This window comes from Coenobita brevimanus, chromosome 94, assembly GCF_032717465.1.
Source record: "Coenobita brevimanus isolate Jiangsu-jjx chromosome 94, ASM3271746v2, whole genome shotgun sequence".
Classification (NCBI taxonomy): domain Eukaryota; kingdom Metazoa; phylum Arthropoda; class Malacostraca; order Decapoda; family Coenobitidae; genus Coenobita; species Coenobita brevimanus.
The window spans coordinates 28,474,104-28,618,282 of record NC_137047.1 but is presented as its reverse complement, the minus strand read 5'-3'; the positions used below and the strand labels follow the sequence as shown (position 1 = coordinate 28,618,282).

Here is a 144,179-nt window from a genome sequence, read left to right as displayed (position 1 = left end):
ACACTCTCGGTAACAATGACGGCGAAATTTAGTATTATCAAGTGGCCGGTAGGACTTGGGCGGCCGGCATTAGGGATGGGTGTGTTGGTTTGTGAGAGCGGGATGTGTTGGGACGAATGGGGTGGGAGGCGTAGCAGTGTTGATGGTAGTGGTGGTGGTTGCTTAAGGAAGGAGGGCGTTTTAATGTGTTTTGCCTTCATTTATGATTATGTGTTTAAGTGCATAGTACCTGCATGTTGTTATACGTGAAATTTTGCGAGTGCTTTGGTAATTTTGTGTGAAGTTTGCAATGAATTATACGTTTTTGTGGGATTGTGCGTTGCGAGAGCGAATTGATCATAGAGCGCCAGTTTTTACGTGGAAGACGTGTGCCTGTGGTGTGGAGCTTTGAGTGATGAGTGATTGGATATGGCCTGTTTCGCTGGGCACTTTATACCGTTATGCTTTCCTTATTGTATTTCCCAAATGTGATCACCCTGTTGTTACGAAACTGACATAGGATGATGGTAAATTGATAACAACCTTGATTTTGATTACTTAATGAGTTTTCTTTATTTCGCTATATACTGATCTGTGGCGGACTGTGCGACTGCATCCCTACTGATGGATGTGTGTGTGTGTGTGTGTGTGTGTGTGTGTGTGTGTGTGTGTGTGTGTGTGTGTGTGTGTGTGTGTGCGCGTACTTAACTATGTATGAAATGCGTGTTCTGAGGTGTTCTTTTGTGTAGTCATTAGAATATGAATATACATTTACGTACACGTGTATGAAGTAATGCTTAGGCATGTGTGTGTGTGTGTGTGTGTGTGTGTGTGTATTTATTTACTCTTGTACGCGTTTTTGTATGTTTACGCTTCTCAGGTATCTGTGAGCGTGGCATTGCATACCGGCCAATGTGTGTGTGTGTGTGTGTGTGTGTGTGTGTGTGTGTGTGTGTGTGTGTGTGTGTGTGTGTGTGTGTGTGCGTGTTTGCCTACAACAGTGTCTATGATCATTTCGGTATCCCTCAAATGGTGCGAATAAAAAAAGAAAGAAAAAACACGCCTCCACTCTGGGGTCCTTCACTGCTGTTGCACCATTCACACAAAAACACTCCTCCCTCTACACACATGAATGAAAAAGTTGAATTGTGGCGGTAGGAAGGTGTGGGGAGGGGGAGGTAGGGAGAAGGGATGTGGCGAGGGGAGGGTAGGCAGATAGGTAGGTGGGTAGGTAGGTAGGCTTGTGGGCTGGCTAGGTATCGGGCGAGTGAAGGGGCATTTTCGGCTCGGTTGCATCTTGCCCACTTAACCTGCCATATATTTATCACTTGTCCTTAGTTATTTACATTTACAATTTTCACTTTTTGCCTCAGACTGGGGATATGTAAGTGGTGATGGTGAGGGTTACAGGTTATAAGAAATTAGAAAGTTTTAATATTCTTTAGATCCAGTGTCCAGCGGCGTCCTTCAACTTCGGACCAGGTGAAGGGCGCGGGATTGGAGAGGCCGACTGTGGCACTCTCGGCGTGGCTCTCTCAGTCCGGCCTTATTCAGTGCCACGGGATGCTGTTTACGCCGGTTACTTGTACAGTGTTTATAAGAGAATAGTTTACGAAATCGTTCTTTATGGGGCCTTACTTGACGGCGTTATTTGATGCGGTTTATGCAGTGTTGCGTCACATGGTGCTCCTATACAGTTCGTTGCGCTTTACTTAGCTTATAAATTTCTCTCATCATATGTAAACAGGGCCGTGGGATGCTGTCCTTAAAGCAGTGTTCATGTATATATTTCTGTCTAGTATAGTTTATTTGGTACTACTTGAGATTTATTTAATATTGCTGGCAGCTTTACACTTGAACTTTCAGTCGCACTTTCAACGTAGTCAAGGACGTCTCTGGCACTGGTATCTAGTCTGATAGTGACTAGTTTCTAAATGATATATATAGAAAATTATATCAGTTGCCAAGGTGCCGATAGTACGCTGAAATATAAACAAACGGAATCGCAATCGGTACGAGAGAAAAGCGAAATAATGAAAGATTTAACAAACAGGAGAGAAGTATATAATATTACGAAGATTAGATTTTTATTCGAGTATAGAGGTTGTACGCGTGTGGTGAAATAACAGTTTCCACGATTAGGGAAAAGATTGAGAAATATTCGCCTGCAGTTGGAAATTGAAAAAAAGAAAGCATTGCGTTAGTGAGGACAAAAAAACTTGTTGGTTGAGTCACAGCATTCACCTCTCTTACTCTTTGGGATTGTAACTGGTGGGGCTAGAAAATGAGCAGTGTCTGAATGTGAGGGGTGAAAGTGAGGAAAGTAGTAGACAGTGAGTTAGAAGTGGTTGTGAATGAGAAAAATGAGGATTTGCAGCGTGTGTGAGGAGTGAAAATAAAATAATTGAGGAGTGGTAATGATATTGGGAAGTGACAGTAAGATAAATGAGGATTGGCAGCCTGTGAGCAGTGGAAGTGAAAGAAATGATGGGCAGCGAGTGAGAAGAGGCATGAGATAGGACGGCAAAGTGAGGATACGCAACATATACGAGTTGTTGTTGCTTAATCCCGGTCTGTCTGCCTGAGCAAACCCGTCGACCACAAGTAAGCAACTGTTTCTGTGGGGCCGTCCTGCTGGTACAGTACATACACCGTGTAGGGATCCGGCGCCCCCTTGTAGTGGTAGACAATTCCTCACCAGGGTCCTTCCTACGGCGAGATGCGGGAGAATAAGCGAAGGTTTGGCCCCTGGGTGGACGCCGGAGCTGCATCAACCGGGCTGCACAGTGCCACCACGTGTAGGCCCCTCGTCAGCGCCAGTGAAAAGAATAAAGCGACAGAATGAATGAGGGATGAGTATGGAATGAAAATGAAAAGGAAGGACTGACATAGACTGAGGAAAATGAAGAGCGGCAGTAAGGAAAGGGATGGTATTTTGTTTGAGGAGTTAAAAAAAATGGAAACGACAGACAGTGAGGAAAATGAGAAAATTGTGCGTGTGAGGAGCGAAAATGAATAAAAGTGACGTAGCCTACGGTAAAGAAAGTGAGGAGTGAAAATGAGGAAGGCGAATGAGTGAAGATTGGAACCAACCTGATAAATGAGTATTGGTAGTAAGGAAAGTGAGGACATACAACGTGTGAATAGTGAAAATGAGGAAACTGAGAGGCAGTGAGGATTATGAGGATTCTGTCTATAAGGAGAGAATATGAGGGAGAAAACGGGGAATGAGTGTTTTGTGAGTGTAGGAAGTGAGGAGTGAAAAAAACTGTGAACGGAAGTGAGTGAGGATGAGGAGTGGTGTAAACGAGGCATACGAAGAATATGAAAAGGAAAAATGAGAAAAATGAGGGAAAGTGAGGATATTTTAAAGCCTAAAGAAAGAAATAGTTGTAAGTGAAGAAAAAGTGAGAAAACTTAACGTCGGGGAAAAAAAGTGGTGATGAGGGAAGGTAATGAGTGACAGTGCGTGAAGAAAATGAGTAAGAGTGAAAAAATAAGTCAATACGCGAAGAAAATGAGCGAGTGAGTGAAAGAAATGAGTACGTGAAGAAAAATGTGTGAGTGAAAGAAGTGAGAGAATTACGTGAGGAAAATGAGCGAGTGAGTTAAAGAAATGAGAGAGTACGTGAAGAAAATGAGCGAGTGAATGAAAGGAATGAGAGAGTACGTGAAGAAAATGAGTTGAGTGAAAGAAATGAGAGAGTACGTGAAGAAAATGAGTAAGTAAACAAGTGGTATGGATTAAGAAAAAATGAGTGTAAAAAATGAGTATTGTGAGTGGACATTATGAACGACAGTGAGTGAAAAAATGAGGGTCTGTGAGTTAGGAAGATGAAGTGCAGTGAAAAATAATGAGTGGTGGTAAGAAAATGAGTGGCAGTCAATGAAGGAAATGAGTGGCAGAGTGAAGAAAATGGGTGGCAGTGAGTGAAAAAATGAGTGGCGGTGAGTGAAGTGAGTGGCAGTGAGTGAAGGATATGAGTGGCGGTGAGTGAAGACATTGAGTGGCATTGAGTGAAGACATTGAGTGGCAGTGAGTGGCTGAGTGAAGAAAATGAGTGAGTAAAAGATTCTGAAACAGAGTAATGAAAATGAGTGGCAGTGAGTGAAGAAAATGAGTGACTAAGGGAAATTGATTAAGCGGAGGAGGTAAACTTGAAGTGAATGGGAAAGAGAGAGAGAGAGAGAGAGAGAGAGAGAGAGAGAGAGAGAGAGAGAGAGAGAGAGAGAGAGAGAGAGAGAGAGAGAGAATTATTCCTCCAGACGAATTGTTCAGCAGAAAGATAAAATAATAAAGTTCAAAAATACTTAATGCAGAAGCCTCAGAGTCCTTAGATTAATTGCCTTGGTGTGGTGTCATGTGGGAGGGGTGACTTGGTGCGGTGTGGTGTGGTGCGAGAGGATGGTATGGTGTGGTTGAGTGGGAGAATGACTTTTTGTGGTTTGGTGTGGTGCGAGAGAGTGTATGGTGTGTTGTATAGTGTGGTTTGAGAGGGTTGTATGATGTGTGGTGTGGTATGAGAGGGTTTATGATGTGGTGTGACTGCGCTAAAGTCGCTAAAGTTTACGGGAGAACAGCAACCCATGTCCGAAAATAGTTAGTGAGAGACAGACGGACAAGATCGGTCCTAGTGATGCTCCTGTATCTGAAAATAAGTGAAGAGTGAGTGGGAATGGAGGAAGCGTGAGAGAAAACGAAGGAAGAGTGTGAGAGGGAAGGAGGGAAGTGTGAGGAGGAATGGAGGAGTGAATGGGAGGGAGTAGGAATAAAAGAAGAACATGGAGGAATGAAGGAAGAATGAGTAGAAATGAGTGAGTAGGAGGAAGATAAACAGGAATGAAAGACGACAGAATACGAATGAGGGAAGAGCGAATAGGAATGAATGAAGGTAGAGCTGTAATGAAAAAGGAGTGAAAGAAGAGTGTTTAGTGATGAAGGAGGTTGTAAGATCGAAGTAAAGTGAACAAGAGTGAGGGAAGAGAACGAGTAGCAGTGAGGACAGACGAAGGAATAGTAACGAGAAGAATGAATAGGAATCAAACGAATAATCTGGAAGTAGTTTAAAATATGTAGAAATGAGGTAGGAATGTGTAGGGAGGAGGTGGTGGGTGTAAGTCGGAATGGGGGAAGAATTATACAAGTCTAGGAAGACCCATTGAGCATTGGGGAAAAGGAGTGATTAGGAACAAGAAGAAACGAATTGCAAAGACGAAGAAGAATAAATAAGAGGGAGGGAACAGAACAAACAAGAATGTAAGAAAAGAGAATTAGTAAAGAAAGGTGCATTAGCGCCAGTGGGGAGTTGTGTGAGGATGAATGAACAACCGACCATGACCTCGCATGACCCCTTGCACGACTTGACCTCAAAAACTGCAGGAAGCCTCGTAGCTGCAGGGTTGGGGTGGGGGAGGGTAGAGGGGAGGAGGAGGGGGGAGAAAGCGGAGGGCAGGAGAGGAGACGGGAGAGGATTGAGAGGCTTCAGCAGTTTCGCCATCAAACACTCGTATTATCGCTGGTATGGGAGATTCCGTTGCACTTATTCCTAAGCGATTTATTTTGCTTATTACGCCTTCAGGTTCTCCCCAGTTTCATGGTTAACTTTTTAAATTTCCCACATGATTTCCATTAGTATCTGCAAGAGAATATCCAAAATAAAACATTGCGGTAGAGTTGCTACGAAACCTTCCAACAAAATTGCGGTCCAAACTCGTCACAGAGCAACTCGCCAGAAAATCACTGCCTCCCTGTTTTGGTACGGTATCCTGTATCTTTTAGCTAGAAATTATAGATATTTTAGCCTCGTATTGGTTATGGCCTGTGCAACCGGTGATTATAATCGTTGTTTAAATATTGAATCGTTTTTGGAACATTAGCGGTGCGTTTATGGAGCTTGGTATATTTTTCTCAAGTTTTCGTCATTCTTGGTAAATTATCGACCATGCCCTGCTTTTCTAACGCTCCCGTCAAAAATTTTACCACAATTTATGTAGAAGGGTGGGAGTATAATGTAAACTGAGAATATGTGAAGTAAAGAACGGTAGACTGGAGTTTGTATTGATTAGGATCGCTTTGGCACTTTTTTCAGTAAGTTAACGTTGACCATTTGCCGCTGTAACGTATCCTGTCGGAATATGGTTTGCAAATAAATTAGGAAATACTGTATAAACAGAGAGAAATTATCGTGAAAAGATGGAGATAAAAGTCGTGACGAAGAGGATAGCACGTAGGTGGAGATGAGAGGCTGGGTGTGGCAGAGTAGGTGAAGGACGCGGTGGCTAGTGTTGCGGTGTGGGAGGTCGCGTTGTGGCTAGGTGAAAGGAATAGGAGATAGGGGCAGGTGGTGTGGCTAGGGGATGTAGTGTGAGGAGATTTGTAAGGAGGAATGATGGATAGGAGGCCTGGATGGAGGTAGGAAGTAGTGAAGTTTGTGAGCTAGGCAGTTGAGAGAGAGAAAGAGAATGGTAGGTGGGTTGCGGCGCACATGTTAGAGAAAGGAGGCAGGTTAGGCAGCGAGACAGTAGCAGCTATAGGCAGGCAGGTAGTGGGAGAGGCAGTCAGGTGGTGTGAGAGGTAGGAAGGTGCTGGGAGAGGGAGAGAGGCAGGCAGGTGGTGGTGGTGGCGGTAGGAGAAAGGAGCCAGACAGTAACTCGTGGGAAGAAAATAACAAGCAGGAAGAAATGCATGGTGTGGGTTGGAGGAAGTGGGAAGCAGGGGGTATGGCGAAAGTTCCTCGAATATTGATAGATGGATACAGATAGGTAGTAAATTAATAGTTTCCACTAGAACACTTGCTGCGTATTCTTGAAAAATAGTAGTAGTAGTAGTAGTAGTAGTAGTAATAATAATAATAATAATAGTAAATATCAGATGCTTTGTGAAGATACCTGTCGTGATATACAGCTTAACAATACCCTTCATATACTACATCACTAGACTAAGTGTACACCAAACTTCAGATCGGAGTGGGTGTAGACTTTCACTTAATTACTGATATATCCTGAGGCATATAGTGTATTATGGTGTGTATATATATATATATATACATATATATATATATATATATATATATATATATATATATATATATATATATATATATATATAAAGTTTGCATTGAAGCACCAATAAATCAGAACTGAAGGAGATACTGTAATGACTGTAATCATGTACCGTTGTGTAAAGAATGTATACGAGTATATAACATAAAAACTTCGATTATATTATGAACTAAATGTAATTATAATAACAGGAGAGTAAAGATAAGGAAAATCAGTATCACTAGTACTGCAGCAGTGTAAATGAGAACAAGATCCACATGGGGGAAAAAAAAAAAGTGTATAACGAGAGACGGCGTCATTCCTCGTGTGCACGAAACTGATGACGTGAGAGAGTGAATGCACACCACCTCACAAACTGGCTCACCCTGCCACCTGCTGTTCGTCTAGTGCATCGCCTTGTTGGCGCGTTGATCCACCATGAAGCTACTGAAGAGGGTGTGTCGGCCCAGGTGCAGCAGGGGAATGGCCTCTCACCTGGCCGTCCTGCTACACTTCCGGAGGTACTTGAGTTTTCGGCTCCTTGTTCGGAGATACTCACGAGAAATGAATCAGATGACTCCTTTCCTGGTTTATTCTTGCCATTTTCAGACGGTTTTATTCAGCTTGGGATAGACTTTTCGAACTGAAGGGGTTAGATATGTATTCATTAACCATTTCACTACAAGAGATGCTTCCTAATTTGATTAAAAATCGTTTGGTGGTAACAGGAGTCGCTAAAAAAATACTTCATTAGACTAAAAGGGTTAATAAAATTCGACCTGAATGCGCAAAAAATCTTAAATCGTGTCATTCCCAACTCATAACCGCCTCTCCATGACTTTTTAGTTTTTTTTTTTTTTTTTTTTTCTTAGCATTGGCTTTTGAACCTTATGAATTCATCAGGCAACATTTTGTTCGTCTGGCCTTCCTTCCCTGAAGAATAATAATTTATTCATCTCATTACTGACAGCTTCTCCCATCTTGCTCCTGTCGGCTTTGGCTGGAGGGTTGGGGACCCTTCTTTACTATCCTTCACTTAAACTCATAGAAGTATATATCAGTCTCAAGGGATTCATAAGGTCTGTTGCTGCATGCTTTCCTGTGCATTCGTATGTACTGTTCACACAGCTGTTGTCAGACATCGCAAATTAAGTTTTGTACAGTATGTTTTGCACTTGGCTCTGTGTCCTTTGTTGTGTACAAAGGTTAAGTATAATTCCGGCCTTCCTCCACTCAGTGCCACAGCTCACTCATCCAGGCTATATGGATAGTTCCCATAAATAGTTCATTGCTCTCTCTCTCTCTCTCTCTCTCTCTCTCTCTCTCTCTCTCTCTCTCTCTCTCTCTCACACACACACACATTTTGTCATTTTTGCATGTGCCTCATCAATTCGTGCCATACTATTCTTCAACTTGGTCCTCTTCACTTCTGACACTGACACATTCTTTAGGTACCACGTACTCCATCTGGTGGCAGGTGATGGCGACCATCATCCACTCACATGATGTAGAGCTGCCTACTTCTTCCTTCACCTTTGTCATTTTTTTTTTTTTTCTATCATCTTTTCTGTCATTTTTATTACCCTTCTTTCCACGTCACGTGACTCTGCACTGATTGACAAGCCGTGTCTCATGTAGCCCAAGAAACCATTTATTGCACTGGATGGTAACCATATAAGATGTAGAGCTTATTATGGTGCCCCTGTTATCTGGATGGAGAGACGCAAATGCTACGCCTATATAGGAACCATTCCTCCACATTCTTCCCCATGCCCCGCTGTAGTGAGACGGTGTCTGCAGCAAGGGAAAACGGTTCATTGCATGGGGCAGCTTGGCAAGGGCGATTGCCAGGCATTTCGAGGTTACTCTACAGTAACATACTCCTTACACCATCAAAACATATCATAGTCATGTTGATAACCGCATTGCTCTTGTTATTCCATTCTGTCAGTTTATCAAATAGTTTCCCTGTTCTGTTTCTTTTTCATTTGTTAGCATTTTTCTATTTTCATCCTGTTCATTTCTGCATTTATAGATGGCCATAAAATAATGGGATGATTAGCAACATAGTGCTCTCTGTTGCTGTAATGGTTAACATGTTGCTGTGAATTAATATAGAATGTAGATTTAATGATGTAGAGCAGCGGTTCTCAAACTTTTTAGTGGGTGACCCTATTTGGAATATTTCAAGATTTCGCGACCCACAGGGTAAAAAAAAAAAAAAAAAATCAGAGAGAGAGAGTAACCGGTATATAGCCTATCGTAGTTATTATGAATATGCTAACAGTGTGATGCGGATAATCACAATTTCAATTACGTAAATAAAATAGGACTACATGGAAAGCAAATTCCTTTCGCGACCCACCTTTGGGTCGCAACCCATACTTTGAGAATCACTGGTTTAGAGTTTATCCCCGTTAAGATTTCAGTTAGAATGTAATAATTTTTTATGTAAGTCAGTGAATAAATAAGGATAAATGAATATCCCCGAGCTAGGCCATGAAGACCATAATATCCCCGCTACCTCTCCCAGCAGGGCAGCTACCTGGGCGGGGCACGAACTCTTGACCCTTCAGTCTTGAGTCAAGCGCTCTGCCACTGGGCTTCCCTGCCCTCAGTGAATAAATAAACAGAATACAGAGAGATAGTATTGACGTATTCAAAGAATGCACATAGACATTGTGTCCAAGAAAGTTTTTGAAAGCTGAGAAGGCAAACCTTGTGTTGTATGAAAGAAGAGAATGGAGCCGTATATTGAAGAGAGTAAAAGAATGTTTGAAAAAATACAAAGTACTGTATATGAGGATGAAATGGCTCAGTCATAGCTATCCTTTGCTGGGGGGGTTCCAAGGAAGGAGTGAGGCACTGAAGATGGTGATGATTATAACTTGTATATTGCCGTGTTTCATCATGTACAACTCTATACGTCCCTATAGAAGCTTGTTTGCTATAGAATGATGTGTAACCTTAATGTAAGTAACTTAGATGTGCAGTATGGCTTAACTAATCCCAAGCTGTGTTGCAGTGAGACGATGGAGCGACTGATGCGGCTGGTGGTGGCGCAGGGCGAGACCATCCAGGCACAGTTGCGGCGACTACAGGAACGGGAGAGTCAGATTGAACAGTATGAGCAGCAGATGCATCTGCTGCGTGTTCAGAACCTGGGTACTGACTACCTCCTCCATTCCTACCTCAAGGATGATTCCACTGAGGCCAAGGATGACCTTGGAAGTGAGGAGAAAAGCAATGACTCTGGTGTAGTGACAGAGGAAGCAGGTGAGGCAGGCCTGTGTTCCCGCGTGGAGAACAGTGCTCCGAGGGAGGAGGCGTCAGAGGGGGTGGATGTGGCGGAGACAGAGGAGGTGGTGGCTGTACTGACCAAAATTGAGGAGGTAAACAATCGTCTTCTGCACGAGGAGGAGGCATTGGCAGGCATGAGATCTGCCATCACTGCAGCCCATGAGCAGCAACAGGATGAAGCTCAGTTGCTTCAGCAGGAACTGGCCTGTGTGGCACACATTCATGCTCAGTTGGTGGCAGATGCACGTTATAACGAGCAGACCTTGCGTGAAACAGAAGTGGTACTGTGGCAGCAGCGCAAACAGCTTGAAATGTTATTACAAGAAGACAGTGAGTCTGACCAGGAGACCCGAGCACTAAAAGAACACCTCGACTACATAATCCACCTACCCCCTAGTGCTTTCATGTCCCTTGAACTGCAAAATACTCCTCCTGCACAGCCCACTGCGACACCAGGTCCTCCCACGAGCAGGGTCCCACCTCTTACCTCTTGCCCAGAAGAGCGCATTGAAGCCCCACACACCAGGCTTCCTGGGAGCACAGTGGCAGTTAAGGAAGAAGACGATCTTCCACCACCTCTACCCTCGTGCCCACCACCTCTGCCCACCTGCCCTCCACCAATAGCGGAGGAGGAGGAGGATGACGGAGACTCTGGGAGGACGGGCAGCCTATGTGTCAGTTCACGATCCAGTACATCTTCCGAGGCCTCCACTGGTAGCAGTGGCATCGGCACCAATGCACCCTCAACTTCACTTACCAAATCCTCACCTTCCTCCTCCAATACATCACCCTCCACTTCATCCCCTAAACCTAGTGAAGTGGGCGGGAAGGACACAGACTCTACAGATTCCAACTCTGACACTGGTCTGAGCTCACTCCACAGTAGCAGTGATGAGGGAGTGTATGTTCTGGACACATTAGTTTGAACTGAAAGACACCAGACATTCTGAGAACGTGAGATTAAAAGTGTAACTAGTACTTGAGTATCATTTATACATTAGTGTAACTGATACTTAAGTGATAGGGCGACAGTACAGTTCTGCAATACTCCATAGTGACGATGTGATGCACATTTGTATAGTTCTGTGTGACACTCAGTTTTAGTGATCTCATGGTGAAGTGTTGAGTGTTACCAGCAAAACTGTCTGATCAGTGATGTGAAGCCTGAAGGGATGTTAGGTGTTTACTGGTTGAAGCCACATATTCTGTATTAGATAATAGAAAAAAATATGAGTTTATAATTTAAAGAAAATACGAGTGAACATCTCTCATGTACATCTAATGCAGGCTTTTCATTGACAGTGAAGGTGTGAATAACTATAAACTCTTAAGCAGAAGGAAATTTCAAGTGAACCATTGCACTTTTATCAGTGTCTGTTGTACAGTATGCAAGTGTGCCTGTGTATATAGATTGAATTTATGCTGACTGAATATGCGTTTTGCATCTAACCTATACATATATTTGTCCAGAGTTTTTATGTATTTAATATCTATGCACTTCTTTTGGTGCCTTTTCATTGTGTGGCCACCAATAGCTCAGTGTTGAAGCTTTATCAAGAACTTTTATAGCAGTAACCATGTGGAGGTGAAGTTGAACCGGTGTTATGAATTACTATGAGAACTCAGCCTTGCTTTCATGTGGAAGTGGTGATATTTTACTTACCCGCATTTAAAATCACTTGTTCAGTGAATTCTGTGTAGACCGAAAATTGCAAATAAAATACACCGTAAGGATTGCAGTACATATATATACCGTACAGTATTGTACATGGGAAAGCTGTAGGCTACACTTGTTTTCCTTGTGGCTGTTTTCCTCATGTAATTTTAGCTGGAGCAGAGTTCTCTGTTTATTCTGTAGAAGTGTACGTAGTTTGAGTTTCAACTGCAGCTTTATTCAAATGAAGTTCAGAGCAGTTTAGCAGGAGGCTCTTATTTGTCTAGTTCCCGGTGTTATATTTAATTACAGGTATGCTATGCACTTTTATAACATGAGGCTGCCTTCACTTGGCCATGTCGTCAAGTATAGTGTCAGCCGAGTGTTCAGCCAGACTAGAAGTGGCCTTAATCTTGTGGCTTACTACTTCAGTAATATTATTTTGATATATAAATTGGACTGTATGTAATATGCTGTTTACTAAAAAAATTTTTTGCATTAATCATGGACTTTCATATGTAGTTTGTTATGGAACTATAATATGTGTTGTACATTAACGAAACTATTTGACAAAATCGCAATGTACCCTCAGCAGGAATAATCTGAACTGAACTCTCTGCCCATTCCACCTGTACTATCACGAGCAAAAGATTGGCTGATAATTCTCTGCCAGCATTGTGGCTTGTCTTCCATGTTTCCCGGCCCTCCCCAGTAATTAAAGATATCCTTCCTTCTCTTTCGTTTTGTGTTTTATATTGCTATCACATGAAGATAGGTGGTGGCGACCATCATCCACTTACTTTATGTAGTGCTACCTACTTCTTCCTTCACCTTTATCACTTTTTTTTTTTTTTTTTTTTTAGTCCCCTCTCTTCCTATTTCTCACCATCATCCACTCACTTGATGTTGTGCTGCTTACTTCTACCTTCACTACCTTCACCATTATCACTCTTTTTCTGTGTCTGCCCTCTTCCTATTTCTCCCACATTCTTGTCGCATTGTATTAGTCCTCTTTCCATTTCAGGTGGCTTTACATTGGGTGACAAGCCTAATGGTTTCTTGTAAGCCAGGAAATCATTTACAACGTTGGGTGGTAACCATATAACCAACCCATACGTGTTCCCTACGTGTCAGCAAGTGGGTTGGCAGAGGGTTAGTGCCCCTCCCCGTAAAACAACTAAATGACTAACGGCCACCCCTTACGGGATTATGGCGTCTGGCAATTGATAGATAGATAGATAGACATGAAGATATTTAATAATCAGCAACACCTTCCATTGCCACAATCAGTAGGAAAATGTTGGCAGACTTTTGATCATGGTAGTACATTTATATTTCCCCAACAGTTCTTTTTGATGAATGTTATTCTAATTCTAGAATATTTTGAACCTGAGAGTATCTTTAGATTTCCCCAACAGTTCTTTTTGGTTAGTGTCATTCTAGTGTCAACAAGCTTTTGAACATGAGAGTAGATTCCCCAAAAGTTCACTTTAAGTGTCAGTCGTGTTAGCAAACTTTTGATCATGACAGTACCTTTAGATTCCCCCACAGTTGTTTTGGGTGAGCAACAATCAAACAGAGGTAGTTCTTCCCATGACTACTGGGTCATGGTGGCTGGTCTCCCCTCTCACCATCCACTTCACACTGCCAGCGGACTTATGGCTGGCTTCACAAGTGCTGATGCCACAAATCAAAATAAAGCGGCTGGCAGTGAAGATTGTAATAACATAGCCTACTAAGCTTATTTTTTTCACCCAGTATTACCAGCAGTATTATTAATGTCTAGCAACCTCTCCTCAGTCTTACTTTCTTCCTCTTTATTGTTCTCATCATTGCATGTCAGATGTATTTTTCATTTTTGATGCTGTGTATTTTCTTACTTCTGCTGTCTGTTAGAACATAGTTATATAACGTCTGTTAGAACATACAGTTATGTAACTAAGTATTGAAAAGGAAATTTATCTGAGTGGCAAAGTATAACGGAAACAGTAGCTAAATTTGCAACAGCTTATCAAGTTACAGTTTTAGCTAACATACAGAACTGGTAGTGTATCAGTACATTAATTAGTTACTTCACTTTGTACTGTGAAAAGAAATCATCATTATGGCATACAGTTAACACAGTAATCTAGTGAAAAAAAATGATCTTGATTATGGCATACAATCTACACAGCAATCTAAAAACAGTGCATATGAGGCAGTTCATCTTGCCAGAAATAATGAAAATATTGCTATATGGACTCTCATGCGAATTACAGTACTGTCAATAATCTGTACTGTCTTCACCTCAGTGCCTTCCCTTACTTTGTATTCACAACTTCACCTGCATAATCCTGGTACAAATGTGTATACCTTCAGAAGCCAATGATGTTGATAATACTATTTTTATGAATATTTTTATCAGATGTATATAATATGTAGAGAATTTATTACCTATGTATATAAATACAATCTTATTATTAATAACATTTCTCAGTTAAGTAGCATTTCTCTCACCTGTATGAGTATTGTTTAAAGTAGATGGGGACGCCCTCCATCACTCAGTGGAGTGCTACAGGCAGGGGACAACATTAAGTGACAACCCTAATGGTTTCCTGTAACCCAGGAAGCCATTTACTATGCTGTTTGGTAACCATACAACTAAATGTAATAGGTTAAGGCACGCCAACCTAATGTGGCCCATAAAGGTTTACATCCGAGGGTTGTTTAGGGTTTATTGCTCAATTAATGACAGGGATGGGCGACTTCTCATCCACGTCTTAAGTAACGGGATGATGGCGCGGAAAAGTACTGTGTGACAGAAAAATGACCATGTGCTATATCACTGGTACACAAATCTTATATCTGCTTCACTTGTGATATGTGGTTTTCAACTTCTCTACACTCTCTGGACTTCATGAACAATGCAGTACCGGTAAGCCAGTAAGCTTAATATTAGTCTTGGGTGCATAAACACTACATTTACAGTTTATTATTTGTCTGTTATTGTGGTAGGTGGGAGCGCTCACCATCCATTCACTCAATGTAGTGCTGCTTTGGGTGTCTGTCCTTTCCTATCTTCCATTCTTCCTCTTCTTTCTTTCCTTCATTCTTTCTTTTTTCAGTCTGTGGGTGACTTTACATTCTCTCTTGTCTTTCCTTCATTCTTTCTGCTTCCTTCTGCCTATGGGTAACTGTACACTGAGTGACAAGCTAAGTGGTTTCCTGTACACCAGGAAACCATTTACTACGCTGGGTGGCAACCATATAACCAAATTATGGTTCCTGGTGGTTAATGGGTAATTAAGGTGCTTCAGTCGGATTGAGCTTGTGTAGGTTTATATCCAAGGGATGGTTGGGGTTTATTGCTCAAGTAATGCCACTCAGGGATGAGTGAGGATGCTCACTCGTCTTAAATGTCATGACCAACTTGCCTAGCCCCGGGTTCCTACGCTCCTCATGGGGCGACAAGATTGGATGATGGATGAACGGATGGATATGCCAGCTATCTTTCCGTCGTAGCTATGCGAATTTAATTATCACAGAAATATCAATGTGGTAGCGATTCTGTTCATACTGATTAAAAAGATGTATCTATATAAACCTAGGCTGCTTCCCCCAAGGAAGGGGAGGTAGCCGAGACAGGACGACACACTCCCAATTTATTCATCCATTCAAACACATTCATTCGCATCTTAGCCCCAAAGGGGAGAAGGGACAAATCCTCACCGCACCACACCGCACGAGGGTCAACTGCGCAGTGCAATCAGTGACATCCGCAGCAGGGCCCGACAGCAGAGCTGGTTTATCCCTGCCACATCATAATAGACCTATTCCCTTACCCGCACCTGACCTGATTAGCTGATCAGACCAAATGCGGGAGAATATCCCCTCAGGGCTGCGTAATCATTTATTCATCCACAATTTCTCTCCATTTGTTTCTGTCACGCACAGCCACTCTTCCTTGTTCAACAGACATCCCTATCGCATCCAACGCTCTCTTCACACTGTCCATCCATCCTATTGATTGTCTCCCTCTCAGCCTTACACCTCTCACATCAGCTCTAGTTATCTTTTTCACCAATCGCTCATTATCTATTCTCTCCATATGCCCAAACCATCGCAACACCCTCCGCTCAACTCGATCAGCCATCTCCCGAACAACTCCAGTTCTCCTTCGCACTTCATCATTTCTCACTCGATCCATACGCGTCACTCCACACATATTCCTCAGACACCTCATCTCCATTACATTCAAACTTTTCCTCTCTGCTACATCCATATTCCATGTTTCAGTCCCATATAATGCAGTCGGTAAAAGTATTAAAACAAAGCAAGTTATGACAAACTGCTTCGGTCATACTGCATTATAGGGGAAAGACGGATTTATAAATAAGCCTGGTTAAATTATGTAAAACTACTATTTCTCATGTTTGAAACAAAATTTGTTTAAAGCATATGAACTTTGGGTTGTGGAAAAATGTATTATCTGATGAAAAACATTTATATTACAAAACTATGGTAATATGTCTACTGTTGCACAGCTTCCCATTTTGGGTGATTTTAACATACACAATGTTGAGTGGTTATTCTGCCAGGACTGACGATGTTGGTCTAGAGTGCGAGCTGTTTGCAGAGTCGTTTAATCTCACGCAGCTGGTAGAGCAACCAACCAGAATACCAGATAACCCTGACCATAATGCCCATCTCTTGGATCTGATCCTGACAAATAATCCAGATCAATATAGGATAGAGATATTATCTCCACTTGGATCCTCTGACCACAATCTCATCAAAGCCTCATTAGTTAGCCCCCCAAACCTCCCCGTTCTGAACCTGTCAGGGTGACTTGATGGCACTTTGGGCAAACTGGGATGGATTCAGAAATTATCTTGCTAACATTCCATGGCAGTCTTTCTTCTCTAGTGATGCCAGTTCTACCCAGTCCCACATTTGCGACTTTATACTAGCTGGTATGAATGTATTCATACGAAGTCAGCAGTTCACTAAAAGATCGAACTCTCCAAAATGGTTTGATAGCAACTGTGCCAAACCAACCGCCCAAAAGTCATTAGCATATAACTCTTACTTAAGATAAAAAAACATTTGAATCACTCTCTCAATTTACGATTGCTAGAAACCATGAAAAGGCTGTAATAAATCTCGCTAAATCAAACTTCTTCAAAATCAAGCATTAAAACTACTTAACAACCCTAATGACAATAGAATATTCTGGTCAACTCTCAGATATTTCAATAATAACTTCAACAAGTCATCATCCATTCCCCCACTTAAATCTTCAGATGGCAACATTACAAATGACCCGCGTGGGAAAGCAGATATCTTTGCCAGTTCATTTGCCAGAAATTCTACCATAGAGGAAGCCAGCCAGAACGTCCCAGTACTAGAACTTGACTCTCCTGAAATTGTTCCACTTAAAATACAGACAAGATATGTAAAATCCATCCTAGACAATTTACCTACCGACAAATCTCCAGGCCCTGATGGAATTCCGCCAATTGTTTTCCCCAGAACTTGCCTCTGTTCTTGCTAAATTATTCAGACTATGCATATGTACTTCTTCGTTCCCTAATTCTTGGAAAGAAGCCAATATCCACCCAGTTCCAAAGAAAGGAAGTTCCTCTGACCCCTCTGATTACTGACCAATAGTGGACTTTTAAACATATTGCCCATAGTCGATTTTCTAACGGATTTTCTAGAGAAATTTATAAATACCGTGTCATTCATCAAGAGCACAAATGAGTTACCCATTGAACAAATAAATACCGTGTCATTCATCAAGAGCACAAATGAATTACCCATTGAACAAAATTATTATTTAGTCTCAGGCCAACATATTTACATATTTCATTTACAGTTAAAGATGATGCAATATCTTGCGAAGTTGCGAGTTGCCGGGCTACAAGTGGCTCTGCTAAGTGTGCTGCATCATCTTCAGGGTGGCCAACCTTGTAGGGGTTTTGAGATGGCTGATAGTATAGATTTCTATGTTCTTGAGGACACTTTGGATAGAGGCGCTGCTATGATACTTTTGTTCACAGTTTATTATAATGAAACTTAACATTCCTTACAAGCCACCATAATTTAAGATATCCCCTAAACACACGTAAATCCTGTTGGCATCCCTGAAACGGAACACTTCCAGCAACCTTTCTTCCTGGTGCAATCTCGTTTGCCACTCCAGTTCCTGGTTGTTCCTTGTTCAATGTATACTGTACTCAGCACAAGTACTAGCTTAATTTGAAAAGATGGACCCTCAGTACGCACAAAGGTACAGAAGGGTTGGGAAACATTGCCAGAACTGAGAAACAGGCCAAGAGCAGTAAAGACTAATTCAAAGAACACATATAGCGGAGTTAAGGTGTATCCAGCAGATTTTGAATAGTCTCCTAACGGATATTCGCTAGCGACATTTGACAACACTACCAGAAATCCTGGAGGATCCCCGGTATATTTTAAAGTTGTATTATTGTACATAACTTCTTAAATATTATTTTGCGACGGTTTTGCATTTAATAGAAGTTGTTTGCATTGGTGGGATTTATTTCCAGATGTTATCAGAACTGGCGGGCTTGATGTGGGGCATCTGCTAGACAAACATTAGAGACCCTATAGAAAGAGAGACTGTACAGCCAATATTTTCTGCTGCTCGCTGATTGGTTTGATTTCATGGGTGCCATGAGGGGTCCTACGTCAAGAAGCTTCTCTGCAGATTTGTCATAGAGTATATCTCGCCACCTACTGAGGAATGTGACTAATTGCCTAAAAGAGATATCATTTTAATTATAAGGTATAGTCTTTATTTGAACAAATGAAGATTTATGCTAAATATAAATCTCTACACATCTGTTGTATTTGATTGCTTCCGTAAAAACCGTCATAAGTGCCGAATGGTAATATTGACAAATCAGACTGTTGGTTGGTGCTAAATAAGACGAGATGTGCTGTGTTGCTGGTAGCGGATTCTGAAAGGTGTCTGGGTTACGAGAAAATCTGCGAGAACTTTTGCGATGTGCATACGAGGTTTTGACAAGTGGTATTCTGGAGAGTGTTGTGCGACAATCTTAAGACCAACACCAGGTTGCGCCAGCGCAAGTGTTGGCCAATCAAGGAGCGGAAGGTTTCTCCATTTAAACCTGAGTAACCAATCACAGTACACTGGAGTATGACGTCATAGTGGTAGCAGACGATGTTTCCACACCGCCAGTTATAATTTCCAAGACAGTATTGAAGCTGTGGAAGACCACCAAAATATTATGTACAGAAGGACAGTGAACTTCTCAGAGGAAGAAATAAGTGCACTGATTCATAATTTTTTCGACATTGTGTCATGTAGGCTATCACCATATTTTAGATGAGTTTCTTCTTAACACTGGCTTGTTTAATCGAATTTTTGTGAACATTATATCAATAGGCTATAATTTGTTTGTAGTAAAGGCAATATTGGCCGACAATGCTAGTTTTACCACATATGTCGAAGTAGTACTTGCTCCGTTATAGTATTCTGGCATCATCTTTGACGGTCTTCTGCCACTTGTACCTATTAATTTTTGAAAAATCGCAACAGTTGTATGCACTTAAGGATTAATTGATGCATGATTTAATTCTGAGGATTTGGGGGATGTTTGAGCTACATTTGTAAAAACAGAAGAGATGTACTTAGGGCTGCCCCTCTCATGGCGCAACTCTACGAGGAGAATTGACAACGCCGCATAGGGTTTGCGCTCGTTTTCTAGGGCTCCAGAATATGCACTTAAGTGAAAAGTTGCTCTTACGCCCAAAGATGGTGGATTTGCGAGGATTTTTGAGCTTTCAGAATCCGCCCCCTGGTACCTAAGTCTACTAATACCAAGTCGGATCACTTCCATCTAAAACGGGTCCAAGTTTGCGCAGGGGGTGGAGCATCGGAGTGACGTCAGCTGGCATGAAACCAAAGTTCAGTTGACGCCTGACCGTGGTGGTGAGTGGATGTATGCTGCACTCTCCAGATCATGACACATTTTTCAGTTCGAAGTGAGGGAAGGGACTGAAATGTGTGAGGGAAGGTATGGGGAGTGTGACAGAAGGCGTAGGGGTGTGAGGGAACCTACTGCTATGTTACATGGTTAAACGATTCAGCACTTCTTCCCCTTCTTCATTTTCCCTTATTATAAATGTTTAATTTGAGTCTGCCCTTTTATACATTTTCTGTTACTTAAGCCGACTGACGTCACACACAAGCCACGCCTCCCTGCGCCCTGAGGGAAAGTGAACCGACTTGGTATTAGTAGACTTAGGCTGGTACTTTTTTGCCTGTAAATATGGTTGGTTGTGCTGCACATTGATGTACAAACAGAACTGGACCTCGTATGCATCTTTTCCGATTCCCTAGAGATCCGGGAAGGAAAATATGCGAAAATAAGGGCGGAAGAGCGAACTGGTTTGCCAGCGACAATCATCGACTTTGCCAGGTAAGGTATATTCATTTTACGTGTAGTTTTCCCATTAATAAAAAGATTTGCCATACTGTAATATACACTGAAGGAGACAGTGTTAAGGAAACTGGATATTTTCATAAAGTGGAAGTAAAGTACATTAGATGAGAAGCTGGACCTCGTGTTTTGCCGCGAGGTAAGACACTAAAGCCGCATTTTCGTGGGCCACTTTGGACTGGTTTAGACCGGTTTGGACTCATAAGTGATCACGTGAACGGGCTAATGTCGGTCCGATCCTGTCCGAGCCTGCTTTTGGCTGCAAGAGTGACTGGGCATGGCCTAGAAGAATGTAAACAAATGTCGGGGAATCGCATTGATTATACGAATTTCATGCTTCCCCTCGATTTTTATCTCGGTCATTAATGCTTTAATAGTCTTAGTTCGTGGGATCTGTAGTAATACAAAGCCTCTATGTCATGGTGAGATTTATTTGGTTCCCTTCTTGGATGATCACGGGCTTCTGTTAGCATTAAAAATGTAATTTAAAACAAACCTTATTCCCAAGTCCGCCATTGTTGACCATCGATGTTTACACCTTGCCACGGACGCTCCTCGCCTCCTTCTTGGTTGTTGCTGACGCGCATATGTTTGTGCGCAGACCGGTCTCTCCTTAATCAGGATATGCAGCTTGTGGGGCAGGTCTGCTTTGGACCAGTCTGTACCGGTCTAACTGTCTCGCCAGAACAGCAATATTACCGTCTAAACCAGTCGATACCGGTCTAAAAGCCTCACGAAAACGCGGCTAAAGATTGATGGCCTCATATTCCAGTTAGAAGTCTAAGTTAAGGATTTTCAGCAAACAGTAACCTATATAGAGTAATTATCTACTATCGGTTTTCTTGCTATCGCTTCAGGGCCAGGTACTGGAGCACTGTTAGTGTTAAGCTGTTAGCTGGGGAAAATATGTAAACTCAGGGTATTCATGTATCTAACGTCGTCTGCAAACTCACTCATCTTTAGGAGCTTGGATATTATCCTAAGTAATGTATAGAGGAATATATCATATTGCTGCATCTTCATATATTAAAAAGACAACACTTAGTGCAAACATAGAATTAAAAATATTCAAAAACCGTCAATAATACGTGAACGATGGGGGAGGCGGTGACTTAATCGGTAGAGAGGTGGCCTGCAGTCCTAACGGACCCAGGTTCAAATCCCGGCTAGGCATGGAACACTTTAAGTATTTGTATTTCATTAAATCAGGCTTTACTAATCTACCAGAAGACCCGCCGACATGTCGTAAAAATACCCCCGCTAATACCAATACACCAGTCCTGTATGAGACAGCCCTAGCATGTATTCAGTATGGACGGTAGGTGTTAGCGCCGAAGTGGTGACATGCAGAGGTGTATGGTATTTAGGAGGACTGCTGGGCCTTGATAGCAGACTGTGAAGCCTATGCCCGGAGTCGGACACATTAAAAAAAAAAAAAAAAAAACTGACTGGTGGTATCTAGCAACGCGCCACTGGTCTCGATATGAACGTGAGAGAGCGACCCAAGCGTATACACGTTGACATAATATTATAATGGCGGCAGTCCAGTCTCTCTATAGGGTCTCTAGCAAGCATTACTAAACTGTTCACCGTATATAGCATTTAGTATCGCAAACTAAATGCTGACAAAGGTCTTCTCTCACCAGCAAAACTCCATTTTATTGTTAGTAAAGAGGTAAGCGTGGAAGTTTGAGTGGCTAAACACGCGGTCCAGCATATAACCTACCTTATTTCAATTTCATTTACGAAAGTGTTCTGCACCCTCACACTGCCTCTTTCACTTTATATTATGGTATATCAGCTCCTTTCAGAAATGGGACCAATACATGTCAAATAAACTTACCTGGCTAAGCCAATGATGTCCACTTTCAGACCAGCATACTGTCTTACCTAAGTTCCCCATAATTTCCTTCTTGCTGGATCACAAGTAATTGGAAAAGACGCACAGAAGGTCCATAAATTTTACTGTACAATCAACCATTAGTAAGGGCAAAAAAGGCACCAGTAAAAGAAACACACCACCCCCGTTCATTGGCTACCAACATTCTGGTTTGTCAGCATTACAGTTCGGCTATCGTGCGATGATAGATATTGTTGGTTGGCCAGAAAAAAACGTTATGAGTTAAATGTTTATCTAAGCAACAGGGCAAGGAGCAACACAAGAAAAGCAGTAGCATCAGCAGCGGCCGTGGCAACAACAGCAGCAACAATAACAACAAAGTAAGCATTTCTCTCAAACACCTGGGGTCTCAACTCACGTAAAATAACAGAGCAGTGAAAGTTTGCCAACATTTCAAGGGGAATGCAAGATGGATTTCATATATATCTGTGAGAACTGACATAATAATTAATTAATATACAGGAACACAGAATCTCACAATTTGCGTGCTTATACCGTACCGTTTGGCATTTGATCCTGTAATATAACCCCTTAAAAAGGTCGAGAAAAGGAAGGAAATGGTGGGTTGGGGTACTGGCCCAAGGAACAGCTGTCCCAGGTTTGAGGCGAACTATGACAATACACGTATAATAATACAAAGTGTTTGGAAGAAGGAAAAAATGGAATGAAGAAGAAAGTGAAGGATTACAATAGACCTCCATGCAGTGCTGTGGAGATCCAGTTGCAACAAAATGCCAAAGAAGTTACAAAAACGCTGAAGAGATGAAAGTGAGATGATCATTACAACACACCAACATGAAATTATATACTGTGAGATAATCTGATAGTGGAGTACGTTCCATGAAAAGATCGGTCCTGCAATAAATAAATATATCAGTGTTCACCATCACCATAATGTTAGATTTATTATCGTAAAACGGATAAACAATATTCGTTCAGAGAGATTACCTCATGAACTGAACTTAAATAGCGTTGTCATAGGCTAGGAAAGACACACACACACACACACACACACACACACACACACACACACACACAGGGAAGGGGGGGAAAAGGGGGAATTTTTCGGTTCTCTGTGGTATGGTCACGTGCGTTTTAATGTTTTTAATTTCCATGTAATTGTTTACGATTTGCATTTTGATTGTCTTGATGTATGTTTGCTTTGCCTGTGTGTGTGTGTGTGTGTGTGTGTGTGTGTGTGTGTGTGTGCGCGCGCGCGCGAATGAACTGCGTATAAGTTGTATGCGTTCCAGTTTCCCACGTTATTTGTGAGTGAAATTTGTAAATTAACGTTAAATTTCATAAGTGGCACGCAGTGTGTGTGTGTGTGTGTGTGTGTGTGTGTGTGTGTGTGTGTGTGTGTGTTTCGCAATTTTGTATTCACTTCAGAGTTATTTGAGACACTTTCGCCAATGCGTTAACGTCCTTGGACAGACAGGTAGAACGTGTAAAACAATGGAGGAGAAAACTGAGTGCACCTTGGCGTATGGTGACGTGGCAGCTGGAGATGGTCAGAGAGGAGGGGGATAGGAAGGGATTTCGGGAGAAGGTTGGGAGGGAAGTGTGGGATTTTCGGTGGCGGCTAATTCCGTTTTATAACTTTTTAAAGAACAACACAGAACGATTTTGCATGCCCTCTTATTCCTCTTTGCTGCAAGAAGGACAACACAACTGTGCAACCCCATTCAACGGCAGGGGACTTTATTAAACTTAATGGTTCACAACAGACTAACATAATACCGTACTTTGCATCAAAATTCTATTCGCAGTATTACCATGGTTAGCCCTAAAACCGTTTTTTGTAGTGGTCCCGGACGTTGGAGGTTGTTAGGCAACGGCTTTCGTTAGAAGTATACTGCTCCGTCCCCCTGAGAAAATGGTGCTTCCTGCCCTCTCCCGGTAAGCTGTGAAATAGAAAAACAATCTTAGTTATACGATCATTTTAATCTCGAAACCAAATTCATATTTAATCCCACAAATATACATACAAAGACTCTCCACTCCCCCTTCTTTGTTCTTCCAGCGAAACAACTCAGTAAGACAGGGAGCTTAGCATCAGTTGGTGTAGCTGCTGCCAGAAATGAGAGAGAGAGAGAGAGAGAGAGAGAGGGTAATTTTCAGTGGAGTAAAACAGAAACGTGCGAAACGCAGGAGAAACTACAGTAATCCCTCCCAGCCTTAACTACTATCCGCTTGTCACATTCGCACCCACTACTCCACCACCTCAAGGGCCTCGTGGGAAGTCGCCAGATGGGGAGTACTGTCTGGAGCATATGGCCTTAACCTTTTTAGTCTAATAACGTATTTTCACTACTTTACTCTTGGTATATAGACGAGTTTACTAGCTCGGGAGAGTTTTTGAAGTGGAAGGGTTTGTATAGTCTTCAATTACCGCTTCACTACCTGATGTCTCCCCTAAGCTGAATAAAATCGTCTGAAGGAAGCATGAATATACGAATAAGAGGTCAGCAGATAGAAAAGGTTAAGATCATCGGGTGGAATAGTATGCAAATAGTTTACCATGGTCTGTCTGAAGTAACCGTGCAGTACAAACGACTGAACGTGGCCAGAAATTAGGCGAGTCCAAGAAAAAACTGATAATGAGTACTTGACAGACAAATACTACACTAATTTAACAGAATGAGTAGAATCAACGCAACAGTAATGAATAGAGATCAAGAAAAATTTAAATAGCAGTGAAAGAACTAAAGAACACCATAATTTTTTGTTAAAGGCATGAAACAAAATTCGTAATCGAAAAGACGCAATCAAGCTCCGTACTGACACACGAGGAAGAAAACGAGGACATCTCCATGATAAAAAAGAAAAAAAAAAGGTTAAAGCAATAGGTTTTCTGAGATATAACAAAGGGTTAAGCTGCTTCTGCGACACGTTAGGTTTTAGTAGATGTTCAGAAATCAATCTTATCTCATGCAGTATCGTCCCTGAGATGGAAAGCACCCACTGAGCTCTACTGTATAGTCTCAGTGAAAGACTCCAAGTGAAAGCAGAGAATCAACAACTCGAGTAACAGTAGCATTAAAAAAAAAAAAAAAAAAAAAAATCTACGCTCAGCGAAGTATACGTTTCTATCACGACTCAATATATACTCGTCGACTTTTTTTTTTTTTTTTTTTTTAAGTGGACGAGGGTCATACTTGTTACTTTCAGACGATTTAGTAGAAGGAAAGGCTAATCTCATTGAAGGGACTAATAAAGGCTATATCTAACACTTCCGGCTCAAAAAGTCTCTCGCAAAGATGAGTAAAATAATATGTGGGCTGCAAAAATTTAATGAGAAAACATGTCACTCTACTGAAGAGTTTATGGGTGTAATATTCCACGCCTCCCTCGACATGCTCTTCATTCCTGATAGATTAAGAAGCCTCAGTCAGTGTCATTCCAAAACCAGGCAAGACAAGACTGGATTTTTTTTTAACTGTAGGCTAACAGGCCCCTTGAAACACCTGATTGCTTACAGAATGAGTAACACGCAACCGCCTTCAGCTTTTGCGCGAGAAAAGAAGCCTCGATAACCCTAAGCAACTGCGACTTTCGACTTTAAATGTTCTCCATGCTGGGTATAATTCTGATACGTGATGACTAACCAGGACACACACACCATAAAGCCAGCCAGGAGACAGGGCGTGTGTGCTGGGCAAACCCCAGGCCCTGTCTTCCCCCTTACAATTTTTTAAGCCAGCCCACACCCCACTGACCGGGCTAATGTATGGCCCAGCCTGCACTATAGGTGCAGGAAATCTTTCAACAAACGAACGAACTAACCAGGACTTGACCAGTACACAACAAGGCAGTGTGGTTGTCAGAGATATGAGGTGTTCGGTACAATCTGGCACATGGTCTAAATACGTAAATAAATAATAATGTGCTCATCTTGACTTAAAGCATAAAAAACACTGTATAAAATGTATGAAAAGGTTAGGCTGCTACAGTGCCAAAACATAAGCTAGGTGGAGCCAATATGCTGGCCAGGAACAGTTGACGCAATATAAGCACACGTAACTCCATCCCTACATCATATTTACATACGGTATTTATTTATGTACATTTATGTACTAAATGGTGGAGTAAAGTTGAAAGAAAACGAAATAGAGGAGAGGATAGGGGTATATGTTCTTATATTGCATCATCCCTGCCCAGCACGTAGTTCATATGACTTTTTGCATTGTGCTATCCATTTAAACAAATTCTATAATACACTACTACCTGGAGAGGTTATATATTTACCCGTATTTGTTTGTTTCTTCGTGTACAAGATCTCAAAAAAAATTTCATCAGATTTCATTGAAATTTGGTGGATAGGTGGGCAGTGGTTTAAAGAAAAGGTTATTTAATTTTGAGGTGGACCCGGATCCGGACGAAAAAAAAATCACAAGGGATCTTTATGCGGCATGGGTTGAGGTGTAATGCTGTATGGTACTGAGACCTGGGCGGAAAAGGAAGAGGATGTTCGTAGGATCAAACGTACTATGATTAGGTGGACGTGTAGTGCGTTCTTGAAATCGAGGGCTGGGAGGGCTAGGATTGCGACTGAAGAACTGATAGGAAGGACGGGGACTTGAATGTGTTGGTGTTGTAATGAGTAAACTGGGATGGTTTGAGTATGTTGAGAGGATGGAGACCGACAGCTGGGTACAGAAGGCGAAAAGTGTGAACTTAAGGGTTGCGAGAGGAAGACCAAAACAGACCTGGGACGAGGTCACAGAGTGTGACCTCAGGGATAAGAGTCTGAATGGGGAGGTTGACAGAGAGCAACCAGCGTTAGGTGACCAAAGCCTATGCATGCGAGCATGCTGGAGCCTTTATAAACGAAGCGATACCATACGGTACGACACTGGCGAAGGCATGCGTTCTCTGAGATTGTGTAACAAGGCAGATTAAAATCGTAGAACTATGTGAGACTTCAAAAGTATTTTTCTGGTAAGGAAGAGGAATCACAGCAGTAAAGCATACTTTCTATTGATGTTGGCGGAGGTATGCGCTCTCTTAATGCTTTCTAGTTATACAAGTTTCATGTGGCAGGTGGGGAGCCTATCATCCACTCATTTAATGGCATAATGCAGTGCTGCTTTCGGGTGAGTCTACACTGAGTAACAAGCCAAATGGTTTCCTGTAAAGCAGGAAACCATATACTACGTAGGGTAGTTAACCGTATAACTTAGTGACGCCTAGTGGTTCAGTGGGTTAAGGCGCTGCAGCCGGACTGAACATGTAATGGTTTTTATCCGATGAAAGAAGAGTTTAATACTTATGTAATGCCACTGGAGACTGGTCACCCTCGTCATAAATGTTGTGACTCAGTAGCCTTGTCACGGGCTCCTGCGCTTCTAATGGGACAAAAAAGGATTGGATGACGAATGGATGGATGGATATACTTGTTTAAAACACTTGTTAAAATGCATATTAACAACATGATAAATTTATTGTGTCCACATAAACCCATCCACTCCAGAAAGGTGACATTAAAATACAAAACATGTAGCCCACAACTGCTGGCAGTATTTTATCTTTGTGAATTAGCGATGGGATTACAAGAAATTATAGTCGACCTGAACAGGGAAAATCTGATGTTTAACCTGAAAAAGCACGATGAAAAAGGAAATTACTGAACGCATTTCCAGTAAATCTATGAAGTGAAGAACGAGAATTTGTTGAGGACTATTTATAGGCTACCTTGAGGCAGTGCAGGGAGAACCAGTCCATAGCAGTGAAACAAAGGAAGAATAGAAATGGGATAGAAAACTTCTGAAGACTAAGGAACATGAAGGATAAGCCAATTGCCGTTGCCAAAAGAGATTTTATATAATCTGTATCTCCGTCCTGTTTTAACTTTTGGATCGGAAACGTGGTTTCTATAACAAAAATCCTTAGGATGTACAGTAAATTTACTAGTTCAGAGAGAGGAATGGAAAGGATTATGTTCTGTGAGAGAAAGAAAGCTTCCTGGATATGACAACGGATGAAAGTTGAGTAAATACTCACTATAAAAAAAAAAAAAACAATAAAAAGCCTTCAGAGGGCGCATACCTCCACCAATGCCATCACAGGATTCGGATCCGCTCCAAATTTTAATCAATTCTTACTTCGTCCATGGCCCACCGTTTCACAAAATTTCACTGAAACTCATTAAGAGCTTTTGGAGATATGGTGTGGACAGAGACAGACACACAAACATATGTGAATACATAATCTCCTCCAACTTCGTTGGCGGAGGTAAAAATGGACTTCAGCAGATCAGTAGAACGGATAACAGATGGACAACTATGATAACGGAGTGGCAACTCGGAGGTGAAGAGGAGAAGGCAGACTGAGTAGCCTACTGTACAAGATGGCGAGACGAGATTCGGAGATTCGTTGGGATTGTAGGGAGCAAGCCAACAGTCAATAGGTCAGAGCGGGAAAACAAAAGGGATAGCTTTGTCCTGCAGTACTCTAAAGTTAACTGACGACGACGATGATGGGAGAGCGTTTTACGTCGGCCTACTTCGTATAACATTAAAACCCCATACTCTGAGATGTCAAGCTCGAAGAAAACGCATTGTGATTGTTGGTCAGGTATTATAGAACGGTAACAAAGTGATGTTTTTCATCCCTTTTCACTTAACAAAAAGAAAAATATAAGATAATGAAAGTCACAAGGCTAATGATTATGAACGCCTGTTGGTATATCATCACCATCATCAGCCGTTTTAGTGTCCACTGCAGGACCGGCCTATCCCGACCGAAGTGGGGACCATACAGCCTATGTATCTCTATCTAGTGGCTTAGACTGTCTGGCAGAGACTGTATATAGGGTGAGAAGTGCTTGTAAGTGTAATTGTAATGTTGGAGTGGCTTTGGATGTGTGTAGTCTGTGAACCAAGCGTAACTGGTCCGCGCAAGCCGACTGGGTGCAATCATACTTTATAGTATGCGACACTGGTTCAACCACAGCACCCCTTATGTCCGCCAAAGCAGTACGTGGCCGGATGAACTCTCCCAAAGTTTCTTATCTTGGCGGGGCGCGAACCCTCATTCTTCCATGTACGAGAACGCACACTTTACCACTTTACCACAGAGGCTCCTGTTGGTGTATATATATATATATATATATATATATATATATATATATATATATATATATATATATATATATGTGTGTGTGTGTGTGTGTGTGTGTGTGTGTGTGTGTGTGTGTGTGTGTGTGTGTGTGTTGTTTACAGAAAAATATGCAGAATAAACGTCACAGAAGAAAGTTGACTTCGTTATTGTTTCACAGGAATCCAACATCATCCTGACTCGTTATTGCTTCACAGGAATCCGGTGTTACGGTATTGTTAACATCATCCGGATCGCTTTCTCTTCTTACACTTGGGCATGCTCTGTCACTGCCCATTTTTCTCTTTCATTTTTCATTTTCACAAGCACAGGTCTAGTCTTGTTGCCAGAATTCTTTCCCAATCTTTACACTTTCTCCACGCGAATTCCCTCCAGTACTAAGCTCTTTTGAATTATATCACTACATTTCCCAATCCCTTCCCTTTCTCATCCTGTAGCGGTGTCTTCTCCAGTTTCACTGACATTAAACATCATCTCTTCTCTATTCTCTTGTGCTGCACCATTCCATTCCGTAGTTCTTGCCTCAGCTTTCATAAGTCTCTCAACACAGTAGAGAGTCGAAGTGGTATCGATGACTATGTACTTTTTTTTTTTTTTAATGGCAATCGACCATCTGGGCTGAGGCCATGGTCATTTAGCCATACTAATTATACACACATGTAAACATACATATACATAAATATGCACATATAATCATACACATATGTAAATACATATGTTTTTATTTTATTTGAACAAACAATACCCTAACATCGCTAAACCTATAAAAAAAATAGTTAACCTATACTAATGCCTAACGGCAAATAGCTAAACCTAACTAAATATTCAATTTTCGTATACTTAGGGATAAAATACCTCAACCAACAGAGCAACATCGACTGCAAATGTATAATGCCTCTCTACAATATACACCTGCGCTGATCACCTGCTGACTATCGATCGAGGCATATGTATTAATGTAGGGTACATCAGTATATGAAAGAGAACCAGAGGGGTCAGGAACTACTTCATACAGTGGCGGTTCTAGCCGGTATGGCGCTCTGGGCGAGACCCTCTTCAGCGCCCTTCCCCCTCCCCCCCCAACAAAAAATAAAAAAGAAGCGGTGCCAAGGCACAGCAAACCCGTCCCCGGCAGTTAGTTTGGTGCTGACGTATAAACACAACAGGATATCTAGTCAAAGATGTCACCTATCAAATTTTGAGTAAATCGTGTGATAATTGACGATTATATGTCCATTTGAATTCTAGGCCCAACCCACCTGACATTGACCCCCCTACCGTTAACTGGAGGGGTGACCCCCCTGATGTAATAAGGCATCTTATAGGATGCAGATTTTAAAAATACACATTTAGGTTTTGGTTTCATGTCGGTATAACGAATTTGAAAGGAGTTATGGCGAAAAAACGATTTTTTCTATTACCCTTTTTTTTTTTTTTTTTTTTTTTTTAAGACGTACAGCCTGAGCCTATTCCCAGTTTGGCCCAAATTTTAATCAGGTGATCAGAAGGCAATAGCCCATCATCCCTGTAATTTTAGCCAAATCGCACCAGCAGTTTTCGCGTAAAGTTGTTAACAGACAGATAGACAGACAGCAAACAGATAAATCGAGTGAAAACAATACCCGTCCCCGAGCCCCTCCAGGGCGGGGACAGGTAAAAAACAATTTGCACTAACTGTAATTTTTATTGAGACATTTGGAACACCACAAATAAATGTTCATAACATTTACAACTATAGAAAATTGCACAAGTCCTATATCACACAAATATACAGACAGAATAACACTTATAAAGAAGAGAACCTAATTATTACACCATTGCACATCAAACAAGAAACACACAAACTAAATTGCAAAACTGCCGTCCAAACTCTGAGCTTTCTTGCCTTCCTTGATGCAGTCATCAGCTACATCATCATATGAATTCTGCCCAGCAATCTCATGGCTAATACAGATGACAGCAAGGCCACTAAGGCGTTCTTGTGACATGGTGGACCTCAGGTAGGATTTGCTTAGCTTCACCTTGGAAAAGCTCGTCTCTTATTCAGCTATGGCCACTGGAAGAGTAAGACAAATTCTGAGAGCAGTCCACAAATCTGGTTAAATTTCTGAGAGCTCCCTTTCATGTATAAATATCAGCAGCTCAAGCAAGGTCGTAGTCTTCGATGGGAAGTCAGGCAAGTTCTTCAGTTCCTGTGCAAGCTCTCTGTCATCCAAGTCTGTGTGTTCTTTATAGTACAGTGTCATACTAAAGGCCTCAGTGATCTGCCAGCTTCTCATTTGAGAGACTTTGGAAGGTTGACATCACTCCACACTTCTCTCCCACATTTGCCAATGTGGAAAATCTTTCCTGAAGGGCAGACGTTGCAGCATCAACAACGACATTGAAAAATGCCACCTCCAGCTTCTTCAGGGCATCACTCAAAGGCTCATCAAGTGATTCATATGAAAAGTGCCGGTTTGTGGACCTCGGCCCTTTTTGTAGTAGAACGGTCTCTTCATTCATACCCTCGCAGATATTCTTGACTGACATTTGTGCAGTCATAAAGCCTGTTACCCTGTAGCTACTGAAACCTTTTTCTGTCACCACCACTACTACTGTAACCACCACTGCTACTGTATCTCCACCACTACTCGCCATCACCACCACCACTACTACTGTATCTTGTCTTTTGAAAACTGATGAAACTTTACTGTTGTTCCCCTGTTTGGTGTGCAACCATACACAGCGCACACCTTAGATGGTGCCATACTTTGACCCAGAAAACCTATGTAATCAAAAGAACAACTTTTAAGATGCAACGCATTACAATCTACATATATTGATAAACGTCTGATGACAGCAAATACCACACATGGACACGATCATCACTGTTTTTCCACTCCTCTTCTGTAAGTAATTCTGTAGACCCACCATAACACTATGCCGATCGAGTGCTGTTTACATCCTACTCGTCGAGTGACGTCGCTGTTCCAATAGGAAAGAAGTAAAGAGTTTCGTGCTCCTAATTTGTAATAGTCTATATACACTGGTCATTGACAACATATTGTTGCATATTTCTGAAAGGTATGTTACCCCCTAGTTTATTTTAAAATTAATAATTACTGCTTGGAATGCATTTTCACTTCAATAGGTTTGAGACCCTCCCAGCGGGCAGTAGCCTGCCTAGCTCACAAACTGGAATTAGGGCACCCACTCCAACGAGGTTAACTGACCCACACGGTGACGCGATATCACCAACGTGACGTGCAAATGAGCGATAGAAAACCGATCGAGCAAATGTCACCAATCCGAATTTTGTGTGGGACCGCCCCGTGCCATCCTCGGCAAAATTGTCGCCCTGGGTGGCTGCCCATGTCGCCCATACACACATCCGCCCCTAATTTCATATATGCCAACTGTCGGCCCTGATTAAGAAAACTTGTACTATAGGCATTAACTATGTCATATGTAATAGTTAGCCTATTGATATGTAATAATTATATGCACTGGCATATATCTTATATCACAATGTGTTGTACGTGGTGTCTGCTGGAGACATACTGTACACAGCTTCTCACTAGGAATGTCAGTCCTCATGATGCATATCAACAATTCTGTTGTCCCAGACCATCAAGAATGTCTTAACACCATTCCCAGCCCTCTATCGCCCAGTTGCTTTAACATCCTGTATTTCAAAAGTTTTTGAGTCCATTCTTAAAAAAAAAAAAAAAAAAAAAAATTAAAGCATCTTTCCTATTACAACTTTCTGATCGTCAGTATTGGTTCCACCAGGGACGCTCCACTGGTGATCTTCTCACCTACCATTCAGACACATCCTCCTTTCGGGACATTGGCAAAAGCTTTGCCATTGCACTTGACATCTCAAAGGTTTTCGACCGAGTCTCGCAAAAATCTGTAATTTCCAAACAACCCTCTGACGGTTTCTATGCTTCTCTCTGTGCCTTCATCTCTAGCTTCCTTTCTGTTCGTTCTATAGCTGTTGTTGTAGAGGGCCACCGTTCTTCTCCTAGTGCTATCAATAGTGGTGTTCCTCAGGGCTCTGTCCTATCACTAATTCTCTTCCTTTTATTCACCAATTACCTTCAAAGCTGTACATTTAACCCTATCCACTCATACACTGATGATTCCAACCTTTACCTTTCTATTCGCATCTCGCATCGTCTATCTCAGCAGTTCCTTCAACAAACAACGGATGAGGCTATGGCACACCTAATATTTGACATGGCTCATATCTCTGACTGGGGTGAAATTAATCTTGTTTTTATTGCATCAAAAACTCAGTTCTTTCATCTATCAACCTAGCAAAATCTTCCACAGGAGTACTCTCTGATTTTTAACAATATCGAGCTCAATCCTGTATCATCTTTAAACATACTTAGGGTTTCATTCTCTCGGGATTTATCTTGGAATGAACAGTTATTATCTCTCTTGTAAAATCTACTTCCAAGAGCTTGGGTGTGTTAAGCCGACTTCGTACCCTGCACAGTTATTGATTTTATACACGGGCTGTATTCACCCCGTCTGTGTAGAGTGCAACTCTCATGCGTGGCGAGGCTTCCCACATACAGCTCTTCTCAACAAGGTAAAGTCAAAGGCTTTTCGTCTCATTAACACTCCTCCTCTTACTGACGCCCTTCAACTTCTGTCTCTTCGGCGCACTGTTGCATCTTTTTCTCTTTTCTGTCGCAGCTTCAACGATCACTGCTCCTCTGAACCGTCTGCTTGCATCCCTCCACCTTTACGAAGGGCGCATAGCACCCATCTAGCAACAAACTCTCATACGTTTTCTGTCCAACTCTCTAATGCAAGAGTTAACCGTTAATCCCAGTCCTTCATGTATGCAATAGGTCAACTCTGGAACTGTCTCCCTGTCTGTTTTCCCTGCTGCCTACAATCTCCAGTCTTTCGAACGCATTGTGTCCAGGCATCTCGAAATGAACGGATCTTGAATTTGGCTCCCTGTTTTCTTGCTTTTGTTTTTTTCCTTGGAGGGAGCAATTTGTAGGCCCCTGGCCTTCGGTTCGTTCTTCCATGCATTAAAAAAAATTTCAAAGGTAGAGAGGATGGAGACAAAGCAGAAAGGCTTGAACCGTACTGAAGGCGACACAGACCTGTTGGTCACTGGACCCCAGACTGAAAGACAGTAGAAAAATTAGTATCTACAGTATCCAAAAGTCGGGGGAAGGTCGTACCAGCACAGAGGACAACACATAGAACAACCAAGTAAACGAGTAGTAAACATGGGAAGTATTTTTGGAAATGAAAGCATTTTGGTCTCTGCTGTATGTGAAGATGAAAAGGTTTCATTATTTTTGGATTCAGGCTCACCAGTGAATTCAATAACGTAAGATGAGTTAGAAAGAATTTTTAGGGATTGAAGAAAAGTGACGTTTTTGGAAGAGTCTTACTTAGATTTATACACTGCGGATGGTAAAGAAATACCAGTTATTTGTATGATGATATTAGACACCAAATTCACAGAGACTACGAAAACGGTCACTACTATTTTCTATATAGTGGAAAATTTAGTAATTACAGCTAACATGCTTCTAGGCCTAAATACGATGAGAGAAGAAAATATCATTCTAATGCCATACTTCAATGGGATAAATTTCGACAGAGATTTCATACAGGAAATTCCTCCACCAGAAGTGTCGAAGGAAGCTGGAACAATCCAACACCATAGCAGAATGCTTCCGTCTGACTTCAAAGAACACAGGAAGACAGATGAACTCACCAAGCATATATATATATATATATATATATATATATATATATATATATATATATATATATATATATATATATATAGGCCAAACGTAAATACAAGCGAAATATGCACAGTATTGGTTAACGTTATGAATGTTGCAATTGCCGATAAATGTAAGATATGTTGAAGGACAGCAGCTGTTGGCATGTACAGTATATTGATGGCACAAAGTCTGGGTGTGGGATATTCATTGGGATTATGAATCTCACACACAGTACGTGGAGACTGTAATTTCAGGGCTATATTCGATAGGAAGGATTTGGTTGTGCAGTATCTGTATCTAAGGAAGTTCTTTTCTTTGTTGACAGTGAGAGAGCTTTATATGAATAACTGTCTGCTGGTTCCACTGATTATGATATAGTCAAAAGATGTGCATTAGCTATCCGGTGTACTGAAAGCACAGCTCGTAATATCCATTTCACATGGACTCCTTCCCATGTTGGGATACCCTTCAATGAATAGGCTGACGATTTAGCTCATAAAGCTCTACTTTTGGATACTCCTGATATTAATGCTGAATATAGCTATACTTTTGTCAAAAGTACGATCAACTCTCTTGTTAGTCATGATATTCCTAGACATCATGCTAGCATAACAAATGGCAGCAGAAGCTCTCTTCACTATGTACAGTATATACGACTCAGAATACTCAGGTAATATATGGCCAACGAGGTGGACGTCATGACGCTGTTGTCATAAGACTGAGACTTGGTCATAAACATCATTGGGAATTCATCAGAGGTCACCCTGTGCAGTTTGTGGGGCGCCTGCAGCACACACACTGCATCACTGTAAAATGGAATGTCCACTTACTGCGAGGTATAGAAAACCACAGCTTCTGATGTTGACTGAGCAAATCTCATGGTTAATCAAAGAAAATTTGTTACTATTCTTTCCATTCTCCGTGAATAGGCCATCCTGAATTTATAGCAAAGTTCTAGAAGGCACTACATTCATTACATGTATAGTAACATAGATGTAGATTGACTTACTGATTGACTGACTACAATATTTATTGTTGTAAAGGTATAGAGTACAACAAAAGGTGGTGGGTCTTGCCACACACCGTCTTCAGCAAATACAGTTATATAGAATCATTGGTTATATATTCGTGGGTGTAGCCACACGCCCTTTAGCAAATATTAGCTAAATTATTTGGTATGAAATGCAAAGGAATTTACAAGATTTATTACATACAGGAATGAGAAGTGGTATCGATCAGAGCAGTACAGAAGCACAGCATGGCAGCACTTGGCACAGCCTAAGAGGATGGCATCGCACAGCTTCATCAGTGGACCGCATGGAGTCGGTGAGTGACGGCCAAATTACTCACCGAGACGTCACCACTCCCCCCTCTCTCTCAACTTCACTAAATCTAGTTATCTGCGTATATTATACAAGTCCTTCATTGGCACACACTGGTGTTTTCTTTTACACTGGCTTGAGTGGTATATCTGCTAGCGACTACGGCTGGGTAGTGGACGAAGTAGGTTATGAAGCTATGACGTAAATTACAAGCAAAATGTGTTGTATTGGGTAATATAATCAATGTTGCCGATAAATGTAAGCTAGATTGAAGAATAGTAACTATTTGTCCGTGTTACTGTACATTTGATAAATGTAGTGCTTTCTAGAACTTAGGTACATATCCAGGGTTGCCACGGAGAATGGAAGGTCACAAATTTTCACTAATCAATCATGAGATTTGGTCAGCCAGCGTAAGAAGTTGTAAAACACTGTAACCTCTCAGGTGAGGCACATGACGTCCTACCTCCTGTAAAGCGACCAGGTCAGGTTTATGTACTATAACGTAAGAGTGTAGGTCAGTAAAGCGTGTCCGTAAGCCATTTGCCAGGTATATGTGGAGCTAATCACTGGGCTTCAGTTTCATCCTATAAATGCTCCATATTCGCCTCACATTGCCTCAGTTCCTTTGTCATTCCTGCCGGGTCTTGGCGCACTTCACTGAACTTCCCTTGAACAGGTTTTTCAACCAGGGCACGGAGAGCTGCCCTATAGTTTCTCACCTTGCACGATTCCCCCCCCCCCTGCGCTCGCACGTCCACCATCAGGCTCCTCTCCGCCACCATGACCTGGAGAACCGGAAACCTCAGGCACGTCGCACGCAGCTGCAGAATCCTCTCTTTCTATATCATTCTTGACAGAGTAGTCCTCCTGATGCTGCAATTGCGTCTCGACTCGCTGGAGTCTCCGGGAAAAGTCCTGCACTGACAAGTGGAGATCATAATGACGCCGTAGACTGGTTCCGTTCCAGCAGGAATCGCCATCTGTAGGCTGACTTGCTGTGGATTCAGCAGGACGTACTGATGGCTGATTTTGCACAGGTGCAGCAGTGGTTGCTTTCCCAAGCTGTGGGAAATTCGAGGCCTGTAGACGGGCCTCCCAAACACTGGTCGGTGGTGGCGGTGGTGACTGTGCTACGTGGGCTTGAACTACAGTGTGCCGTGGTCGTCCTTGGTTTTGGGGGTCACGAGGACGGGTGGGCATTGTGTTCCCCTCCACAGTTTCAGCACTTGGGTTTGAAGTGTTCGCCTCTCTCGATTTTTTCAAGACAGGTGCTGCCTTCCTGCCTCCCAGCACAAAAACGACACTTGTATGTTGCACTACATTTCTATGCCGGATGCCCCCACCTGCTGCAGCGGCGGCAGAAGTCAGGGTCCGAAACAGCGTGCAAACGTCCTGTATCCCAGTGGCCTGATGACTACTGTCTCTGGAATCTGCGCCTCTAACAAAGCAATGAGCTGTGATCTCAGATCTTTGTCAGTCGTTCTTCTCTTCATGCACAGGACATTTTCTGAGGCTTCAAAATCCTCCATCGCCCAACACACAGGAACATTATCAATAATAATCCTGGTCTCGGGGCGGTTGATAGCCTGTTTCCAAACTAATGCCATTAAATCCTTTTCGAGTCGAATAATCCACAGCATGGACACTTCCTACTATGACATATGGATGTCTTACCTTCTTTGAACGGTACCTCAATTTCAGGTAACTGTTCTGCAACAGAAACAGCCCACCTGGATTATTGTGAAAAGGAGAGCTCAGAGTCCGAGACGAAATTCAGCTTCACTCTGGCATCACGATTTTGTTCCAGTTCGCCACATTCAATTTCCTGCTCTGCAACTGATGCTTCGCTGTCCTCCCACGTGCGCTGGCGCTTGCTGGGTCCTGTATCATTCGTGACACACAGTGCCGCTTGCACCACTGCACCACAGGTACCGCCAGCCCTGTTCGTTTATCGTGTTTGAGGTTGTTCCTGCCCTTCCCCGTCACTCTCCGAGATCGAGAATATCACAGGCGCCAGTCTGTCCCACACTGCTGTTGGTTGTGATGCCCTCTTCGCCTACGGTGAAAGCAAATATGATTAAAAAATAATTCGGCATGCGCGAGCTCAAATAATTTGAAATATTAGTGTAGGTTTCAACTTTATGCTACTGTAATTAAACTATTAAGAGCTATTATTTCTTTCATCTTTATGAATAATATATGGTTACGTATGTAAAGCGAAATTAACAAAAACATTTTATTACAGCGGTCTCTCAGCCTCGCCACTCACCAGTCGTCTCTTCAGCTGACCAAGATGGCGGACTACGATTTGACATCGAAATTAGGACCATTTTTGGACCGTCACTTGGTCTTTCCGTTGATGGAATTCTTGTCTGTCAAAGGGGTAAGCAAATTAGATCATATGGAATATGTCTGTGTGGAAATAACTGACCAGATAACGTTTAATGGTATTAGCTTGCCTCCAATGTGGGATGCATGCCTGTGTTTACTTCACCGCTAAACCGGGCGAATCGGAAAAAGAATGATTTTTATTGCGTCTTTGTGGATTAGGAAGTACCACTAAGATAATTAATGAGTTAGGGCAGTGTTTTTTTTTTTTTTTATTTACCAAGGAAGGCTACCGTTGCCGATGGGTATTGTAGGTACTAGTGGCAGGCGCATTTGCTACCTGCCAGACGGCTGTTTTGCACCATGCCAGCTTGTTTTGCTACGGGACTGGGCCAGATTTACCAACACCCTGTAGATACTGACAATCTCTCGTATTAATTCTCACCAAACGGCACAGCCTTACCATATTTTCCATTGAAATGAGGCTTTCACAACTTATTTATTTTCCCTGGATTACCACAGCTGCTGGGCATTTTCATAAGCTTATCTCTGAAAGCTATAAATGAGGGTTTAGAATGCATAATTATTCCGCCAGTGTCTGACTTTAGATGGCCATATCAAGCATTGTAATGCATGTGTTTAAATTTGAAAGCTGGCTGTCAAATCAGGTTAGGTTTGGTTTATTCATCAAGTTTCCCATAACTTTGTCTATCTGTCTCGGTAAATTTTTAGAAGTAACCAACGTTTTCTTTTGTTATTATTTATATGTTTTCCAATGCAAAATACTGTGTTTTAATTAGTTTTGACTTTCATTTTTTGGGGAAAATCCCTCTTTTGGAACTTTGAGTAAGATTTCCAAAAGTGGGTTTATCCCCCAAAATCAAGATCAAAATTAATTAAAAACGCACTATTTTGCATTAAACGAACCCACAATAACAACCTAACCTAGCCTAACCTAACCTAGGCCTAACCTAGGGCCTGACATAAGACCGAGTGCACACGCTTGCACCAGCCAATATGGCGCGACATTCATCAGCTACTGAGCGATAGCCTAACCTAAGGTACTGTATGACTATCCCTACAAAATTTGTTCCCCCAACTCAAACTAGGCTTAAAAGGTAAGTCTTAGTTAGAATAGTTCAGGGACGTAATATAATGAAAATTGGTAACGGTTACTTCTAAAGTTATACCTTATCTATCTATTGCCAGACACCTTAATCCCTTACAGGGTGGCCATAAACAAATTGCCTCCAAGTCGTCCTGTCCCCCACCATTCCACTGCCCTGCTTCCAGTTCACACCCCTTTCTCTCATATACCTCTCCACTCCATCCCTCCATCCCATCCTTGGCCTTCCCCTCCCTCTCTCACCCTCCACCTCACTCACATATGCTCTCCTCATCAGTCTCTCACTCTCCATCCTCTCCAAATGGCCAAACCACCTCAGTGTGTTTCTCCTAACACTTCCTATCACATCCACACCACAATACTCCTTCACTTCCTCATTTGTCTGTCTCTCTCTCCATGTGACTCCACATGCTCCTCTCCGATAACTCATTTCCACTGCTTTCTCTCTTGACTTGTGCCTCCAATAACATCCAAGCTTCACTTCGATACATTAGAGTTGGTATCACAATACTGTCATGTAATAACTTTTACACTTCCATGCCCACTTCCCTGTTTCTTATCACTGCTTTCAAGGAACCAGCAACTTTGACATGGTTATTATGGTAATGTTTAAGTATGATAGGTTAGGTTTCATTAATTCATCAGGTTTCCCATAGCTTTGACATGGTTATTAGTGTTTTGAATATGATAGGTTTGGTTAATTCATCAAGTTTGCCATAGTTTGATGCAGTTATTAGTGTTTTGAGTATGATAGGTTAACTTTGGTTAATTCATCAAGTTTCCTGTAGCTTTTACACAATTATTAGCGTTTTGAGTATGATACATTGACACATTCAGTCAGAGCAGTGATTGGTAAACAGTGTGTTGCTGGTTGGAGAGATTGTTGGTAAACATTGTTGCAGGCAACCCTGCTTAAATACCCTAAAAGTAGTAGCTATAATTTTATTTCCAGTTGCTTCTTGCAGTCAGAATTCAGCAGAAGGCCCGCCGACATGTCGTAAAAATACCCCCGCTAATACCAATACACCAGTCCTGTATGAGACAGCCCTAGCATGTATTCAATATGGACGGTGGGTGTTAGCGCCGAAGTGGTGACATGTAGAGGTGTGCGGTACGTAGGAGGACTACTGGGCCTTGAAAGCAGGCTGTGAAGCCTATGCCCAGAGTCGGTCACATAAAAAAAAAAAAAAAAAAAAAGTTAACTATCAGTGTTGCATATATGCCAAAATTTTCTGCCTTGAGATCATAAGTTTGTTATAATATAGGTGGGGTTGGTTTGCCCCTTTTGTTAAAGAATTGCCTTTTTTTTTTTTTTTTTTTTTTTTTTTTTTAATGCATCCCTTATGATGCACTTTTTTTTTTTTTTCCCTAAGTGGTTAGGATTATGGCAGCTGCAGTTGTACACATACTCTGACGGACTACGATTACAGCACTTGCAGAGCTTTTATACACACAATGAATGCTAGAGTTGTTAGGTTAGATTAGGTTATGGATACCATAATTGTAGTCCGTCAGTATATACTTATGGTTGCTGTATTCCTAACCACGGCCTTTTTTTTTTATTATATTTTTATTTTTTAATTGGGATGCATGCCATATGACGCATAATGACAGCATTTTTTACACAGCATTGGAAGAAGATTAAATGGAGGGGAGGGGAATGAGTTTTTGGCAAGTACTATACTAGTATTTTAGTATACATAGGCAATACGTGTTCATCTGGTGGTAGGTAGTCTTTTTTGTGGATAAAAATCTGTTACAATACAAATAAGATTTTTCTGCATCAGCAGTATCCCTGCTTGTCGTAAAAGGCGACTAAAAGGGTTGGCGGAGGGTTAGTGCCCCTCCCCGGAAAACAACTAACTAAAAAAACAAACAAGAAGCCTCGGACAAGGACTGACCAAACGTTGACGACCCAGGACCGGACAAAGGACTTGGTAATGTGTACATGGAATGTAAGAGGAGCGAATGATGAGGTGAAAGAGAGAGAGATTGTCCAGGTGCTTGAGGATGCGAAAGTGGATGTATGTGGAATAACTGAAACAAAATGGAGAGGAGAAAGTGTGAGAGAATGGGAGTATGGATGGGGTATATGTGCAGGAGTAGATGAGAATGAGAGGGCAAAGGAAGGAGTGTGTATAGTTGTGAGTAAAAGATGGAAGAAGAGCATAAGACAGTATGGATCAGTTGGGTCAAGGATTGTGTGGGTAAAGTTGAAAGTTGGAATACAAATGTGGGCGATTGTGTGTGTGTATGCGCCAACGCAAGATCGTGCTAGAAGAGTGAGAGAAGAGTTCTGGACAAATGTGAAAGTGTGCATGGAAAAGTTTGGAAGGAATGAGAGAGTGTTTTTGATCGGTGATATGAATGGTAAAGTTGGTAATGTGAAGGTGGATGGAATAGTTGGTGAGTGGGGTGTGCCTGCTGAGATAGATGAGAATGGGAGTGCGTTAGTGGACATCTGTGCTGGGAGGGGTTGGTAATAGCCAATACCCTCTTCAGGCATAAAATGATCCACAGGTATACATGGCGAGTGATGAGAAGGGTGGGTGGTGAACTGAATGAAAGGAAGGCAATGATTGATTATGTGTGTGTGGATGAAAGGATGCGAAGATGTATATTGGATGCAAGAGTTTATAGAGGTTGGTGGAGTGGCCTTTCTGACCACTACTTGGTGGTGGCCAGAATTAGGATGCAAGTAAGATGGAGGAATAGAAGAAGGGAAAGACGAGAGGAAGGAGTAGTTGCAAGGAGAGTGGAAAGGTTACAAGAGGATGAGAAAAAGGCAGAGTATAAGAGAGAAGTGGAGGAACGATTGGGCAAATATGAATTGGAGCAGATGGGAGACGTGGAAGGTGTGTGTAAGATATTTACAGAAGAAATATGTGCAGCATGTGATGTGGTGTGTGGAAGGAAGAGAAGACGGAGGGGGGTGCAAGGAACAGCGTGGTGGACTGAAGAGGTGAAACAGGCTGTGGCACAAAAGAAGAAAGCATACAATGAATGGATGAGAAATAGGGGCGTGGAAGAAGTTGAGAGGCAGAAGAGAGAGTTATATGTGGAAAGGAAGAGAGAGGTGAAAAGATTAGTAAGAGAGAGTGGATCAGGAATTTGGAAGGAATTTGAGTGTAAAGTGGAGGGACTGTAAGAAAATGTTCTGGAGAGAAGTGAAAAGAGTAAGACAGGGTGGAAGTGAAGTTAGCAGGGGAGTGAAAGATAAACATGGTAGATTACTAGTGGAGAAGGGAGAAAAAGTGAGCAGATGGAGAGAACACTTTAAGGAATTGTTGAACGTAGAGGATGGAAGTAATGCGAGTATAAGTGGCTGGGGAATGGCTGGGAGAAGGAGGGAGGTGAGAAGACAGGTAGAAATCAGTAGGATAGAGGTTGTGGAAGCAATGAAGAAAGTTAAATCGGGGAAAGCCCCAGGAATTGATGGAGTGTGTGGTGAGATGCTGAAGCATGGGGGAGAGATAGTAGTAGAATGGATGTGGAAGATGTGCAGATTGGCCTGGGAGGAAGGTAGAGTCCCGGAGGATTGGAAGTCAGGTATAATTATTCCCTTGTACAAAGGAAAAGGGGAAAAAGAAGTGTGTGGTAATCATAGGGGCATTTGTCTTCTTAGTATAATAGGAAAAGTGTATGGTAGGATACTTATAGACAGAGTTAGAGAAAGAACAGAGAAATTAGTTGGAGAAGAACAGGGAGGCTTTAGGAAGGGAAGAGGTTGTGTAGATCAGATATTCATTCTTAGATCTTTAGTGGAAAAGTTTCTAGAGAAGGGAAAGAAGTTGTATGCGGCTTTCATGGATTTGGAGAAAGCATATGACAGGGTGGATAGACAAGGATTGTGGAAAGTGTTAAGAATATATGGAGTAGATGGGAAGTTGTTGAATGCTGTGAAGAGTATGTATGATGGTGCTAAGGCTGCAGTGCGTGTGGATGGTGAACTAAGTGAATTTTTCTCTTTGAAAGTTGGGTTGAAACAGGGATGTGTCATGTCTCCATGGTTGTTCAATCTGTACATGGATGGGGTAATAAAAGAGGTACAAGGTAGGGTAGTGGATGTTGGAGTGGCCCTGGTGAGAGAGGATAGTGTTTGGAAACTCCCTGTACTGTTGTTTGCAGATGATACTGTGTTGTTGAGTGAAGATGAAGGGGAGCTGCAAGGCTTGGTGGATGAGTTTGAGAGAGTGTGTAAGAAACGGAACCTAAAGGTGAATGTAGGGAAGAGTAAAGTGATGGTCTTTGAGAGAGGTGAAGTCAGTGAATGTATAGCGAGGTTGGATGGTGAGGAATTGGAAAATGTGAGTACGTTTAAGTATTTGGGTAGTGTGATGAGTAAGGATGGAGGTTTGGAGGGTGAAGTGCTTGAAAGGGTACAGCAGGGAAGAAAGGTTGCTGGTTCCTTGAAAGCAGTGATAAGAAACAGGGAAGTGAGCATGGAAGTAAAAAAGTTACTACATGACAGTATTGTGATACCAACTCTAACGTACGGAAGTGAAGCTTGGACGTTGTTGGAAGGACACAAGTCAAGAGTGAGAGCAGTGGAAATGAGTTATTTAAGAGGAGCTTGTGGAGTCACGTGGAGAGACAGGCTGACGAATGAGGATATAAAGGAGCGTTGTGGTGTTGATGTGGATGTGATAGGAAGCGTTGTGAGGAACACACTGAGGTGGTTTGGCCATGTGGAGAGGATGGAGGGTGAAAGACTGACGAAGAGAGTGTATGTGAGTGAGGTGGAGGGTGGAAGAGGGAGGGGGAGACCGAGGATGAGATGGAGGGATGGGGTGGAGAGGTATATGAGAGAGGGGGGTGTGAGTTGGGAGCAGGGTAGTGAAATGGCGGGGGACAGGGCGACTTGGAGGCGATTTGTTTGTGGCCACCCCAAACGGGATTGAGGCGTCTGGCAATAGATAGATAGATAGATAGCTCTATCGTTGTTGAAAGTGGACAGTTTTTCCCTGTTGTCAAAACTTCGATTCCCACCAGCCCCCCATTACTGGGAATTGGAGTGGAGGGGAATATCACAAAAATTGCTTATTTCCAATAGAAATGAAGGTCAAAATCACATTAAATTTTGCAGAATAATATGCATGATTTTTTTTGCCATTTTTTTTTTTTTTTTTTTTTTTTTATGTAGCTGAAATGAAATGATAGACAGTAATGAGAAGTGTTATGGTGGCTAGAAAGATCAAGTTGGAGTGACAGCTCGATATAAATATGATCCACAAGAGGTGACTGGAAGTTTTTCAGTACTGTAATGCCACCAAGGAAAGTGGTGCCAATGAGGAGTCTACACATGTTAATGCTGTGTACTGTAGGTGAAGATGTAGTGCCCACCCTGCAGCCAAACCTCTTCATATTTCCCTGCACCTCACTGTGGGAAAGAACCCTGGTCTGACCCTGCCAAGGTGCTGTTTATCACAAGGGGACATCGGTTCCATGTATGGTGTATATAATGTTCTTTACTTGTAGGGCGACCTCACAGAAGCAGTTGTTTACCTGTGTTCAACAGGTCTGTTGGGCCAGACAGGCTGAGGTTAAACCATAACAACAATCAAGGCAAGTACAGTAGGTTGGTCATCCACCCATCAGTGCACTGGTTAGTGGTAGCCTAGCCCTGGGCTCTTGCCTCTTGGAGGGGGTAAAAATAGGATTTGTTGTTACTGTTTTTGCATGATTTGTAGGGGTTGATTTTGAAATTTCAGTAAGTAAATTTTGCTGCTAAGCTACAGTTTCAGTAATGGTATACAATTTTACTTCTTTCTTTTTAGATCTATGATGAAACAGATCTTCAGCGGGCAAAATTGGAACTGCTATCCAGTACAAACATGGTGGATTTTGCTATGGACATTCATGCTTCCCTGTACCCAGATCAGCCTGTCCCCACTGAACTGCCGGAGCGCAGGTCCCGTGTTGTGTCCGAATTAAAACGTTTACAGGTAAGATGAATAGTATTTGTCAGTAATAGTTATTTATCATCATCATTATCATCCAGACCTCCTTTCCCACCCTAGGGCTGGGTTAGGACTAGTAACATCCAGACAGCCCAAGTTTGCCCACTCCAGTGGGCCATGCTTCCATTCATTCATCATTCATCTTGGCTTTATCTGATATGCCAAAAACTTTCACCACATTGTGTAGCTTCACTTAAATGTATCTGATAAGAGTCAGTCTGAATGCTGTCACGTTAAAAAAGGGCGCCAAATCCCTGATCATTTACTTCTCACAACATTCATCCAGCAAGCTCGATCTCTTGTCAGTCCCCTAGCCTCACCGACTTCCATACCTCTCTTCCTCACACAATCATCCACCTTATCCTTCCACCTTCTCCTTGGCCAATCTCACCTCCTACCTCTTTCAGATTCTCCCAGATGTACATTTTTCACCACCCTATTGTTTTCCATTCTCTCCACAGGACCATATCATCTCAGTACAAGGAGTCCCCAATAGACGAAAGGGTTAGGTACCTTTAAAATCTTTCGTATATCGATTTTCTTATGCTGTATTGAAGCATTTTTCCCCATAAGAATTGTAAGAAAATGAGGAGATGTGTTCCAGGAGCCCCCCAGATTCTGTCAGCCAACTACACTGTACTGTACTGTGCTGGTTGTAAGCGCTTAAATCTAAGTAGAAATGTTAATAAAAGCTAAATGAACTTTGAGCAGTTGTTTATTTATCAAGTTAGTGAGTAAAAAATAGAAAACAGTACTGTACAGTGTATACAGGTGAGGCCCAGTCTCACTCATGCCCTGACCTTCCTCGTGCCTCTTGATAATTTCGAGCTTGCACTCCAGTGTCAGGGTTCGGTGTTGCTTCTTCTTGAGAGGCTCCACAGATGATGGTGAAGGACGCTTGGGTGGCATGATGCAAGATGTGAAAGATTCTCGGAGTACAGAAGGCACACACTGCACAGCTGGAAAGTGGGAACAGACTGGGACGAAGCGGAGGTAGTTGCTTGCCTCGCCATACATAATAGTGGCGCTGCGGTCAGTTGCACGGCAAATTTGAATAATTTTCTCGTAGTGCTTTTCGTGCCATCAAAGCATATGCCTTTTGTATAGGGGGATTTGCCTATATTTTTCACTTACCTTCAAATTTTCGTATATCGGGGACTCCCTGTACAGGTAAGCCCTTAATTCACGCGAACTTTTTTCACGCGATTTCGGTTATCCATGAATTTTTCGTACAGTAATTAAAACATAAAATTATAGTATTCAAATAAATAATTTTAATATACAAGAGAAATATATAAAATATAAAAATGCCTACCTGCTGCACGTGTGCATACATATATGTGTGTGTGTGTGTGTGTGGGAGGTCGGTCTACCAGGCAGTAGTAAAATAGGCACCACACAGTTAGTTTGAATCCGATGGTCAAACCATGCGTGACTCTCGAATCGTTATTTGTGGCTTATTTTTCTGCCTTCCAGTGATTGCTTGCCTTGTCTGCCAACATGGGGCCTAAGCGTAGTGCTAGTGATGCATGTGGTAACACACCAAAACGGACTAGTAAAGTGATGTTGCTGACAGAGAAAGTTAAAGTGTTGGACAAACTTAAGGGAGGAATGTCGGCGACAATTCTCTGTCAGGACGATTCCCCGTCATTTATTTACATACCAGTTTATTTAGCAAGTACAGTACACTAGTTTTTTACTTATATGAGTTATAAAATCCCCCTGAAAATTAGTTATTAAAGTATTAATTAATCAATAATAAGTATATTTATAGAATGACAGGAAATCATCTGTGTTTTGATGATGAATTGACTTCGTGGTGAATTGTCTTGGAACTGTGTGTTTGGGGTGAGTCAACTGTTCTTACAATAAAGAAGGCAGAACGTAGCATATGGGAGGCAGTGAGGGCTAGTGCTCCAGACTGTGCTGAAGTGTCTCCACCTATGCCTATGAACTGGCTTGGAACCGTGTGTTTGGGGTGAATGAGTCAACTGTTTGGACAATAAAGAAGGCAGAATGTAGCATATGGGAAGCAGTGAGGGCTTGTGCACCAGACTGCTGAAGTGTCTCCATCTATGCCTGTGCTTGTCAGGTTTCAGTGTTAAATTTCTTACATTTTTGTTGTTTTTCATACTTTATGCTAGTTTATAAGGTGTATGTAGTGCATAAACAGTATTATTCAGATGTAATATACTTAGTAGACATGCGTAATTATTTGCACACAAGGGTAGAACATATACACGAATTTACCACGTATGCGAAGGGTCTGGGAACGTAACCCTCGCGTGAATTAAGGGCTTACCTGTACACTCTCTTTGATTCTGTTGTCCACAGACTTCTTCACCCCACATCTTCCATGAATCACATTATTTCGTATCCTCTCCACTCTCTTTACTCCACATACAGTGAGTCTTCGAAACACGAAAACCCGAAGTACGAATTTTCGATGGTACGAAAGCGATGAATATAGGACAGATTCCACATTACGAAAATATCTGTCTCAGTGATACGAAAAGCGATACGAAAGGAAATACAAAAAATTCAAAATGGGCGCGGTGCTATGCACCGCGCTTGCATGTGGAGAGAAAATGAACTAACCCCTCTCTGGTTAACAAATTTTCTCGCGCTTCTCAGTTGAGTCCACATTCCACCTCTCCTCACAGCTTTGCTGTACATGTGGATATTTTTGCAGCTCTTCACCTTTTCATATTATTTTGCCATGCCTCCCAAGCACCCAGCATCATCTTCAATATCAGGGGATCCTGCTGCAAAGAAGCAGCAGCACCGTACTCTAACTCTGGAAAGGAAATTGGAAATTATAAGACGCCACGAGGAGGGGCAGGGAGTCTCGAAGATTTGGCATGCTTTAGGCCTTGCAGCGTCCACCGTTGTGACTGTGATGAAGAAAAAGGAGATGTACAAGAAATTGGCCACCTCCTTTACAATTGTATACAGGTATTGCTTGCTTCGAAATAGGAGGGGTAAAGTTTAGGTGGGGGCTCTGAGGGGATCCTGGGAAGCATCCCCCCATTTTTATGTATACAGTAATCACTCTAATATCCGGACACCCAATAACCGAACATCCCCACTAACCGAACCTTATCGTCCTGGGATCAAACATTCCCAAAATGGTCCGAAAATCCAAAAAAATTGGAAAAAAAATCGTTTTTTTGCCGTCCGTAATTTGAACTTGCCGCGCGCTCCAGAGGCATTGTTTTTGGTTCGTCATTCCTCCGACATCCGATAGAGCGCCGCTGCATCCTCCCCACTTCCCGCCTGTCTCTCACCGCGACAAGACCTGCGCTGTTCGCCATGGCTGCCCACGTGCTCACTTTTGTGGTGGTGCCGTACTTGCTTCAAGGCCTCCTGCTGCTCTCTGCCATACTCTTAGTGTGTGTGATGATGGCCCCGCCTCCTGAGAAAAGGAAGAGAGTGGTGTTGACTCTGGAGAAGAAACGGGAGATATTGGAGAAGGTTGATGCGGGTTGGTCTTCCTCTCGCATTCTCCGTGAGTTCAACCTGGCCCGGTCGACTTTGTTCGATATCAAGCGTTCCCGAGACAAGCTCATGCAGTACACGGCTGACTTCTCGTCGAGAAGCAACGCACTGCGTGGAGAGGAAGGTTATGTTTACCCCCAAGTATGCAGAGATCGACCGCTCCACGTTGATTTGGTATCGACAGCAACGTGCAGCTGGTGTGATGGTACGTGGAGCGGAGCTGAAGGCTGCTGCTTAGAAGTTTGCAAGGCTTCACGACGCCCTTGACTTCAAGGCATCCGAGGGTTGGCTCTTCACGTTCAAGTTACGACATGGCCTTACTAACCATAAAGCACATGGCGAAGCATTGGATGCTAACGAGGATGGAGTGGACGAGTTTCGGCACAAGGTGAAAGGCTTGATCGACAGGGAGGGCCTCACTCTCGGTCAAGTCTATAACGCTGACGAAACTGGCCTATTCTATCGCTCGGTGCCAACGAACACTCTCGCCGATGAGACGGAGAAGCGTGTACCTGGCCGCAAGCTTTCTAAGGAACGGATATCTGCTTTGTGTTGTGCCAATGCTAACGGCATGCACCAGCTTAAGCCCGTTATTGTTGGCCGTGCAAAGCAGCCTCGGTGCCTTCGTGGGGTGATGGATGTCCTTCCTGTCGTATGGTACCATTCTTTGAAAGCATGGTTCACAGCTGTGATTTTCAAAGACTGGTTTCACCATCACTTCGTCAAGGAGGTCATACATTACCAGACGAAGACACTGGGAATTCCTCGCGACCAGGTAAAGGCTCTCCTTCTCCTCGACAATGCACCTGCCCACCCGTGCGACAAGGACTTGGTTGCTGAGAATGACCGTATTAGGTGCATGTTTCTGCCACCTAATACGACTGCTCTCATTCAACCAATGGACCAAGGAGTGATCGTGGCAACAAAGCGCCTGTACCGTCGGAAGTTCCTGGACGAGGTGATGGTGGTTCTCGAGGACGAGGACGAGCGCAGGGAAGGACGTGACACTCGAGGCAAGCGGACTTTGGAAAACCTTCGCCGCTACAACATCAAGTCTGCGCTGTACAACTGGGCTAGTGCATGGAAGTCCCTGTGAAAACTCTTGAAAATGGTTGGTCTCATCTGCTTCTCGGAACAGATGTGGAGTACGATTTCCTAGGGTTTGACGTGGATGACTTCCATGCACGGCGACGATGTTGATGTGGACGATGTTCGTGAGTGGTTGGACGATGGCGAGGGCGATCCTGGGTATCAGACGTCGTCTGATATCGAGATCGCGTCTTCGGTTGCTGGTGTCAGTCCCGAACTTGAAGATTCCGACGACGAAGGCGATGATGATGCAGACTCCGCCCAGCAGGACACTACTCCAGCCATCCCCAAGCTGAGCGCACTCCGGGAACATCTAGAGTTCATCCTAGACTACCTGGAACACCCGGATTGCGACAGGGAGATGGGGCCCTTGGGACTCGTGGAGGAAGTGCGTGCTTTCCGGCAGCGCATCATCAATCGCCAGAATCGTCGGTCCTTGCGTCAGTCAACGATTGACAGTTTTTTCAGCCCGTGACCCCCGCTGTGCCAAGCCCTGGTTCCACTCCCGTTGCCTTCCCAAGACAGGCCCTCATGCTCCGAGCCACAGCCCAGCATCAGCTACAGTGGAGTCACCGCTCGACGTGAGTTTGCGGCTGTCTTCAGAGTCTTCTGTAGTCGGTGCGCCATCACCACTACCCACCGATGCACCCCTTGGACGCCTGCCAGTGATACTCTCGGGCTCTGACAGTGAATAAACAGCAAGAACTTCTCCACTAGACCACACGGGAATTTTGAGTGTTGTGCAGTGAAAAAAACGGTGTGTTGTGTTAAGGTTTTCAAGTTGGGAGAAAAGACTAAGTAGAAAAGAAATTTAACGCATAACCTTCTTTGTTTTGGCTTTGGAAACTTAAAAAAATTGGGAAAAGTTAATGTGCAACACTTAAATTTAATGGAACATTATTTGGACTAAAGTGAACACTGTGAAAAGAACGGACTTCTGTGTGTTAGTGACTAAGTTCAGTGCAAGACTTCAGGAAGAGTGTAGTGCAAGTGCTTCAGGAAATCGTTCTTACTGTCAGAGTCCGAGAGGAGGCGGTTATTCATCGAGGTGGCCAGGGACTTGCTGTAAGTAGCCAAAATGTTTCATGTTGTACTATTTTCCATACTATATTTACTAGAATGTTTCATATTGTATTTTTTCCCATACTATACTTACCAGAAAGTGTCATACTGTACTTCTTTCCATACTAAACTTACCTCATGCATGTGCAGTAGGAATGTGTTTTTCAGAGTTCGGTTAGGTTCGGTTAGAGTCCATAAGTACCAGAATGTTTATTAATGTATGAACATACTTCTAAACCCACATTTTATGTTTCTATTGCATTTATTTCAGTCATTTATGTGCCTTATTGGTGTGATTTGGGTGTTAAATAGGTGCTATGCATGTCCGGAGGGAGTTGTATAGGTGTTTCTCTGTGTTAGGGTCCGTAAGTACAAGTCCATAAGCTGGGGCCCAATATCCGGACGAAACCAATATCCGAACCTACCGATGGCTCTATTGATCCGGATATTGGAGGGGTTACTGTATTTCAATGGGGAAAATCGTTCCGATATACAGTATAAAATTTTGAATTACGAAAGTTTTTTTTTTTGGTCCCCATCCTTTTTGTATCTCGAAGACTCGTTGTACATTCCTCAGCTGTCCCATTTCCTCTGCTCTCACTCATGAATTTTCATTTTCATGCCACACCATAGTCTCACATCCGTACTGTATGTTAAAGTTGGCACTAACGGTCCTTCATGTAAGCCTCGTATAGCTGCAACACTCAAACCTCTGTTTCTTATCAAGGCCCTCATAGCACCAGCTACCTTTCTTTCTTGTGTCACCCTACTTTACACTTCTTATGCACACTTTCCTCTTTTCTAACACTGTACTCAGATACTTGATCTCTCACCAATTCCAGTCTTTCTCCATTCACTGTAACATCACACAGGGAGTCACCTTCTCTTTCAGTTACCATCACTTTACTCTTTTCTACATTTACTCTTAAGGCACTATGTTCACAGACTTAAGCAAAACTCTGCACTAGCCTATCAAGCTCTTGTTTGGTACTTGCAAGAAGCACTACATCATCAGCATAAAACAAATTTGAGATATTCCATCCATCACCATTCATTACCAGTGCCATCCCATCCATGTATCATAGTGAACAACCATGGGGACATCACACAACCTTGTCGCATGCCCACATCGATTGTGAACCATTCACTTGGATGCCCATTTACCCATACATATGCCTCCCTACAGTCTGCTTACCATCTACACTGTACATGCGCAAAACCTTCCAAAGTCCTTCTCTGTCTACTTTGTTGTATGCTTTTTGGAGATTCATAAATGCCATAAACACCTTATAGCCCTCCTCACAATCCTTCTCCACTATCTGTCTCACTGCAGATATTTGATCGACACATTTTCTGCCACTTCTAAAGCCACCCTGTTCATCACTCATTAGGACTTCTGATATCTTTTTTACTTTCTCTCTAATAATTCTTCCATATACATTCCCTACAACACTCAATAGACTTATGCTACGATAATTCTTGCACTCACTTTGCTCACCTTTATTTTTGTACATTTGTACAGTCACAGCCTTTTTCCACTCTTGCTGGCACAGTTTCACTCATCCATGCTTTCATACATATCTCCTTTCTACTGTACATATAACTCTCTCTTCCGCCTCTCAACTTCTTCCACGCCCCTATTTCTCATCCATACATTGTATGCTTTCTTCTTTTGTGCCACAGCCTGTCTCACCTCTTCAGTCCACCACGCCGTTCCTTGCACCCCCCTCCGTCTTCTCTTCCTCCCACACACCACATCACATGCTGCACATATTTCTTCTGTAAATATCCTGCACACACCTTCAACGTCCCCCATCTGCTCCAGTTCATATATGCCCAATCGTTCCTCCACTTCTCTCTTATTTTTATTTATTTATTTATTTATTTTTTTTTATTTATTGCCAGACGCCATAATCCCGTACGGGGTGGTCATTTGACTCTGAGTTATTTGTTTTACAGGGAGGGGCACTAACCCTCCACCAACCCACTTATACTCTGCCTTTTTCTCATCCTCTTGTAACCTTTCCACTCTCCATGGAACTACTCCTTCCTCTCTTGTTTCCCTTCTTCTATTCCTCCATCTTACTTGTATCCTAATTCTGGCCACCACCAAGTAGTGGTCAGAAAGTCCACTCCCCCAACCTCTATAAGCTCTTGCATCCATTACATATCTTTGCATCCTTTCATCCACACACACATAATTTGGACAAATAAAAGAACTTACTGGAAAAAATAATATTGTCAATAAACCTTAGAACAGTGTCCCTAAAAATTAACTCAGAAATATTTCGATACCATTAATATTTACTGACCTTTAAAGTGAGTGTTAATGAGCTTGTTGGAAAGGACAGGTGTTTTCCGAGGCTGTAGATAGTCTTACTGACCCCCTGGAGGAGGGTCGTTGAGGTCACTGGGCAGTATTTGTTGCTCCTCCTCCTCAACCTCACTCTTAAAGCCTTTGAAATCATCCATAGAAACATTATCATCATCAGGGAAAGGTGCTGCCTGTTGTCCAGCTTCCTCTACCACTCTTCTATCATCCTGGTGATGCTGGAAAAGCTTACTGATGAGTGACTGACTCCTCTGGTTGATGTGCTTCCTGTGCAGATCAGCATAATGCACACAGTTCTCCACATTACTAAGCACTTCCTGATGATGAATTTTGTAGTTTTCCTTGTTGACTGCCTTTTTTAGGATCTCAGTAGCATGTAGGATCTCAGTGACATGCTGCAGATTCATGGGGAGGTCTGGAGGAGGTGAGTCGGTGCCAGCAGCAGCCAGTCTTGACTTGTGCCTCGTCAATCGTTGCAACTTGATGCATTGGTTCCTCCATTGTTGTCTCCTCTCTCCGCTGCACTGAGGTTGTCACGTCCTCAGCAACTCCTTCACACCTTGCAGTCTTTCATCACATGACCACATTCTGAGGTTTGATTAAATGGCATCACAAACGTGGGCAGTGGGGCCGAGCTTTGCGAGTTTTGATTGGCTGGTGTCACTAGGATAGGCAGTGGGTATCGTTTAGGACTAAGTATCACTGTGCAAGGGAAGAACTCCTGACTTCTGCCACTTCTAGGGGTTGGGTCCGTGATAGCTGTGAGGCACCATGTTATAATAAAATACAGTATGTTAATACTGTATTTTTTCTGGTGACTGTGTTGGACCCGAAATATGTTGGACAAACGCGTGTTGGACGTGAGGGTACTGTGTATATATATATATATATATATATATATATATATATATATGTATATATATATGTATATATATATATATATATATATATATATATATATATATGTATATATATATGTATATATATATGTATATATATATGTATATATATATATATATATATATATATATACTGTATATGACTGGAGGAGTTAAATACTGTGTAGCATTCAATGCCCTTTTAACTGCAAGGATACTACTCAAATGTGAATAAAATTTCATGGTAGCTGCAAAAATAAAGTGGAGAAAATGCATCACTGGGTTCAAGGGATTAATATGGATGTTCAGAGGTAAATAAACAAAAACTGAGTCATATTGTTAAAAGTGATATTTGATAGTAATTTATATTACAGACAGAGACTGAGCCCATCTTCAAGATTTTTAGTGACAGCGAAGTGCAGAAGCAACTTCAGACGTCACGTGACCATCGTACACTTATGCAGTACCTCATTGATAACCATGATGTAAGTAGTGCTTTCAGTTTAGTATCCTTGATATGTAAAAGTAAGAATCAGATTTCAGTAGGCAGTTTTATTTTAATTCCTGTATGCTGCGAATATAATAACAAATGTATATAAAAAGCTGACTTATAATGAAGGCTTATTATATAGTCATTGCCAGAAGTTTGCCTAATATTTCACTGCTTCTCACTTTTCTCAGCTAGCTAACATTTTTAAGCTGAGAGAGACTGAGTATATTCTGTGCCTATAGATAATTCTATTAATTGTGTGATATATTAGGGAGGACAGTGTTGGACATGCCCAGAATATGAAGTAGATACATGGGAATAGTAGGTGAACTTAGTCCTCCTCAGTAGACTGATAACAGTATCTAAACTGGTACTGCAACAAGCTGTCTTTCTGTTTTGCAGTTTAGCCCAGAGATGTTGGACACCCTGTATTCATTTGCTAAGTTCCAGTATGAGTGTGGGAATTACACAGGTGCCTCTGACTACCTGTACCTCCACCGTGGCCTTGTCCCTGTCAGTGATAAGGTACAGTCTTGAAGAACTGTATTGTAGGATGTTATCTAAATGTGAAATTGAAATATAGTAGAACCTCTCAGGTCAGGACCCCTTTGGTCTAGATTTTGGTTCATTCGGACAAAACTGAATCATTATGAGCTCTAAAAATATGTTTGAAGTAATTCCTATCTTTAACTTGGTGAATGGAAAGCTCCCCCCTCCCCCCTGATTATGCGTGCCAAAAGGCTTTGTTCCAACATAGCAAGTATTTTTAGCATCAACCATTTTTTCTTTTTTAACTGGTATTTTAAAGTTTATATTTCTTACAAGTACTTAATGCAAGTGGAGCTTTTGCAAAGATATCAGATGTTTCAAGGGGAAGCATGTAACATTAACTATTGCTGATTGAATGAAAATGCCGGGTAAATTAGGAGCTGGTGTTCCAGCAGGAAACTCCTGGACGAGTATGGTGTTGCCAAACAGACTTTTGGAAGTAAAGAAAAACAAAGATAAAATTAGGCAGTTTGCATTAAAGTTTGATATTATAGACTGTGGGTGTGGTGAAAATAAAAGAAAAACTCTAAAACTGCCATCAGACAAGAATCTAGTTAGATGAGGCTGTTTATAAATGATACATATACATACAGCACAAATCATGCATAGCTGTATGTGTACAGTACCGTTATTTTATAAATAGTGGAGAGAGTGGTGAACATTTAGCAGACGTTGCATCACCCTATTCAGTGTATGGAGAGGGTGCTCTACTCATCGCCAGTGCACCACCAGTTACCTGATGCCACCATAGTACAATTTTGTAATTTCTTGTCACTTTATTGCTGATGTTTACTGTATAGGCATACCCCAGTTTAATAATGCAATCGGTTAAATAAAAACCCATCGCTAGGTGGGGTATCATATCTTGGACGAGATTTAACATGTAAAGTATAGGGATGCATTTTTGAGCCTAGGGTTTCCCCCCCAACCAAGTTCTAAACCCACACAAATGAGTCCCCCCAAAAAGCCAATCTAAATGGTCTAACAGCTGTAAAAGAAGCTAACCTAAGCCTAAAACCAGTGCCTGTCAAGCTCATACCCAGTCAAGGTCACTGGAGAAGGTGATTTCCGACTTGTATTCAAACTCGGTAGAGATGAAACAGCAGCATTGTATGCAATCCCACCTTCAGACAGTCCCGGGACAATTAACCCGCCCCATACCGACGTTTTTGGACCTTTTTTTTTTTTTTTAGCTCAAACATCCGCTTTTGGTAAGAAACATCGAAAATTCATAGAGAAATCGCTCACCTGAGGTTTAAAATACCGGATTTAGGTGCGAGTACTTCCTTACCTGACTGGGTTTTCTAACAGGCTGGCACCAAAGAAAACGAGTTCTATGGGAGGGTAACTATTTTATCCACTCATAAACAGTATTTATTTATTTACTTGGTACGAATTTATATGTAGTACAAGAGTATATTGGTTTTCAAACAGTAATATAGGCATTATAAGCATTGTTTCACTCACTAACTCATCACCATTCATGACCTTTTTTTTCCCACATTACCTGATCATCATTTCTGACTGTTTCTTCCTCTAATGCTATGTAAACTTTGTCCTCCACATTGTCATCGATTGGGGAATCACTCTGGCCCTGAATGTCTTTATTGGCCAGGTCACTGGTAACAGGTGAATTGCCGAGACAATGGCATGCAGGGGGAGGGGGAGAGGTTATGCGGTGTAAGGCATTGTTCCTGCTTGGCATCTTGTAGAGGAATAGAGGAAGGTGTCCCGTGTATACGTGCCAAAAATCACTCGAAATCACTTGCGAAAATTGAAAATTGTGCAAATTAGGGACCTTGCAATGTTGCCGCGTTAATTCACGTCGTTGGGACGGCGCGGGTTAAATAAACATCTGTTATGCATAATAATAAATGTATGAATGATGCAGAATCGTCCAAAGTATGAATTGTTGTGATGGAGAATTGCTGATGTTTTGACAGGGAATTCTCTTGACGGGGAATGCGATCAGGGTAGCCTTTTCAACGGCCCCTCCTTCTGTTGTATTTTGTTACTGTTCTGGTTGCTAAGCTCCTTTATTTTCTTCTCTCTTATTTTCCAACATTTAGTTAGAAATTCCTTTGTATTTTCAAAGTGTTTTCCCTTGAACAGCCTGTATGTAAACACATGATTTATCGTCGATGATGCGATCGGGATAGCCTGTCTAAAGGCCCCTCTTTATGTCTTTTTTGCTACTGTTCTGGATGTTGAGCTCCATTATTTTCTTCTCTCTTATTATTTAACATTTATTTAGAAACTTCTTTGTATTTTCAAAGCGTTTTTCCTTGAACAGCCCGAATGTAAACACATGATTTATCTATGTCACAGTTTTCATCAGTGCATGAAATATTTACTCTCTAAGGTTTTCATAATTATTAATTTTTATATAAAATTAATATTATGTATTTTGTAATAGGTTAGATGACAGTTCAGTGGTCATACATGAAACATTCTTTGTTGAGTCACCTAGTTGTCCACACTGTTTTGTACCTCACCTGATGGGCGAGAATCCGTACACCAAATGACAGTGTTCTCTCCACCTGACTAAAACACATTAATGTAAGTCTAAAAACAGTTTATGAATCAGCCGAAAAAAAATTATGAAATATCATCAAAATCGGTAAAAAAAAGAAAAAATCAGAACCTATCACAAAACTGGAGGTAGGCCTACAATAGGGGGGGTAGGGTGATACTGTATTTCTACCCCCCATCACTATTCCAGGATATTTCATTTAGGGGTATTGTAAGTCGGAGTTTGCCTGTACTTGAATCATATTGCTTTAAATAGTCTACTGCACTGTAATGGATAAATGGTAAGTATTACGTCTCGAGTTTCTTGTCAGGTGGTGCCTTTTTCTCACATATGAGCGACCTGACCCAGTCTGGCTCAGTCTGACTGTAATGCTTTTCAGAAGCTCATATCTCAGCAACCACAGGGCCGATTACTGCTTGGTTTGCACCATATGATAGCCTAATTCTTTAAGATTTGTTTTTGATAGGCTTCATCACACCCAGCCGGTGCACGTGGCACGTAACTCGCGCCAAGTGCAGCATGTTGAAAATCTTCAAAATAGGGCCACAGGCCAGACAGTTTGTCATAAAGGCATGAAACTTGGTAGGTAGATAGCCATCAGTATACTCAAGGCATCCTCAGGGTGTAGGGCAACATTTCAGTGCTTTTGGATTTAAATGACCTTGCTCATACCTCACCGACAAAGGTGTTTTACTGGTTGTATTGCCGCTGACATGAAAATAAAGCTTCATAAGTTTTGGAAATCTCTATTTGACAACACTACATCTTCTTAGTCTGGTAGATGAGTCACCTGTGTGATTACCATAGCAACGTCCACATCTCATCACATGACGGTGGCAGTTTGCCACATAAAACTGGATGTCATAATGAATAAGCTTTTCATTTCATTGTGGAATACAAAAATGTTCACCATTCACAACTGTTTAACAGTACTTTGCTATGAATATGTCTCAACATAACTTTGATGGAGTGGTAACTTTGGCTTATAACATGAGTACAAAGAGTGCAAAGATCTATCTCTCTATCTATTGCCAGACGCCTCAATCCCGTTTGGGGTGGCCACAAACAAATCGCCTCCAAGCCGCCCTGTCCCCTGCCATTTCACTGCCCTGCTCCCAACTCACACCCCCCTCTCTCATATACCTCTCTACCCCATCCCTCCATCTCATCCTCGGCCTCCCCCTCCCTCTTCCCCCCTCCACCTCACTCACATACACTCTCTTCGTCAGTCTTTCACCCTCCATCCTCTCCACATGGCCTAACCACCTCAGTGTGTTCCTCATAACGCTTCCTATCACATCCACATCCACACCACAACGCTCCTTTATATCCTCATTCGTCAGCCTGTCTCTCCATGAGACTCCACAGGCTCCTCTTAAATAACTCATTTCCACTGCTCTCACTCTTGACTTGTGTCCTTCCAACAACGTCCAAGCTTCACTTCCATACGTTAGAGTTGGTATCACAATACTTTCATGTAGTAACTTTTTCACTTCCATGCTCACTTCCCTGTTTCTTATCACTGCTTTCAAAGAACCAGCAACCTTTCTGCCCTGCTGTACCCTTTCAAGCACTTCACCCTCCAAACCTCCATCCTTACTCATCACACTACCCAAGTACTTAAACGTACTCACATTTTCCAATTCCTCACCATCCAACCTCGCTGTACATTTACTGACTTCACCTCTCTCAAAGACCAGATAATTTATGTAAATTGCGGAGGTGTGTAAGCTTATTCGGTGCTAGGTGACTGCATGTTAACTATATATAGTTAGTTCTTCTTCATCTCACCATATTACCACAGTTGTACAGACACACCTGTGCATTACAAGTAACTTTCATTTTTCCACAGTAGTTCATTCTTGCAAAGATGGGCCCAAATACAGTATACTGCATTGTATATTGATGTTCAGGCTATTTTCTGTGCCTACATGAGCTCTATTCACATACTGTAATTTGTAATGTTTCTTGCCATGTCCTTACCTGTAAATTACACAATACAACTGTACACTCAGTTATTTTTGTATCCCATCATTTTTTGTCACACATATATATATATATTTAAGCAACGTTGGGTCTAGTTAATACTTGGATGGGTGACCGCCTGGGAACACCAGATGCTGTTGGCATAACGTTCTCCCTACGTGTCAAGTGGGGTTGGTGGGGGATTAGTGCCCCTCCCTGTAAAACAGTTAACTCTAAGCCCTTGGCCATCCCGTTTGGGATTCATGGCGTCTGGCAATGAATGAAATGAATATATATACTTTATATATATATATATATATATATCACAGTGGAGTCTCTTTTATCCGAAATTCTTTTAACTGTAATATGCTATTAACTGTAAGTTTTACTAAAATGTTCTCATTTCGATTAACCGCAAAAATCTGAAATCTGTCCGAAAATTCAAACATGGCGGGCTTGTTTTGCGCCACTAACGTTAGTTTGCGGTTGCTCTGCTAGTCACTAGAGTGAGCAAGTTGCCCACTCCTTCACCTGCATCCACCACCTTGGAAGATTTGAATGATGTGGATGATGATATAATTGAATAAGGAAACAGAAAATATGAAAAAACAATTAGGTTTAAGACTTTATTTGTTTCAAATGCTTACAGTGAATTATGTAATTGTTTTGGTGAAGGTTTTTTTTAAGTTTATTTGAGTGAAGATTTATTTAAGTTGACAGTTTCTATTACAGTTACAAAATTGCAGTTACATACGTACAGTAGTTACTACAGTGTATTAAGTGTTGTGGTGATGGCTGAGTGGCTTTTGGGGTGCTGGTGGTGGTGGTGGGCTATAAATGGGTGATGGGTGAGTACAGTACTGTTCCCTTGTATCCTACATATTATTACAGAATCTTTTATCCCAAAAAATCGATTAAACGAAATTTTGAGTGTCCCATGATTTTCGGAAAAAGAGACTCCACTGTATATACAGTGGGCTCGCACAGTGCGCGAGAGATTGGGCGGTGCACGAGCTCGTGCACTGGGAATTCGCATACTAGGAATACATAATCTTATGGGAATAATTACATATGGGCGGTACCCCCTCATACCTGGACATTTTTTGGCCCTTAGAGACATAATAAAGGTCATATGTTTCAGACATTGTACTAAAGCTATAGCTACAATAACAAAAATATGGGTAGTCACCTTAACAACAGTAGACAACAGGCCTGATGACCTTAAATAACAGGGGTTCCGAGGCGCGGCAGCACTTACAGCGCCGCACTCCCCACCGCACCAACACTTCCCTCCGCAGACTCCTCTTGATCACCTTCCCCAGGAGCATCAAAGTCACTCACTTCGGCCATAAACCCTTCAAAGTCTAATGCTGACACTTTTGACATTGCATCCTCTTCATCCTCAACAGGAACAGGAGCAGACGATGTCGATGGTTCCGCCATTTCACCAACCTGAGCTCGCTGTGTGTAGCTTGTTATAAGCGTCTGTCTTCAAGTGTTTATTTCTTCCCTGTGCCTGTCTGTGTAGAAACGGAAGAGTTTGTCGATACCAACCAGAAGTTCCTCCGTTCTTAGGTTGCTCACTTCCTGTTCCTTTATCTCTTCCTTGAGCTTATCCACGGCAGCAAGGATCTTGCTAATGTTTGACATACACAGCTCAGTCCTGCCTTCCATCACGCTAGGCTGCTCAACTTGACTCTGTCTGGCGCATCAACATGACGACACGTGACGCGCTTTGTGAGGGGTGGTCACTCACTAGTAGAAAATGGCATTTTTGAGCCACTCCTTGCCTCTGCCTCGTGTTCTGTGCGGTAAATTCGCGCATTAAAGGGTTTTTGGTTATGATTTTTGGTCACTTGTGCACAAGGCGAATCGCGCACTGCGGTGACGCGCACTGTGCGAGCCCACTGTATATACAGAAGCTGTATTGCAGCTTATGTGAGGGTTATGTTCGCAAGGCTTTGAGTAAAAGCAGCCCCGCTGCCCCACCTAACACTGTGTAAATTGTTCCTAAATCTTAATCATTCATTCGTTCATCATCTAATCCAGTGTTGCCCCTTGAGGAGCTGAGGAGCCTGGGGCTAGGCAAGTTGATCCTGACATTTAAGATGAGAGCAACCAGCCTCACTCATCTCAGAGTGGAAGTGCATGAGCAATAAACCCCAATCACCCCAGGGATAGAAACCTGCACCGGCTCAATCCAATTGGAGTGCCTTAATTATCAACCTACCGATCAGGCACTGTAATTTGGTTATTTGGTTACCATCCAGTATAGTACAGTAAATGGTTTCTTGGTGTACAGGAAACCATTTGGTTTGTCACTTGGTGTAGAATCACCCGTTGACAGAAGGAAGAGGAAAGAATGACGGAAGGAAAGACAGAAGAGGAAGGAAGAGAGGAAAGCACAGGTACACAAGAGCATCACATAATTAACAACAAATAGAACAGTACTAAACCCAGTATAGTAAATGGTTTCTTGGTGTACAGGAAACCATTTGGCTTGTCACTCAGTGTAGAGTCACCCGTTAACAGTAGGAAAAGGAAAGAATGAAGGAAGGAAAGACAGAAGAGGAAGGAAGAGAGGAAAGGGCAGGTACCCAAAATTATCACTTAATTAACAACAAATAGAACAGTACTATAGTGTACTGTACACTTATTCATAAAGCTTTTTTTTAATAAAGGCGCTGAAGTTGGTTTGGCATTTCCTTATAGGTCTATTAATTGTAGTAATTTGTCCATCCATCAACCTTGTACAGTACTGTGTAACCTTGTTTCTCACCAGTATACAGTAATCCCTCAATTATCCAGTATAATAGAGCCAAAGGCATGTCTGGGAAATGAATCTGTCCAGGTAATGGACTTCCTCTCCCCTGGCCCCCCTTCGCATACTGTATAGCCTAACTTTGAAATCCGTTGTAAAAAGACACAAGAGCACATTGTACAACACTTGTTCCTGTTGTTTAACACTGGTCAAGCAGACCTATCAACCACAGCCAAGCAATTACCGTACCTTGGTCAATGACACCTATCAACCACAGACCTGCAGTCACCACTGCAGGGTCATACCCAGCAGTGGTATGAAAAACACTGGCTAAACATGAGAAATGCAGTGGGCATACAAAACATGATGGTAAAATGGAATAAAATCATTGAAAAGTAGAATAAAATCATGGTACAGTACAGTAAACTAGAATAAAATCACCACCATTCACAGTACAGTAAACTAGAATAAAATCATCACCATTCATGACTGAACCATCCCAGATCAGTCACTACCCTTTTTCATTTCTCATGTGGAGGTGCCATCATCACACACCCTAGGAAGAGGCATGCAAGGAATAGTAAGGCCTGAAGCAGGTAGGGAACAACCACAAAAGCCACCATGTGTGCTGCCATAACAACTGTCTGAGAGGAGCTGTTCACTATGTGGTTAAGTGGGAGCTGGGAACGACTGAGGGGGTCTCTGGCGGAAACTACTGTACCCCAGCCAGGCAGTGTGGCGCCATCGGGCTATTCCCCTCCATACCGGGCAGAAATGTTTGTGCAGCCATAATTTCCACCTGGATGCAAGCATTTTGTCTGGATAGAATGGAAAAATGTACGAATAATTGTTTCGAACAGCCGGATCACAGCGTCTAGCACCACCGGGCTATTCCGTTCCAGTGGGGCAAAGATGTTCATGCGGCCATAATTTCCACCTGGACGCAAGCATTTTGTCTGGATAGAATGGAAAAATGTATGAATAATGGTTTCGAAACAGCCAGATCACTGCGTCCAGGTAATGGATTGTCTAGGTAGTGGACGTCCGGATAATAGAGGGATTACTGTATTAAAAATACCACCAGTCAAGAGGATTTTCAAATGTTGAATTAAAATAAACATACTCAAATACTACACAGTATATACATGTATTTTAAAAAATTACCAGAAAGACTATATGATGGAGTGTATGCTACCATCATCTGCATAGCTGTCCTCCCACCCTGACATTTGGACACACACTGGCATCAACAACAGTGTGCATTGTTGCAAAACAGAAATCCTGAAAAGCATTATGCTATAGGTGAACAGTTCATATTTTTGAGCTAAACTGGACTTCAAGATGTGCAAGATAGAGTAAAATCCAAGATCTATTTGTGCCAAAATTTGTATGAAAAGCACTACAGTATATCTAGTGCCAAATTGGTAACTGGCAGTGTGTGTGTGGCTGGTTTTGCACCCACCAACCTCCACACCACAATGGTCCCTCCCTGTACACACACCATTCATCACAAACTGTGAAAATGGTTATACAGTAAATTCCATTAATTTACTGGTTTAATATTTATATGAATCATATACAGTATACTGTATTTCGTTTTGGTAGGAGCAAGTTGTTGTCAGTTGAGGCGAGTGTGATTTTGTCTGTAGGACAGACTCGTTAATAAGAAAAGGAGGTGCATTAGGTGGCTGGTACATGTGACTGACAAGCAGGTTGAGAAATGGCACGTTATTTGAACTTTTAATATGAGCTGCACTTTGAAATTAAGTATTAGAATAATGTGTATACGGCATTCTGAATAATGTAGGTTGCAACACACACACACACACACACACACACATATGAATGGCTGATAGTCAGTTTGGATTTAGAAGTGGAAGGTCATGTGTTTCCAACTTGCTGAGTTTTTACTCAAGAGCAGTTGACGTGCCTCAGGAAAGAGAAGGTTGGGTGGATTGTGTGTATTTAGATTTGGAGAAGGCCTTTGACAAGGTACCCCATTAGAGACTAATGTGGAAACTAGAGCATATAGGAGGACTGAATGGGAACCTCCTGGAATGGATGAGAGACTTTTTGAGAGACAGACAAATGAGGACAGTAATAAAGGATAAGATGTCTGGATGGAGGGAAGTAACAAGTGGAGTCCCACAGGGCTCGGTGTTGGGCCCAGTAATGTTCCTGATTTATGTAAATGATATGGTAGCTGGAGTGAACAGTTATGCAAGTCTGTTTGCTGATGATGCAAAGATCATGAGGAAGGTAGAGATTGAGGAGGATTGCAAAATGCTGCAGGAGGATCTGGATAGGATACACGAATGGAGCCGGATGTGGGAAATGAAATTCAATGCAAAGAAATGTAAAATATTGGAAATAGGTAAAAGTACCAAGAGGCCATCATTGAATTATTTGATGGGTAATGAACCAATTACAAAAGCGAGAGAAGAGAAAGATTTGGGTGTGCTGGTCCAGGACAGTTTGTCACCTGAAAAACACATTAACAAGACAGTTAGAGAGACGTATAAACTCCTGACTAATATAAGAGTAGCTTTTCATTATATGGATGAGGAGATGATGAAAAAATTGATAGTGGCCATGATTTGCCCCAGGTTGGAATATGCAGCAGTAGTGTGGTCCCCACACAAAAAGAAGGATATAAACAAGATTGAGAGAATACAAAGAACAGCAACCAAGATGGTCCCCAGTCTGGCAGATCTGTCGTACAGAGAGAGGCTGGAAAAGCTGGATTTACCTTCCTTAGAAGAAAGGAGAAAGAGAGGCGACATGATTGCAGTGCTCAGGACCATGATGGGAGTAGATAAAATTGACAAAGAAGATCTGTTTTTATGGGATAAGAGAGTAACAAGAGGACACGGGATGAAACTGAGGAAGCCAAGCTGCTTGAAGGATATCAAGAAATATAGTTTTCCTTATAGATGTATAGACCTGTGGAATAACCTGGACAAAGAGATCGTCCAGTCTAAAAACTTAAACGAGTTTAAAGCTAAATTTGACTTATTGAGAAACAGAGACGGGACCCCTCGAGCGTAGCTCATTTCCTGTACAGTAATCACTCCAATATCCGACGTAATAGAGCCATAGGTAGGTCCGGATATTGGTTCTGTCCGGATATTGGGCCCCAGCTTATGGACTTGTACTTATGGACCCTAACTCAGAGAAACATCTATACAACTCCCTCTGGACATGCATAGCACCTATTTAAGACCCAAATCACACCAATAAGGCACATAAATGACTGAAATAAATGCAAAAGAAACATAAAATGAGGGTTTAGAAGTAGGTTCATACAATAATAAACATTCTGGTGACTGGCTCCTGGACTGGTACTTATGGACTCTAACCTAGCCTAACTCAGAAAAACACCTTCCTACTGCACATGCATAGCTCCTAACACCCTATTCACACCAATAAAGGACATTAAAGAGTGAAATGAGGTAAGTATAGTATGGAAAAAAGTACAGTATGAAACATTCTTATGTCCGGATAGTGGGGATGTTCGGATATTGGGCGTCCGGATATTAGAGTGATTACTGTATATCACAATTAGGTAAATACAATTAGGTAAATGCACACACACACACCTCTCTCTCTCTCTCTCTCTCTCTCTCTCTCTCTCTCTCTCGTCTCTCTCTCTCTCTCTCTCTCTCTCTCTCTCTCTCTCTTCTGCCTTTCGCAATCCAACACATGACATGACATTCATGCTTCTAATCTTCCACACTCAGTTGCCATCCTCAGTCCCCTCAAAATGCCCAGACCATCTCAAACCACCCCCTCCCTGTCACAACACCAGTACACTCCAGTCCCATCATTCGTCTCGCATTCAGGGACGCACTACACATTTATCAAAGCATTGTCGTTCCTGTACCTTTGAGCCCATGAATATCCTCTTCCTCTACTGCCCTGGTCTCACCACCATACTGCATTACGTTCCTAACACATGTTGCATACAAAGATCTTTTAGCATGGAGGATGAGCCCTTTCAATGTTAGGAGGGGCAATAGCTCTCTGAACTACTTCCAACCACTCTTTACCAAAGTGGGGATATCTCCAGCCCCACCTGCAGCTCATGACATGTCCGTCAAATATAAAAAACTCCTCCACACACTGTAGAGACTCTCCAGCAAGATTAATCCATTTACACCTGACAGTTTCTGCATGCTGTCCATGATGTACCATACACACAAAATCAGCATTATTTCGCAGTCTGCCTCAAATACCACTACATTTCCTATGCACCCACTTATCACAAGCACTGTGCAAGATGGAGTTACTTACACTTTTGTATTTACCTATTTGTATTTACCTATTTGTAGTATACAGGAATTGAGCAATGCTCGTGTTGTCCTGTCTCCATATCCACATTTATCAAGTCTACCTTTACACACATGAATGTTTTTCTCATGCACCACCTCTTTGTCTAAGTCGTTCCAAATATTTAAGAATATACCTAATTGTGATATACACGGAATGTACTATGCTCGTGGGTTTCCGTCGCTGTTTCTCAATAAGTCGAATTTAACTTTAAACTCGTTTATGTTTTTAGACTGGACGATCTCTTTGTCCAGGCTATTCCATAAGTCTATACTTCTGTAAGGAAAGCTATATTTCTTGATATCCTTCAAGCAGCTTGACTTTTTCAATTTCATTCCATGTCCTCTTGTTGCTCTCTTATCCCATACAAACAGATCTTCTTTGTCAATTTTATCTACTCCCACCATGGTCCTGAACACCGCAATCATGTCTCCCCTCTTTCTCCTTTCCTCTAACGAAGGCAAATCCAGTTTTTCCAGCCTCTCTCTGTATGACAGGTCTGTCAGACTGGGGACCATCTTGGTTGCTGTTCTTTGTATTCTCTCAATCTTGTTTATATCTTTCTTTTGTGTGGGGACCACACTACCGCTGCATATTCTAACCTGGGGCGGATCATGGCCACTATCAATTTTTTCATCATTTCCTCATCCATATAATGAAATGCTACTCTTATGTTAGTCAAGAGCTTATAAGTCTCTCCAACTATCTTGTTAATGTGCTTTTCTGGTGACAAACTATCTTGGACCAGCACTCCCAAATCTTTCTCTTCTCTCCTTTTTGTGATTAATTCATTACCCAAAAAATAATTCAGTGATGGTCTCCTGGTACTTTTACCCATTTCCAATATTTTACATTTCTTTACATTAAATTTCATTTCCCACGTCCGGCTCCAATTGTGTATCCTATCCAAATCCTCCTGCAGTATTTTACAATCCTCCTCAACCTCTATCTTCCTCAAGATCTTTACATCATCAGCAAACAGACTCGCATAACTGTTCACTCCATCTACCATATCATTTACATAAATCAGGAACATTACTGGCGCCAACACTGAGCCTTGAGGGACTCCACTTGTTACTTCCCTCCATCCAGACATCTTTTCCTTTATTACTGTCCTCATTTGTCTGTCTCTCAAAAAGTCTCTCATCCATTCCAGAAGTTTCCCCTTTAGTCCTCCTATATATTCTAGTTTCCACATTAGTCTCTTATGAGGTACCTTGTCAAAGGCCTTCTCTAAGTCTAAGTACACACAATCCACCCAACCATCTCTCTCCTGTACCACATCAATCGCTCTTGAGTAAAAGCTCAACAAGTTTGAAACACATGACCTTCCACTTCTGAATCCAAACTGACATTCAGCCAAAATATTCATCTCTTCCAGATATTTTATCCATCTGTCTTTCAGGATTCTCTCACACAATTTTGCGACCATGCTGGTTAGAGACACTGGTCTATAATTCAGGGGTTCTTCCCTGTTTCCTCCCTTGTAAATTGGTACCACATTTGCCCTCTTCCATTCTTTTGGCACTTTCCCCTCTTCCAGTGAGCATACAATTAAGCTGTGAATTTTATCCGCCAGTTGTTCTCTGCATTCCTTCAGTACCCAATTAGAAATTCCATCAGGTCCTGGGGCTTTCCTTATATCTTGAGTTTCCAGTAATTTATACACTTCCTGCACCTCCACTTTTATATCTTTCATCACCGGAACATTTCTAATCACTCCCTCCCCTTCCACAAGCTCCTTTTCTTTAGTGAAAACTGACTGGAAACGTTTGTTCATTATTTCTGCTTGCATTGCCGCATCATTAAAGACCTCTCCATCTACTTTCAGCTTGGTGATTCCTTCCTTTTGTTTCAGTTTGCCATTAACAAATCTATAAAACAGTTTGGGTTCATCCTTGCATTTGTCAATTATACCTTTTTCAAAATTCCTTTCTTCTTCCCTACGTATTCTTGTGTATTCGTTTCTTGTTCTTTTATATTCTTCCTTGTTCTGTCGTTACCTCTCTTTTCTCCAATTGTTCCACGCCTTATCTCTCTCTTTTTGGCTATCATACACCTTCTATTAAACCACTCCTTTTTCCTGTTTTCTTTCCTCTTACTCTTGGTACAAATTTTTCCACTCCCAAATTATAGAGGTCTAGAAAGATATCCCACTTCCTCTGTATCTCTCTTGTTTCTCTGAATTTTCTCCAATCCGCATTTTCAAAAAGTTTCTCAATCCTGTAAAATTTGCTTTGCCAAAGTTGTATCTTCCCTGTCTATGAAGCTCGCCTCTTGGCTCGACGTTTCCTATTAACATCTGGAACTCAATGACCACGTGATCACTTTTTCCCAAAGGACAGAGATATTCCAATGATTCTATTACATCAGGTTCTTTGGTGAACAGTAAATCTAACCTTGCTGGTGTGTCCTCACCGAAACCGTGTCTCTTCTTTGACCCACTGCGTCATCACATTATTCATTATTATATTTAATAACATAGTACCCCACGAATCCTCGCCGCCTCCCGAGTACCATTCCTCCCAGTTCACCTCTTTACAATTAAAGTCACCCACCAAAATTATATTATTGCTTTTCTCAATTATTTTTTGCAAGTAGCTAGCCATATCTGACAACATCTCATGGTATTCGTCATCCTTCCATGCTCTCGTCTTTGGGGGAACATACACTACCGCCATATCTCTATTAACATTCTCTCCAGTTTCTAATTTCATATATATCACTTCAGCCCTGCCTTCTCCCATTTCCACAGTATCTACATTTATGTTGTTCTTCACTGCTATCATCACTCCTCCTCCCTTTTTTTCTTTTCTGTCTTTTCTCCACAGTTTGTATTTACCATCTCCCAAATGAACATCAATATCTTCTCTTAATTTGGTCTCTACAAAGCACATGACATCAGGTTCATGTTCTCTCAAGAAATCATTAATTTCGATCCTTGTCGATATGAAACCATCAACATTAGTATATATCACCTTCAAATTATTTTTGACATTATTAATACCCTCTTCTCTCCTACTCTCTGTCCGTACCACTTCCTCAACTTCTGATCTTTCACAACCATCCCCCCTAATTTCCTTCACTTCTATTTCCTTAAATACCATTTCCTTACTTTCATATCCAATACTCTCCAACAAAAAGTATTACGTTCTTCCTCTGTCCTCTAATCATTTTTTTCCTTTACATCTTCCTTTAAAGATTTTAAATCTTCTCATTATTCTTCATACAGATCTTTAAATATTATAATATTTTCCATACCCGCTCTTGCTTAATTTCCAGGTCACTTTAAGTATCTCATTTATTACACTTTCTGATGTAAACTTGACTCTCATTGGTCTTGTTTCCCCTTTCTTATAAGGCCCTATCCTCCTTACTTCCTCAATTTCTTTTACCCACTTGTTTCCTTCGGGGTCAATCTTGCCTAATATTCCTCTCACCATGTTCGTGTCTCTCTCGAGTCTTGCGAACCTAACCTTTTCTTCCTCTTCCCTGTTTCCAAATACTATCACACATCTGTTCCTTTCTACAGTTTCTCTCACTATTTTCTCTTTTTTCTTCAGTATTTTCACTACATTTTCTTCCATTTCTTTCTTGTTCATTTACCTTTCTTCTTGGATGATCTCTCTTAAGCTGACCACTTCTTTCTGTTCTTCCTCTACGTGTGCCCACTTTGCCTTGTGTTCTTCTAGTACATTACTCACCTTCTCCGTTTTATTAGTACTCTCTTCAAGTTTCCTCCTCAGTTCAACATTTTCCCGCTTCAAATTCTTAATCTCTTCATTGGCTGTTTCTGTTGGACTGGATTAGACTCTGTATGGTGGTTTCCGTATTTACTGACACATCCTTTATCACTAGATTCTCTACTTTTTTTCGAGTTCACTAATCCTCATAATTAATGTTTTCACCAGGTCCATGACATTAGTATTAGCATCAAATCCTTGAAATTCCATTCCCTCATTGTTTACATTTTCGGCCATCTTTAACGTACCGATCAAGTACCTAAACAGCTGTTACCAATAAGCCACAAACATTCATGTATACTATTGCCAACAAATCTTTACATTTTTGGTAGTCTACCAACTTTCATTATTTTAAATTTAAAGAAAGACCCTAGGAGACAGGACAGACAAAATTCCTGAAACTACTCAAGGTCAGGAGCGATGCCTGGGACGTCCTCTCTCTCCGGCTGTTTAGGTACTGCACATGGCCACACTACTTATACTTTGACAGCAGCACCACCAGCCCTAGATAACAGTAATCACTCTAATATCCGGACGCCCAATAACCGAACATCCCCACTACCCGGACCTTATCGTCCTGGGATCCAACATTCCCAAAATGGTCCGAAAACCCAAAAAAATTTAAAAAAAAAATCGATTTTTTGCTGTCCGTAATTTGAACTTGCCACGCGCGCCGCGGGAGAGCATTGTTTTGGTTCATCATTCCTCCGACGTCCGAAAGAGTGCCGCTGCATCCTCCCCACTTCCCGCCTGTCTCTCACCGCGACTGGACCTACGCTCTTCGTAATGGCTGCCCACGTGCTCGCTTTTTTGGTGGTGCCGTACTTGCTGCAAGGCCTCCTGCTGCTCTCGGCCCTCCTCTTAGTGTGTGTGATGATGGCCCCGCCACCTGAGAAAAGGAAGAGAGTGGTGTTGACTCTGGAAAAGAAGAGGGAGATATTGGAGAAAGTTGATGTGGGTTGGTCTTCTTCACGCATTCTCCGCGAGTTTAACCTGGCCCAGTCGACTTTGTTCGATATCAAACGTTCCCGAGACAAGCTCATGCAGTACACGACTGACTTCTCGTTGAGAAGCAAACGCAACGTGGAAAGGAAGGTTATGTTTACCCCCAAGTTTGCAGAAATCGACCGATCCACGTTGATTTGGTACCGACAGCAACGTGCAGCTGGTGTGATGGTACGTGGAACGGAGCTGAAGGCTGCTGCTGAGAAGTTTGCAAGGCTTCACGACGCCCTAGACTTCAAGGCATCTGAGGGTTGGCTCTTCGCGTTCAAGTTGCGACATGGCCTTACTAACCGTAAAGCACATGGCGAAGCATTGGACGCTAACGAGGATGGAGTTGACGAGTTTCGGCACAAGGTGAAAGGCTTGATCGACAGGGAGGGCCTCACTCTCGGTCAAGTCTATAACGCAGACGAAACTGGCCTATTCTATCGCTCGCTGCCAACGAACACTAGCTGATGAGATGGAGAAGCGTGTACCTGGCCGCAAGCTTTCTAAGGAATAGATATCTGCTTTGTGTTGTGCCAGTGCTAACGGCATGCACCGGCTTAAGCCCGTTGTTGTTGGCCGTGCAAAGCAGCCTCGGTGCCTTCGTGGGGTGATGGATGTCCTTCCTGTCGTATGGTACCATTCTTTGAAAGCATGGTTCACAGCTGTGATTTTCAAAGACTGGTTTCACTGTCACTTCGTCAAGGAGGTCATCCAGTACCAGACAAAGACACTGGGAATCCCTCGCGACCAGGTAAAGGCTCTCCTTCTGCTCGACAATGCACCTGCCCACCCGTGCGACAAGGACTTGGTTGCTGAGAATGGCCGTATTAGGTGCATGTTTCTGCCACCTAATACGACTGCTCTCATTCAACCCATGGACCAAGGAGTGATCGTGGCAACAAAGCGCCTGTACCGTCGGAAGTTCCTGGACAAGGTGATGGTTGTTCTCGAGGATGAGGACGAGCGCAGGGAAGGACGTGACACTCGAGGCAAGCGGACTTTGGAAAACCTTCGCCGCTACAACATCAAGTCTGCGCTGTACAACTGGGCTAGTGCATGGAAGGAAGTCCCTGTGAAAACTCTTGAAAATGGTTGGTCTCATCTGCTTCTCGGAACAGATGTGGAGTACGATTTTCTGGGCTTTGACGTGGATGACTTCCATGCACGGCTACGTACGCACGGCGACGTTGTTGATGTGGACGATGTACGTGAGTGGTTGGACGACGACGAGGGCGATCCTGGGTATCAGACGTTGTCTGATATCGAGATCGCGTCTTCGGTTGCTGGTGTCAGTCCCGAACTTGAAGATTCCGACGACGAAGGCGACGATGATGCGGACTCCTCTCAGCAGGACACTACTCCAGCCATCCCCAAGCTGAGCGCACTCCGGGAACATCTAGAGTTCGTCCTAGACTACCTGGAACACCCGGACAGCGACAGGGAGATGGGGCCCTTGGGACTCGTGGAGGAAGTGCGTGCTTTCCGGCAGCACATCATCAATCGCCAGAATCGTCAGTCCTTGCGTCAGTCAACGATTGACAGTTTTTTCAGGCCCGTGACCCCCGCTGTGCCAAGCCCTGGCTCCACTCCTTTGCCTCCCCAAGACAGGCCCTCATGCTCCGAGCCACAGCCCAGCACATCAGCTACAGTGGAGTCACCGCTCGATGTGAGTTTGCGGCTTTCGTCAGAGTCTTCTGTAGTCGGTACGCCATCACCACGACCCACCGATGCACCCCTTGGTCGCCTGCCAGTGATACTCTCGGAATCTGACAGTGAATAAACAGCAAGAACTTCTCCACTAGACAACACGGGAATTTTGAGTGTTGTGCAGTGAAAAAAAAACGGTGTGTTGTGTTAAGGTTTTCGAAATGAGAGAAAAGACTCAGTGGAAACAAAATTTAATGTAACTAACCTTCTTTGTTTTGGCTTTGGAAAATAAAAAAAAATTGGGAAAAGTTAATGTGCAACACGAAATTAAAATGGAACATTATTTGGACTAAAGTGAACACTGTGAAGAGAACGGACTTCTGTGTGTTATTGACTAAGTTCAGTGGAAGACTTCAGGAAGAGTGTACTGCAAGTGCTTCAGGAAATCGTTCTTACTGTCAGAGTCCGAGAGGAGGCGGTTATTCATCGAGGTGGCCAGGGACTTGCTGTAAGTAGCCAGAATGTTTCATATTGTACCTTTTTCCATACTATACTTACCAGAATGTTTCATACTGTACTTTTTTCATACTATACTTACCTCATGCATGTGCAGTAGGAATGTGTTTTTCAGAGTTAGGCTAGGTTAGGGTCCATAAGTACCAGAATGTTTATTAATGTATGAACATACTTCTAAACCCTCATTTTATGTTTCTTTTGCATTTATTTCAGTCATTTATGTGCCTTATTGGTGTGATTTGGGTCTTAAATACTGTAGGTGCTATGCATGTCCAGAGGGAGTTGTATAGGTGTTTCTTTGAGTTAGGGTCCATAAGTACAAGTCCATAAGCTGGGGCCCAATATCCGGACGAAACCAATAACCGAACCTACCGATATCTCTATTGATCCGGATATTGAAGGGATTACTGTACTTTTTTTCTCTTGTGCTCCATTCTTTCTTTCCATTTCCTAAATCTTCCCTCCACATCCCATTCTTTGTCTGCAGTCAGCACCAGCTCATCAAAATACATCATCTCCCACAGGAGTTCATTTCTGGAGTCACATTAGAGAGCTTCAGGCACCATGATGAACAAAAGGGGCTCAAGACTGACTCCTGATGTACAGCAACATTCACGGAAAACTTCTCTCTCAAATCTCCATTCACCTTGGTGCAAATACCCACATACATAGCCATAACCACTCTAACCAGCCACTCCTTGGTCCCAAGCTTTCTCATTGCCCACTTCATTACCTCTGTAGGGACTTTGTCAAACACCTTCTCCAAATCAGTTAAAACAAGATACAGCTCCCCTTTCGTCTTTGTATATTTTCTGTGTAGATATTGATTTGAAGAAGGTCTTTGACAGAGTCCCTACAGAGGTGGTGAAGTGGGCAATGAGGAAGTCAAGAGATGGAATAGAGATTTATATGTAGAAAAAAAGAGAGGTGAAAAGATTAGCAAGAGAGTGTTCAATAAATCCAAAATCTGTTATAGTGAGGGTCTACTGTACTGTACTGTGCTCTAGGTATCTCACTGATGTACCTTCGATAAAAAAAAGTTTTGGCACCTTTTCATTGTGAGACATTATGATACGTGGACTATAATTTATGGGAAAGGACACGGTTATGTCGCATTGTATCCTTCATTTGTGTTGTTATCTTATATTTTACAGATATATAGCTAGATTCATCATAATAACATTGTACTTCAAGGCAACTCAACCAATTTTGTGAATTAAACAGGCATGCCAACACTACCGATTGAACCAGAGACGAAGCATTTCACATCTTACCCGACCCCAGGGTGGCGATACTTTCTTTATCGAGGGTACCATCCACTCACTCAATGTAGTGCTGCTCTCGGGTGTCTGCCCTGTCCTCTCCTCCATCCTTCTTTCTTTCCATCTTCTTCTGTGTTTCTTTCCTTCATTCTTTCCTCGTCCTTCTGCCTACGGGTGACTTTATACTGTCTCTTCTGTCTTTCATTCCTTCATTCTTTCCTCTTTCTTCTGCCTATGGGTGACTCTACACTGAGTGACAAGCCAAATGGTTTCCTGTACACCAGGAAACTATTTACTACGCTGGGTGCTAACCATGTAACCAAATTTTGGCGACTGGTGGTTTAGTGGGTAATTATTGTGCTCCAATCGGATTGAGCCGGTGAAGGGTTATATCCAAGGGGTGGTTGGGGTTTATTGCTCATGTAATGCCACTTAGGGATGAGTGAGGTTGATCACTCTCATCTTAAATGTCAGGACCAACTGCCTAGCCCCGGGCTCCTACGCTCCTCATGGGGCAACGTAGGATTGGATGATGGATGGATGGACCATAGTGTAAATGTTACCTATGGCATATGCAAATACTGTAATATTACATCTCCAGTTTTTGAGAAGATAATTACTGTACTTACACTTCAGAGTAACTTCATTAATTAGTTGTGTGTAAATAAGTTGGTACTTTTTGTGAAGGCTTTTGCAACGTTTAGGGAGGAACTGCAAATGGAAAACAAGTTGTATTGAGGAAGCAAGTCCAGCTAGACATCATTTAAATCTGAGATGTAAGGTGGCAGTTGCTGCTTTAATAAAGTAAAGCAACTTTGATACAAGATTTTTTTTATGATTAAGAAACTATCTTCCTCTTAGTTTATAGCCAGACGCCATAATCTCGTAAGGAGTGGCTGTTTGTCTTTGAGATAGCTGTTTTATGGGGAGGGGCACAAACCCTCTACCAACCCACTTCTTAACACGTAGGGAACATGTATGGGTTGGTTATTTGGTTACCACCCAGCTTTGTAAATGGTTTCCTGGCTTACAGGAAACCATTTGGCATGTCACTCAATATAAAGCCACCTGAAGAATGAAGAGTACAAAAAGTGATAGGAAAGATGGAAGAAGTAGGAAGAGAGGAGGGCAGACACAGAAAATGAATCCTGTACTGAACATCAAAAATATTTTTGTGACTTCACAGCTGCCATTAGGTGATCAAAGCCGAGACATCCAAGCTTATTGGATTCTTTATACGTGATACAATGCAAACAATACAGCAACTTTATAATGAATCAAGAGCAACTATAAATGAAAAGTAGGTCATCATTGATCAGCAGCTTGATAATGAAATTCAAATCACTCACACCATTAAGTGAAGAATACCTTAAAAACAGTGGTATTGTTACCATTTATTACAAAAAGATGATAATGTATCTGATACCTCCTTGTTGCAGAACTTTCTGAATGGACTGTGGGGCAAATTGGCTTCTGAAATTCTGACTCAGAACTGGGAGCATGCACTGGAGGACCTGAACCGCCTTAAGGAATTCATTGAGAGTAACCTAACCACCTCCCCCCTCCAAGCACTCCAGCAGCGTACATGGCTTATTCATTGGTCACTCTTTGTCTTCTTCAACCATCCAAAAGGTTGGTGAATTTTTTTTATAAAGGAGCCTTAAGCTCTCTAAAATTACTTCAGAACTGGACTCTCATGGGAAGTGTTGTATGCTGATGTAGTGGTGTTGATTGTGGATAATAACAGGGTAGTGGAGGAAAGATGGACTGCGGTACAACAGTTTAAAACTAAAGGATTTTAGCATTGAAAATGTTGTTCAGAAAGTTCCTGGTCACAGTAATATTGGCATATGCTCCACAGGTTGGCTTGGATCAAGAAGAAAAGGACATAGTCTGGGATGACTTGGTATGCATGGTTGGTGGTATAGGGGAATGGGCGATGATGAGGTTGTAGTTTTGGTTGGGGATTTAAATAGTCATATGGATGCAGCAACTCAGCACTATGAAGGCATGCACGGAGGATGCACGTATGGTACGAAGAATGTAGACAGGGAAAGGATACTGGAATTCAGGGAGGCAATGAACATGACTGTTTGCAACATGCATTTTAGGAAAAGAGAGAATAGGCTGATTACATGTTAGTCTGAGAGCAATAGTAGCCAGATTAACTATATCTTGGTCAGGAGGGTGTGCAGATGGTTAGGTCTTTGAGGTAGAGCTGGATTCAGGGGCTTGAATGGTGATTGAGAGAGTGATCATTTCATTGGGTATGCCATTGTTAGTTCCCCCTCTTTTGTGCATTTCTTCCCTGTTCTTTCGATCCTGCTTCACCCTGTCTTCAGGTATGAAAAAGAGGTGAGGATGATGATGATGATGTATTTGAAGCACCATATTATCCACTTGTCTATAGCCAGGTGCCTTAATCCCAGGAGTTATTACAAACATCACTTCCACATTGCCCTTAGGCTGCCATCCCTTTATCTCACACCACTCATGTTCTTAGACCTATTTACCATCTCATCACCTCATCCTTGATTTTTTTCTCCCTCTTTACCATCACCTCATTTATGCTTTCCTAGTCTGTCATAACAGTTTCTCATTTTGGCTAGATCGTCTTAACAATCTCTAATGTTCTGCTTTCAGGGCGAGAGTTGATTATTGAAATGTTCCTGTATCAGCAGCCATACTTGAATGCCCTACAGACAATGTGCCCTCATGTCTTGAGGTATCTAGCCACTGCAGTAGTCATCAACAAAAACAGTAGAAGGGCTGCCATGAAGGTAAGTATTTTTATGCTTTAATTCTTTCAGTCTGATACAGTACAATCCCAGATATCTGGAAACCAGATAACTGGGATTATCAGACAACCGGGAAAATTCACGGACTGGCAAATATGTAAACGAAAATATAAGTGTGTGCCACTTTGAATGCTCACTCCTGCATGGGTTAGTCACGTGTCACACGAGTTGGGTGATGTGAAATGAAGACATTTCCGGTCAAGATTGTTTGCTAATTCCCTTCCCAGTCCTCTTTCCCCTCCTCTAATTCAGTCATCCTCTATGCCTCCACAAATCACCAGTCAGATTACAGCCTCCAGTCAGTAAACAAGCACACTCGCAGTTGTGTTGTCATGTCGTGATAATGATTTGTATACTCCGTGATTCCTAAAGTGCAAACTAATTGTAAGTGCATTTTGCTTACCTTGAAACAGAAGCTGGACATATGCAATAGACCCGAAAAAGGTGAATAGTACAAGGCACAGGTAACAGATTTGAACATGGGAAATTCCATCAGGGACCCAAGCTCAAGGAATTGTTTTTGAAAAGCAAGACGAATAAATCTATGGAAAAAAGGCATATTCTTCATAGGTCAAAAATGCATGGTACCTGTATGATTTTCTGTCTAACAAACCGACCTTAGCTACCAGCAAGCTTGTAATATATTAAAGTATCTGAGCAAGTCCATTCTGTTAAATATTTTTCATTATTTTCCTCATAAAATCATGGAAAAATAAATAAGAGGAATTGATATTGAGCATTTATTGATGAACAGATTTTAGGAAGAAGTGTTATACAACAGAATTATCATGACTCCCATACTCACTTATGTGTATACGGCTTCCTAGTAATTTATTCCTCACCTGACCACCGTCACTTCACCCCTTTCTCACCATAGCTATTCTGCAGATGATGCAGTGAATATGTATGAATTGCAAGCACAGTAATTTTCATCAATCATCAATCAGGGGTAGGGTTTTTTTTCAAGAATACTCCCCCAGTATCCCTGCTTGTCGTAAAAGGCGACTAAAAGGGTTGGCGGAGGGTTAGTGCCCCTCCCCGGAAAACAACTAACTAAAGAGACAAACAAGAAGCCTCGGACAAGGACTGACCAAACGATGACAACCCAGGACCGGACAAAGGACTTTGTAATGGCAACATGGAATGTAAGAGGAGCGAATGATGAGGTGAAAGGGAGAGAGATTGTCCAGGTGCTTGAGGGTGCGAAAGTGGATGTATGTGGAATAACTGAAACAAAATGGAGTGGAGAAAGTGTGAGAGAATGGGAGTATGGATGGGGTATACTGTATGTGCAGGAGTAGGTGAGAATGAGAGGGGAAAGGAAGGAGTATGTATAGTTGTGAGTAAAAGATGGAAGAAGAGCATAAGACAGTATGGATCACTTGGGTCAAGGATTGTGTGGATAAGGTTGAAAATTGGAATACAAATGTGGGCAATTGTGTGTGTGTATGCGCCAACGCAAGATCGTGCTAGCAGAGTGAGGGAAGAGTTCTGGACGAATGTGGAAGTGTGCATGGAAAAGTTTGGAAGGAATGAGAGAGTGTTTTTGATCGGTGATATGAATCGTAAAGTAGGAAATGTGAAGGTGGATGGAATAGTTGGTGAGTGGGGTGTGCCTGCTGAGATAGATGAGAATGGCAGTGCGTTAATGGACATTTGTGCTGGGAGGGGGTTGGTGATAGCCAATACCCTCTTCAGGCATAAAATGATCCACAGGTATACATGGCGAGTGATGAGAAGGGTGGGTGGTGAACTGAATGAAAGGAAGGCAATGATTGATTATGTGTGTGTGGATGAAAGGATGCGAAGATGTGTAATGGATGCAAGAGCTTATAGAGGTTGGGGGAGTGGACTTTCTGACCACTACTTGGTGGTGGCCAGAATTAGGATCCAAGTAAGATGGAGAAATAGAAGAAGGGAAAGACGAGAGGAAGGAGTAGTTGCAAGGAGAGTGGAAAGGTTACAAGATGAGAAAAAGGCAGAGTATAAGAGAGAAGTGGAGGAACGATTGGGCAGATATGAATTGGAGCAGATGGGGGACATGGAAGGTGTGTGCAGGATATTTACAGAAGAAATATGTGCAGCATGTGATGTGCTGTGTGGGAGGAAGGGAAGACGGAGGGGGGTGCAAGGAACAGCGTGGTGGACTGAAGAGGTGAGACAGGCTGTGGCACAAAAGAAGAAAGCATACAATGAATGGATGAGAAATAGGGGCGTGGAAGAAGTTGAGAGGCGGAAGAGAGAGTTATATGTAGAAAGAAAGAGAGAGGTGAAAAGATTAGTAAGAGCGAGTAAGAAGAGAGTGGATGAGGAATTTGGAAGGAATTTGAGTGTAAAGTGGAGGGACTGTAAGAAAATGTTCTGGAAAGAGGTGAAGAGAATAAGACAGGGAGGAAGTGAGGTTAGCAGGGGAGTGAAAGATAAAAATGGTAGATTACTAGTGGAGAAGGGAGAAAAAGTGAGCAGATGGAGAGAACACTTTAAGGAATTGCTGAACATACAGGATGGAAGTAATGCGAGTATAAGTGGCTGGGGAATGGCTGGGAGAAGGAGGGAGGTGAGAAGACCAGAAGAAATCAGTAGGATAGAAATTGTGGAAGCAATGAAGAAAGTTAAATTGGGGAAAGCCTCAGGAATTGATGGAGTGTGTGGTGAAATGCTGAAGGATGGGGGAGAGATAATAGTAGAATGGATGTGGAAGATGTGCGAATTGGCCTGGGAAGAAGGTAGAGTCCCGGAGGATTGGAAGTCAGGTATAATTATTCCCTTGTACAAAGGAAAAGGGGAAAAAGAAGTGTGTGGTAATCATAGGGGCATTTGTCTTCGTAGTATAATAGGAAAAGTGTATGGTAGGATACTTATTGACAGAGTTAGAGAAAGAACAGAGGAATTAGTTGGAGAAGAACAGAGAGGCTTTAGGAAGGGAAGAGGTTGTGTAGATCAGATATTCATTATTATATCTTTAGTGGAAAAGTTTCTAGAGAAGGGAAAGAAGTTGTATGCAGCTTTCATGGATTTGGAGAAAGCTTATGACAGAGTGGATAGACAAGGATTGTGGAAAGTATTAAGAATATATGGAGTAGATGGGAAGTTGTTGAATGCTGTGAAGAGTATGTATGATGGTGCTAAGGCTGCAGTGCGTGTGGATGGTGAACTAAGTGAATTTTTCTCTTTGGGTGAGACAGGGATGTGTCATGTCTCCATGGTTGTTCAATCTGTACATGGATGGGGTAATAAAAGAGGTACAAGGTAGGGTAGTGGATGTTGGAGTTGCCCTGATGAGAGAGGATAGTGTTTTGAAACTCCCTGTACTGTTGTTTGCAGATGATACTGTGTTGTTGAGTGAAGATGAAGGGGAGCTGCAAGGCTTGGTGGATGAGTTTGGGGGAGTGTGTAAGAAGCAGAATCTAAAGGTGAATGTAGGGAAGAGTAAAGTGATGGTCTTTGAGAGAGGTGAAGTCAGTGAATGTACAGCGAGGTTGAATGGTGAGGAATTGGAAAATGTGAGTACGTTTAAGTACTTGGGTAGTGTGATGAGTAAGGATGAAGGTTTGGTGGGTGAAGTGCTTGAAAGAGTACAGCAGGGAAGAAAGGTTGCTGGTTCTTTGAAAGCAGTGATAAGAAACAGGGAAGTGAGCATAGAAGTGAAAAAGTTACTACATGACAGTATTGTGATACCAACTCTAACGTATGGAAGTGAAGCTTGGACGTTGTTGGAAGGACACAAGTCAAGAATGAGAGCAGTGGAAATGAGTTATATAAGAGGAGTCTGTGGAGTCACATGGAGAGACAGGCTGACGAATGAGGATATAAAGGAGCATTGTGGTGTGGATGTGGATGTGATAGGAAGCGTTATGAGGAACACACTGAGGTGGTTTGGCCATGTGGAGAGGATGGAGGGTGAAAGACTGACGAAGAGAGTGTATGTGAATGAGGTGGAGGGGGGGAGAGGGAGGGGGAGGCCGAGGATGAGATGGAGGGATGGGGTAGAGAGGTATATGAGAGAGGGGTGTGTGAGTTGGGAGCAGGGCAGTGAAATGGCGGGAGACAGGGCGACGTGGAGGCGATTTGTTTGTGGCCACCCCAAACGGGATTGAGGTGTCTGGCAATAGGTAGATAGATAGATTTAATCATCTGATTAAATCGTTGATGGTGGTATGTGGGGGCACTCATCATCCACGCACTTGATGTAGTGCTGCTTTGGGTGTCTGTGCTTTCCTTTCTTCCTTCCTTCCTCTTCTTTCTTTCCTCTTCCTTCTGCCTACGGGTGTTTTTACACTCCCTCATCTGTCTTTCTTTCCTTCATTCTCTACTCTTCCTTCAGCCTATGGGTGACTCTACACTGAGTGACAAGCCAAATGGTTTCCTGTACACCAGGAAACCATTTACTGTGCTGGATGGTAACCATATAACCATATTATGGCACCTGGTGGTTTAGTGGGTAAGAAAGGCACTCCGGTCGGATTGAGCCTGTGTAGGCTTATATCCAAGGGGTAGTTGGGGTTTATTGCTCACATAATACCACTCAGGGATAAGTGAAGCTGGTCACTCATCTTCAATATCAGGACGAACTTGCCTAGCCAGGGCCTCCTACGCTTCTCATGGGGCAACATAGGATGGATGAATTAAATCTGTGATTTTTTTGCTAAAGAAAAAAAAAATCAAGATTTTTAAAATTTAATTTATTTTTTTTTATCTGTAAGTTAACAAAAATAAAATCTGAAGGTTTAAAAAAGTTTTGTATAACTTTGTGTTGGCATTTTTTTTTTTTCTTTTTTACAGAGCAGAGGAAGGAAAAACAAATGAATTAAAAAAACATAATCCGTACACCAGATTAATGGTGTCCTCTGTTCGTAAAATATCTGTAACATTTAGACTTGAACAGCTGTAGGTTGAAGTTTGGAGGGAAACAACTCTGGGGAAGTGAGTTCCAAAGAGATGCAGTTCGGGGAATGAAAGAATTCTGTTAGGCAGAAGTTCTGCATTCTGGCTGAGTGACATTTCAGTCATGAGCGCTACCAGATGCCCATGTAGCATGAGGCAAGGCATGGAGAGGTGGCAGATACTTAACCCATAGACATACCAATGACGACCTGGGTCGTCATGCGTTTGTCAACCTCTGTCAGTATGACGACTTTGCCTGTCATCCGATGTAATCTCTAAAGAAATATTTATGGAGTCGTCATTTTTGATGGATGACAGGCAAAAGTGGGCGGAGCTAAGCTTGCCACAGCTGGTGCATGCGTGCTTATTTGGTTTGCTTGGCTCAGTGTGGTGTGAGGTTCCTCACAGGTAGAACATACCCCTCAACCTCCCGCCAAAAACTTATGCTCCTTTTTCTCGGGTATATATGTGGCATTATTATTTGAGAAAATACAACAAATAATGCATTATTGGAAAGGAAGTTTATTCTGCTACGTAATGAAGCAAAAAAAAATTATTTATTTCTTGATTTTTTTTTTTTTTTTTTTTTGTGAATATTTTTTTAAAGGACAGTGTAAAAGTTTAGCATGTCAGCTAACTTCTGCTCACTTTTTTTGCATTTTAATTTGGATATATTGTCTTTTTGGACAATGTACAACAGAGCAAAACTCTTCATCTTCAAAATGAGACCAAAGTGGGCTATCTATGATGACTAGTAACTTTTCTATGAGTGTTAGAAGTAATATATCTCTACGCTACTGTTCTGAAAGCTCTCGAACGAAAGTTACGCTCACAGTCAGAATTTACGCTTCTCCCGTTACGGGATAGGGTTAAGCATTAAGTTAGCAGATTTTGGAGAATGGTGCCATTAGAAATTAATGCATTGTATGACTGAAAAAATATTTTTACATTTGTGTAACAAAGTATTGAAATTATTTGTACATCTGAAATAATGAGCCATAAATAAAAAACCAAAGCCTTAAGACTAGGTAGGCTGTGCTTGGTCACTTAAGGCCATGTCATAATAATATCAGCTTAAGATTTTTCTGTGTGTTAATATAATCAACTTTGGAATATGCTGTCTTGATTACCACTGGCAACTCAGCCTTAACCAGTAGTGTACATACAGGACTTGAACAGGTATGTATCTGGATTCTGGGCAGTGGCTTTCAGCCTGAACCATCATTGGATATACAGGACATGACTTTAACAGTATTCAGTATACTTCTTTTGAAATATTAACTATATAATAAACAGAAAAATTAAATAAATTGAATAAATACAAAAAATGATTTTTTTTTTATTAACCCCTAAAACGCGGGGCGTCGCGTTTGCGATGCTCGCCAAAAAGGACATAACGGCGGATCGTTGCGATTGTGATTCGAGTTAATTTTGAATAAACGCGGGCAAGGATGTTCCAGCTGGTATTGTCTATCAGTACCACCACCCTTTAGCTACAATTAGCATACTTTACCTCTGTACTACTGACCTCCGTTGTTGCCAAGTATCGCGTTTCCCCCCCCCCCACGGCCCGACCAGCCTGGCTGTGATACATGGCAGCGCTCTGACTGCTCAGAACTGTAAATCTGCACTCTCCTCTCACAAGCAGTTTATGCTAATAGGAAACGCTTGTTTCCCCAGTTGTCACACTAGCTTTTTTTTCGCACGGTTTGCCCCTGTTTAGCATCAGTTTTCCGCAGGCTTTCAAAGTGGCATTATGGCGAGTTCTAGCTCTTCCGAGTCAGCGTGAGCGGCCGGCAGGAACGAGAATAAAGTGACGGGCGTAAGGCAGAATAAAAAGCGTGCTGCGGTGATCTTTTGGGAAGTAATATGATTGAAAATAATGTAGTATATGTGTTTTTAGCTGTGAAAATGGAAATGTTTGTTGACTGATGGGAAGACCGCCGCCGCGCTGCATGTCGGCCGTACGTTTCATTGATTTTAGCCTTATTTTCAGTGCTTATTGTACAAATACGGATTCCAAACTACCTGTACGTTGTAGTATAAAGTTTACTGTGACAGAATGAGGCTGTGGTAGAGCGGAAACCGGGTTGCTGGAGGTGTGAAGGTGAAGATTTGGTTACCCAACTTTGCAAGTCTCCACAAGTCCTTGGGTAGTCCATGAAGGCTCAACACCTGTCTCTGGAGAAAGTTGAATGTAAGTACTATCTGCCATACCAAGTATAATGTTCTAGGGTTAATCTCTGATTTTTGGCTAATATTTTCCTACAGGTACTCAGACCGCGATCGAACCCCGCCACCCGGGGAGGGGTCGGCTGTCCATTGGCTGCGTATTAGGGGTTAAAAAAAAAAAAAAAAAAAATCACCAACCCTGATCATCATCATCATCCAGACCTCCTTTCCCACCTTAGGGCAGGGTGAGGAGTAGCAATGTCCAGACAGCCCAAATTTGCCCAGTCCAATTGGCCATGCTTCCATTCACTCACCATTCAAGTCCCCAGAATTCTGGCGCTATCTGATACACCAAAAACATTCACCACTTTGTGTAGCTTCACATTAACATATCCGATAGTCAATCTGGATGCTGTCATGTTAACCCCTTCACACTCATGCTGCAGGGCATCATGTAGCCCACCCATCCTCCCCCTCCAACAATAAATGTGCATAAAGAATACTTAACAGAAAGTACTTATTTTGTCGTCACTAAAGCGTCATATGTTCCCTTTCTTTGTAAATGCAATATATATATATATTCATTACATACACACATCTTACTTGCCTACTGTACACATGCATTTCATCAGTTGTAACTGATCTCCATTTTAGGCCATGTACTTTACCTTTTCTAGGATTCACAGCCCAGTACACATCAGCCCTTTCATTCACCCATGAACACAATTTTGACATCACTTCTTCATCAAGAAAATGACTAAAAGCAGTCCCAGGGGAAGCAAAAGTAGGGGGCATCATATCCTGGGCAGCACCGTCACTGAAGGCAGGAATGGCGTCTGGCCGTTGGTCTGCAAAAATGTTGACCAGAAACCTGCACCCACTCTCCTCAATTGGGTCATCTTCCCTCCATAATTCATTATCATTTAGTGATAACTCACTGTCAGTACTATCATCCTCACTGGATTCTCCTGGCACATACGATGCGTCAGAATATTCGTCACTACTGTCTGACATGGCTGTGTATTCATGAAAACAGTCACAGAAAAAAATCACAATAAATTCCCAATATGGCAATGCACAGATATGACTATCGACGTAATCCTACCTCCTCGAGTGCCAAACACAGACTGAGAGCCAAGTACAAAATAGGAGCCAATAAAACTCTGTGGTGAGCAGTGACGTTTCAGATGACATCATTTGTCTGAACTGTCATGGTTGGTGGGTAGAGCTTATTTTTCTTTCCCAGTGAGGTATACCAGGCTCAGAGAATGCATATAGGCCAATAAACCATGTCCCAATACATACAGATGTTATGGAACGTAACAGGCCACGTTATGGGCGGCATTACTAAGCACTTTGCGATCATAAACACGTACGTCATGGGCGCAGAAGGCTTAACAAAGGGTGCCAAGTCTCTGATCATGTGCTTCTCACAATATTCATCCAGCCAGCTCGATCTCTTGTCAGTCCTCTAGCCTCACCGACAGGAGAACAAACATTCATTTCTATCAGCTAGATTTTATCTCCTCTGCCAAAGCAAATGCTAAGATGAATTTGTATATATATATATATATATATATATATACATACAGTAAAAGTCCAATATTTCGTCATCCAAATCCCCGGCAAATCTGACATTTCGGCAGTTTTGAGAAATAGTCCCATTTACGAAAATCTCCGATCGTTCGGCAGATTCTCCGATTTTTTTCGTCAGTCTTGAAATTCTCCATGAGGCTTGCCAGCTAGCTACCCGCCTTTACCCGCCTTAGTGAGTGAGATAGTGAAAGTGATGGAACGAGTCTACCACTGCCATGAAGCTCAGAGGCTAGCTCTTTCTCCTATAGCATAAAGAGAGGAGAAACATGTAGTGAGTCTAGCATGGGAAAGAGAATCTGTTTCGCCATTCTTCCGCCATTCTTCCGAGTTGTTGCCGTGCTGCTGCCGACTTCTCTTGATTCTTCTGTGTGCTTTGTGAACTTCGTACCGAAATACCTCTGAAATTACTATTCGAGTGTGCTGTAAGCACCGTAACATCAGACAGGAGCTTTGTAACACCTGAGTGGACCAGCCGTGTGTTGTGAACAGTATAAACATCTTCTGCGTGCTTTGAAAATGGCCTCCACGTGTGGAAAGTTAACTGGTGTTAGCAAGAAGCGTACACATAAGATGTTGACTATTGCTCGGAAAATTGAGCTGTTGAAAAAATTAGAGGCTGGCATGAGTAGGAAACAGATTATGGATGAGTTTAACGTAAGCTTCTCTGCTCCCTCCTCTCCATCACCAACAGCAGTCTCTGAACCTCAAGCTCTACTGCCGCAGCAACAGGGAGAAGAGTCCTTAGAGCCTGTTGCAGGACCCTCTACTGCTGGGGACTTCTTCCAGCAGTAGCAGACTCCAATCAACCCCTTCTGTTGTACATATGTAAATAAGGAACCTACTATAAGTTTAGGTAAGTGCATGTGAACTTGTAGGCCTACTGTACCATTACATTTATATACAGTATGTTCACTAATTTCTTTATTTTTCATATTCATGTATAGTACTGTATTCATTACAGTATTGTACAGTATCAAACAGTATACAGTACTCTCTCCAAACACATTTGTAATGATGTGAGTAATGATGATATTGTTCACCAAAACATATAAGGTACTGAGTGGGTAGGGTTTTCGATAATTCGGCAATTTTGATATTTCGGCACTTGCCTGGTCCCATAGATGCCGAAAATTCGGACTTCTACTGTATATATATATATATATATATATGCAAGGAAGAAGGAACCAAATGCCAGGAGCCCATAAATTGTTCTCTCCAAGAAAAAAACAAAAGAAGATCAAAGAGAGCCAAATTCAAGGTCTGTTCATTTCGAAATGTCTTGACACACTGTGTTTGAAAGACTGGAGATCACAGGCAGCAGGAAATACAGACAGAGGGAGACAGTTCCGGAGTTGATCCATTGCATACATGAAGGACTGGGAGTAACAACCAACTCCTGCATTAGAGAGTTGAACAGAAAAGAAATGAGAGTTTGTTGCTAGACGGGTGCTATGCACCCGCCATAGTTGTGGAGGGTTGCAAGGGGACATTTTAGAGGAGCAGTGACCATTGAAGTAGCGATAGAAGAAAGATAAGATGCAACAATGCGGCAAAGAGACAGAGGTTAAAAAGAGCCAGTAAGAGGAGGAGAGTTAATGAGATGAAGTGACTCCACCTTGTTGAGAAGAGCTGTATGTGAGGTGGCTTCCTTACACGTGAGAGGTGTACTCTGGACAGGGGTGAATTAAACCCGTGTATAAAATCAACTACTGTGCAGGGGTAAAGAAGGCACGAAGTTGGCCTAGCATACCTAATCTCTTGGAAACGGGTTTTACAAGAGAGGTACAGTAATATGTTTTTTCCAAGATAAAGTGCAAGAGAATGAAACCCCAAGTGTGTTCAAAGATGAAGGATTGAGCTGGATATTGTCATAAATTAGATGGTACTGCTGTGGAAGATTCTGTCGGGTTGATAGATGTAAGAACTGAGCCCTCGATGCATTAAAAACAAGATTACTCCAACCCCAATCAGAGACATGAGCTAAGTCAGACGTTATGCACACCACAGCCTCATCCCTTGTTTGCTGAGGTAACTGCTGAAATGGATGCTGCAGAAGTGAATGGAAAAGTGAAGGGTGAAGTCATCAGTGTATGAGTGGACAGGGTCAGATTTACAGGTCAGAAGGTCAGTGATGAATGAAAGGAAGAGTTGGTGATAAGACAGAGCCCTGAGGAATACCACTATTGATAGCTCCAGCGGAAGAAAAATGGCCGTCTACAACAGCAGCTACAGAACGACCAGAAAGGAAGCCAGAGGTGAAGGCACAGAAGAAAGATAGAAACCATAAGAGGGTAGTTTTGAAATTAAAGATTATGCCAGACTTGATTGAAAACCTTTGAGATGTCAAGTCCAGTGGCAAAACTCTTGCCAAAGTCCTGAAAGGAGGAGGACCAGGAGTCTGAAAGGTAGGTGAGAAGATTGCCAGAGTAGCATCCCTGGCGGAACCCATACTAACGATCAGAAAGAAGGTTGTGTTGGGAAAGATGCCTTAAATGTTTTTTGTTAAGAATAGATTCAAAAACTTTTGAAACACGATGTTAAAGCAATTGGGCGATAATTAGAGGGATGGGAATGGTCACCCCACTTTAGGACAGGCTGATTGAGAGCAAACTTCCAGCAAGAATGAAAGGTACAAGTTGATAGACAGAGGCGAAAGAGTTTACCTAGGCAGGGTGTAAGCACAGAAGCACAGTTATTGAGGACAACAGGAGGGATCCCATCAGGCCTATATGTCATGTTAGTATTGAGGCCAGTGATGGCTGAAAATACATCAGCTGAAGAAAATTTAATATCAGCCATGAGGAGGTCAAAGGGAGGAAGTGAAAGAGGAACAGCACCGGAATCATGGAAGGTGGAATTGGAGGAGAAAGTCTGAGCGAAGAGTTCAGCTTTATCAGTAGAAGAAGTAGCTACAGAGCCATCATAGTAGAAAAGAGGAAGGAAGGATGATGAGGTAAAGTTGTTTGAAAGGTTTTTGGCAAGGTGCCAGAAGGAGTGAGAAGAGTTCAAGTTGGAGAGTTCAGAGCACTTAGGACCAGTACGAAGGAAATGTTTTTAGCAGAGTGAAGAACAGACTTAGCATGATTCAGGGCAGAAACATGAGAGAGATGAGGTTCAGGGTACGTTTTGTAGGCCTTCTTATTGTGGACAGCATTAGAACAAGTGTATTAAACTTTTTTTTTTTTTTTCCCCTTAAGTCATAGGATATGAGAAAGAAAATATGCTTACATGCCTGAGAGAATAACCTCTGTCATGTGCAAGACACACTCAAATGGCTCTTGGCTATGAAAGCAGTAATCATTCCAGGGAAAGTCATAGAAGTACTGCCTGAGGGCCTCCCAATCAGCAGCTCCAAAGTGCCACAACTGATGCTTCTTGAGAGGGTCCACAGGTCGTACTGGAGCGATAGGATTGGTTAAGGTGATTAGATTGTGATCGGAGGAGCCCAACGGAGAGGAAAGACTAACAGCATAAGCATTCTGAGATGAATTTAAACATGCAAGAGCATTTACCCCCTGGGGGTAGGGGGGTTTCAGGAATACTACCCCAGTATCCCTGCTTGTTGTATAAGGCAACTAAAGGGTTGGCGGAGGGTTAGTGCTCCTCCCTGGAAAACAGCCAACTAAAAAGACGAACAAGAAACCTCGGACAAGGACTGACCAAAAGATGACGACCAAGGACCGGACAAAGATCATGGTACAGATCGCGATGTGGGCTGTATGGGGTGCGAATGACGAGGTGAAAGAGAGAGAGATTATCCAAGTGCTTGAGGGTGCAAAAGTAGATGTATGTGGAGTATCTGTCTATCTATCTATTGCCAGACGCCTCAATCCCGTTCAGGGTGGCCACAAACAAATCGCCTCCACGTTGCCCTGTCCCCCGCCATTTCACTGCCCCGCTCCCAACTCACACCCCCCTCTCTCATATACCTCTCCACCCCATCCCTCCATCTCATCCTCGGCCTCCCCCTCCTTCTTCCCCCCTCCACCTCACTCACATACACTCTCTTCGTCAGCCATTCATCCTCCATCCTCTCCACATGGCCAAACCACCTCAGTGTATTCCTCCTAACGCTTCCTATTACATCCACATCCACACCACAACGCTCCTTTATATCCTCATTTGTCAGCCTGTCTCTCCATGTGACTCCACAGACTCCTCTTAAATAACTCAATTCCACTGCTCTCACTCTTGACTTGTGTCCTTCCAACAACGTCCAAGCATCACTTCCGTACGTTAGAGTTGGTATCACAATACTGTCATGTAGTAACATTTTTCACTTCTGTGCTCACTTCCCTGCTTCTTATCACTGCTTTCAAAGAACCAGCAACCTCTCTTCCCTGCTGTACCCTTTCAAGCACTTCACCCTCCAAACATCCATCCTTACTCATCACACTACCCAAGTACTTAAATGCACTCACATTTTCCAATTCCCCACCATCCAACCTCACTGTACATTCACTGACGTCACCTCTTTCAAAGACCATCACTTTACTCTTCCCTACATTCACCTTTAGATTCCGTTTCTTACACTCCCAAACTCATCCACCAAGCCTTACAGCTCTCCATCGTCTTCACTCAACAACACAGTATCATCTGCAAACAACAGTACAGGGAGTTTCAAAACACTACCCTCTCTCACCAGGACCACTCCAACATCCACTACCCTACCTTGTACCTCTTTTATTATCCCATCCAGGTACAGATTGAACAACCATGGAGACATGACACATCCCTGTATCAACCCAACCTTCAAAGAGAAAAATTCACTCAGTTCACCATCCACACGCACTGCAGCCTTAGCACCATCATACATACTCTTCACAGCATTCAACAACTTCCCATCTACTCTATATATTCTTAATACTTTCCACAATCCTTGTCTATCCACCCTGTCATATGCTTTCTCCAAATCCATGAAAACTGCATACAACTTCTTTCCCTTCTCTAGAAACTTTTCCACTAAAGATCTAGAATGAATATCTGATCTACACAAGCTCTTCCCTTTCTAAAGCCTCCCTGTTCTTCTCCAACTAATTCCTCTGTTCTTTCTCTAACTCTGTCAATAAGTATCCTACCATACACTTTTCCTATTATACTAAGAAGACAGATGCCCCTATGATTACCACACACTTCTTTTTCCCCTTTTCCTTTGTACAAGGGAATAATTATACCTGACTTCCAATCCTCCGGGACTCTACCTTCCTCCCAGGCCAATCTGTGGAGTAACTGAAACTAAATGGAGAGGAGAGAATGAGAGGGCAAAAGATGGAGTGTGTATTGTTGTGAGTAAAAGATGGAAGAAGAACATAAGAAAGTATGGATCAGTTGGCTCAAGAGTTGTGCAGGTAAGATTGAAAGTTGGAATACAAATGTGGGCGATTGTGTGCATGTGCGTGCCAACGCAAGATCGTGCAAGCAGAGTGAGAGAAGAGTTCTGGACAAATGTGGAAGTGTGCATGGAAGAGTTTGGAAGGAATGAGAGAATGTTTTTGATCCGTGATATGAATGGTAAAGCAGGGAATGTGAAGATGGATGGAATAGTTGGTGAGTGGGGTGTGCCTGTTGAGATAGATGAGAATGGCAGTGCGTTAGTGGACATTTGTGCCGGGAGGGAGTTGGTGATAGTCAGTACCCTCTTCAGGCACAAAATGATCCACAGGTATATATGGCGAGTGATGAGAATGGTGGGTGGTGAACTGAATGAAAGGAAGGCAGTGATTGATTATGTGTGTGTGGATGAAAGGATGCAAAGATGTGTAATGGATGCAAGAGCTTGTAGACGTTGGGGGAGTGGACTTTCTGACCACTACTTTGTGGTGGCCAGAATCGAGATCCAAGTAAGATGGAGAAATAGAAGAAGGGAAGGACTGGAGGAAGGAGTAGTTGCAAGGAGAGTGTAAAGGTTACAAGAGGATGAGAAAAAGGCTGAATATAAGAGAGAAGTGGAGGAAAGATTGGGTAAATATGAATTGGAGCAGATGGGGGACGTGGAAGGTGTGTGCAAGATATTCACAGAAGAAATATGTGCAGCATGCGATGTGGTGTGTGGGGTGAAGGGAAGACGGAAGGGGGTGCAAGGAACAGCATGGTGGAATGAAGAGGTGAGACAGGATGTGGCACAAAAGAAGAAAGCATACAATGAATGGATGAGAAATAGGAGCATGGAAGAAGTTGAGAGGTGGAAGAGAGAGTTATATGTACAGTAGAAAGGAAGAGAGAGGTGAAAAGATTAGTAAGAGTAAGAAGAGAGTGGATGAGGAATTTGGAAGGAATTTGAGTGTAAAGTGGAGGGACTGTAAGAAAATGTTCTGGAAAGAGGTGAAGAGAGTAAGACAGGGTGGCAGTGAAGTTAGTAGGGGAGTGAAAGATAAAAATGGTAGATTTCTAATGGAGAAAGGAGAAAAAGTGTGCAGATGGAGAGAACACTTTAAGGAATTGTTGAACATAGAGAATGGAAGTATGCAAGTATAAGTGGCTGGGGAATGGCTGGGAGAAGGAGGGAGGTGAGAAGACAGGAAGAAATCAGTAGGATAGAAGTTGTGGAAGCAATGAAGAAAGTCAAATTGGGGAAAGCCCCAGGAATTGATGAAGTGTGTGGTGAAATGCTAAAGCATGGGGGAGAGATAGTAGTAGCATGGATGTGGAAGATGTGCAGATTGGCCTGGGAGGAAGGTAGAGTCCCGGAGGATTGGAAGTCAGGTATGATTATTCCCTTGTACAAAGGAAAATGGGGAAAAGGAAGTGTGTGGTAATCATAGGGACGTTTGTCTTCTTAGTGTAACAGGAAAAGTGTGTGGTAGGATACTTACTGACGGAGTTAGAGAAAGAACAGAGGAATTAGTTGGAGAAAAACAGAGAGGCTTTAGGAAGGGAAGAGGTTGTGTAGATCAGATATTCATTCTTAGATCTTTAGTGGAAAAGTTTCTAGAGAAGAGAAAGAAGTTGTATGCGGTCTTCATGGATTTGGAGAAAGCATATGACAGGGTGGATAGACTAGGATTGTGGAAAGTATTAAGAATATATGGAGTAGATGGGAGGTTGTTGAATGCTGTGAAGAGTATGTATGATGGTGCTAAGGCTGCAGTGCGTGTGGATGGTGAACTGAGTGAATTTTTCTCTTTGGAGGTTGGATTCAAACAGGGATGTGTCGTGTCTCCATGGTTGTTCATTCTGTACATGGATGGGGTAATAAATGAGATACAAGGTAGGGCAGTGGATGTTGGAGTGGCCCTAGTGCGAGAGGGTAGTGTTTTGAAACTCCCTGTACTGTTGTTTGCAGATGATACTGTGTTGTTAAGTGAAGATAAAGGGGAGCTGCAAGGCTTGGTGGATGAGTTTGGGAGTGTGTGTAAGAAACAGAATCTAAAGATGAATGTAGGGAAGAGTAAAGTGATAGTCTTGGAGAGAGGGAAAGTCAGTGAATGTACAGTGAGGTTGGAAGGTGAGGAAATGGAAAATGTGAGTGTGTTTAAGTACATGGGTAGTGTGATGAGTGAGGATGGAAGTTTGGAGGGTGAAGTGCTTGAAAGGGTACAACAGAGAAGAAAGGTTGCTGGTTCCTTGAAAGCAGTGATAAGAAACAGGGAAGTGAGCATGGAAGTGAAAAAGTTACATGACAGTAGTGTGATGCCAACTCAAATGTATGAAAGTGAAGCTTGGACGTTGTTGGATGGACATAAGTCAAGAGTGAGAGCAGTGGAAATGAGTTATTTAAGAGGAGCCTGTGGAGTCACATGGAGAGACAGGCTGACAAATGAGGATATAAAGGAGCATTGTGGTGTGGATGTGGATGTGATTGGAAGCGTTAGGAGGAACACACTGAGGTGGTTTGGCCATGTGGAGAGAATGGAGGGTGAGAGACTGGCGAGGAGAGTTTATGTGAGTGAGGTGGAGGGGGGGAGAGGGAGAGGGAGGCTGAGGATGAGATGGAGGGATGGAGTGAAGAACTATATGAGAGAGGGGGGTGTGAGTTGAGAGCAGGGTGACAGGATGACGTGGAGGCGATTTGTTTGTTGCCACCCCGTACGAGACTGAGGCGTCAGGCAATAGGTAGATAGAATGCATTTACTTTGGCAGAGAAGATAAAATCTAGCTGATAGAAGTGGAGGCATGTTTGCTGGATAGAATGACTGCTTTTGCAATTTGTACATTTTAATTGCATCATCTGCAAAACAGCTGTGGAGTGAGTGAGGGGTGAAGTGACGACAGTCATGTGAGGAATAATTTGGCCGTTCATGGCCGTATGCACGTGTGTGAGTATGGGAGTCGTGATAATTCTGCTGTACATCATTTCTTTCCAATATCAGATCACCGAAAAATGCTGAACACTTTTTTTTTAGTATATTTTCCCATGTTTTATGAATAACATAACAAATATTTTTAGTTAAGGCAAATGACATGACGGTGTGCATTTTGCACTACCGCGAGGCAGTGCAGTCACATGTGTTACAACTATGAAGTGTGTTTAAGAGGAAGTTATGTTTCAAGTGGAACTGCCAGATGGCAGATGATGGTGATATAGGGGCAATTTATTTATGGCCACCCTACTTAGGATTGAGGCATCTGTGTAGAAAAACAGACCAGTTTACCAAAAGATTTTTATCTATCTATCTATCTATCTATCTATTGCCAAACGCCATAATCCCGTAAGGGGTGGCTATTTGACTTCGAGTTATTTGTTTTACGGGGAGGGGCATTAACCCTCCACCAACCCACTTGTTGACATGTAGGGAGCACGTATGGTTTGGTTATTTGGTTACCACCCAGCTTTGTTAATGATTTCTTGGCTTACAGGAAACCATTTGGCTTGTCACTCAATGTAAAGCCACCTGTAAAGGAAAGAAAAGCAATAAGAAGTGACAGGAAAGATGGGAGATATAGGAAGAGAGGAGGGCAGGCACAGAAAAAGAATGATAAAGGCTAAGGAAGAAGTAGGCAGCACTACGTCTAGTGAGTGGATGATGGTCGCCACCACCTACCACAAATTTATATATAATATATATATATATGTATATATATATACTCTATATATTATATGTAAATAGAATACTGTATATTTACTGCACAAAATATATCACAGCATAATAGTAGTCTACAGTCACTGCTGCTGTGGCTGAGTGTCAGCACTGCTGACTGCCATGTTTCCAGTTGGTTAGTGCCAGCATTTTAATTCTGGTTTGGACAGCTGGTGTCATTTGATTCAAATGTCCATCCACCCTGTACGGGTCGGTAGGTATAGTGAGTACCTAGGGTAATATCCAGAGGAGGTACCTGTGGTAACGTGGGTGATGCTGTGGCCTTGCATCCCAAGATATTGGGCGAAAAACCTGTTACAGGCTCAAAAGCTTAAGCATCGGAGATGAACACCACAATTAAGCGCCTCAGTGGCATTTACCCACACTGTACCTCACATTTGCAGTCACTCAAGCTAGCTCAGGCTGAATTCACATGATTTTTTTTTTTCCTGTCATAGTTAACAAATAAAGTTGTCATTATTTGCAGTACTGTTAAATTTTCACACCTGAACCACCAGAACCATGATTGTGAGATGAGTTATAGTCTAGCTACGGTGATTATTGAAGGGAATGACCAACAGGTGGATGTCTGCTAATATAAGGAATGGAAAGGATAAAGAATTATGGGGAATAAAAAACTTGCATTTTGGATTTTTGGATTTGCATTGTACAGTATTGTATGTCGTATAGTTTGTTTAATTTATCAAGGCACCAGTGTGCTTGCATATGTCGGCCTTGGTCATCTGATGGCAGTTCACCATGCTGCTTGACCTATGGCACCCTCCCTGTTCTATTCCATATCTTTGAGGTCACACTGTATGGCCTTGTCCCAGGTCTTTTTTTTTTTTTTTTTTTTTTGGTCTGCATCGTGCATCCCTACCCGCAACGTTCACACCTCACAACTTCTGCACCCAGTTTTTTTTTTTTAAGGAAGAAGGAACTAAAGGGCATGAGCCCGCAATACTGTTCCTTCAAAGAGCAAAACAAAATACGAGAGAGAGCCAAATTCAAGATCCGATCATTTCGAGATGCCTGGACACACTGCATTTGAAAAACTGGAGATCATAGTTAGCAGGAAATACAGACAGAGGGGGACAATTCCAGAGTTGACCTGTTGCATAAATGAAGGACTGGGAGTAACGGTTTACTCTTGCATTAGAGAGTTAGACAGAAAAGGGATGAGAGTTTGCTGTAGACAGGTGCTACATGCCAGTCGTAGAGGTGGAGGGATGCAAGCAGACATTTCAGAGGAGCAGTGACCATTGAAGTTGCGATAGAAAAGAGATAAAGGTGCAATAGTGCGGTGAAGGGACAGAGGTTGAAGGGAGCCAGTGAGAGGAGGAGAGTTAATGAGATGAAGAGCCTTTGACTCCACCCTATTGAGAAGAGCTGTATGTGGGGAGCCTCCCCACACATGAGAGTTGTACTCTTTACAGGGGCAGATAAAACCCGTGTATAATGTTAACAACTGTGCAGGGGTAAAGGAGGAATGGAGTCGGCCTAGCACACCTAATCTCTTGGAAGCACGTTTTACAAGAGATGTAATATGCTCTTTCCAAGACATGTCCCGAGTGATTGAAATCCCGAGCATGTTCAAGGATGATGCAGGATTAAGCTGAATGTTATTCAACATTAGTGGGTACTCCTATGGAAGTTTTTGTCGGGTTGATAGGTGTAAGAACTGAGTCTTTGATGCATTAAAAACAACAAGATTATTTTTACCCCAATCAGAGATACGAGCCAAGTCAGACATTAGGTGTGCCATAGCCTTATCCCTTGTTTGTTGATGTAACTCCTGAGATGGACATTGTGGGAACCGAATGGAAAGGTGAAGGGTGGAGTCATCAGTGTACGAGTGGATAGGGTTAGTTGTACAGCTTAGAAGGTCATTGATGAATAAGTGGAAGAGAGTTGGTGATAGGACAGAGCCTTGAGGAAGACCACTGTTGATAGATCTAGGAGAAGAACGATGGCTGTCTACAACAGCGGCTATAGAACGACCAGAAAGGAAGCTGTAGATAAAGGCACAGATAGAAGGATAGAAACCGTAAGAGGGCAGTTTGGAAATTAAAGACTTATTCCAGACTCGATCGAAAGCCATTGTGATGTCAAGTGCAGTGGCAAAGCTTTTGCCAAAGTCCTGAAAGGAGGATGACGAGGAGTCTGAAAGGTAGGTGAGAAGATTGCCAGTGGAGCATCCCTGACGGAACCCATACTGACAATCAGAAAGAAGGTTGTGATAGGAAAGATGCTTTAAAATTTTTCAGTTGAGAATTGACTCGAAAACTTTTGAGATACAGGATGTTAAAGCAATTGGACGATAGTTAGAGCGTTGGGAATGGTCACCCTTCTTTGGGACTGGCTGAATGAAAGCAAACTTCCAGCAAGAAGGAAAGGTACAAGTTGATAGACAAAGGCGAAAGAGTTTACCTAGGCAGGTTGTAAGCACAGAAGAACAGTTCTTGAGGACAACAGGAGGAACTCCATCTGGCCCTTGTACGTTGTTAGTATTGAGGCCAGTAATGGCAGAAAATACATCAACTGAAGAAATTTAATGTCTCCATGAGGAAGTCAGAAGAGGGAAGAGATGGAGGAACAGCACCGGAATCAGCTAAGGTGGAATTGGAGGAGAACATCTGAGCAAAGAGATCTGCTTTATCAGTAGAAGAAATAGCTACAGAACCATCAGAGTAGAAAAGAGGAGGGAAGGATGATGAGGTAAAGTTGTTAGAAAGGTTTTTGGTAAGGTGCCAGAAGGAGCAGGAAGAATTTGAGCTGGAGAGCAGAGAGCATTTAGTATGGATGAAATTATTTTTAGCAGAACGAAGAACAGACTTTGCACGATTCCAGGCAGATACATAAAAAAGATGTGATTCAGGCTTGGGTTGGTTCTGGTACCTTTTATAGGCCCTCTCCTTGTTGCAGACAGCATTAGAACAAGCGCAATTAAACCAAGGTTTTCTTGCATTAATCCTCTCAACATGCCCAAACAATCTCAGTGCACCCCTCATCACCATAACACTAATACATTCAAGTCCCATCCTTCCTCACATGGCATTAGAACAAAATGATTTCCACCCCATGTTTATCTATCTATCTATCTATTGCCAGACGGCTCAATCCCGTTTAACCCATGTTTATGACTTACACTATACTGCTGGCACTATACTTTTGTGGCTGAAATGACTGGATGTTAATTGCTTTCTATTTAAACTGGATAATGTGTTTATAAAGACACCAAGGAATATCATGATTGATAAACAGTGAGGAAACTCAGGCATCTTCATTGACATGATGACATTGTAAACCCAGGAATCTATGGACGAGTGGGATCATTAGCGTTGAATATAAAATTTCCCTGTATCTCTTTCCGATTTGTTATATACTACTGTGTTTCACATGCTACTTACGAGGTGGAAACCACTTGTCACATGGTGTGTGGCCGCTACATGGCAGTGCACACACCCTTTGATTGTTAGTGTGTCAAGTGGTGTTGTGCAGGGTGGATGCATTCACTGCACGTATGTTTTTTTATCATTTTGTTTGAGTTATTTTGCAAATTTGTGATCTCAGAAAGAGAGGATGTGAAAGAGCAATGTGTGTGCACCAGGTTTTGTGTGAAACTTGGGAAGAGTGCAACAGAAACTCATAAATGTTAAAATGAGTATTTGGTGACAGTGCTTTGGGGAATACACAAACCTACAACAGGTTTAAGGGTTTAGAAATGGACGAACGTCAGTATATGTCGATGCGTGTTTTAGTTGCCGTCCATCAGTTCAACTCTGACAATGTGGCCAAAGTTTGTGCAACCATCCGCAGTTGCAGGAGGGCAACCCTCGATGTTTGTGATATTGTTAGCCTATCGTATGGAACTTGCCTTCACATTTTGTCCGGCGACGTGAGGCAGAGACATCCAGATAATTGACACACAAACATATGAGTATTTCTCCATTACAGTGCACGTGTGCATGCAGCCCCTATTGTTCAACAGTTTTTGGCATTAAAAAGACATACCAGTTCTCTCCCCCCACCCACCCCCAAATATTCACCAGATTTGGCCCTTTGTGATTTTTTCCTCTTTCTGAAAATGAAAATCCAGCAGAAAGGACTAAGATATGACACCATTGAGGAGATCTGTGAGAAAATCGTAGAAGGTCATGAACAAGCCGATGATCAGGGACTTCCAGAATGAGTTCTGATTGTGGGAGAAGTGCTGGGATCGATGTCTGCATGCCCAAGGAGACTACTTTGAAGGATGGTGGTGATTAGGATGTGATGCAGGTTTTTTTTTTCCCCTTCCGTAGTCAAATTTCAGAACTTTTGGGTAGCACCTCATATTACTTTCTCAGATGGGTCATCATTCGTGATTAATACAGTAAGCCCCCTCGTTTGGCGAATTTCAACTTGGCGAAACTCACTTTTGGCGGTAGGGTGGCCATGGACCACCGAATGCGCGCTTGGCGATTTGAATTCAAACTTGGCGGTCCCCTGGCGGCCGCACGTTGAACCAGGCTGTTCAGCAGGTACCAGGTATGGAGACAGTGGACAGGGAAGGTGTGTGTGAGATGGTAGAAAAGGGGTCAGGAAAAAAGGAGCAAACACTTGTGGAAATGATGGAAGCTGACGAAGAAATGGAACAGGAAACAACTGAAACTCCTCCTAGCCAGCCACCACAAATCACCACACGTATCTTATCCCAAGCGTTGGGCATTTGTGACACAATGAGGGAGGAGCTCTGTGCATTGGTACGTGGTGATGATGATTTAGAGAACAAAACCAAAGTTTTTCTAGGCCAGCTGATTGAAGTGTTCCAAGAACAATATCAAGAAAAATTGAAAATGTCAAAGCAGGCAAAAATAACAAAGTTTTTCTTAGAGAATCTGGACAGACAACGCAATATCCAAGACGTCATTGCCACCATTCCCGTAGACGATGATAACTGTGAAATCATTGATAACCCCCCCCCACTCGATGTGCCACAAGAACAGCCCCAAAAGCAGCCACAAGAACAGCCGCAACCTCCCCAGCCACCCCAACCTCCCCAACCTCCCCAGCCAAGCTTTGCTGCCCTCTTTAAGCTGGATGCTGACTTTTCTGGCTTCGATGAAGTGGATGATCAAGCGAGACAAATGGTTGCTAAGGGGGTTATGGGGGAGGAGGGGGAGAGTGATGAGGAAAGTGGTGGTAGCAACTAAGCTGCCCCCACTGCCACTCCGACGTCCCCAGCCAAGCAAGCCTATCTTCACTCTATTTACGGTTAGTTACAACCTTTATATCATGTCTTATTAGCTTTATTTATTGTTTATTGGTCTGTTTTCTACATGTGTATTAATATGTGAAGGCAAAAGATTTTATTTCAGCTCGAAAGATGGTGTTTTAGGGGTCAAAAGGGGGACTTTGGCAATGACCAAAGACTGATTGAGGCACTTTACAGGCAATTTATATGGTAAAAAGAACTCGTGTTTGGCGAAATTCGCATTTGGCGGTAGTTTCACCAGACTAATTGGATCGCCAAACGCGGGGGCTTACTGTACTCACATTTTCATATTAATTACAACTACAGAGTACAAGATTATAATGGGAACGTGACCAGCTTTATATTACCCAAGTTCTCCACATAATGACAACCAGTCAGCTGCAAGAATGGAAGTGCATGTAGGCTTCAGTTGCAAGGTTCTTATAAACTGACCATAGCACCAGCGTGGCCTCCAGCACATAATATATCCCCCAAAATAACAAGATTCCTCCACACACTCCAGAGACTCTACAGCAAGAAGAATCCTTTCACGCTTGCCAATCTCTACATGCTCTTCCCGACATACTCAAAATCAACATTATTTCACAGTCTACTTCAAATACAATTACATATCTTATGTGCCCACCTATCACAAACACTGCACAAGATGGAGTTACTTTTCACACCCTTGTGGCTTACTGCACATGGTCACATTTCCTCTTCTTTGACTGTACCATCGCCAGCCCAAGATATCACTTTTATTTTATTTGCATATACTCTCTGATACCTCGTGCCCTGTTCTTTCTCTCCACTTCCTAAACCTTTCCCCTGCCTTCCTTTCATTTTCTGCATCTAGCTCTAAGTCATCAACATGCACCATCTCCCATGGGAGTCCATTTATGAAGTCTTGTGAGAGAGCTTTAAGCACCATGACAAACAATAAGGGGCTCAAGACTGACCCCTGATACATGCCAACATTCACTGAAAACTCATCACTCAAATCTCCATTCACTCTCACCCGGGTGCAAGCACTCACATACATAGCCTTAATTGCTCTAACTGGCCAATCTTTGATACCAAACTTTCTCATTGCTCACTTCTCCACCTCCATACGGACTGTCAAAGGCCTCCTCCAGATCAACAAAAACAAAATAGTTCCCTTTTCTCCCCCCCCCCCCTCTTTTTTTTTTTTCTGAAACTGTCTGACAATGAATATGGTATTAGTGGTCCTTTAGCCAGGCATAAACCTAAATTACATCTCATCAGTATTTACTCTCTCATATATTATACCATCTAGGACTTTCCAGTACCTTCATTATCTCTTCCAAAAGTTTTGTGTCTCTGTATCCACTCACACATTGTAGTACTGCTTTGGGTGTCTGCCCTTTCCTCTCCTCCTTCCTTTTTCTTCACTCTCTCTCTCCTTTAATCTTTCCTCTTCCTTCTGCCTACGGTTGACTTTACATTCCCACTTCTGTCTTTCTTTCCTTCATTCTTTCCTCTTCCTTCTTCCTATATGTGACTCTACACTGAATGACAGCCCAAATGGTTTCCTGTACACCAGGAAACCATTTACTATGCTGGGTGGTAACCATGTTATCAAAAAAATAATATTATGGCTCCTGGTAACCATGTTATCCACAAAATAATAATATGGCTCCTGGTGGTTTAGCGGGTAATGAAGTAATGAAGGCCCTCCAGTTGGATTGAGCCTGGTTAGGTTTATATCCAAGGAGTGGTTGGGGTTTATTGCTCATGTAATGCCACTCAGGGATGAGTGAGGCTGGTCACTCATCATAAATGTCAGGACCAACTTGCCTGGCCCCGGCCTCCTTTGCTCCTCGTAGGGCAGCATAGGATTGGATGATGGATGGATGGTAATTTTCTTTTTCCAGAGCATCACCCGTCTCCATATACACATTTACAATCACACCCCTCAGCCAACCATCTGGAACAACACACACATATGTAATCAAATTGATCAAATCAGTAACAAAATCCACTCTCCTTTATCACCTGAGCCTTTCAACATATCACCATGCAGTGCAGACAGTTTTGCCACTCCCATCTGCAACCAGCCTGTTGCCCTGCTTAAAGTAGCAGCGTCAGTCAAAGGCCAAAGGCCAGTTACTGGATCCGCTGATTCCAAACCTTTCGTGTTCCTGTCAAACTCCTCATTCAGCAGCCAGATATAATACTCTCTCCAGGCATCTTTAATATCTTCACTGTCCACAACCTTCCATCATCATTCTTCACAGACGACTCAACTATGATGTCCTTGTTTTCCCTCTTCATCTGATTTGCCACCTTAAATGCCACACTCCTCCCTTTGGCAGTGCTTAGGCTATCCACTAAAAGTCTCTGAGACTCAGACTTTGCCCTTTACAGTATATATCCTTTTTGGCCCTACACTTAGCAGCCAAATATTCCTCATGTTACCACCCCATTTTCATTCCCGAATGTCTTTTTTTCTCCCTAACTGCGGCTTTTACACACTCATCCTGCCATCATGCTACCTTGTGTTGTGCAGGGCCCGATGTCCATTCACACACTGAATCAGTGGAGATTGTTCTTCAGAGCACTGTACTGCTCATTAACACTCCTGAAAACAGATCCCTTTTCAGCCATCACTGTATTGTACTTCTCTCGGTATAGAAGGCATCCCCTACTCCTTTGTTTTTCAACATCCGTATTTTCCTCATGGGTGCATTGGCCCTCTTCACTAGTCACTCTGTCAGCATTATGTCAAATAGCAGCAATTTTTATTGCTGCATATACTCTTTGCTCCCTATAACCTCAGCATCATTCACAAACCTCCAATCAGCCCACCTGACAGGGAAATAGTCAGTCAAGCTACTTTTACCCAGAGACTCATATGTAACCCAGCTACTGTCTCAGTTTATAAAATTGATTGCACATGATCATATTCATTGCCCCTCCCCCCAAAAAAAAAAATTGAGTATTGTTCCATTTCTGCATTGCTCATACCATATGTGCATCTGTGCACCCCCTCATAGCCTTGAGCTGCAACACCCACATGACCATTCCAGTCCCCACCTTAAATTACGATATCATAATCCTTTATATCACCAACCACACATATCATTATCCCAGAATATATCTTTTTCTTCATCTTCCAAGCCAGCCTGTGGAGCAGATGCTGATGTAACTGTAATAATGAATTTACCAAACAGTATATTCAGTGCCCAATGGATTGGGCAAATTTGGGCTGTCTGGACATTGCTACTCCTCAACCCTGCCCTAGAGTGGCAAGGGAGGTCCAGATGATTATGATGATTTAACTTTTTTTTTTTTTTTACTATGTGTTGGTTTTCATATCTACTGTGCAGTAAATTGCAGAAAGCTGCCTGCCAAACACTTATTCCTACCTGTAAAACTGTTTGCCAGTTTCCCCTATCTTCTTCCCCTTGCATGAAAAAAGTTATGATGTATTTTTGGGCACATCTCTGGGAGGATAGGTCTGGATAATGAGGATGATGATGGTGGTGGTATAATGATGACAATGATGGATTACTAGACTGTATGTGTTTGTTTGATAATATTTGTTGAGAGGATTATACTGTACATAGAATATCTGTTGCAGGATCTTGTGCGAGTGATCCAGCAGGAGAGCTACACATACAAGGACCCTATCACAGAATTCTTGGCTCACCTCTATGTAGACTTTGACTTCGATGCAGCTCAGGAGAAGCTACAACAGTGTGCTGCCGTCCTTGAAAATGACTTCTTCTTGGTTGCTTGTCAAAATGACTTTATTGAAAATGCAAGACTCATGATATTTGAGCTCTTCTGTAGAATCCATCAGTGCATCAGTATTAAGTAAGCAGCTTGCTGTTTTTACTTGAGTTATAATGTGTACTACATTGAAACAAGGCATCTGCACTTGCAAGTGTGGAACCTGTCTCAGTGAACAAGTATGTTGAAACGGTAACTGTAACATAAAGAAAAAGTGTGCCATCCCTGTCTGTCTGTCTGTCTATAGCCAGATGGTATAATCTTTTAAAGGGTGGCCATTTATCTCTGAGTTAGTTGTTTTACATGAGGGGCACTAACCCTCCACCAACCAACTTGATACGTAGGGAACACATATGGATTGGTTACATGGTTACCTCCCAGCTTTTTAAATGGTTTCCTGGCATACAGGAAACCATTAGACTTGTCACTCAGTATCAGCCACCTTAAAAGGAAGGAAGAGTAATGAAAAGTGACAGGAAAAATGGGAAGAGAGGAGGGCAGACAGAAAAAGAATGATAAAGGTGAAGGAAGCAGCAGGCAGCACTGCTTCAAGTGAGTGGATGATGGTCACCACGACCTACCACTGTGTGCCATTTCACTTGCCTGATATTAATGTCTGCTTAATGGTTATGAGAAAACTTAATTTTCCAATCATGTGTGTTGGTCCACAGTAGCTTCAATAATTTCTGAAGTGTTTTATTTGGCACTTTAATGCCTTTTTTTTTTTTTTTTTTTCCCCAGCAATATGCTGTACAGTAGTGTCATATCTTGAAAAACTGGCACTTTAATGCCCCCTCCCCCCCCTGCTGTTTTTTTTTTTTTTTTTTTTTTTTCCCCCAGCAAGATGCAGTACAATAGTGTCATATCTTGAATAGGCTGTTTAATTATCATTTATTACCTACGTGAAAATGATGCTATGCTTCCTCTTACGGAATCCTCATATTGGGGTTGGCCATGGTGCAGCTGATGTTTTTTTTGGACTGGAAACTAACCTTAGTACCAAAATCAGCTAATTACTTCCCAGCAGGTACTGGAAGTTAATGAGAGAAAAGGATTTTTGAGTTGTGTAATAGGGTTTGTAACTGTGTGAGAGTCTCAGCTTGATCTTTGACAATGTACTCACTCAGAAAAACTTGACGCAGAATGTTTGCTGCCTAAGAGTGATGACTGGATGGCCAAATACCAAGTTTGTAGTCACATTTCGCTTTTATGTTACTACGGTATGTACGAAGGCTGTTGGTGGCCTTCCATCAGCTACCTAACAGCAATTATTATTAGCTATTTCATAAACTTTATAATGCATTGCATTGGTCTGCTTTAGCTTTTATAATTTTGTATATAATAGGGTTGGAAAAAAATGTCATCAGCAATTTATGACATTACAGCAGGGAAGAAAGGTTGCTGGTTCTTTGAAAGCAGTGATAAGAAACAGGGAAGTGAGCATGGAAGTGAAAAAGTTACTACATGACAGTATTGTGATACCAACTCTAACGTACGGAAGTGAAGCTTGGACGTTGTTGGAAGGACACAAGTCAAGAGTGAGAGCCGTGGAAATGAGTTATTTAAGAGGAGCCTGTGGAGTCACATGGAGAGACAGGCTGACGAATGAGGATATAAAGGAGCGTTGTGGTGTTGATGTGGATGTGATAGGAAGCGTTATGAGGAACACATTGAGGTGGTTTGGCCATGTGGAGAGGATGGAGGGTCAAAGACTGACGAAGAGAGTGTATGTGAGTGAGGTGGAGGGGGAAAGAGGGAGGGGGAGGCCGAGGATGAGATGGAGAGATGGGGTGGAGAGGTATATGAGAGAGGGGGGTGTGAGTTGGGAGCAGGGGAGTGAAATGGCGGGGGACAGGGCGACTTGGAGGCGATTTGTTTGTGGCCACCCCAAACAGGATTGAGGCGTCTGGCAATAGATAGATAGATAGATAGACTAATATAAATTTTCATAAATGCCATTAGCATCATAATTGTTAAAAATTTGTAAAGCTACGTACAGTATTTACCAAAATACAGATCAAATACCATACACTCAGAGATAATGAAAATTCTCCAATACTTAAACCTCTGTTTCAAGTTATGTCCCACAGTGTGCAGTGTAAATGTCAGAGATAAGGACAGATAAATTTAAAATGCATTGAATTGGCGTCAATAAGACAAAAAGTTCGCTGTGGTTTGACAAGAAGAAATTAAATACTTTCAACATTGTGAAGGCTGCTGCTGCAGAGATAAAATGAAAATAAGGTATCACAGTAAGATTCTGATTATCTGACGCTGCATCAGCCAACATCTGCCATTGTCCTTCAAAGCAAATGCAATGCAATGTCCATCTTTTTACTGTATCATTCAACAGTGCAGATGGAAGGTGAATTTTTAAAGCTGCCTGCTGCTTCTGCCACCCATGTGCCACTAACAATATCCACCAAAACAAATCCCAGACTACTTGGTGTCAGCTGAGCTGGCTACACTGTCCCGAGTGGCTGGCCATTGTTGCCGGCTTGGCTAGTGAGTCCCTACTAGTTACGACTCTGGAGACCATAGCGACCTGTGACTTTGTTTTTAGCTATTCTCGTCATTTTTGGTGGAATATTTAGCGGATTTATACAAAATTATTCACTGGTCATACATTTTAGTTACGGTTTGAAATATTGTGGAGAATGAAGAGATTGACAGTGAGAAGGTGATCCTATGCAGTCAAGTCGCCTAAGGTGCAGCTAATTGGTTCCGGACGAGCCTGTGCCATAGAAAACTGTGCCATACAAGTAACTAAACCTATGGGTAAAATGGAACTTGATTCTGGATGTTCGCCCAAAGTTCCCTTTTTCACCCCACTTTTCCCCATTTTTCCCCACTTTACACATGCACACAATCAAGCAATGCATTACATGCCTGCATTACATGTAACAATAGGCACAAAAAACGGGAGGGTGATCAGCCTTGTGTCTGCTTGGGCATTACCATAAGCTGCAGGTCGAGCGAAAAAAAGCTCGACCAAGTAGACACAGATCAGCTGACTGACCAAAACATTAAAGATGGCAGAGGCTGCCTGGTCAAGCACTGATTGAAGAACTGTATTTGATAAAGTTTGTATGCTCAAATGTCAGCAAAATTCACATTTAACACATTAATAATCATTCTTATATACATGATGATGACGATGATGATGGGAGGCATTATATTTCATCTTAGCTCAGAGATAGGTGCTTCGTCACTAACACATTCATAGCGGTTTTACAAAGAAACCGATAAACTGGTCACAATACCCAAAGAATCATTGATGTTTCATTACTTAGCGCAATGAATTTGGTGAAGTTTAACCTCCTCATAGGAGAGTAAAAAGTCCACAGTTGGAACACTAGTAGTATGGAGATGAAGTGGTTGCTGTCTTCTTTGTTTACAAACAGGGGAACGCCGCCAGGGAAATTTGCCCATGCGTTTCAAACCTTGCCGCGCCCGCGCCATAGGTAGTTTATGTGCATGGTTCGTTTTTGGGGGGTCTGGCACCTTGCCATGGCATAGAAGTCCGCACCATAGGCGACTTGACTGTAGTTGTAATAAATACATTACATTTTTAGAACTCTAGTAGAAACTTAAATTTTTCATCAATTTCTCTGACTTAATTTATAATTTGATCATCCCTAGCCGAATGAAATGGGGTAGCATTAATCATGAGAGAGACAGAAAGACCAATCCTTATATGGCAGGCGGCAGGTTGAAGGTCCACTACGTAATCATCCTCTGGGGGAATGAATTGTCCATGTATTATTTTCCCTTTATAAATAGATTTCTCTCTTTCTATTGCTTTCATTTATAACTTTTGGATGTGACAAGAGAGAGAGCAAAACCATTTTTATGGCAGGCAGATAGAGGCCAAAATTGCCTGCCTGGGGTTTCTTAAACATCTCTCAGCAAGTGATAAGAGGGGGTGAGGGATGCAGTTTTCGTGTGCATTTACTCTTTAACTGAATTTTCTCGTTTTGCTTTGTATTGTAACCTCTGGATGTGACTACAAAATTGGTAAGAAAGAAGGATAGAAGTAACAGGAGAGAGAGAGAGAGAGAGAGAGCACATTCTTGTGGCAGCCGAATAGAAACCAAAAGCGCCTCCCTGGCCAGAAGTAAATATCGTCTCAGCAAGTGGTAAGAGGGTGAGGGATGCAGTTTTCTTGTTCATTTCCTCCATTACTGAATTTACTCTTATTGTTTTGTTTTCTAAACTTTCAGTGTGACAAGAAAATTAATGAGAGAGCGATAGAGATAACAGTAGTAGGAAAGGAAAGGAGAAAAGAAGATAAGGAAAAGTTGGAGAAGAATAAAAACTGGGAGAGAAGAGAGACTGATAAATTCGTGGTGTGTCAGTGTGAGCACATATGGTGGAAAACATATCTCAGCATGCACAGGACTGGTTTGCATGGTAAACTGATTTAACAAATGACTGCGTGAGTTTTGGATGGGGGCTGGAATGCATCGCCAGTATTTCAGATCAAACTTAAGGGGTAAATTGCTTCGAAATCCAAGAAAATCTACATAGGACAACTCTCATAGGTATGCACACCTGTCAGATTTGCATACCTTTGAATTTATTCAGTGTCATTGTAAACATGTGCAGAAGTGTGTTTGTGATAACAAAGAGGATCCATCAGTAAACAAGGAAATTGCATAAGATATAGGATAGGTTTGGATATATTGGGTTAAATTATGAAAGTGTTGTTTAGGGTTGGATAAATCAGCCCTGATAAGTTTGTGCCAAAAATGGCATTCAAACCCATTTGTTCACAGTAAGTTTCAATAAGTTTTGCAATCCACGACATGAAGGCTTTCTCCCCTTCCCCTGCCGCCCACCTCGCACTCCAAAAAAGTGTATTCTTGGCTTATTTTCACCACCCAAACATATTTATTTTGCAACAAAACCTACATATTCCTACTCGTCGATGTTTGTTCTACACGATGAACAAAAACCACACACACACACACACACACACACACACACACACACACACACACACACACACACACACACACACACACACACACACACACACACACACACACACACACACACACACACACACACACACACACACACACACACACACACACACACACACACACACACACACACACACACACACACACACACACACACACACACACACACACACACACACACACACACACACACACACACACACACACACACACACACACACACACACACACACACACACACACACACACACACACACACACACACACACACACACACACACACACACACACACACACACACACACACACACACACACACACACACACACACACACACACACACACACACACACACACACACACACACACACACACACACACACACACACACACACACACACACACACACACACACACACACACACACACACACACACACACACACACACACACACACACACACACACACACACACACACACACACACACACACACACACACACACACACACACACACACACACACACACACACACACACACACACACACACACACACACACACACACACACACACACACACACACACACACACACACACACACACACACACACACACACACACACACACACACACACACACACACACACACACACACACACACACACACACGCACGCACGCACGCACGCACGCACACTTACTTTAGGGCAGTGTGAATGAACATTCGGGAACATTCATCTCACTTTCCCATATCATAGCTGAAATGATTACCAACATATGTCCACATGTTATAAATCATTTGAAAGAGAATTTTATTAGCTCTCAAATGAGCCAGTTGGCATTTTGATACGAAATATGGTTTTTGAATAATAAGCAGAAAAGTAAAAATTTTTCTGACAGACAACAGAGTTTTTATTCGGGGAATTCTAGCGAAAAACTTCTCGGCAGTGTTATGGTTTTATTTCATCATCTTGTGCAGAATTTCATGGGCTTTCTCATGATATAATCAGATTTTTCCTACACCTCATGGTTTTTTAGAAAAATTAAAAAACTACAGTGTACCCACACCATGTCGTGACTGTAGGGCTGTTTCCTGCCTCCCCCTAAGCTGCTGCATGTGTTTCACTATTTCCTTGCACACTATATTCACATGATTCACTGTCACTATTTTTATAGTTGAATACTCACATAGTGGTAGGTGGGGGCACACTCCATCAGCTTACTTGATGTAGTGCTGCTCTCGGGTGTCTGCCCTTTCCTCTCCTCCATCCTTCTTTCCTTCCATCCTCTTCTGTCTTTCTTTCCTTCATTCTTTCCTCATCCTTCTGCCCATGGGTGACTTTACACTCCCTCTTCTGTCTTTCTTTCCTTCATTCTTTCCTCTTACTTCTGCCTGTGTGTGACTGTACACTGAATGACATGCCAAGTGGTTTCATGTACACCAGGAAATCATTTACCATGCTGTTTGGTAACCATATAACCAAATTTTGGCGCCTGGTGGTGTAGTGGGTAATTACGGCACTCCAGTCGGATTGAGGCAGTAAAGGTTTATATCCAAGGGGTGGTTGGGGTTTATTGCTCACGTAATGCCACTCAGGGATGAGTGAGTCTAGTTACTCTCATCTTAAATGTCAGGATCAACTTCCCCAGCCGTGGGCTTCTACACTTCTCATGGGGCAGCATAGGATTGGATGATGGGTGGATGGATGGATGGAAGAATAAACTATAAAGGATGTCACTTGGAGTCAAGTGGTTAAAGACTTGGATTGTAGCAGGGTTGTTATGATTTAAATCAAATAATCATGTGATTTAAATTGATTTAAAATCAGAGTGAAAAAATCACGGCTTAAACTGGATTTTTTTTGTAAATATAAAAACAGTAAAAATGAAGAAGACAGAGAATGTGATGGATGTGTATTGTACAGATGCATCGTCTGCTTAGCCTGTACTCTTCCAGTACTGATTGTGATCAAGTCAGGCATCAGTGATTGCCTTTTGTTACAAGGCAAATGTAAAAAAACAGAGGACAGAAGACTCTTTGATAATAACAATAATTGTGATTATACTCATTGTTAACCAATGAACTAAACTCTTCATTTTATACACAGTAACATGATTCAGTGTAATGATTGTGATACTAATTTAACTAAATATAGCAGACAAGGTGGCAACTTTCTTCATTATCTGATGGTGTGAGTAACCTCCCCCATACCAAGAAGTGCTTGCCTGTGGTGCACTGTCTTATTCCCACTTCCTATTCACATTATTATTTTCAGTTTTGTAAGTCTGTGTATTTGAACAGTGATATATAATCATGCCTAATGGATGCATTGCAGCAAGTGGGAGGATAAGTGACCCAGTATGGTGCTCTTTTGACAGAATTCCCAAAGGCACAAACAGGTTTGGAAGAAAAAAAAAAAAAAAAATCTGATTTAAATAAAAATTAAAACAAAAAATAATAATAATAAAAAAAAAAAAAAAGTGATTTTTTCCAACCCTGGATTGTAGATATGTGTTGTGATGAGGTGGGGTAGATTGAGATGGTTTCGGCGTGTTAAGAGGGTGAAGGATGACAATTGGGCATGGAGGGTGAGAGATGTGAATGTCAGGGTAGGTTTGCTAGAGGCAAATTAAAAAAAACACCCAGGACAAGGTCATAGTGTGACCTCAGGGATAAGGAACTGATTGGGGAGGCTGCCAGAGAACAAGCAGTGTGAAGGTTGACCCATGCAGCATGCTGGGGCCTTTTATAAATGATTAAAAGCAAAAAAATTATTAACAAATGAAGACTGACTCTGTAGTAAAGTGTTTTGTTATTTGCCTTTTCATAATTAAGGATAAACTTCATAATTTCAGCATGTTGGCAGAGAAGCTGAATATGACCCCCAAGGATGCTGAACGCTGGATTGTAAACCTGATTAGGCAGGCCAAACTGGATGCCAAGATAGATTCCCAGCAGGGCCATGTGGTTATGGGAACCCAAGCAATTTCTCCTTACCAGCAGCTGATTGAGAAGACTAAGACTCTGAGTTTCCGTACACAGATGCTGGCCATCAACGTAGAGAAGAAAGCTTCTGCTAGATACAGTGAGGTGAGTAAAGTTTGTGTGTGTGTGTGTGTGTGTGTGTGTGTGTGTGTGTGTGTGTGTGTGTGTGTGTGTGTGCGCGCGTGCGCACGTGCGTGCATACGTGCAAGCGTACATGCATGCGTACTTAGTTTTGCATGGTTCTAGTATACAGAATCTTTGCTTAGCATGTTTTGTCATGTCTCCATATCTTAAATTATCCAAAGTTCTTTTCAGCACACGGATATTCTTTGCATGCATGACCATCTCTTCCAAACTGTTCCAAATGTTCAGACTTCTGTTTGGGAAACTAAATTTTTTCACATAGACCTTTAAGCATCTATTCGTGTTCAGTTTATGTTTATGTCCTCTTGTCCTTCCATCTTCCACAAACAGTTTGTCTCTATCCACCATTTTCATTTTTCTAACTCCTTTAAACATTATCATCAGATCTCCTCTTTCTCTTCTCATTGACTGTTGGTATCTTCAGCTTCATCAGTCTCTCATAAGACAGTTCCCACAAACTTGGTACCATCCTAGTAGCCATCCCCTGTACCTTTTCTTGCATCTTACATGCATGATTCTCCAAATGTGGTGACCATATCACTACTGCATATTTTAATTTCGGTATTACCATGGACACAATTATTTCCCAGCATATCCTCATCCAAATAGCTGAATGCTACTCTAATTTGAGCCGTCAGTCTATATGCCCTCCAGAGATCTTATTTATATGCTTCTCTGGTGATAGATTATCCTGTATGGTCACTCCTTAAATTTTTCTCCTCCCATGCATTGCTGATCCTCACTCTTACCATTTCATACTCATAACTAGGTCTTTGCCACATATTCCCATTTGTAGGACATTTTTTTTTTTTCCCATTAAATTCCATTTTCCAAGTCTGGCTTCAGTTGTACATCTTATCCAATTCATTTTGCAACTCTTTACAACTTTCACCATTCTGGATTCACTTCATAATTTTTGCCTCATCTGCAAACATATTCATATAACTTCTTAATCTTTCTGGGGTATCATTTACATACTGTATATCTGAAACCCAATAGGATTTGTGAAAGATGTGATGCAGGGAAGTCTGTGGGCACCGAAGTTTGAAGAGAGTGATCTTAGCTGATACTTTTTCATGAGAGAATGAGTGTGGATATGGTGGCAAAATGAGTGTATATGAGCAAGTGTGGAAATGGGAGGAAGTAAGGTAGGTCAAGAAAATAGATACATATGGTGAGTAAATGTGAGAGAGAGCAAGGTAGGAAGGTTGATGCTGCTAAGAGACTGACAGTTAATCAAATTGATTGGAAGAATCTTGTACAGAGGAATGTATGACAAAGATTATGGCATCCGCTTGTTTCCCAGCGACCTCATAGTCATCTGATAGACTCTAGCTGATAGGAACTGTGAAATGTGTACTGTAATTGTGAATGTGTATGCCTGTGAGGTGGATTCAAGATTTCTGGGTCTTGAATGGTGAGAATGAGTCGCCCATTGAACTGTGCACTTTTATTTTTTTTATTTTTTTTTATTTATTTTTTTTTTATTTTTTTTTTTAATAATAACAGTCTAAATTTGCCCAGTCCAATGGGCCACGCTTCCATTCACTCACCATTCAAGCCCCAGGAATCCTAGCTCTATCTAATGTGCTAAAAACATTTACCACTTTTTGTAGTTCCACATAAACATATCCAATAGACTTCGTCCAAACGTTGCTGTGTTAAAAGGGGTGCCAAATCCCTGATCATATGTTTCTCCTCAGTATTCATATAGCCAGCTCGATCTCTTGTCAGTTCCCTAGCCTCATCGACTTTCATACCTCTCTTCACACTTGTCCACCATATTCCTCCACCTTCTCCATGGCCTACCTCGTCTCTTCCCTCCTTGAGATTCGCTCAGGTATACTTTTTTCACCACTCTTTTGTTATCCGTTCTCCCCACATGACCATACCATCTCAGTACACTCTTTGATTCTGGTGTCCACAGACTTCCTTACTCCACATCTTTTGCAAATCACACTATTTCATATCTACTCTCTTTACTCCACATACATTCCTCATCAGTCCTGTTTCCACTGCTCTCACTCCTGACTTTTCATTTTCATGCCACACCATAGTCTCACATGCATGTGTTAAAGGTGGCACTAACGCTCCTTCATATAAGTTTCGTGCAGCTGCAACACAAGAGCCTCAAGACCTTCATTGAACCAGCTACTCTCCTTCCTTGTGTCACTCTACTTTCCACTTCTTTTGCACATTTGCCTCTCTTTTCTATCGCTGTACCTAGGTATTTGAATTCTCTCACCAATTCCGGTCTCTCTCCATTCACTGTAAGTCACTATCTCTCTCAATAACCATAACTTTACTCTTCTACATTTACTCTCAAGGCATGGTGCTCACAGACGTCAGGAAAACTCTGCACTAGTCTACCAAGTTCTTGCCCAGTATTTGCGATTAGTAGTACTGTATCATCAGCATACAACAAATTTTAGATGCTCCATCCATCACCATTCATTACCAATGCCATCCCCCTCTCCATTACTCGTGTTTTTACTTATCACCCCGTTCATATTGAGCAACCATTCATTTTAATTATGATAATTATTTTGTGTTCCTCACTCTGCCCTTGGGTGGGAAAGGGTCTGGATGATGATGATTTTTTTATGCTGTCTGGACCCTGCCTCTCCTCATCCTTAGGTGAGGTCTGGATGATAGTGTTTTTTAAAATAAATTATGACACCTTTTTTTTGCATAATGGTGTGATTCATCATAGTTCTTTTGAAGTATGAAATATCATGTTTTTTGTGCTTTTAACTGCTCAGAAGCATGGCTCACTCACAGTTGTTTATTTTACAGTAGCATTTTGCCTGTACACCTGATTGACCATCATAATGGACTGTCATTATGGACTGCACAGAGCAAATACTACATTAGCTTTCTTTCTGCTCTACTTTATGCTTCTAATGAGGTCTGAGTGACTGGTGTATTGAAATTGAGTGCATGATTGTCAAAGCAAGCCATCATCATATTATGATGATTCATAAAACACCTGTAACTGTTAGATGTGATCGACCTGCCTCCCTTAGTAGAGAATGTAGCCAGCTGCAGTAGGTAGGATAGATAGTGTATCATCACATGCTTTAAAGATGCTAAAAAATTGTTTGCTTGTCCACTCCATGGTCTCTTTCTTCATAATATGGCCTTTTTAGCTTAATCCTGTTTTACTCATCTTGTATACAGTAAGGTGGAAAGGAACTGTGGGTGAGTCTAAAGGTATTTTTCTTAAAAATTTGGAATTACAGTAACTGCTTTTAATGACTGGGTAAAGTAGTAACCTAGGGTTGTGCATGATTGGAGGCCATACATACTGAGCCCTTTAACCCAGTATGATAAACCTCAAGTTTTAACCCAGCCCTCTGCTCTAACTGCAGCTTGCCCACTAAAGATCCTCTATGGTCCCAACTAGAGTACAGATATGCTCCTTAAAGACATTGCCCTTTTACCGACTCATTAACTCCACATCTCACCCCTACTGCTCTTTCTTCCATACTAGATTACACATACTGTACATTTCAGTTACTTACATTGAAGATCTTGAGCTAAAATGGACAAATATTGATTCTACGGTTGACTAATCCTATTTTTATTATATGCAGATATTTCATCAGTACATTCAGGTGGTAACATGAAAAGGTTGGAATAGGTTAAGCTACTGTTGTTTGTCAGTAAAATGGTTTTGTACAAGTTCCAGGTGAATAATTATAGAGCATTATTAGCATCATCACTCTGATGACACTTTAAATAATGTTCTTGCTTTATTCAGATTAGTTTATTCAGTTTAGAGACAAAAATTAGATTGCGAAGGGATAAGTGGAGAATTTTTCTAACTCTTTCACTACAGATGGTTTCTTCAAATCATTTGGAGGTAGCAAGCTTTTATTTGAAAGAAAAAAAGAAAGAAAAATGTCATGAGGTGGAAGAGGCTTAACCACTGTATTGTTCATCAAGTGCTTCATTGTGGGTATTTAATTTCATCATCATCAACATCATCCGGACCTCATTCCCACCCCAGGGCACGGTGAGGAGTAGCAATGTCCAGACAGCCCAAATTTGCCCAATCCAATGGGCCACACTTCCATTCACTCATCATTCAAGGCCACGGAATCCTGGCTCAATCTATTCTATCTATTGCCAGACGCCTCAATCCCGTTTGGGGTGGCCACAAACAAATCGCCTCCAAGTCGCCCTGTCCCCCGCCATTTCACTGCCCTGCTCCCAACTCACACCCCCCTCTCTCATATACCTCTCCACCCCATCCCTCCATCTCAATCGGTACTCCAAAAACATTCACCACATTCTGTAGCTTCCCATAAATGTATCTGATTGAGTCAGTCTGGATTCTGCCATGTTAAAGAAGGGGTGCCAGATCCCTGATTATGCACTTCTCACAACATTCATCCAGCCAGCTTGATCTCTTGTCAGTTCCCTAGCCTCACTGACTCCCAAACCTCTCTTCTTCACACACTCATACACCACATCTCTCCACCTTCTCCTTGGCCTACGTCGCCTCCTCCCTTCTTCAGATTTGCTCAGATATACCTTTTTCACCACTCTATAGTTATCCATTCTCTCCAGATGGCCATACCATCTCAGTACATTCTCTTCGATTCTGGTGTCCACCGACTTCCTAACTCCACGTCTTTCACGAATCACAATATTTCGCATCCTATCCACTCTCTGTACACCATATACATTCCTCAGCAGTCCCATCTCCACTGCTCCTACTCTTGACTTTTCATTTTCATGCCACACTGTAGTCTCACATCCATATGTTAAAGTTGGCACTAACATTCCTTCATGTAAGCCTTGTGCAGCTGCAGCACTCAAGCCTCTGTTTCTTATCAAGGCCTTCATTGCACTAGCTACTTTCCGTCCTTGTTACACTCTGCTTTCAATTTTTTTTGCACATTTTCCTCTCTCTTCTGTCACTGTATCAGGGTATTTGAACTCTCTCACCAAGTCCAGTCACTCCATTTACTGTAACATCGCACCGGGAGTCACCTTCTCTCTCAATAAACATCACTTTACTCATTTCTACATTTACTCTCAAGGCACGATGCTCACAGACCTCCATAAAACTCTGCACTAGCCTACCAAGTTCTTGACTGGTACTTGCAAGCAGTATTGCATCATCAGTATACAACAAATTTGAGATATTCCATCCATCATCATTCATTGCCAACGCCATTCCTCTCTCCATTACTTGCGTTTTTTCTTCTCTTGTCACCCTATCCATATATATATTGAACAACCGTGGGGACATCACACAACCTTGTCGCACGCCCTCACTGATCGTGAACCATTCACTTAGATGCCCATTAACCCATACACATGCCTTGCTACCATCATAAAACCTCTTGATGGCACCTAGCAGCTTGCCATCTACACTGTACATGTGCAAACCATTCCACATTCCTTCGCTGTCCACCTTGTTGTATGCTTTTTCCAGATCCATGAACACCTTATGATCCTTCTCACAAGCCTTCTCTGCTATCTGTCTCACTGCAAATATTTGATCCACACATCCTCTGTCACTCCTAAAGCCACCCTGTTCATCATTCACAAGGACTTCTGATATCTCTCTTATTTTCTCTATAATAGTTCTTGCATACCAGGGAAAATACATAGATTATCTTCACTAGTTGTACTGAAAACTGCCTGCATTAATCCTAGATTGTATAAAAATTTCTTGTAACTAATACTAATCATTTTTTTTTCCTTTCAGGGACCAAGTTGGGCATCATCAGGTTAATAAGAAGTATTTAGCAGTAGAAAATCGTGCAGACATAATCCAAAGGAAAGAACCCAGTTACCTTTTTCCCATATTAAAACTTTGTCTTTCCTAATTAATAAATAGATCTGCTTTGTTTGCACTTTCAACCCCCTACTATTCAGCTTGACTTAGAGGCAAGTGTGTGGGCATGAGTGGCCACTGTTCAGTTGTCACTGCTGGGGCACTTGCCAGATTCCCTTTGGAATGGGAAAGGGTGCTGTGTTAGACACTAACCCCATGGAGCTAATATCCAGTTTCCAGACTGTGCACCTTCAACATGTTATGATGGATGGAAGGAGTGCTTATCATCCTTTCAATTGGTTTAAGACTTCCATTTGGTGACTTTACATGGAGTGACGACTAAATGGCTTCCTGTAATCCAGGAAGCCAGTCACCACTTGGTACTGGTAACCATAGCCAGTAAATGGAAGCCTGATGATCAAGTGGGTTAAGGTTTTTGCACCAGATTGGCTCATATAGCTCTGAATCCAAGGGGTAGTTATGGGTTTTGCTCACACAGTGCTACATGGCGCGCAGCAGCTGGTCACATACCAGAGATGTCTGGACTGAATATCGTGGGGGCAATAGTCATCTGATAGACTCTAGCTGATAGGAACTGTGGGTGGTTAGTTTTCAGTGATAGGAAAGAGAAAATGCAAAAGCCGAACTATCAGCAGAGCACCCAGTGAAACTGTGTGCATGAGCATAGATCACTCAAGCCCATAAAATCTTGGCTTCATCTCGCAGGCACATGCACTCATTTCTTTACTGAAGATGTGCATCACAAATACCTGTGGGAGAGAGTCAGTGTATTGACAGCTGTATTCAAGAAAGGTGCAACCCTACTGTAGTTTTATACTTGTCTGTATATACTTCATCCACGCATTTCAATTCTGTTTTTTTAGCTTTCAGACCTAGCTTTCTCACACATTCCTTCAAGGTATCTATCAATCATCCATTGTATTTTGACCAACCACATCTTCCACATTGAAATTTAATCACAAATACTCTTTCCTCCACTCATTATCCATTCTCTCCCAGTGATGATAACCAACGAAGACACACACTACACTTATGCAATAGATATCTTCATTCTAAATCAGCCACAGAGCTCTGTTTCTTTTGCTATTCATTCTATGTAACCATTATGTTCTTGCACATTCCCATTTCCGCTATTCACACTGCACTTTTCAAACTTGTCATACCCGTATCACACGCATACAGTAATGTGGACACTAACACACCTCCATGCAGTCCACTTGTAGCCTTAGTTACTCTGGCCTCTGTTTATTACCAGGATTTTCATAGCAATAGCACTGATTACTTTTCGTCATTGATACACTGCACTCTCCACTTTCCACAATGATCTGTTTTCTGCCACTATACCTAGATACTAAACACCTTGTCCTGTTAATGTCTGCGGATGATCGTTTGGTATGCTGTTTTCAGTATAAAGTAATGCAGTGTTGTCTTTTTTGTGGTAAATTACAAAGCTTGACTACTTCCTGGTCAGCAGGACTGTTAAGTGAAGGATGTTAAAGTTTTGGGGAGCAAAGAGTGTGTGCAGCAACCCAAATTACTGTTATCTGATATGGTACTAAAATAGGTTGTGAGAATAGGACCTAATACCTATGCACCCAGGAGGGAAATATGGAACTGTAAAACCAAGAAGTGAGGGATGCCTTCTGTAGTGAAATAAGTAGAGTGGTGACTGAACAGGGAACTGGAGACAGAGGGTTAATCAAGAACAATCTCTAGAGAGCTACTGATTAGGTGTGTGGATGGACAACGGGTCTACCAAGACGTAAAGTAACACGATAGTGGGATGAGAGTGTAGAAGCTGCAATTAAGGAGAAAAGATGACTTCCAGGAATGGAAAAGGGTTGTAACAGAGAGAAATACTTGGCTGCCAAGTGCAGGGTCAGAAAGGAGGTACACAGGGGAAAATCGGAGTCTCAAGAGACTGGATAGGCTTTACAGCACCAAAAGAAAGAATGGGGTATTTTCAGTGGCGTACCTGAGGGGGGGCGGGGGGGTTGTTTGCAACTGCCCCCCGGGCCCCCAACTGGGGGGGACCCCCAAAAGCCTTAAAAATTTATAAGTTTGTTTTTCTAATTAATATTTAAAATAACTCGACATCCCGGCTGAAATATTAGATAAGTTTTGAGAATGACATATCTGGAAACATGCAGCCAAGCGGTAGGCCTAAACCTTCCGATACATTCGAGACATGTCTCAGTCTCAGTCGTCACCTGACATTGAAACCGGTGGGTGCAACGCAGTCGGCTCCTGAAAATTGGCTTTTATAACAAACAACAGTACTGTCTACGACTAACTGTGAGTATAAATTATTGGAAATACTTTTTATTGTAACGGTGTATATAAATATTGTTATGCCAGTTGTTTTTAGGTCGGGTTCCCGTCCTATAACACCTAAGATTTAAGTGGGTTTCCTTTCTGGACCGGAGCTAGGATACTAGTTGAGAGGAACAGTGCATAAAAATCCTGGACAACTACCTTACACGTACATTACCAAATTCTTCAATACAGGACAGACAGACTCTCACAGGACTATACAAAGTCAAGGCTCGGACTGGCAGATAGGTTACGGGTATCACGCAGGATACCGGCAGCCTCGAGAGTTCCAAACAGACACCGTACTTAAATGGAGTTGGAATTACACTTAATTTGATCTTGTTATGCAGCGTAGTCTGAGTCCCGACTTCTCGGGCTCAAGTACGGTGCAACCTTGGGTTCGTTTATCTCGACCGGGTCAGTCACAGACAAGAAAGGAAGGAAAGTCCAAACACAACAGGTCAAATGCACCCTTATATATTAGCAATAGACAACTACAAACACAATCCGTGAACAAAGCTATTTGACATAGTGACAAAATAATCTCAGAAGGCTAGCTCTTAACATAAATGCTTCCACCTAATTCAGCGAGTTTGACCTTTACACAGTACTCTACCTTTCCTTACGTAGGATAATTCCCACACAGTGTTATACATATGGTTCACACAATACACCAGGTGCTCTTGGTCTCAAGTATATGGCAAAGACTGGCTAATATATCTCAATATACCCAAACGGCAGTATACACTCAAGTCCTTATATAATATATTCGCGTAACATAAACGGCCTCCAATGCTAGTTATATGCATCCGCGTGACACAGACGATACCCTGGCTATCCTTATGCTACGTGCGCGTTACACAGGACGAGAGAATAAAGCACTTACGATCCATCCGCGCGTGAGTGGCTGAGGGGGGGGGGAGGGGGAGCAGTGATGCAGACTTCCTTACGGGACAAGTTGCTGGAAGTTTACCTCATATATCACCTCCGATTCACTTCAGCATGGACAAAGCAAGGGGAGGAGAGGGAAGGGTGCGGCACTGATGCTGTCTGTCCGTATGTAACACGGGGGGGGGGGGAGATATTCACACTTAGGGGCGACCTGTGACCTAACGCCAAGCACTCCGCGCGTGAGTTTCTCGGTGAGGAGTTCACTGTTCCACACGGGGAAGGTAACACTGGGGGGGGGGGGGCCTGGTACACTGAGGTAGGGGCTCACAGACACTAGGGGACAACCAACCTCAGAGTCTTTTATGCACGGGACAGACGGAGAGGAGTGCTCGTGTTACGGGCGGCAGGAGGCCCTATGCCGGGAACCGCAGGTGGCGACCTGGCGTCGGGGGCGGACCGTCCGGGGTGTATTCCAGGGGTAGGTCACTTGTACGGTCGCCACGAGTCCCGTAGGTGGGCAGCCCTCTTTCTGTAGAGGCCCTGGGTGATGCGGGGCTCTCTGGGCTAGGGCCGAAGAGGGCCAGGAGGCACGCCGCATGGCGCTGGCCCTTAATTGATGTCGAGGTCCTGGGGGCAGACCTGGGGAGGCCTGGGCCAAGTATCGGCTGCAGAGAGGGCGGCGCCCTGGCTGGGCTGTGGTTTCGTCCGGCAGGGGCAGCTGTCAGGGGAGAACTGCGGCCGCCTGTGCCGGGGAAGGTCTGGCAGCTGCAGCAGGCATCAGGGGTGGCCCGCTGGCTCCAGGGGCTGCGGCCTCGTCTGCAGGAGGAGGCTGTCAGGGATGGACTGCAGCCTCTCCTTCCGGCGGAGTCCAACAGCGCCTGAGGAGGAAGGGGGTGCAGGGACAGGACACCTGGCCTTGGGGACGTCTCGCCCAGTCTGGTCTCTGGTGGGGTGCCTGCGGGGGAGCAGATCCGACCTTCTCGGGGAGAAAGGCAGGGAGAGGGGCACCTTGCTCTGCCACAGGAGAGGCAGGCGGAGCAAGAGGTGCTACCCTCGGCAGGAGCTCTGGGACTCACGGAGGGAGAGCGGCTGAGGGCCTGCTCTCCGGCTTGTCAGGCCTGACTAACCCTGCCGAAACTCCGGTCTGGGGTGCGCACGGGAGGTCTGAGGGGCACTCCCTCCACCAGGCAGCCCCGTTGGGCACTGCCTGAGCTCCAACTTGGGACAGGGGTGGAGGAGGGGACTGAGGGGACTCCTCCAGGTGCTGCGGAACCTGGCGGCGGGAGGAAGAGGCCCAGTGGGTACTCCTGGCAACAGCTGCAGCTCCGGTGGAGTCTGCTTTTTTGCCGTCGGGACTGGGGCGCCTGTCCCAGGGACGTTGGGAGGGGGAGGCCTAGTGGGCGCTCCTTGACAAAGCTGCAGCTCCAGTGGAGTCTGTCCTCTGTCCTTCAGGGTTGGGGCAGCCTAGCTTGGGGGACGGCCTGTGGCCTGTCCCAAGTGGTGTCTCCGATGGAGTCTACCCCGGGGCCCGCCTACCTCCTGGGGAGTACCGGTGATGGTTGTCTGATAGACGTGCCAGCTCCCGAAGGTGGGTGGCAGAGGGTGGAGAACCGGTGGTCACTCCATCCACAGTAGACTCGGTGGGTCCTACTGTGCCGCTGCTCCCTTGGGGTGTAACAAACCTTGAGGCTCCTCCTGAGTCCTCTTTCCTGGTGGAGGCCGATCCGGTGGACACGGCATCTGAGGGTTTGTTTGGGACTTTGCTTATGCAAGTCCCACCCTGATTCTGGCGAGTGTTTCCTCTGCTGAAGTGTAGTGTACTTTTACTGTACACTGCCGGGTGGTCTGGCTGTGGAGAAGAGGGGCGTTGGGTCATGGGGGAGATATGCCGTTCCTGCCTGGACGGCTTGTTGGGGAAAACAACCTCTCCGTCATCCCCTTGTGGGGTGGGTGTCACCCCCTTGTACTCTCCTCCTGGGGTGGTGGTGTTGGATTCACCCCACCACACGGGTATTTCAGATCTAGGGCTGCATATACTTTATAGTTGTTAACATGCATGTCCTGTGTTACACTAAGTGGAGTATGATGATTAGGCACTGTTAATAGTGTTTATGTCCCGTTTCACACTCAGTGGAGTTAGGATAATTAGGCACTGTCACTAGTGTTCTATACACTGGCTGTTAGCCTTCACTCCACGGGCACTAGAATCACAGTCACAGTAGGTGTTTGGGGCAAGGGAGTGGGCCGACTGAGGGGGGGAGGGCCGACAGCTCACAGGTATCGGCCTGGTGTTGGTAGGATCCCTTCAGGTGTCATCTTGTCTAGGGGCCACGGGACTACTTGTAGGGGTGTCGTCCTTTGTTGTGGGCTGCGGTCGGGCATGGTGAAAGGCCCCATGCTGGCAGGGCTGGGTACAGGGGCTTGCCCCTCAGGACTGAGGCAAAACAGCCTCTGCAGTACTCCTATAGGTGCCTGGTGTGGGAAGGGCACAGCTTCTCCTCAGGACTGGAGAGGTCGCCCCCTGGGGTTCTAGGGGGGCCGTTGAGAGCCCATCTGCTGTGGTCTCGCTCCCGTTGCTTCGCCGTCAGGGTAGGGCTGTGGTGATGCCTACAGCAGGAGTCTGACAGGCGCTGGTCTCCCTCTGGTGCTGGCTGGAGGAAGTGCAACCCTAGGGATAACACAGGGCCTCTCCACCAGTCCTCTATAGGAAGGTTCTTCTGGGGTCTGCCTCAGTCTGGGAAGTTGGAGGTGGGAGTTACTCTGTTGCCGGTGGGGTGGCTCAAGCAGGGGTCGCCCTCGGGTTGCAAAGTCACAGGGGGCAAGGGACTTTTATGGTGTCCCTCCCTGGTGCGACTACCAGCTGTCGCCGATGTCCCTTGGGCAGTGGGAGGAGGGCGGCTACAGGCCATCCCTTTCCCATTGGTGCTGCAACTTGCAGTCACTGGGGCCCGACTTCCTGATGGGACCACAGGCGAAGTGCGGATACCGGCTGTCCCCTGTCTACTGGTGCGGCTGCCGGCCATCACCGGTGTAGTGCCCCTCTAGGCAACTGCAGAAGGAGAGAGGGGTCACCGGGACCCGACTTCCTGATGGGACTGCAGACGAAGTGAGGCTACTGGCCGTCACCTGCCTACGGGCACGGCTACCAGTTGTTGCCGAAGTCCCATATGAGGGGCGACATGTAGGCAAGGGGCGGCCACCAGTCGTCCCCTGTCTACTGGTGCGGCTGCCAGTCGTCACCAGTGTCGTCCCCTCAAGGCAACTACAGAAGGAGAGAGGGTGTACCTTTCTCTCCCAACGTGCGACAAACCGGCCGTCATGGGTTCTGCAGGGGGGGGGGTGGCAGCACTATGAGCAGCTATAGGCTGTCTCTTTATGTGCGCAGCTACAGGCTGTCTCTTTATGTGCGCAGCTACCGGCCGTTACTATTGCACTGCTAGCCTACAGGCTGTTGCTGGTGCACGGCTACAGGCCATTGCTTTGATTGAGCAGCTACAGGCCATCTCTTTAATTGTGCGGCTACTGGCCGTCACTGGGGTGCTGCCTGGAGCTACGTTGGTAGCTCCACCCCTATCCTGGCAAGGGCTGGCTCGGTTGGAGGGTAATGCACTCGGACTGAGATGTTCACGCCGGGTGCACTCCGTGGAATAGGGGGCGCGGCCATATGGGACATATGCCCATATCGCACAGACATCGCGCACACCCTACCTACCCCTCTGTTGTCGCCTCCTGGGGGTGTTGTGATGCCCTCGGTGTCCATGGCTGCTATTTCAAATATATGTTTATTGTTCGTTTTTGTAATTTTCCTGATGTGTTTTACAGTATTATTAATGTTTAAATGAATCTGGTAAATGTTTTTCGTGCTGATGAGTTAGGTTTACCTTAGATTAGGTTAAGCTGGGTAGGGTGAGGTTAGTTGGGTTGGTACATCGTAATATCAGCATCAAAAATAATAACCAGTTTCATAAAGTATTTTGGTAATTAAAAACCAGTTATGGCAAGGACTGCGAATGTTAAACTGTTACACTATAAAACCTGCCCACAGTTCTCTTACAGTGTACCTATGGCAGACCCTAGCTTTTGGGGGGCCCCCTATATTTAGATGTTGGAGGGGGGGCCCCGCAAAGAACCAAGCCCCCCGGGCCCCCAAATCTCTAGGTACGCCCCTGAGAATACACAGATTCACCTCAACACACACAAGTATGACGATCCTCTCATTCAGATATCTGTGTACCCTTACACATTTTCAGTCATGATATAGTGAGTGAAGTATTGTTTTGGTTAATGTATGTGCTTATTCAATCGTTCATGATGCATATGGTGCAAATGCCACGGGACCATACTCTTACTCACTCTGACTCCGTCCGTGGGTCCCTTAGCACTACCCTCTAAGCAGTAACTCTTTCCCCCCCTCAAATATCTCTCGACAGGAACCATTGACCTGCTCCAGCCATGGGTTTCGTGGCCTTCTCCTTGGTCTCCTCCACCCTGGTAACTATCTCAGAAATCACCCTGTGAGGAGGATGAGCCTCAGGAAAGTGGATCATGTGCCCATATAACTGGAGTTGGCACTGATGTATTATGTGGGTAATATATCTCGATTTAGTTTCACGGAGTAATTGTTTATTACGCACCTGGTCATACCAGCAATATCCCACTATCCTGTGAAGGCAATTAGTACCAAGGGGTCAATTTGCCTCTTCAAATAACTGTTCCGTGTCCATGTCTCACAGCCAAAAAGTAAGATAGGGAGCACCAGTGCCTTGAAGATACAACTTTTCATCCTTCTACACAAATAACAGCTGAAATACCCACCCAAGGAGGAGACCCCAGGGAGGGCGAGACACCCACCCCAAGAGGAGGCCACGGGGAGGTGCACAGGTGCCTCAAGCCACACCGGCCCATGTCCCCCACTACCATATGCTCCTATTCCACCCAGCCAAACCAGCGGGGAATGCATCACCCAGGTTCATTTTCCTCCAACCAGGACAGCACCCACCAGACTCGGGGTGGGACTTGTTTCTATACAGTCCCACGTAGGCCCTTGGTAACGTCCACCGGACTTGCCACTAGAGGAGGAATGACCACTGGTGTTCCTAGTCCTACACACCCCAAGGGGAGCTGCGGCACAGTAACGTCCACCAGACTTGCTGTAGAGGGAGCGTCCTCTGGATCTCCCTCTTCTGCCACCCACCTATGGGAGCTGGGGCACAGTAATGTCCACCAGACTTGCTGTCGGAGGAACGTCCACTGGACTCCCCCACCTGTCATCCCAGGGAAGGGCACAGAGCCTTAGTAGCGTCCACCGGACCTGCCATAGAGGGGACTTCCACCAGATTCTCCTCGGCTGCTGCTTTCCCCCAGCAGTGGGACCTCGGTAATGTCCACCGGACTTACCGCAGGCGCAGGAATGCCCACCGGACTTGCTGGGCAGGAGGAACATCCACCGGACTTCCTTCCTCCACTACCCCGGAAGGGAGCCTTGGTAACGTCCACTGGACTTGCCAGGCGGAAGGAGCATCCACCAGATCTCTTTCCACTGCCCTAGAGTGGAGTTCCAGCAACGTCCACCAGACTTGCCAAACTGAGGGAACGACCACCGGTTTTCCCTCCTCCATTACCCAGGAGGCTTCCACCGAGGGCAGCATCCCTGTCTCAGCCCACCCCTCCAAGAGGTTGAACAAGACACCCCTCACTCTCTCCCCTTACCACTAGGGGTGGAGATTGCCCCCCTTCAGAGTTCCGGTTGGAGAACGTCTTGAGTGGACCCATCGCGAGCCTGGGCGTCCTGTCCCTGCAGCCGAGCCCTTGACGCCCCTAGCAGCTGTTGGACTCCCCGGGAGTGAGTGGCTGCAGGCAGCCCATGACGGCCTCCCCTTCCTGACGAGACTGCAGCCCTCGATCCTCGAGGAGTGCCCTGAGGGCCACCACACTCCTAAGGACCACACCAGGAGAGGGCCACCCACAATGCTGCCCTTCAGCCCACACCAGATGCCCAACTACGCAGCCTGAGATGAGCACCTCTCCCAAGAGAGCACCCCAGATGGCCCCCCTCTCACACCCGGCCACCACCTGCACCTGTCTGTGATTTAGTCTCTGTGTTCCACCTACAGTATGTACCAATTAGTGTTGTACTGTGTTTCATGTACTGTGCAGTGCATTTTATATTTGTAAGGAAATATACGGGCAAGACTGGTTAGCCTGTGTTTGAGCCCTTTTCCTTGGTTGCATGCTCTTGCCCGGTCCTGAGCAAAAGAACCCAAGTCTGTGCGCGTGTTCTGTGTTCAAGAAGTTGAACCCTGAACACGCTGCATAACAACAGCAATGCCAAATACTCGACCTGGGTGAATCCATAACCCCTTAGACCAAACCAGTGTGACGAGAAATCTTGTCTGACCTTCCGTTGTTATGAACCAAACAACCTAGATAAATGAATCTTTTCAAGAGTTCCACATTCTTACCACATGCTTGGAGAGACTGAACTGCTTCATCCAACAAATCACCAATGCCTGGACCTCTTGGTCTTGGCCCAAGAGACCTTGAATGCCAATGGCTTCATATTTCTGTGAAATTCCTTGAGGACACCCAACATTATTTCCAACGACTCTACTTGAATAATTGCATCATCATCAAACAAGGTTAGTTATCCAGAAATTACAGACTGATACTCCACAGTGACTTTGACTCACAGCCTGGCCAAGTACCCAATCCATGCACGTGTTGAAAAGTGTGGGAGCAAAGACTCATTCCTGTCATTCACTATGGTACTGTTTATTGGGAAGAAGTTAGATGTTCCCCCTCCACACTTGACAGCACTCTCAGTGTTTTCACATCTCAGCAATCAGTCGTGGGGATCCCACAGAGTTGCAGGAGTCCCCACAGTACCTCCTGATTTACTGAGTCAAATGTCTTTTTCAGATCCACATAGGCAGCAAACAGATCATGTCAATACTCAAGACAATGTTCCACGAGAACTTGAAGAGTGTGAGTCTGGATTGTTCAGGCCTCTGAATCTTTAGGTAATGGTCTCAGATACGCATCAGGAACCTTGCCTGGCACTACTGAACACTGTAATACCACAGTAGTTAAACAGTCCACACTGGTCTTCTTTCCCTCTTCAGACAGAGGTGACCAAACCCCCTTATTCAGTCAGAAGGAATGATACCAGTCTGCCAAGTGGCTTCTCTGACTACATGTAACGGCCTGGTCATTGCTTCCTCCCCAGCTTTGATCAGTTCTGCTGGAATGTCACAAACATCAACTGCTCCATCATTTTTCAAACCTATCCACTGCCCTCTTGATTTCATCTAGAAAAGGCACAATATGATCAATCAGTGGGAGAGCAGTCAGTGGTTATCCACCAGCCAACAAAAGCTCTCCACTGGGAGGTTATGTCATATATATACAACTGCTCAAAGTACCCAGCCCTATGAGCCATCCATCTTGCTGTCCGAACTTAATTAGCCTGAGAGGCAGGTCTGGAGTGGTGCTTCTGCAGGGTCCGGTAAGCAGGTTGAAGGTCATTTGCATGAAAGCAGCCTTCCACCTCCTCAACGATTTCCGTGACATACTTCTTCTTGTCCCTTCTCAGCAAAACTTGTGCCCATCAGGGCAAATCTGTGCCGCTCCCAGTCCCTAGGCAGTCTGGCAGCACGACTCCACCAAAAGACAAAAACCCTTCCTCAAGCACTTTCAAATGTACTCATCACTTACTGCCAGGGTAGCATACTTAAAGATATCCGATCGTTCAGCAGGGTCCTCAACATTATTGAGCTCCTCACACCAATATGAAAGTGCCACTATATACTCATAAACACACACCTCATCCCTGAATTTCTCAAGATGGAACTGTTTTTGGAAGCATCCTGAGCGTGTCTCAGCCTTGATTTGTAGCCTTAGATTAGTAACAAGTCTGTGATCAGTAACAAAGAACACTGCACTCCTGACAACCCTGCAGTTCTGAAGGATCCTCCAGCGAGTACTAACAAGGTTGTGATCAGCCTCCTTTGCAACCCCTCCGGTTGGAATACCAAGTCCAGCAGTGAAGATCTGGCTGCTGGAACCAGGATTCAGCAAATCTCAGCTTACAGAACTTTACAAAATCTAGAAGATAAGAACTATTAGAATTCTTAGTTCCAGAGCCATGGGAACCTACGCATTCCTCAATGCTCTCCCTGTCAGTGCCCATAACTGCATTGATGTCACCCAGAACCAAAAGTGTATCCCACAAGGGACACTGTTCAACAACTGAGTTAAGTTTGGCACAGAACAGCTCTTCAAGATCACTCATCTCATTCAGAATGAACACTGCAAAAAGAGAAATGAAGCCCAGCCAGTGCTTCAACCTCACCAGCATTATATGCTCTTCAACCTGAGTAACCTTGTCAACACAAGAGACAAAGTGAGCAGCATTTGCACACCTGTAAGCTGGGCATTATTATTACAGGCAGATCATTATTATATTGAACCACCACTACTGATCTCGCCATGTCCTGGTCACTTCATTTCAGACAATGCGGCAATGCAAACCTCCAACAGCCCCAACTCTCGTGACAAAGAAGGCAGTTCATCGTCCCTCGAAAGGCTTAGAACATTCGAAGTCCCCACTCATTCTGTGGGATCGTGTGGTCACTGCACCACTGCGATGCGAATACAAAACAGAATTAGAGCTGGGGTTCCCTTCCCATCATGTGGCTGCAGGGGTCTCAAAGGCTTTATCCAGCAACAATCATAATGGGTGCCAGCATGACGGACCCAAAAAGTCCATGTTAGAATGTCACCCAAGGGGGTATCCCCCAACAAAACTGGGTCAGCTGACTCTGATCCCCTTTCCTCTTCTTTAGTCACTTAAGATGCAAGCTTTTACAGGGAGGGGGTGAAAACCCCACCCCATCCTCCCAGGTCAGGGGGGGACTCACCACTAGCCTATGGACAAGGGTGTGGGATCCTAGACAAGGGCTATCCGGGTTTGATTCAGAGCATTCCTTTTCTAGGCAGACTGCCAACCAAGGATCAAGAGTTCCATCCACCCTACTAGATGGCCGTTGCTTAAGTAGCTCATTTGCCCTTTATCAGGTCTTGTTTTTCGTCCTGCGGGGTGTCTAGCCAACCTTCTCACTGGCCTAGACCAGTGTGGTTGCTGGTTTAGTTGCCGACGGTCTTACCATGAGACAGGTCGTACTGGATTACGTGTTACCAGTAGCAGAACTGTGCAGGGCCGGTCCTTCCTATACGCTCACTACGCTCAGCGCGTAGGGCCTCCAATCGATGGTGATGCCTCCCGTCCTCAGGATGTATATTTAAAAAAATAAATAATTCATCATCATCATCATCCGGACCTCTTTTCCCACCTAAGGGCAGGGTGAGGAGTAGCAATGTCCAGACACCCCAAAATTGCCCAATCCAATGGGCCACGCTTCCATTCACTCATCATTCAAGCCCCCGGAATCCTGGCTCTATCGGATACGCCCAAAACATTCACCACGTTCTGTAGCTTCACATATCGTATCCAACAGAGTCAATCCAGACGCTGCCACGTTAAAAAGGGGTGCCAAAAATCCCTGATCATGCATATCTCCTCACAAAATTCATCCAGCCAGCTCGATCTCCTGTCAGTTCCCTAGCCTCACCGACTTCCAAACCTCTCTTCCTCACACACTTATCCACTATATCTCTCCACCTTCTCCTTGGCCTACCTCGCCTCCTCCCTCCTTCGAATTCGCTCAGATATACCTTCTTCACCACTCTATTGTTATCCATTGTCTCCACATGACCATACCGTCTCAGTACACTCTCTTCAATTCCTGTGTCCACCGACTTCCTTACTCCGCATCTTTCACGAATCACATTATTTCGTATTCTATCCACCCTCTGTACTCCACATACATTCCTCAGCAGTCCCATCTCCACTGCTCTTACTCTTGGCTTTTCATTTTCATGCCACATCATAGTCTCACATCCATATGTTAAAGTTGGCACTAACACTCCTTCATGTAAGCCTCGTGCAGATGCAACACTCAAGCCTCTGTTTCTTATCAAGTAAATCGAGAATGGTGCTTATATTGATTAATTGGTTCCACTTGCATGAACGTTGTATGAACAATAATAACTGAATGATTGCAGGCAAAAATTATATTAGTCTTTTTGAGCAACAAAAACTAGTGGTAGTTAGAAATTTGTTTACTGGGATTTAACATTAAATGCTGATGGCAATCCTGAGTGCCGCACTGCAGATCAGCCGAGTCGCTGACAGTATTGCCACACGTACGATAATTATCGTATGTTTACGATAGCATTGCCTCTGGAACGTTGTACGATACCATTTTCTGTTATCGTACGGTTGGTACGATAATTTTGGGTTGAAAGCTAGCATGGCGGTAAATTTTGTTGCCACATATTCCAATGCTGAATGTGAAAGAGTATTCAGCAAAGTTAATCTTCTCAAAACCAAGCTAAGAAGTAGGCAAAAAACCAAAATTGTAAATAGAGGTCTTCGTTCATCAGAACACCTAAAAAATTCACGAGGGCCATGTGTCAGATTCACTCACTCTAAAGATATACTTGCACGCATAGCTAATCATGCACAGTTGTTTCACAGTTTGACAGATCAGGATCTTAAAGGCTGATATAATGGTGATCACCGAAAAAAAAATTTAAATGGTCTTATGGAGTTATTATCTGCAAGAGTAAACACATTTCTATGAATTATCTATTTAAGTTCTGTGGACTGCATTCTGGTGCTATACTCCATTTCACCGAGTCTGGCACCATCAGTGATGTCTTCAACACCTATAGCATTGATAAAACTCCCCATCACTGGATATGTCTTTTTTAATTGCTTTATATAGGTTTTCAAGGTAATGTAATAGAGGCTTACCTAGTGCAGAGGATTTACATTAACAGTACAGGCGCTGAGGACTTCACTGATGGTGCCAGACTCGGTGAAAATGAGAACAGTTTACCGGACGGCCACACATAATGTTGAGTGAAGGTGTGATGACTTGGATTACTTACACTGCATGTCTTAGTGTGATCCCAGAATTTTGTCTTCTTCTTACCTCATTTCACTTATACTTAACCCTGGCTATGGCTTCTAAGAAAGATGCAAGTGTCAGTGGTGGTGTCAAGTGTAAACACCAGTCTATTCCAACAAAATCAAACCCCCTTGATTTTGGTTAATTGGTTCGCCATACTACCGCAAAGATAATAACCAGATACCGCAAAGATAATAACCAGATACAGTGGCGCACTAGGCGGGGGCAGGGGAGCGGCCCGCCCCGGGTGACAGCCATTGGGGGTGCCATTTAGCTGAATGGTAACTTTTTCATTTCACTTCCTGTCATTAGCATCAACAGAGAGCTAGAGAAGCATTTTAACTCTGATGATGTAATAGACGACTTCGCTTCAAGAAAATGCAGAAGGGTGAAAGTCTAAATTCACTGCTAAAATTCCTCGTGTAATAATAATAATACTCATTATCGCTATTTATAGTATAACATTAGAATCTTCAAACTTTCTGTGGATTATGATTACTTATATATGAGAGCCTACAGCGTTGTGGTGTAAATTTCAGAATTATTACCGATTATAGTGGTATTTTTACTGATGTTGCGGGTTTTGTTTCAATATTTTTGTTGCAACCTGTATGCCACTATTAAGCATTTTAGATATAAATTTTTCCTTTTCTAATAGTTGTAGTTCATAATCTTACAATATATATATATATATATATATATATATATATATATATATATATATATATATATATATATATATATATATATATATATATATATACGCTGTAGCCTTTTTGCCACTATGGAGTTATATGGTAATGACCATTTCTGTTTTTATATATCTGTTTTTATATATCATTTCTGTTTTTATATATCTCCGATAGAGCCAGGATTCCGGGGGCTTGAATGATGAGTGAATGGAAGCGTGGCCCATTAGTCTGGGCAAATTTGGGCTGTCTGTACGTTGCTACTCCTCACCCTGCCCTAGGGTGGGAAAGGAGGTCCGAATGATGATGATGATGATGATATATCTGAGTAATAATTACTTGTAAATTATAGCTTCACACAAGGTATCATTATTTTACTTTTATTCAAAGAATACAAGATTATGCAGTGCAAGTTTTTTACTTTACATTGCTCAGGATAGGGGTATAACTTGAGGGGTGAATATATAGGGTAGAGGGAGAAATGTAAATAAAGAGGTGGGGGGGGGGGCGCCAAAAGAGATCCAGCGTAGGGCCTCAGAAAAGCTAGGACCGGCACTGGAACTGTGTCTCACCTCAGAGTAATGTGTGTATGTGACTTTGCCTTTCTATCTACCTGTTTCTGGATAAACTACCTCAAACAGTTTTTATCCGAGTTTAATCAAACCTGGTGGAAGGGCTGAGGGTCTTCCCAGGGTATGACTTGTTTTTGAGAAAAGTAATTGTCAAGGCCACATTGGAAGGTCAACTTAGGCAGACTTGATCCAACTGAAGCCAAACTTAGTGGAAGCAGTGAGGATAGGGCAAGATGAAATGATATGATTTCGAGAAGTAGTCAGAGATCAAGGTCAAAAGTTTGATCATTATAACTCAAATACTTTTATTCAAATTGGACCAAACTCGATGGAAGGGTTTTGTCATCCAAGGATTACTTTAATTTTGAGAACGAGATCAAGGGTCAAGTTCAGTTTTGATCTAATTTGAGCCATACTTGGTAGAAGGGCTGAGAGTCAGGCAAACCTAAAGTAATTCGATTATGAGAACAGTCAGTTGAACAGCAAACTCTCATGGCAAAGTCAAATCTTTGGCCCTTAGCCCAACTGTAGAGAGTGGGAGTGCCTTCTGAGCAGCCAACCCTTTATCTTGTATCCATCTGTTTCTGGACACAGGAGGTATAAAGTCAGTTTCTGAGATCCAATACTCCACCTATGACACATCAGCAAAGGGATAACTGCCTGCAGCATTTACACGTCACCTGACATCGGGGAAGCGATGCTCTTCTTTTCTAGTGTTTTATAAGGGACATCTCATTCCGATCTGGGGAGGTATTTATAAAATTCTTAAACTAGACCTGGGATAGTGCTCATTTGTAAGTTTGCCTTCATTCAAATAGCTTCAAAGCACTTTAGGATGAAGTTAGATTAATATTAAATTGAATAAATACAAAAAGTAATTTTCAGCTGTTTTCGACACAATAAAAAATGGTTGCTTTTATTTGATATAAAATAACTTTTATTGTAATAGCTGGTTATGGAGCTTATAAATACGATTGCTAGTACTACATTATGAGTGGGGGTTACCATAGCCCTGTAGGCAATAGTGTCCCGCTCTAGTTGTGAGGTCCGGTGTCATATGCACGGAGTGACTTTATGCTGGAAGTTACCGTTCCCTTCTCTGTTAAGCCTAAATTAACCAAACCTAACCAAACCTAACCTGACCTTAACCTAACCTTATCCTAGATCAACGTAACATAAATAAACCTAAATTAAACTAATCTTAATTCACGAAATGACTAATTTCATAATCTGCCTGTAACATACATATCTTAATTTATATATATCCATATATCGACCTATAGTTACCTACAGGTCGATAAAACATCCAACTATCTTCCTGGCACATGTATTTCATACAATGTTGTTGATAAATGGCATAAAATTTGGGATAACATGCAGATACTTTCAAAACAGCAGACAAACGGCCATTCGGCGCATGCGCAGTGAGCGGAACGGTGACTTCCAGCAGAAGTCACTCCGTGCATACGACACCGGGCCTACGCATGTTTACATCCTGCCGGGAACAGGGACTCTTCACTGATTATCTCGAACAACCCCTTCTTGGGCACTCGCTGCCATTTCATAATGTCTCTGTCTAGCCTTCACTGACTTTTTTTTTTTTCTCTCTCTCTTTTTTTTTTTTTTTTCTGTTGGGAGTGGTTACTGGATGGGACGGTAGGAACAATCACACACACACACACACACACACACACACACACACACACACACACACAAACACCGCTCGCTGGTGCAGTGGTAACGTTCTCGCCTGCCACCTGGTAGACGGGAGTTCGCGCCTCTCTCAGGTTGCGAAAAGTTTCACTGACGAAGTGGGTGGTTACTGTCCCCCTTGAGCAAGGGGACGGGTGTGTGCGTGTGTGAAGGTCACAGCCTTGCCCTTAGATCGGACTATATGAGCTCTCAGCTCCCTTCCGGGAGGGTAAAATGCTGACAATCACGACCATCAAGTGATCCTGACCGACCCGGTGAATTACACACACGCACACACACACACACACACACACACACACACACACACAAGGAAGGGGACATTTTTGTCACACCCAAAGAGGCAACCAAATCCAGTGTGTGTGTCCCTATGTCACTCACACACTGACTCATTGAGTTATTGCTCATTTTTGAGGGAGAAAATCTTGCAAATTGCAACCGTAGAATTTTATGAGCGTATCACTTTCATTTCCATCGATTTTTGCTGCACCCGCAAGGGAGTATCTGGGGTGCATCTGAGGTGCATGTGGTGTTCATCCTGGGTATGTCTGAGATGTCCAAAGACAGGAGACACCTTGTGAGATGTATTGGGATGATGGATACAACTGGGGTGGGTGTGGCTGTCAAAGGTGTCTAGTCCGTTGTACTGGTAACACATGGTGGACTACATGTGGCCTGCAGTTAGTACGATGATCCTTTATAACTTATGTAGTGATGAGGCTGGAAATGAGGACAGTAACTAGGAGCTGAACTTACGTTAGAAGAGAATATTTGGAAACTATATGAGCTTGCTGACAGGCTGATAATAGCTTTCGTTAGTAAAAAGTGAGATTTACATGTCATGATGAGTGATTTTGAATGTGAATGCACACAAAAAAATGAAAGTAAATACCGATAAAAGAAACATTAATATTGGACACGGTATGGCAGGACGCGTAGGGTGCAGACTACGGGTGGGTTAAGAGGTGCTTGTTGAGGCACAGAGTAGGCTTACCAAGGAAACAAACAGCAAGACTCGTTAGTCTCTTGGAGGCCATTTGCTATGAAATACTGTAGGTATTAACTATGTTGGTGCAGCGCCTGCATACGCATGTGCAGAAACTTGAAAGTTATCTTGTTGGTGGTGCTAGTTTAGTAGCCAGTTGGGTTAGTTTGTGGGTGCATGAGTGGGATGGGTTGGCGGATGGGTGTGTGGGTGGACAGTCAGGGTAGGTGGAGTGGGTCAGTGAGGTGATCGAAGTTGGTTGAGTGAGTGGGTGGGACAGATGGGCAGGTGGGCTCTGTGGGTGGGTGGGTGGGTGGGTGGATGTGTGCCTTCCCATACGATGAGGCAGAAGGCAAATTTACAACACTGGGTGTGTGGGAAGGTACTGTATATGGGTGGGTTGGTGGGTGGGTGGGTGGGTAAGGGGGTGGGGAAAAATAGGTCCATAGGGTTAAAGTCCATGGTGTAAATAGATCCATGACTGAAATTGGTCCATGGAGGGATACAGCCTTAGAGGAAATGGACCTGTAGTAAGTGGAAACATATGATCAGTGGTTAAAATTAGGTCCATGGAGGAAATAGGTCCGTGTGGGGATTGATGTGTCCCTATGAATAGGCAATAGGTAAAGGGGAACAATAGGCCCGTGGGGAAAATAGTTCCATGGGAGAAACTTGGTCCATGGGGAAAATGTCTTTGGTGAAATTAGGTCCATGAGGGAAAACAGGTTCGACGGAAAAGAGGTCCATGGATGGAAATGGATCCGTGGGATAAAAATAGGTCGATGGGGGAAAATAAGTGGATGGGGAAAAAATCCTTAGGATATTTAACCCGAGGCGGGCATAGTGGCGGTGCCCATAAAATACGGTATGTGGCGCTGTTTGTCTGACTGCTGGATGGCCACTGGATATGCTTTTAAAGCACCCAGTGGCGAAAGTTTACCCTCAAGTAAGGTAGTGTGTATATATCTGTAGTTTTTATTTTGTTTCAGTGCAGACTGAAAAGTGTAATTAACACATGGGTTTGTTACCACCAGACTACTGAGCCATCAGAAGACAAGCTCATTTTTATCTTACTGAAGGCATGCGTTCTACAGAGGGTGTTGTATAAGCACATTTTATTGCCATTCAGTAGTCATTCGTGTAGAGTCACAAGCGGTACTTTAGGCACTGTACACCATTTCTGTAGGCGTTTGATGATGATTTAGTGATTAGAACGCCACAGTTTTTTTTTTTTTTTTTTTTTTTTTTTTTTAATGCGAGGAAGAAGGAACCAAAGGCCATGAGCCCGCAGTAACAGTTCCCTCCAAGAGAAAAACAAAATACAATATAGAGTTGGAACGACATCCTTGCCAAGATCATTCTGGACTTCAGTGGCCTATCTCGGGGCCCCCACACCTTGAAGGGAATGTTATAGGAAGGCCGTTTTTGACACCATTTCCCTATTTGTCAGGATTCATTCGGAGTCCCACAGGTACAGCCTTATTTGGGCCAATCCACAGCAGTTTTACGTGGATTCCCATACTTACACATGGTATCATCAGATATGCCGGGGGGAAGGGACACTGAGATATCATATATACTCTGGAAATAGAAGAGCTACATTGCTGAAACACACACACACACACACACACACACACACACACACACACACACACATTGTATTTCTATTTCTCTTCGAGACCAACAATTAAACCACAAATCTGACATTACCACTGGAACTGTTAGCATCTGCTGTGATGATGGCTTGGCAACCTGGATCTCTGTTCATAAGCTTTCTTGGGCCCAAGTTGTGTATAAGATTGAAATTATTTTAATACTTTCTTCTTAACTCTAACAGCTACCAAACACTTCACAACCAAAATAGAGCAGACCGAACAATGAAGGGAAAATTTAGAAGACTATTGTATAGATAATTTTCTTAATCCAGTAAGGGTTGGCCACAAACAAATCGCCTCCACGTTGCCCTGTCCTCTGCCCTTTGGCTGCCCTTCCTACAGCTCAAACTCCCCATTTTCAGATATCTTCTCATTCCATCTCTCCATTTCACCCTTGGTCTCTCCCTCCTCCTCTTTCCCTCCACCTCACTCACAAACATTCTTCTAGTCAGTCTCTCATTCTCCATCCTCACCACATGGCCAAACCATCTCAAAGGATTTCTCATAATGTTTTCAGTCACATCCACATCAACACCACAACTCTCCTTTACTTCCTTATTTGTCAGTCTGTTTCTTCTTATAATTTCTTATGTCCCCTTCAGATAGGTAATTTCCACTGCTCTCACTCTCAACTAGCGTCCTTCCAACAAGGTTCACGCTTTATTTGGATATTAAAGCTGCTTTGGATACTAATTAGTTGAGATCATTTATGTAAACTATCCCTTTTCCTGTCAGAATGAAAGTTGTCCCGAAAGGATAATCGCTGGGAGACCTTAGCCGCAATCGCCCGTCACGACAATGCGCATGAGCGGAAGCCTAACTGGGGCGCAAAAATCTAACGGGAACTTCGCCCCCTCCCCTCCGACGCCTTAGCAGTTATAAGCCTTGTTTTAGAGAGATTTATTGAGATAGGTGACTTGTTCACCTGGGTGTTTGACGTTATCAGTTTGGTCCGGGAGCGATACTCACGTCCTTGCAAGGCCCAGATACCAAGTGAGTGACGTCATCGACTGCCAAACCGGAGGCCGTTAGTTTCCCTGTTTTAGTGAAATCATAATTGAAATTTTCCGTTTAGAGTACCAACTGGGCCGTTTTGACCTTCAGACGATGCTCACTGGGACAATATAATCAACTGATCTCATGAAAATGGCGGCAGTGGCGGAAGGTACAAAATCTGAGAAAACTTACTGACTGTCTCTATTTGAAAATACAAATACGCTCTTTCATTACATATTTACCGATTCGTTTACCTCTTTCTACATCAGATGACCCCTCCAAGGTAAAATGTCAGCGATATCTGTTCCTGATTTATATTTACGTCTGAGAGGCAAGTTGCCTTGCTACCGTCCCAATACAGCCTCTTACGACACCCCGGGAACTGCTATCAACAAATGCCGCACAGTCCAGGGGGCAATGCAGCTTCTTACCTTAGATAACTGTAGGTGTGACAGTCCTGCCAGACTCTTAAATGAACTAACACCGTCCCAGCCCTGCAGTTCATAAAAGAATATTTAAAGGAAACAAATGTGTAAGTAAATTACCGCATCAACAAATGATATATTATTTGATCAAGTTAAGACGATGATAATCTACAAATTCTTACGTCAAGGTCAGTGGTGCAGGAGAAAGGGGAACGTAAAGAAAAGAACGGAAGTGTGATAATGAACCATGCATAAGAATGCGTGGATGTGATACACTCATGAGCAAGCAACGAGTACACGGCACACATTCCACACCTTCACTTCCATCAACCCGTGAGATTATGTGACCCTCATTGCATTCAATACACGAATGCACGCTCTGCCAGAAAGCACCGTCACGAGTTAGCGTTTGCCGACAGTACAGCACCAGCCCTGTACTCGATCATCCATTTTTCTCATCCCTCCTCAAACGTCAGAGAGGGCTTATCTCATACTCTTTCGTTGTGTGTCTCTTATTGTCACATAGAAATATTTAATGTAACGCCCTCCATTGTCACAGCCGGCAGGGAAATGTTGGCGAACTTTTGATTGTGATAGAACAGAGAAGATATAGAATTAATACCTATCGATGGCACGACTTACTAAGGGGACATTTAGCTTCGGCTGTCAAAATCTTCCCCCAGAATACTACCCATTGAGTCGATGTTAATCCAGGTTTCCAGTTGTACTGACGGGTAAACGGGGACACGGGGAAGGCGTTTTGTATCCAAGAGTCTGACTGACCCATGAATCCACCTCGAGTACCTCTAAATGCGAGTTGGACATGCTACCCCCCCTACCCCCAGGCACCACATCCCTTCTCTCTTTCCCCCGGTCAACTAAAGTGAACGTTGCAGCCACAGACATACTCCATTACCGTCGGCCCAGATCAGTCGAGCGTGGGACAGTTGGTGGGAAGGCGAGAGTAAGGCATTCTCGTTGACATGGCAGACCTCGTAGCACCTCATCCTTAGTGACTTTTTTTTTTTTGTCGCACCATATTCTTCCTTTGTTTCATGTATCTCTATCTATCTATTTAATACACTTTTATTGTTGACAAATTGTGTACAAATTACAAACAACAATATTGACCTCCTCAGTGTATAAAAAGCCTGGCTAGGAAGACGTGAGGCGATGCAAAATGACTGCCACCACCACTGACACCCACACCACACAACGCAGTGCTGGGAAGTGTGATCTGATTCACGGATTTACTGCTTCTGTGTGTGAGGGGAGAGCAGGTAATGTGTATGTGTACTTCTGTAGGGTCTAATGTGTGTGTGTGTGTGTGTGTGTGTGGTGTGTGTGTGTGTGTGGTGTGTGTGTGTGTGTGTGTGTAATTCACCGGGTCGGTCAGGATCACTTGATGGTCGTGATCGTCAGCATTTTACCCTCCCGGAAGGGAGCTGAGAGCTCATATAGTCCGATCTAAGGGCAAGGCTGTGACCTTCACACACCCACACACCCGTCCCCTTGCTCCAGGGGGACAGTAACCACCCACTTCTTCAGTGAAACTTTTCGCAACCTGAGCGAGGCGCGAACTCCCGTCTATCAGATGGCAAGCGAGAACGTTACCACTGCACCAGCAAGCGGTGTGTGTGTGTGTGTGTGTGTGTGTGTGTGTGTGTGTGTGTGTGTGTGCCTATGTGTGAATGCTTGTGTGTATTTGCGTGTGTGTTTGTGTATATGCCTGAATCTGCTGATGTGTGTGTGTGTGTGTGTGTGTGTGTGTGTGTGTGTGTGTGTGTGTGTGTGTGTGTGTGTACCAATGTTTGAATGCTTGTGTGTATTTGCGTGTGTTTGTGTATATGCCTGTATCTGCTGATGTGTGTGTGTGTGTGTGTGTGTGTGTGTGTGTGTGTGTGTGTGTGTGTGTGTGTACCTGTGTGTGAATGCTTGTGTGTATTTGCGTATGTGTTTGTGTATATGCCTGTATCTGCTGATGTGTGTGTGTGTGTGTTTTTACATTTGTGTGAATGCTTGTGTGTGTTTGTGTATGTTTTTGTGTGTATACCTATGTCTGCCGTTGGGTATGACTACGTGTGTGCCTAAGTATGTGTGTGTATTTATATATATATATATATATATATATATATATATATATATATATATATATATATATATATATATATATATATATATATATGTGTGTGTGTGTGTGTGTGTGTGTGTGTGTGTGTGTGTCCAGTTTCCTGAATATTTCCATGTATACTATGTGACTAGCGGGCCACCTGTGTATGTCACGGATGAGAGCCTCCTTAGACGTGTATGTGTGTGTGTGTGTGTGTGTGTGTGTGTGTGTGTGTGTGTGTGTGTGCGTGCGTGCGTGTGTGTGTGTGTGTGTGTGTGTAGGCTGAACACCACTAGCGCCGTGAGTGTGGTGTGGTGAGGTGCAACAACAGTAGACAGTCGGTCAGCTCGCATCATCGGCAGTGCACAACCTTCCCTCCCTCCTCACCTCTGCCTTCTGCAAAACCGATCTTTTGTTGAACAAAGGAGTTGGAGGTCACATAAGCTCCCCTACTCAAAACTTAAACCCATCATGGTTATTGGTGTTAATGGCTTTTATAGTCGATAACCACAAGACTGTTCTTATCTAACTGGAAAATGTAAGCATATAACCTGCTGTGATGTTTTAGGAAAGGCTTAACAATATCAAGAATCGATTGATTTATAAAGAAAAATAATTAAAAAGTTGAGATATTTACATACACATTAATAAACCTCATCAAATGACTTAATGAGAATGTGTTACTGCTACTAATATCAGTGTAGTGTAGAGTTTGTCTTCAAACCTTGTGCTTTTGGCAACTTCAGAGCATTCCGTCAAGAGGCAGTCTAGTAGGTTTTCAATATGTTACCATTTTTATTTCCTTTTTTGCATTGACGTTCTCAGTAAACTACACAAAGATTGCCTAGTAAAGTTCCATTGCTACATATGAAACTGATTTACCAGTTCCCCCAATTTCGAGCAGCAGTTGATAAAAGTTGTGATATTTTGCAACATATTCCTGACACAAAGCAGGACTTTGTATGTGTATTTTGTGGTGTCTACTCTGAGGTACAGGTAACAAGAGTACTGGTCATGGAGACAGAGCAGAAAACACACCACTGACCACTACGCAAGGGTAAGTATATAATACATTCGAATATATTTTTTATATAATATATCGTAATGCGTTATGGCTTGTCCTTCCAAATAATCTATTAAAGATGGTTCAGTCTGTGTTATATGGGACAGCAAGGCTTATGTTTGGTCTGGCTCCAAAATAGGCCCACTACTTCATTTTTAATTGTTACACTTTCTGCAAATAAAAGTTAGAATAGAGGTTTAATAATGTCTTATAACTTCCACGGTTCTTATGTTTGGCCAGTCGAAGTATCTTACTAAATTGTTAAAACTTCCGTCGGTACGCTCAGGTGCTGAGCTGCGAAATGATAACCCATTGCGCCTTAACGAACCTATATGTCACCCATGCCGTTATCCATGACACAGTTAACTTTTGTTGAATCCTTTAAGGGGCAGCTCAAAGCCCTTCCCTTTTCTGGAAGCTACGGTCTTGATAGAAGTGTTGTGTTGGATAATTGCAGGGTTTAGTTTTTTGCCACATCTGCAAAAGTTTATCTTGCATCTAAATAATGTCACAATAACTGCAATAATGCACCTCTGTTTTGACTGCTAGCGAATTCCGTGGAAGAGCTGGCGCTTTTGAGAAACAAAAATTCGATGATGATACTGTTTATGATGATTTTATTATTATTATTATTATTATTATTATTATTATTATTATTTTGATGATGATGATGATGATGATGATGATGTGTGATGTGGGATGTGATGTCTCCGTGGCTGTTCAATATATTCATGGATGG

At 43.0% G+C, this 144,179-nt stretch overlaps 2 protein-coding genes across 2 annotated transcripts in view; both read left to right on the top strand.

The window, feature by feature from the left end:
* Positions 1–11,283, top strand: part of LOC145412907 (uncharacterized) — a 21,749-nt gene extending 10,466 nt beyond the window's left edge. The window contains exon 3 of the mRNA XM_080282702.1: positions 10,046–11,283. Coding sequence (XP_080138828.1) covers positions 10,046–11,246 — 1,201 coding nt within the window. The 3' untranslated portion in view covers positions 11,247–11,283. The remainder of the gene's footprint in view (positions 1–10,045) is intronic.
* A 27,533-nt stretch (positions 11,284–38,816) lies between these two features.
* On the top strand, positions 38,817–119,041 carry eIF3e (eukaryotic translation initiation factor 3 subunit e). Its single transcript, XM_080282704.1, has 9 exons — positions 38,817–38,928; positions 45,777–45,944; positions 55,193–55,303; positions 55,711–55,833; positions 77,046–77,238; positions 78,250–78,386; positions 104,914–105,149; positions 112,910–113,144; positions 118,909–119,041. The coding sequence occupies exons 1-9, from the start codon at positions 38,839–38,841 to the stop codon at positions 118,933–118,935; spliced, it is 1,320 nt and encodes a 439-aa protein (XP_080138830.1). The 5' UTR covers positions 38,817–38,838; the 3' UTR covers positions 118,936–119,041.
* Positions 119,042–144,179: the final 25,138 nt, after the last annotated feature.

Coding starts and splice junctions, on each gene's coding strand:
- eIF3e (XM_080282704.1), top strand. CDS start 38,839: ATGGCGGACTACGATTTGACATCGAAATTAGGACCATTTTTGGACCGT. Junction 55,304..55,710: donor ACCTCATTGATAACCATGAT/GTAAGTAGTGCT, acceptor TCTGTTTTGCAG/TTTAGCCCAGAGATGTTGGA. Junction 113,145..118,908: donor CTTCTGCTAGATACAGTGAG/GTGAGTAAAGTT, acceptor TTTTCCTTTCAG/GGACCAAGTTGGGCATCATC.